We start from the raw sequence: 142,351 nt of genomic DNA on the forward strand, positions 1-142,351 counted from the left end.
CCATTTGAGCCCCAGTTTCCTCAACGGTAAAATGAGGATAATAATGCCTTGAAGGGTTGTGACAAGTGTTAGATGAGATTATGAATGCAAAGCTCAGTCAGGAATAGCTGTTGTTAAAGTTTCTTCTAGTATGTGTGTGTATGTATGTCACGTGCATAAGTGTTACGAGGTGTATGCATATTTTAAAAATCAGCATACATTGACTTGTAGTTTTTATTAGATGACTCATAATTTTATTAGATGGCTTCTAATTTAAATTTCAAAGAGAAGTTTTGGTGAGTAGGACAGTCTGTGTACTGGTATGACTAACACACACACATACGCATGCACAGAGGTCTTCAGTAAAACTCCTAAGTATGGATAGGTCATCAGATCGTGAAGGATGTCAGAGACACTGTCTCCTTTTCCTTTTTGCATGACTTCGCTGCAAATATATTTTAGAAACGCTCTAATTCTCTTCAGAAAGATGGTGACATGCGGATGTTGAAATAGAATAAATGAGACGGGGAGTGAGTCACACATATGAGAATGATCTCAGGCATGTAGTAAGTCGGAGAAACCAACATTGTTGTGATACACAAATATCCAACAAGACACTTCAGGGGATATATATAAACACCAAAAATCTTAAAAGTATTTATTGATTAAAGGCCATATAAGAGTATAGCATTTAATGTATGGCATTGTGAAGAAACATGTCTAGAATGAATGGACAATATATTCAAGGGTCTTAATGACTTAAAAACATAAACATTATAACTAAGAGCTACCTGATAATCATGACCATCTTAGAGGCCATCATTGTAAAGGCCTTATAGTTCCTTGGTGAAGGAGAACATTGCTTACCTGTGTTGAAAACTGATCACCTTTCAGTGAAACTCTTGATCTGTGTGATACTTATTGTAACCATAAATGTTTATGCAGAAGTTGTTAATGTCACTGGAATGAGGAACTTAAGGACAGAGTCAAAAGGAATTGAAACTCAAAGGTAGGAAGAATTTACCTGGGCATCCCAGCATACTCTAGTGAAGAGCAGGAGATGGTTTTCCCCTCTGGGTTGGAGTTACATTGCTTGCTCCCCATTTGTGAGGAGCTGTGAACATATGTGGGCAGTGGCTTTACTCTCTGCCGTCTCTGAAGAGGGAAGAGGGCTTTTCCTTTGGAAGCTTTGGTGCCTCATCTGTGGTTATTGGACCAGGACTTCTGTAGAGATCCATTTCAGTGTTAAAATGACTAAAATTCTGGTCAAGGTTTGGTGAGATTCTAATGGACTAGCCTTAAATCAGTTATTGCCACTGAGCCAGTAATAGACGCTTCTATTTTAAATACCCTGTTTTGCTTATCCATCACCACATGAAAAAATACCCCAAAACTTACTGGCTTAAACAACAACAATTTTATTTGTTCATAATTCTGTGGGTCAGAATTTCAGATTCAGAATACTGGGGATGGCTTATCTCCACTCCATGATGTCTGGGGCCTCAGCTGGCTTGGCTTGAATGGCAGGGAACTATCCGGAATGGCTTGACCAGAGTCATATGTCTGGAGCTTCAGTTATGGCTGTTGGCAGGGTGCCTGAGTTTTCCTTCATGTGGTCTCTCCATGAGGCTAGCTAGATGTCCTCATAGCACGGTAGTCTCAGGGTAAATGAACTTCTTACGTGGTGGCTGGCTTCCTAGAGGGAGAACTCCAGGAGGATAAGACCCAATGTGTAAGCCTTTATTAAACCCCAATTTGTGTCATGCTGATGTTTCATTGGCCCAATCAAGTCACATGGCCAGGCCCAGAGGAAATGTGAGAGAGACTACAGAAAGACATGGGTCATGGTGGTAGGGATTCATTGGGGCCACCAATATCTACTGCATACTCAGAAAATAATACTATTATCTAGTATCCATTTGTTATTGTGAAAGGTTAGACAGGTGTATATGTACTATGGTACAATATTGCTTAATGTCCATAAAATGTATTTTTGGATTTATGTTATTTTTATCCCAAAGAAATAGTATGTTATGTTATTTGACACAGTGTAAACTTTTTAAAATCTCCATGCTACATATAGTCTGTGTTAAGTAATTTATTTAAAACCATCTGTAAAAAAACAAAAATATTCAACCGCTAGTACCTGTCTCAGGCTTACGTTTTTCTGGCAATTATTGGCATTTTTACAAATTGGTTCCAGCTTAAGAGCTCATACATTAATTATTTTGGCTTTTCAATAGTTCATACATTTAGAATTGTTATTTTTAATTTGCTATGAATTTTAAAAATTATGTGATTCTTTCTTCAGTTCTGATGTTTCCATGTGTCAGAGATGCTACATGTAAGTGGGTATGAGATCTGAACCCCAGGAGGGCTTGGCTCACGTTTCTAGCCTTTAGCTTCCTCATCTCTTAAACAAGAGGGTTCAATAAGTTGATTGCTATGTTTTCTTCTAATGCTAATATTTTTTTATTTGAACTTAACATGTGATGCCTGATTAACTATTAGAGGAATATAAAATGTGCATTTGGGAAATACTAAAATACTCTGATACTTGTTTAAGGAAAAATTTACTTAGTTGTTTCCACAATTAAATTTTTTAGTCACTTGGCTTAAAGCTGTTTTCCCTAGGAGACTCGTATCTGCATATGTTACTATTTTACTTTGCTGTGAAAAAGATCTAAAAGGTAAAGGAAATGAAGAGGCTAAAATAATATGGCAAATTTTCATCATAGAAACTCATTACAGGAGCCTAACACTTCTGGAAAATATTTGATTAAGCACCTGAAAGAGATTTTACTAGACTTAGGTGGAAGTAAGTTTGCAGACTTTTGTGAAATACTTTTTAGTATTTATCTTACTTAGTTTTTATTCAGCTGTCCTTTCTGGAAGCAGTTCTCTACAATTCTGTAAAATGAAACTCTATTCACAAACATTTGGGAGTGACATGAAGGAGGTCCTTATTTTTCTATTAGTCATCAGTAACTCTTATGGGGGTATTAAAAAATTAATAATATGGGGGGCATACAAACAAATGCAAAAGCACTCACCTGAAGTACTAAAGCAGTAGGTTCTCAAACTTGGCTGTACGTTGTAACTACTTGGGAATCTTAAAATATAGTGATGACAGGGCCCCAACCTTCAAAATCCTTGATTTAGTTGATCTGTAATGCGGCCTGAGCGTTAGAATTTTTAAATCTCCCCAGGTGACCCTGAGGGGCAACCAAGTTTGAGAACCCCCGTGCTAAAGGAACTTTCTGGAATCTCTCTTTCTTACCTTTTCCTACCATAATTCGAGTCCTTGCTCCCGTCTCAGCTTTATGACCTCTACCCCCAACGTACAATTGCTACATTCTTTAATAATGAATTTTTAAGAAGTTTACTTCCCAATTTCACACATCGTTAATAGGGTGGGTGTGTAAAAACATTAACGGAAAAATGAACATTTAGTAAAGGCATGTGTTTGATTGGATTTAAACATAGTAAATGGATCTATCCAGTCAACTATGTTATGATACTGTTGGAAAATATGTTGACATAAATATTAAATTTGAGTAATACTTTATACCTCTCTGGATTAGCCAACTATTTGTTTAATTGGGTTTTGAGTAATGGAATAAGTGCTATTTACTCAAAGTGTTTCTGTAATGAAAACAATAGAATTTATTACCCACTCCTTTATGTGGGTTGGGTGTGTGTTGGTCAAAACCGAATACAAATGAAAACTTTGGTTGGTAATTCATCTGAGCCTATAGGCACTAATTGATTTAGAAGGGGTATTTTGAAAGATTTTTGATTTAGATGTGGGAGAGAGGTTATTCTATGTTGCCTAGAGCCTAAGCTCATACAGTTGTCTCTTTATTCAGGCAAATGGTTTAATTTCTCTCTACTCGTCTCTCCTTAGTGAAATAGAGATGCTACGGATCTGAAAAATTCATATGTTGAAATCCTAACCCCCAAAGGTGATGGCTTTAGGAGGTGAGGCCTGTGGGAGGTGCTTAGTCATTTGGGTGGAGCCCTCATGAATGGGATTAGTGCTCTTGTGAAAGAGACCCCACAGAGCTCCCAAGCCCCTTCTGTCATGCCTCATGCGAGGACACAGGCTGTGAGCCAGGAAGTGGGCCTTCACCAGAACGCTACTGTGCTGGTGTCTTCATCTTGGGCTTCCCAGTCTCCAGCACCGTGAGAAATAAGTTTCTGTTGTTTATCAGCCACCCAGTCTGTGGTATTCTGTCACAGCAGCCTGAATGGACTAAGACAAGAGCAATTCTTTATTGATAGAGTGACCAAACACCCTGGCTTGCCTGGGACTGAGGGGTTTCCTGGGCAAACTGGGATGAGTTGGTCACCGTGATTGATACAGTGAAAATTAGTAAGACCCTAAGGATGTTTTAGCTCCTTGAATAAAAAATTATCCATATGTTACGATTTACTATTACAAAATCATATATAAACTATGATGGTAAATGGAATGTTAGTGATTATTTTCTGGGTCTAGTATTATAACTTTCCCTTCAGCTTTTCACATTCTTTTTGAATTTTCTTCAAAAGATTTTGCTAGCAATGCTCAAACTTCACCTTGAGAAAATATGTATAAATTTATGCATAATTTCTAGATTTCAAGAAAGAAATAATAATGTCTAAAATAGCAGATTGAATTGTGATAAAATAGAGAACAATTTCATTTTTAGGTCTGCTTTGAGACTATAGTACCCTATTACATAAAGAAGTTCCCATAGTAAAATGAAATACAAAAAGAGAAATATTGAAGTCTAATATGGATCCATTTTCACCCCTCAAAACATCGGAAGTTCCCACAGATAAATATTGCACAAAGAAAACTCATTGAAGATGTTAGTATATTGGTTATTTCTGAGATTCTTTGAAGTAATCACACAGTAAAGATAAATTTATAATTTTACCCCAGAGAATTAATGTGTTTTAATTAAACCAATAACACATTTTTGCAATGATGATATTATCTTGGGTTCCTTTTGCCTAATTTCATATTGTTAAGGGTTAGTTTTCTATTCTTTGGGCATTAAGAATCAGAAACACCAATTATTGCCTTCAAGGGAAGACTAATCCGGTTTTAACAGATGCCCCATTCAGAAAATATCAAAAGCAGTCCTTTCCAAGAGAGCATTAAAACGCAGAGCCAAAAAATATCCAGTGCATTGCCAATGTGTCAGATGACAATGGAACTAAATCACACCACTTTTAGTTTAACAACTGTTAATGGAGCCAAGAGAGCCGGATCTAAATCCAGCCTCAAGAATCCAGTGAGTGAGAGGGTAAATGCCTGTATTGCTCTGGGCTTCAGTTTATTTGTCTGTAAAATGGGAGAGTTTGAGTAGCCTGTGCCTATGGTCCCTTAAATTATTAATATCCTATACTTTTACATCCAACCTTCTGATGATGTCCTAGTGGATATGATTTCTATCTTCCTTTTCTCTGGCACTGCTCCTCTGTACGAGCCTTGGAACAATGCCTCACACTGCTACAATTTGAGAAAACAGCATCTTCTTCAGAGCACAGAAGTGTGTAGTCTCTGTGCTTTAGCCCCTACTACACCTTAACATAATACTCTGGATCCTAATATTTGCACTTCAGATCTTGGACAAGTCACTTCCCCTTTCAGGGTCTTAGTATCTATCTGTAATGAGGATTTTTTTTTTTTCCTGATTTTCCTTTTCTAGCTTTAACTCCTTTTTAGGCCCTTAAAGTTGGTTATTTATTTATTTATTTTCACGTGAGATAGAATAATTTCTGGTCATCTCACATTCTCAGGGAGGCTTTGTAGGCCTCCCTGTCTCTATTTTCCCCCCTTCCTGCTGGCAGAAGTCTGGAGAGCCTCATGAGCCACATCTCGTCCTCGGTTGCATGGCTGCAGGGTAACAGTGCTGCCCGGTGTTTGGCTGCTGTGGGCATGTTCAAAGCATTAAGGTGCATCTGGATCTTTCATGGACAATGTTCTGAGAATCCCTCACTAGAATGAGACCTTGGGGTCTTATCTTTCCTTATAATATAAAAAAAGACATGATGCAGGTGGTGTAGAGTTTTATTGGCTACAAAACAGATACACGGTGATGGGAATCTGAAGAGTGCAGTAGGGAAGTAGAGCTTTAAGCTCATCAACTCCTACTTTGATTCAAAAAGTGCGGCAGTATATCAAGATCATTATGGAACATCTGATGAGATTGTTACAGAGAAAAAAATAAAAGTTTGAGTTTGATACCTCCGGGAATACCTCTTAGGACTCACTCATTTGTGTCTGGGCAAGGACTTTCCATTGGGGAAAAATAGTTTTTACAACAGGCAAAAACTTTTATTGGTTTCATGAATACTTTTGGATCTCATTCACTTGCGAAAGAATTACTCTTCCGTTGATGCTCTCCTGGGTGATGGCCTTGATCTTTGGAGCTGCAGACGCTGAGGGAAAGAGCAACGAAGAGGTCACTGCCATGCTCCTCCCACCATCTGAACTGTACTCATTTTCAGCTCCCTGCACTCAGCACCTGAGGCTCTCTGTGCCTTCCAAAATGATCACTAAGCAATATGGCGGGCTCTGCGGGAATGAAAAGAGATCTCACCAAGGAAGGTTTTTCCTCCCACCCTCCAGGAAATGAGGGTGCCTGAACAGCGTCACCTTCTAGGGGTCAAGACCTTCATCCTAGATATGCCTGAAGCAGAATCTATTCTCTAACCACAAGCACTCAAGGAGTCCTTTCTGCTCATGTGGGCTTTGTAGCACTTGTGTCACAGATTCTGTGAGCTTACAGAGCACTAATGCCATTCTGGGCACCTCATTTGAAGATCTATAAAGCATGCTTATGAGGAATGGGTGAGAAGCCAGGGATGTTTATCATGGTCACTGTTTTCAAAGATATGATTTATTTGAATAATGCTTTGTTGACATATTAGTAAACTGATTCTAGACCAGAGGGAAGAATTGAAACCATTAATACACATACAGGGAGAACTTTGTTAAAATCAAACCTCTTCAACAGCAGATTGGGCCACCCCACCAAGTAATGTGTTCCCCATCCCTGGCCGTGGGTGAGGAGAGGCTGAAGGTTCATCTGTCGGGCTCTTGCAGGGGTTAGCAGTTAGATCAGCTGTTCTGTGATGGTTTCTCAAACTCTGATTCTCTGAATCTCTAATGCCTTAGAACATTTTTACCACTTGCAAATTAACAGAAAGTACCACTTGTCCCAGACTGTGGTTTCTTGGAACTTTTCTGTGAGATGTTAAAGGTAATCTGAGAAAATAGAGTTCCCAGATCAAAGATATTTGGGAGCACTGGGTTACACAAAGTAAAATGTTCCTTTCTCCCCCACAGCAGTACTTGTTCCATCTTGAAGTTACTGACACACGACATGACTCTTCAGGAAGAGGATAATGGCACATAGTATTCCCAACCATATCTGGCCATAGAGCACAAAAATACACGTTTCAAATCTCATGGAACACTAGTGTACAACAGAATATAGTTTGGGAGATTAGCGAAATCATTTCCTTTTAATTTTCTAGGAGTTTAGTAAACAGACTCCATTACTTAATACAGATAGAATAATATTAATGATTATTTTCATTCACTTCACTGCTTGCAAAGAGCTTTCAGATATATTGTTGAGGACAATATTGAGAGCTCGCTTTGTTCCGTGTTATCTAATTTGTTAATTCAAAATTCCTGGCCGTTTGGGAGTGAAATAAAAATTGAACACAGTCTGGGAGTGAAATAAAAATTGAATTTGGGAGTACACTAAGGATTACGAATACTACAGAATGGATAAACGTGCTGATTTCATTTGTAAAAAGTAGATTTAAACAATTAAAGAAATTTTTTTACCTTTCACACTTGACTTAGATTCCTCCATTGTCCTATGAAAGGGATAAAGGTTAAAGCTCGTTTTAGTATTAGCAACAATCATAAAAACTTCTCAAGATGAACTAACTTTCTTTGCCTGCTTGTAAATTTGTGGATCTTTAATGAGGATAATTGTCTGAGCTGTGTAGTCTCAAGGTCAGGAGGTCATGGGAGAACCCTCCTGGATCCAGAAGCTGGTTAATAATGCTTCCTACCGACTCTGGGGTCAGGGAAAGTCTACCAAACCACCTCTATCCTTTCAGCTGGCTGCAGGCTTTGCCTCCACCAGGATCCATTTCAGGGTCTGGGTCTGAAGCCTGGAACCCCTGGGCTGTTCAGCCTGTTCAAAGTTTGGTCCGATAACATTTTATTTATGTATTTTTAAAGATCTTCTAAACCTTTGTCTTGGGTCGTAGAATGTATGTGCCCTTTTTGTGGACAGCCATTGTCGTTTGCCAAGATGGTCAGAAATACCAGATTGAAAATCTAGACGTCTCAATCTCTCTGAATCTTTTCCTGCTCTTGGGCTAAAATATTTACCAAACCTTCCTTTTTTGTGGAGCCCAAATTGTGTGCATTCCCACTGGGAAACACTACAGCCAAACCTTCTTAGTTGTTTCTTTCTAGAGATTTTAAATATCAATTTTCACTGTTGACCTCAAATCTCTGTCCTGGGAGTAAGAGCTGATTAATTCACACTTGCTGCTTAATGAAATAGAACCTGAGCTAAGTATCTTCAGGAGAAATTTAGCGTAAACCTTTCTTTCTCTAGAGTGACGATCACCAGTAGTGCCCTAAGGTACACGAACACACACACAAGCTGGGTGCCCTACGTGTCCTCCTCTCCCCTGCCAGCCTCTGCCTTACCCTTCACTCTCTCCCTCCAGGAGCTGGCGGTAGGTGGCGATTTCCTTCTCTAGGTGGGTTTTGATGCCCAGGAGGACCTTGTACTCGTTGTTCTGATGCTCCAGGTCATGGCGTAGCTGCTTCAATTCCTCCTCATAGTGGGAGATGATCTGTTGCATGTCCTGGAGCTGGCAGGAGTACCGAGACTGGGTCTCCGATAACATGTTTTCTAAAGCAGATTTCTGAAAGAGGAAGTGATATTTTTTCCCTTAATTGACTGGTGGCTTGATTGATTCCATAGCACGTGCTTGTTGAGTAGTTAGAATACACTGACCACTCTGCTAGATGTCTTGGCGGCTGCTGGGGATGCAAAGATGAGAAGCAGGCCGACTTACGGGTTTGGGGCTGGGGCAGTGAGGAGTTGAGCAGTGTGAGGACTGAGGAAGCCCATTTTCCGGGGATAAAAACTTCGTGTCGGGGAGCTCTTGGCAACTTCGCTGCGCTCCTGGAGTGTTTATTGTTTACGCTACTCGGTTGGGGTTGGGCACATGCCGCCTTGCCCTGATCTGTTCCTTCCCTCTTTGTGCTTACATTCTGTCTCTGGCCAGATTGAAAACTCCTAGAGGGAAACAGCAACTGGGATGGCTGTCTCTTTGTATCTTCACAGAAGGATCTCGAGGAGGGATGCCAGATAAAATAGAGGGCACTTAGTTAAACTTGAGTTTCAGATGAACGAGTGATTTTTTTAGTACAAATATTGCCCCAGTATCGCATGACACATACTTATACCAAAAAAACTTTGTTGTTTATCTGAAATTCAAATTTAACTAGGTGTTCTATATTTTAATTTGGTTAATCTGGCAACCCAAGTCTCAAGCAATGCTTTTTTGATTATGGCCATGGTAACAAATTGTCATTTTTGAGGAAATTCTAAAAGCTGCAAAATGCAGTTGCTGGGCTAGGAGACAGAGAAGCGAGTTCAAGTTCCCGTTCTGTTTGGATTTGCCACTTGCTTTCCTGGAGCACCCAATTTGAATCTTAAAGAGAAACTCATAACTGAGCTGGATACTCTCATTTTATCGTGGCTGCTGACTTTCAGGGGGCCCTTAATGCTGCCTGCCCATTAAACCACATGTCCCTGGTCTAGTCACTCTCTTATTCTCCCAGAGCGCTATTTCATTCCTTCTCCTCTGTCTTCAAACCTCCCTCCTCCTCATCCTTTCGCTCCGCCCATGGCCTTGCTTCCTACATCATTGAGAAGATGAAAGCCATCAGGAGAGGACTCCCACCAGCTCCCACCAGCTCCCACCATTACTCCCACCCACGTGCTTGAATCTGTGCCCAGATACTCGTTTTCTCCTGTTACCAGGCATGAGCTGTCTGTGCTCCAGTCATCTCAGCAGTTGCCTACCTTCTTGCATCATCAGTGTTCTCCTCTCTACTAGATTATTCCCACCAGCTTTCAAATAGAATAATTTCTCCCACATCAAAATTTTTCTCTCTTGAAACTATATCTACCTATAGCTGTCATCCAGTTTCTCTGATCTCTTTCACCTACGGCAAAATTCCTCAAAATGTTATCTATACCTGCTATTTCAAATTTCTCTTGGGCCGGCCAGGTGGCTTAGCAGTTAAGTGCGCGTGCTCTGCTACTGGCGGCCCGGGGTTCAGATCCCCGGCGCGCACCGACGCACCGCCTCTCCGGCCATGCTGAGGCCGTGTCCCACATACAGCAACTAGAAGGATGTGCAGCTATGACACACAACTATCTACTGGGGCTTTGGGGAAAAAAAAAAGGAGGAGGATTGGCAATAGATGTTAGCTCAGAGCCGGTCTTCCTCAGCAAAAAGAGGAGGATTGGCATGGATGTTAGCTCAGGGCTGATCTCCCTCAAAAAAAAAACAAAAAAAATTCCTCTTAACCTCCCTCTAAGGTTCAAGGCTACACAGTCTGGCTCCGTCGTTACCCCATGGCCTCTCCACCTCTTCCTTCCTGCCTCCTCCCCTTCCCGCCCCTTCTCTCCTTTCTCCTTCTCTTTGTTCACCCACTGCAGCCACATTGGCTTCCCTGCTATTTCTCCAACCCACTGGACACACGTGTGCCTCATAGCTTTTGCATTTGCTGTTCCTTCCACCCGGACCCCCTCCCCCCATAACCACATAATGCACCTCTTTACCACTTTTAGGTTTTTGCTCAACTGTCACCTTAACAGTAAAACCTTTCCTGACCGCCTTGTTCAAAATGGCAGCTCTTCACCCAGCCACACCTTACCTTCCTCCCATGCTTCATTCCTTTGTAGCACTTTTCTCCATCTGACATATTATGTATTTTGATGATTTGTGCATTTATTATCTGTCATCCCCACTAGAACAAAAACTCCTTTACTGTCAAATCCTCAGTGCTTAGAATAGTGTCAGATAGTAGAATGCATGAAAATGGATATAAATGCCCTATTGACCTCACAGGGTTGTTGTGAAATACTGTATGTTAAAATGTTTTGAAAGCTATAAAACACTGTAATTATTTCTGTGCTCATTATTATCACTGTGACAGTGCACGTTTTAAATGTCTGTTCACCATCACTGATTCCTACAACATAGCAGTAATTTATCACGTGCACCTACAATAAAATGAACTAATTATTTCTCCTTAAGACTGAGGGCGGAGTAGCACTGGGGAATGATATTGATGATGATTAGAAGATTCAGATAGGCTACAAAAGGACTCAAAGGATAGATTTTATTTAATGAATTTTGAATGCTTAAGATATTTCACAAAGCATTTTACCAAAAACCGTGAAGATTATAGAAATGACTTAGACTCAAGAATTTATAGTTTACTAGGTGATAAGACACATACACAATTATTGGAATCAGGCAGGCCTGGATTTGCCACCGACTCATGTTGGCACCAGAATTTCTTTTTATTGGGGTTTGGGGGGACAGCCTGGTTGTAAGTGGGGAGAACCCTGGTCGAGATTATGGGAGTCTAGGGCTGCCCCACCCCCAAAACACCACATGGCTTCGCCCCACTGACGATTTACTAGCTCTGTGACCTTGGGCCTATTTACTTAACTGTTTGGAGATTTGGTTTCCTTATCTCTAAAATCCGAACAATAAGACCTACCTGGAAAGGTTAATGTGAGGATTGATGACATTTAATACAATGAACTCCCTAGCATACCATCTGACACAACGTGGATACTCAGTAAATGATAGCTCTTATTATCATTCTCATCACAATTTGGATGGAAAGTGGGAAGTGAGAGATGTCCCAAGGGATTTGGGGAGATGGGCCCAAAAGAGAGGTCAAGGAAAGCTTTGTGGAGGAGGCGGTACCCATCCAGGATTTTCCAAGCTCAGACTCACCCTGTTGCACTGCGCCTGCAGGTCAATCTCCAGGGCCTGGAAAGTACGCTTCAGTTCATGGATGTCACTTTGGCTGCTCTGTACAACTGTTGGACTGGCCACCTCCTGGGCCGTTGCCGCTGACTGTGAGACCAAGCAAAGGGCAGAGGCATTGGCATTGGACCACATGGAAATGGAACCTTTGGGGAGTCTGGGCACCTTTCTTTTACCTGCTCTTTATACCAGGTGTCCAAATCTTGATGCTTCTTCTTTATTATAGACTCGTATTCCTGCCTCATATCCTCCAAGACCTTAATCAGATCTTCCCCTGGGGTTGTATCCACCTTCACATTGACCTTGAAGTTGTTTGGCACATGATGTTCCTCTATTTCCTGTTGAATAACGGAGAAAGAAAATGAATCAGCTGTGACAATCAGAAGGCTGAAAGTGTGTTGATGGGCAGCAGTTAAGGCATCTTTTAGAAATTCAGCTTATGTGGTTACTACTCTTTCACTGATTTGGTTTGGTTTCTCAGTTATTACTTGCTGATGACAAAACATTGTATGCTTTTTTTTCTCTTATACTTTTATAAAATAAAGATAGTATCAGACAGGTATCAAATGGCCTCTGTGATTACTGGCTTAATCCTTGGTTGAAAACGTTTCAGAAAGAATTATGCTTACACAGTGTATAAAGTACTCTTCAGCAAATATTTGTGGGTGAATTGACACATTTAAGCAGTTGAACTTTTCAGATTCTAGACCAAAGCTTTTGGGAAGCAGCTCAGTAACCCAAAGCCAAAAGGTGTAGAGGCTTTTAAAATCTCGTCAATGCATTATGACTCTGTAGGGCTGACACCCATAGGATATAAAAACCAAGAAACCCAAGGAAAGTTTTAATTAACAATCACTGCCTGACCAGCTGTTCAGAAACTGAGGCTCTTTGATGTTCATAAGCAATTTTGTTTGCCTAAAATGGGGATTGCTTTTCTATCATTTTATTAGAGTCTCAGGGACTTTAGATGGATAGTAACTTTTTAAAAGTCGGTTAAATGCTTCTGGAAATTAGGATTCTTAATTTTGCCACTAGTCATATTTACCTTGGCCAGTGGCAGATTCTCTTTATTCTATTGTCCCCCAATTTGCTGCACATTGGGTCAATGGAGGAGGTTCAATCTCACACATTTATTCTTACAGTATTATATTAATAAACAAGTCTAGGTAAATATTGTGTGTTAACAAAATTGTTGGCCAATTCATCATTAATTGTGATTGTATTTTGGCTGTTGTTATTGAGTAGATAACCTTGAAGTTGGAAAAATTAGATATTTACATGGGTTCTTTATGATTATTTAGGTGGAAGGACAATAGGGCTGGCCTTCAGTTGGTGGTTTCTTGTGTAGCTATTGAATCACCTGAAATTTGCAGATTGAGAACTGTGCCAGTTATCAGGAGCTTGTGGGGAGTCCTACCTGCTCATGGCGCTTCTTCATGAGGATGAGCTCTTTCCTCATTCCCTCAACCTCCTGTTCCAGGTCTGTTATGACAATGGTCAGATCATCCAAGGTCTTTCGGAGACCCTCAACTTCAGTTTCCAAGTCTTTCTTGAAGGAGTGTTCATTTTCATACCTTTGGTTAGAAGGAAGGGAAGAGCACACCTGTTGGTAGAATGCTATGGTCTTTGTAAGGATTTAGCTTAGTCTAGAAATGACTCTCTTACTTTTTAGGTTTATTGGGAGCAACTGAATACATGCTGTGCATCCTCTGTATGTCTATTTCATGCGTGTTTTTCTGTGATGATGATTCAATGTTATTTTTTTTAATTAGAGAGAATAAAATAATAAACATCATATGCCCAGCACTTAGATTTAGCAACCATTCACGTTTTGCCATATTTGCCTTATCTATATTCTATTTTGTATTTTGAAGTAGATTATTGACATTATGACATTTCACCCCTAAATACTTCAGAATGCATTTTTTAAGAAAAATATGTTTTTCTAAATAAGCATAATAACATTATCACACCTAAAAAATTAATGATAACTCTTCAATATCATCTAATTCTTGGTTCATATTCAAATTTTCCCACACCAAAAAATATATTTTATATCTGGTTTGTTTAAACTAGGGTTAAGACAAGTATTTGTTCTTGTTATACCTTTTAATTGTATTTTAGTAAGATTTTATATGTGAGTAATGGTGAGATGTTTCCCTTTTGCAAAACAAAAACAAGAGCAACCCTCACAACAAGACAAAACCACCAAACAAAAAACCCCCACAACACAGTCAAGAAGGAACTTACTTGAGGCTGAAGGTGTCCACTGCCATCCTGGCGTTGTCGATGAGGAGAATGATCTGAGCATTGTTCAGCTGACCGCCCACTATCTGTAAAACACGCACCGAGAGTCATTTCAGTCGGATACACTCATACAGGAGAGCTGCATTTCTGCCCTCTAGTCTCCTGGTATATGACTTGTCAGCATAGACGACTCTTTTTTCTGGCTACACATAACTTGTAGGTATGTTGTGTATGTGTTTGTAATGTATTCTGTGATGAGAATGCCCCATTGTAGCTATTAAAATGTTCACTGAAATAATTCTTTCCCATTGAATGAAGCAGCTTAATAAACTCTGTGTTAAAGCCTCCTGTTAAAGACTTTCACTGGATATTTATATACTTTTTTTTTTTACTTTAAAAAGAAAAATGTTGTTGGAAGTGTCTACCTGAGCAATTGTGTATACATATATGATTTGTAAATAGGTCTAGGTGGTTGTAATCAGAGAAATGGTGCACCTTTGATGTATGTCACTGTCTTTAGGAAAATTGGATGGAAGATATCTCAATGTCAAAGGTATAATACTACGTTTATATCACGCATTGTGCTGAACTAGGAGCTGGGAGATTTTCCTTTTACTTCTTGTTACTGACCAACAGCATGAACTTGGGCCAGCCACTCCACTCCCTGGGCTTCAATTTCATTATCTGTTAAATAAGTAGTTTGCACTAGAAACAGGTGACATTAGAGGTCCTAGTTCCAAACTTCTGTAACTTAGTTGAACCAGAGAATCCTGTGACAGTCCCATTGTGTGTATACAGACAATTCCTTTATTTAGAAAGGAGTTTTTAGGACAAAGTTATACCTCAATACAAAGGCACCTTTTAAAAATCTGGTCCTATTCAAAGCTCCACTGATTACTTGGAATTTGGTGTCATGAATGCACAATGGCAGGATTCAGAGGTGGTAAGAACACTGGGTCTGGAACTCAAAGAGCAGGGCCTGGGATCCTGCCCCAGCACCCCGCTGAGTGTGCTTGCCGAGTCTCAGTTCTTCATCCATAAAAAGGCAATAATAATAGCCGCTTCATCAAAGAGTTATGAGAATTCGATTAGAAGAGATTAAATAAAATAATGTTGTAAAATACTTAGCATATTCTGGGCATACTGTAGACACTCTGAAAAATTAGTTGAAATTAATTGAGTTCAGAAAAGTCTAAATTGTTTAATTTTCTTTTTAAAAATCTAGCACTTTTTAAATTAGAGCCAATGTCTGTGTTGGATAAACTGCAGGTTTTATATGTTGACATGCATTCTCAAGCTTTTGCTGTTCGTGGTGAAAGATGGCCAGGCTGGCTGCCCCTGCCCAACTTCTTTCTTCCCTTGGTGGATTCCAAATGGTACTCTGACTACTTCCTTTGCTCTAAAAAAGGATTCTGTAGGTATTTCCTTGTCTCCCCTCCACAGTGCTGCTTAGGGACTTTCTTACCAATGCTTTTCTCTCCAGGCTCTTTATTCTTTGTGTTATCTATGCTCATGGGAAATGAAAAGTAGCTCCCTCCAAAAAGACCTGGGAACCCCTGGGGTTAGCCTTAGTTGTGCACCGAGGTGTTGACTGACATCCAGAGAAACCATGCACTAGATGCCCCACGGAATCAGAAAGTCAATAACACCATCTGTGGGGTTATTTGGCTTTTCTGAGTTAAATTGGTAATTTATCCATTGCAAAGCCCACCTCAAGAGTCTGATTCCCCCAGCCAGCATTCTCATAGTACATGAGTGCTGAGTTCTGAAATGCACTTGATATAGGAGCACATTTAAAAACCGAAACTATTTCCACTGTTTGGTTTTCCTGATACCATATGATGACACGGTGACTATTTCTGAGACATCCTTCACGGTAATGAATGGATGAGGGTGGACTGAGAAACAATATATGAGGCATAGGCTTTGCCTTGTATGTTCTAATTAATCACCTGGATTCTCCCCAAGGCCTTCAGTTCATTCTTTTAAAAGAAACTAGTTGGTATATTAGTGCCGCATTGTTGCTCCAGGGTGTGTAATCTCATACTGGGGAGAGGAAAATAGAATTTTTGACCGTAAACCAAAATGTTACTATTGTGAGCTATTCTAAGATTCTAATATCCCTATGACTATGTCCAACGATGTGTTTCAAAAAGATGGGATTAATTTTTGAGCTCAATTTCTTGTAGACTTTTTGAGTAACATTTAATATCCCTAGACTGGAGGTGGGAGAGTGCTGTGTCTACTCAGAACGTTTCATCAAGGCCCGGGCAGGGGTCAGCCCTGAGAGGTTGTGGGACCTCTTTGGGCCTCTGTTTTCTCACCTGCAAGCAGGCGAGGTTGGCATAGATAGACAACCTCCATTTCAAAGAGTTGTTTTCTTTATAAATGGAGAAAATACAACTGAAGTAAGAAATCCAGAGAAGAGTGGAATCTGAAACTGAAGAAGCTTCCTATTTAATGTCAGAACCCAGAATCCCTGGCCACCTGGAGAGTGGCTCCTTGTCATTGCCCCCACTCACTTTTCTCAATCCTGCTCCAAAGAATTTAGGCAACCACTTGGTCTCAGTCTCCTCACCTATAAGTTGGGGATAAAAATACCTGCTTCACAGAATGAGATAATACGTGTGAAATATGTATTGTATGCTTGTATGATTAACAATGCAAATGTATTGCATTATCTTTATTAATAAACAGTATCATTTTTGTATGAGGTAGGCTAGTCAGCACCGTGCTGTATGGAAATTATAAGGCCATTGGAAACAGACCAGGGTTAGAATCCCACCTCTGCCTCTTCCTGGTGGCTTTGGATGGCTATTTCACTTTTCTGAACTTTAGTTTCTTTCTAGAGTTGTTGTGAGAATTAAACTAGATGATATAGAACGTTTCCGTCATTGCAGAAAGCTCTTGGACAGTGCTGATATGTGTATTAAATACCTAACATGATGCCTGGTGTACAATAAGTGCTCAATAAATGTTTCCCTCCCTTTTCTCCCTTTCCCTCCTTCTCTCTGCTGTCAGCTAGTGAATTATTTGACCAGGTCTAATCTCACATTTCCTTTGGAAGTTATGTTCTCAGCTGTCCATTTGCAAAAATCTTCTATTCTCTCCATTCTAAAACCAAAGCAACTTTATTAATGAAAAAAAATGGTGAAGTTTGTTGAGTCACCTTGTTTTTTCGTAAAGACAACCATGTACTATATAGTTAAGGTAATTACGCAGTCAGTTATTAGGTTGATTATTCAATAATTAGGGTTCATTATGAGGACAGATTTATATTATCTTGATTTGTCCTTCCAACATCCACGTAAGGACGACTGAGTGTTGAGAAATAATACCGCAAAAATATTGGAAATCTGTGATGCCCTTTCTAGGATGGGTTAAATCATGATCTTACAAGGAGTTTTCTGGGACCACTTTACATAAGAAGGAAGTTATGTACCTTTAAAAAATAAAATATGAAATGGCCTGATTCCCTCTGCTTCTAGCCAATGTTATGACACATCCCAGAAGGTATAAATTTAACTTTTTAAATGTTTGGTTAAAAAGTTACTTATTTTTTGAAGAAGACTCCATAACCCAATCCTAACTCTAAGATTCCAAAAATTATTCTCATTTTATTTTTTTTCTAGCAATATGCCATTTTCGGAACTGTGAGTAGCTACAACTCAGAAATTCTATAAGCCCCCAAGAGGAAATAACCAGGGATATATCTGCTACTGGAGTGACATCTTTTAGGTGTGATCTCCAAGACAGTATAACTCAGCCTTTTTTTTTTTTTTTTTTTTTTTTTGTGAGGAGATCAGCCCTGAGCTAACATCCGCCAATCCTCCTCTTTTTTTTTTTGCTGAGGAAGACGGCCCTGGGCTAACATCTGTGCCCATCTTCCTCCACTTTATATGGGACGCCGCCACAGCATGGCTTACCAAGCAGTGCGTCGGTGCGCGCCCGGGATCCGAACCAGCGAACCCCGGGCCGCCGCAGCGGAGCGCGCGCACTTAACCGCTTGCGCCACCGGGCCGGCCCCTCAGCTTTTTTTTTGGTGGATAATCACACTATTGCTAGGATTTTGAGGTGGAGCAGAACTGATGTCATGAGGAGTAAATGCTCTCTTGTGCCTTGTGCACTGCTCATGTGAAATGAGTACCGGCCCTTATCATTACTGTTTAATGGTTGGATTGTAAATGATACTGGACAGCAGCTGGTGGCCTTACATTTTTTAGGTTTTCTATATAATTTATGTACAGAAACATAAATATACAAAACAGACTTTCCCAAGTCCAAATTTAAGGCATAATAAGAAAATATCCTTGAATACTTCTGTTCACAATTACTTTAAGCTCTTTTGCCATTGTCCTGGAAATTGTCTTTTGCACTGATTTCTCCTCCCATGGGACCCCTAGAAATGCAGCACCCTCTCGAGTTCCAGGGTCACCCAGGATCTTACCTGTTCCTGCAGGCGGCTGATGTTTTCCTCATATTGGGAGTAATCTTGCTTACCACTGGCATCTCTCTGCTGATGCCACTTCAGGATATGACTTTCAAGCTTCACGTTGGCCTCCTCCAGGGCACGCACCTTGTCCAGGTAGGAGGCCAGGCGGTTATTGAGGTTCTGCATCGTCTCCTTCCCATTTCCACCTAGGAGGGAACTGCTTCTTCCAGACCCCCAAGACCCTCCAGGGGGTGGGCAGCTTGGCGAGGTGAAGGAGAGGGAGATGCGGACACCGCCCGCTCCTCCGTGGACACTGGGAGCCCGAGGGAAGCTCCCCGGCCAGCCCCAGCTGCCTCTGGTGCCATGGAGGGAGGCTGAGGGGGTCTGGCTGAAGCTGTGGCTGGAGTTCATGGTCCCATCTATGTTTGGGGCAGGGCTGGGCTCTGCTCTGCTCCTTGGCTCCGCAGAACTGAGCTGCCCCAGACTGCCCCGGATGGTTTTATGCCCTTCGCTGTGGGAGTTCCCTTCTCTGACAACTGTACCAACAAGATTGTATCGTTGTGCAACATGTGTTTCCTCTTGGTCAATCCCGAGCGCCCCTGGGCCTTCACAAACGTTGTTGTTGTTTAGAGCCACATCAATGTATCAGTTTGCTTCTCCCTTCCATTTGTAACCCCGAGGTGTGGCCCACAGCGTTAGGTGGGTGTTAGTCTCAGGTGTCTTTCTAATCTTTCCGCGGAGTTTTTCCATTGTTCATTTATCTGGAAAGGGACAGATTAAAGTCTACAAAAAGGTTATTTGGTGCAGTATACATTTCCTTTTAAAAAGGAGACATTAAACACACAGACACACATACACACACCCCAAATAAACAAACCCCAGCTCTAAAGTGAGGGTGGGAGACAGTCACAAGGGAAGAGCCAGATCAGAACAGAATCTCTGATCCTGGAATAAAAAATGCTCGTGCTGAGGAATTGGGAATGTTCTGAGTATCTGATGTCTTTGTGGCTGTCGCTGTCTGATAGAAAGTAATTTCAAAGGAATTGTTCTTAAGAACAAACCTTCAATTATAATTAGTTAATGAATGACCGAGCCTTCCATTTCCAGGGTGCCTTTCATCCCCAGCACACCTCAAAACCAAACAACCCCGGCCTGTGCTTGGGCCTTCCCGTAGCCCTGGGAGGAACGCAGCCTTTGTTAAGTGGCCAGCAGCCCTGTCCCTGCGGAGCCCTGGATAGGTTGGGTTCTGTGCGTCTGTGACCTGCAGGGCAGACGGAGGAAAACAGGAAATGTGCCACGGGTTGTCTAACGTGCTTGATGAATCTTATGCTTCGTCTGCCAAGGTAAAGGTTAGGAATGAACAAAGAAATAGTCTGGGGGCGGGGAGCCACGTGCTGGTTACTGGCAATGAGATTTAAAGGGGACTTAGAAATAAAAGAGCATCGGAAGGGACTTGAGCGTTCCTCAGTTCAAGTCATTAACTTTACAGATGAAGAAAACGGAGGCCCATGGGTGGTGGGGTATGGCAGAGGACAGGTGGTGGGTTAGTGGCAAAGCCAGGGCAGGATTCTTTCTGCCACAGAGCACTGTTATCATTGAGCTGAATCTTGCTGGAGTCCTGTGCAACACTGCTCTTTCATAATGGTGATAATGGGACTTCCCAGTTTACATAGCCCTTAGATGTTCTTTATCTAATCCGCATAACAACTCTTGATGTAGCCAGGCAAGGGTTATTGTCCCCATTTTACAGATGAAGAACCAGCGGCTCAAGGAGGTGAATGGTTCAGAGCTGATCTGCATACGCAGTGTAATTCAACATGCGAATTTTGTAGGTGTCACGGCCTCGGTCTGTGCTGTTTCCACCGCTTGGAGAGGCCTTTCTATGAGGAAAGTCCTCTTCTGGAGCCCAAGATCCTCCAGAGGGCAGACAGCATGGTATCCCTGCCCCACTGTGGAAGCTGGGAGCCCCCAGCAGGGCCCAGCCCCCTCCTGGACCTGAGTCCATCCGTATTCCTTCACTCACCACATTATACTGTCTTTGTCACACTCCTCTGGGACTGCTGGCTTCTTGAAAGCAGGGATTGTGTCTTCCATCTTTGAGGCACCAAAGTCTGGCTTCTTATAGTCATTTCATAAATGTGTGTTAACTCAGTGATGAACTTTTTAGAGTCAGGATTTTAACTCAGGTCCTCTGACACCGTTACCTCCTGCCCCTTTTAGGAGTGTGAGCTATAAAACCGGAGTAGAAAAAAGCCTCTTCTAGGGGTGAACTAGCCAGCCCCAAAGGCAAAATCATTCCTAATTACAAATAAAGTCACCTAAAGTATACCGGCTCTGCTTGTCCGTCCTGGCAACAAAATCTTGCAGAAGTCCTCTGGACTTTTCATCTCACTGAGTGCAAGACGGAAAAATTTAGTCAAGACTAAAGGAAGCCTTGAAGCTGTTTAGAGGGAGTTCCCTTTTAAAGTGTTCTACGGTCACTTACATCTCTGAACATGAGAGAAAGACAAAAGGGAGTCAAGATAAAAATAGAGTAAATGAGGGAAACAGAGAGACTTGTTCAGACTCGTGGTGGCAAGCAGTGTTCTGATGGACGTGGACAGTTCCTGATCTTTTGTTTCGACTCAAGTTTAGGGTTAGCTCTGGTTCGTGTTCACATGGACCCAACCTCACAAATGAGATCATCCATCTCTAGGACATGTGAGAGCCAGGCTGCGCTCCATTTCTCTAAACTCTCTCGCAATAATCTGCAATGGAATCAATTATTTCCCTGCACATTTCAGACGTGTCTGAGTGGCAGTGACTTATTAGCCCTGTAAATTTAGCCCATGCATCATTTTACATCAGTATGTGGGAGTTTGGATTTATAGGAGTTAACCTCCAGCAAAATATTTCTTGTATGATAGCAGGACCAGGGCAGGGAAAAATTGGTGGTGAGATTGGAGAGGACTGGGGAGAAGTAGTCTCTTCTAGAACTGTTGTACAATGATTTTCCTCATAACTTCCAATGTGTGGAGTTCCACTAGAATTTAAAAGAAATGGTGTTTATTTGTTTATTTATTTGGTAAAAATGATATATACTTATCATAAAAAATTCAAGTAATCACATTCAAGTAATACATAAAAGTATAAGAAAAAAGATTTTAAAAAACTGCCTAATTCCACCATACAACCATTGGTAAAATATGGTGAACATTATTTTAGATACTGTCTTTCTGTATATATTGGTAGACATATGGATGGCTAAAATAATTTTAGAAAAATGAGCTCATACAGTTTATTCTATTTTAGAAGAATTAAGTTAATTAAAAATTTAGTTGACAAACTAAAATGAATTCACTTTGTTACGTGTTTTCTACAGGATTTTTACACTTTCATCATATTCTTTGAATTTTACAATTTTTAAAGGCAGTAAAATGACCTGTAAATGCCTATGTTTGAGGAATCACAGAACTGGGAAGGCCAACAACAAGTCATTTCTTTCAGCTTTCTGTCTTCAAGTACATCAACTGCAATTGCTGAGCTTAGTTTTAAACTATTTTTAAAGAACTCAAGGGATAAAGGATCAATTGCATTCTCAACAGATGTCCAACGTTTACTCATCCTTTTGGTCAATGAGCATTTCACCTGTGATATGGTTTCATGCCTTTTTTTATTTCTGTTAAGTTCGAATTGTTCAGAATATAAATTATTCTTCTTTGCATGACTTTCCACCTAAAAGATTTGTAATTTTCACATTTAGTTCATCTTTCTGATAAACTGAGATGTCATCAAAAGGGAACGGGTATTTTGCAGGAGAGGTTGGGTGGTGAATAAATCAATGGGGTAGCATGTGGGTGTATCAGGGATCAGAAGGGAGCCCTGTCAACAGTTAGCTGTCGTTAACTGGGAGCACAGTGTGTTCGTGCCTTTCAAAAAAGACAATAATTCCATCACTGAAGTATTCTATAGGCACCTTCTTCTTTATAATGAGAGAAGAATAGCCAAAACAATCCCCAAATAGATTTTTACTATGTATGACATTTCAGAACAGATGAGTGGTAGATCTTCAGGTAAAATTGCTATGTCATTATCCTGTGATTTGGAGGGATACATAGAATGATTAGACATTTACAGAAATAAAACACAACTTCTGCAATGACATCACGTCAGACATTTTTTAAGTGCCTAAGTTTATCAAACTGTGGCCAAATAAAAATAAAATTTTCTCATATTTTGATCTTTTCAGGAAAAAGGGGCCAACAGATAGATGGTTTAAATTAGAAGTATCCAATGTAGTATTTCAGACTAGGAGGGGAAGGTAAGCCAATGTAAAGTTGCTTCCAAATAGTATCTGTACATATGGACTGAAATACAAGGAAAAATAATAAAAAACAGACAGAGGCAAAAAGAGTTTTAAGATCACAGAAGGAAGTTTTCTCAAATGGTAGATAATGAGACAACTGTGTCAGAAACCCTTCTTCGTCTGATTTTTTTAAAGCAGGTGAGAATTAGATAAGGATGCAGAGGTAAGCAGAGCCTTGTAAGTGACCACAAACCAATGGCATTTGGGGCCTTCAGAGAAGAGTTAGGAAATTTGAAGAAGAGAAGATATCAGATTAAAGAAACAGAAAGCACATTTCAATTAAATAAGATCTGTATTGACAGAAATCTAAGTCAGCAAGTATTTATTAAGATCCTAATCTGCATTAGCATGTCTCTGAGCAATTTGAAACATATAAAAAGTGAAGCCATGTTGGCTGCACATATTACATGTCAAGCCACTGCCTAGTTATCCCAGCACTTAATTGTAAGGAAGCTTAAAGGCCCAGGCTATGGCCGACATCTTTAATTCCTCAACACTTCCAGTTTACAGAGGGCTATGGCAGGCCCTCCATCAATGTTTATTATCCTTGTGCTTGGGAAGAATATAAAGCAGTAGGGGATTGTGTGGAATAGACTAAGTGAGATAGAAATGGGAAAAAAAGGAAAGATGATTGTGGGCAGGTGTAGTTAAAAAAGACAAGCTCTCCAACGGAGTGGATATTTAAGGGATTCTTATGGTTGGGAAGGAGCAAGAGGTCCCAGGTAACAGAGTTAGAAAGAATGGCTGGGAAGGAAAGACAAATCTTGTAGAGCTTCCCAAATTCTGGATTTTGCTGATTGCATCTCTGTGGTATTTTTAACATGGTCCTCTGACCCCTGTATTTCTTGTAAGGTAGTAGTTAGATCTAAAGGCTTTTTTAGATTCAAGTTTGACATTCTGGGCAAGAACACTTCATAGAGAGTGTTTTGTACTTCCTATTGTTAGTGCTGTAACAGAATGTCTTATATTGGCCTTGACCATTGATGCTGAAGTCTTGGAGCTTCTGTATCCATTGGGAAAATTTCCCAACTGAAAACAAGACAGTGCTTCCATGTAAGCTGGAGTTTTAAACTTGGAATTCAGTGGCTAGACTTCAGGAAGTTAGTAAAATCTCTAAAACTATGCAAAATTTTCTTTGCGTGTTGATATGTTCACTCTTCTGAGAGAGAGGTTACAGCTTTCATTAACTTTTCAAAGTACGTAAATAGAAAAAGTTAGGATCCAATGATGTAAAACTTTAAAGGTTCCTTCTCTCTACTGGCCTATAGTTACCAATAAAGTGTTTAGGATTTTCGTGTTTTATGGGAACATAATGTTGGACTTTCAAAGAACCGTATTTACCATCTGTCTCATACCCATCATTTTACAGACAAGAAACAAAAGAAGGGAATTCTTTCTGGCAAGGGCCCATGGCTGGTTGACAGCAGAGCTAGGACTGGCGTTAGGATTCCATTACATTGTTGTGGAGCTCCCTAATCTCTCTATTATTTTTTTAAAGCCATAGAGATGATGCTTTACGTTCACTAAAAGTTTTGCAGTCGTGGGATGTTGATTCACGCACCTGTTCATTTACAAGTGGCCTGCTGTGTTTAAAATGTTTCTATTATTTTTTTCTCCTACCCCCAAACTATACATTTTGTCTCTGATTCCGTTGTCAGTTAAAGTCCATAGCCACAAATAATTAGGGTTAAAATCCTCTAATTTAATTCACTTAATTATTTATTTTATTGAGAGTTTACTTTAGAGGTGCTCTGATTCTGTGACTAGAGAGACTAATAAGACACGGCTCCTGCCTTCAAGGATCCTTCAGTCTATGGGTATGGGGGGTTGTTTTGTTTTTAGCAAATTCAGTACTCTGCCAAATGGCACAACTTGTTATGTTAGGGTCTGTTCTGGGGTGCTTAGGAGCAGTTTCTGATCTTTACTCACTTATATCTTGAATTCAGAGTTGCCAGTTTCTCAGGGAGACACGACAATTTAGCATTATCACCAATAGAGAGAGCCTCATTTTCTCGGTGGTCAGGGCCTTTTCACCTGGTGGCAATGAAGTCATCATCATTTGAGTGACATATTTGTCACTCGGTACCTTAGTGTGAAGTTTGGGAAGAATGGGCCAGCTTATCCCATGATAGTGGAGTTGAATCTCATTTATCACTATCATCTTCAAAAGAGGAGGTGCATCTCCTCCTTTTGGCAGCTGACACCAAACCTTACTGATAAGGTAAGAGGTGTTCCACCCAGATACCTTCTTTGAAAGGAGTGCCAGGACTATCTGGCTTAAGCTTGGCTTTAGAGAAATGCTTAAGTCCTTTTGCGCTACCTCTGGCATACCACCAGGCCTGTTGGGGTGATTTTGTTCATTTAAGACTATAGAAGAAAAACATCCCCACTAGTGGGTGAGGAGTGCTCACACAGACTGAGATGATTTCACTCTTCTTTTTCCTCCTTATTATCATCTTAATCCGAAGAACATGATAGGTAATCAAATAAATCCCTTAGGCAAAGGCTGTTGTCATTGATAATCCTTGAATTAACCCGCAAATTAGCTTCAGTGATCACTGGGTGTTACTGTCTTTTGCCATTTAAGGAGAACTTTTGAGTAACTGGTGTTGGTTTGCTGAGATATTATCTCGTGCAATTTGCTGAAATCTTGTCCTGGTGGGTTTCACCTTTAGCCCAGTGTGGTTCACGTTGTGTTAGGGTCAGTGTATGGAGGCCTGTGGGAAGGTCCTTGCACACTATGATTCCTCCCCACTTGACAGTTGACGGTGCCTGAAATTCAACCATTTCTTTATTTGGTTCACCAAAATGTTGCTTCCTACTAAAAAAAAAACCTTAATGTATTGTTCACCTATTCATTCATCCATTCCTTGAAGAAATATTTGCTGAACACCTAATCTAAGTGACTGGGGTGTAGAGAGCAAGAGGGAAAGTAGGATGAGATGAAACTGGTGATGCATATAGGTTCTGAGGCATTCCCGGCTTTCTCAACTCTGCTAAGTATTTTGATCTTCAACATAAGAGCCACGGAAAACCACAGAAAGATTTTAAGCAGGGGAATGCCGTGCTGTGATCATGTTTGTATTTTAAAAAGATAACCCTGGCAGCCTTGTGGAGAATGAACGAGAGAGTAAACGTGTGGGGATCAGTTGGGAGACTATTGCACCTGTCCGGAAGAGAGACGATGGTGGTTTATTTGTTATTTTTTGTAGAAGAATGATCTAGTGAAATATGCAGAGATGTTAGAGGAGGAGCACAGCTTTAATTAGTTTTCTGCCGTGAAAAAGAAGACATCGTAATAAATTCAGTTTCTTATTGATTCTTATGGCATCCATAGCATGTGTATACTGCATTCGTCCATTCAACAGGATTATATAATAAATATAGTGTTTATTATGTTATCTTAAACTGTACGTGTTTGATACATATCCTAATCAGTACGCTTTTAGACAGGAAGTAATCGTATATTTTGCTAAAGTATTCTTTTGTTCAAGGCTCTGAATTTGTTTAATGGACAAGTAACTACCATGATGGACTCTCTTTTATAGATGAAAGAATTAAAGCAGTGAATGGAGAAAGATTTGCCTAAGGTTGTCCAGTGAGTCAATGGCAGAGGTGCCATGGGGCCCAGCCCCTATGCAACCACTGGCTTCATATTTCATCCATGTGTTTACAGTGACTTCATGTGTCTTTACAATATTTTCACAGATTTATTTCTTGGTTGCTCCTTCCGTATTTGTAGATGATGTTCTCCTTACCTATTTTCTTGCTTATTAATTACTATTCATGGTTTCACTTTTAGTTTGGGAAAATTAGATTTATTCTCTCCCCATTCTCTCTTTTCTTTTGGTTAGGAATGATTGCTTTTTCTATGCTTCCAGTTTCAAAGAATTCTGCCTTCCCTTTTCAAAAAGTCACCCTGATGATGCTATAAATTTTCTATGTTTGCTACAGTGAGGATTAGTGGAAAGGGCTTTAGGCTGGGTGTTAAAATCCCTGCTCTGCTATTAACCCCCTCAGTGATCTTAAACTCTCTGGTCTCAATTTTCTTATCATTAAAATGGGACTAATGGGACTGTGGGGAGTGAATGAGTTAATGTACATACATGAACTTTGTAATCTGTATATAATATACATACATGAGCTATGGAATCAGCGTGTCATGTACACACGTGAGCCTTGTAATTGGCATGCAATGTACATATATGAGCTATGTGATCTGTATGTAATGCCCATACATGAGCTGTGTAATCCTTTTGCAGTGTGCATGCATGAACTATGTAACCTGTATGCAATGCACATAACATGAGCTATGTGATTGATACATAACGTACACACTTAAACTTTGTAATCTGTACACTGCAGTGTGCAGATGAGGGCAGAGAGTGACAACGATTGTAAACACCCCTTGCCTACCCTGCAGCTGTGATCCCACAGCTCTGGAGAGAGAGGAGACCAGTGAAATTGTGAAGAGGTCACAGGGGCTAGATAAAAAATCCTAACCTAAAAGGCATGCTTCTGTCTGCAGATGAATTCAAAGATAAACATTAACTGCAAGAGTTCACATTTTATAAACACAGTCCTTATGAAGGTCAGTCTAAGTTTATGCTGATGAATGTTCTGGTTATGAGCTCTAGATTCAAATTCTGATTCTGCTGTCTGCTGTCCAACCCCTCAGGCCTTGATTTCCACACCTATGAACTGAGATTAATACTCACCTCTGATTGATGGAGTTATTGTGGGAATTATACTAGATAATCCATGCATTGCACATAAAAAGTGCTCAGTGTTGCTATTATTCAAATAGTTTTTTTTTGTGTGTGTTTGTGTGTGTGTTAGAATACTCTATTTTGGTCAGGTAAAATAAGCCCATATTTCTATGTTCTGGCTTTGGATACAGTTTGTTGGGAAGTTACATATTTTTTATAGAATGCCCTAAATTTATAGAATTTATTTCAATATCTTTTGTGCCTTTTAAATTCTCACTTTTTTATGTAAATTATATCCCAAATATAATTCCTAATTTCTTTAGTATTTTATTCTTATTCTTACTGTGTTACATTTATTTATATTTTAGGATGAACACTATTTTCACTCTTAGGAAGTTACTAGAATATTCCGAATGTTACGTTGTATTATAATAACTGGAGTTTAAGGTAGGGTGGAGCATGGCCAACCAATCTTATAGTTCTTCCCTAGGAAGTCTTGAATTTGTCTTATTTCTTTTCAGCAGGTGAAAGCCATTCCCAAACGCCTTTTGTTAGATCTCACTCCTGTTCTCTCTCTTCCCTCTCTCCCTCTTCCTCATTTCCCCCATGGACTATGACTCTTTTTCTCTCCCCCTTTGTTCTCTCCTTTCTCTCCCAGAATTAGAATAGAGATCAGGGGAGAGTGGCCAAAACTGGCTGGAAGGACAGAATCATTCTAGCTAATTGCCCTTTTTCTTTAACATTGATATCATGATAAGTCAATTAGGGGATAAATTCTTGCAAAATGTTTATTGGTCAAAAAAGGAAAAGGCAGTTTTGCATGATGGTTAAAAGTGCAGGGTCTATAGCCACATAGTCCTTGGTTTGAACTCTGGCTCTGACACAAACTGTCCACGTGACCCTAGTAAGTTATGAACTTCTCATGCCTCAGGCTCCTCATCTGTAAAATGAGTAGTTGTGCAGAAAATGCATATAGAGAACACTGAACACTTTATCTGGCACATTGGAAATACTCAGTAAATGTTCGTTGTTATTATTGTTGCTATGAAAAGATGACCCCCAGATGGTTATGGAATATGTTTACATCTTTAAACTATTATTTAAGGTATGAGCCTCAATATGTACTATCTTTATGTCAGTTGTGTTCCCTGAGGCTTGAAGTACAACATGGAAACTTGACTGGTTGATGGATTTTAATACTCATGACTTCATTACTGTATGCATCGATCTCCAGTTTTGGTGTTATATGAGATAAAGCATGCATGAGATCTCTTCCTCTTTCTCTCTCATTTTCTTTTGGTTTAATTGCAGGCAAGTGTGATAGGCAGAATAATATCCCCCTAAAGACGTGCATCTCTTAATACCCAGAACCTGAGAATATGTATGTTATATGGCAAAGGGGAACTAAGGCTGCAGATAGAATTAAGATTGCTAATAAAATGGCCTTAAAATAGGGAGATTATCTTGAATTATTCAGGTGGGTCTGATGTAATCCAAGGGTCTTTAAAAGGGGAGGAGGGAGGTAGAAGGGTCAGTCAGTGTTGGAGAAGGAGATGTGATGAAGGCAGAGATTGGAGGGATGAGATTGCTGACTTTGAACATAGAAGCGGAACACAAGCCAAGGAATGTAGGCAGCCACTAGAAGCTGGAAAAGGCAAGGAAACGGATTCTCCCCTAGGATCTCCAGGAAGGAACAGTCCTGCCAACACCTTGATTTTAGCCCAGTGAGACCCTTGTCAGACTTCTGAAATATAAAACTGTAAGATAATAAATTTGTGTTGTTTTGAGCCACTGTTTGTGCTAATTTGTTACAGAGGTAATAGAAAATTAATATAGTGAGAGTGTGTGTGACGTAGAAATAGGAACTCTAGAGACTGACTTTGCTGAAGATTAAGGTGAATAGAATATTTTTTGTGTCATTTATAAAATATGTATTTTCAATACACATTTAATATGGATTTTTAATTATTAGCATAACAGCAAAGATGGTTGTAGTGACTCTATTTCATAAACTTTACATTAGCCAAATTATAGGCAGATTCTTTTCTTATTTGCAAATTAATTTATATAATATGCTTCACAAAATTATAGAATTTGTCACATTTACTTAACATTTCACAAATAATTTTTATTGAAAAGTATAAAATTCATAAAATCAAGGCCTTTCCTGCAGATCCAGGGCACACAGTTACCATAATTAGGGCAGGTGTGAATATTTTCCTTTTATTTACAACCCAAGCCCAGCCCCCTCCTGATCTCACCCTCTGTCCTCAGCTCTTGAACTCCCCTGTGGACCTTCCTCTCAGAGATGGCTACCTGAACCATGGGTTTCTCCATCACTAATTGCTGTTTACTACATAACGCTTCATATCATTCATATGAAGAGATGGTGCTATAACTGGGACACTGGACATGATTCCTGCAATCTAGTCACTTGAAACATTCTGCTCTCTTTGGGTGAGCTCCAAGTGAACTCTTGGCTTATCTCACCCTGTGGCCTACCCTGTGGTATCAAAATAGGAGCATACCTATTTTCCTCCTTCTTATTTTGTCTGTTTCTCCCAGTGCCTGCTATGAATTTGCAGACATAGCATCTTCCACTTTTAATATCTAAACCTTATACATTTGATTTCACTTCTGATTACTACCCCTTTCAACAATTTGTAGCCTTTATTAAAAGGGATCCTGGGGGTGGACTTTCAATATTCAATCACCTTTTTTCCTGTTAATCTTAGGATGGATCAAAACCAGGAAGTCCCCTGAAGCTTAAGCAACCCATGATTGCTAATGAAGCCACAATCATCTGTTGGAAACATGGATATCTGGCAGCCATTGTTTTGACTCTGTGCTCACCATGAATATGAAAAGAATTGGAAATGAGACCTAGGCTTTCCTAATGCTAATTGAGACCTCTTGGTTTTGTCTAGTGGAGCTGAGCTATCCCATGCCGATCTTCACACAATAAACTTCACATGAACCCTGCAACCTAACTGCAGCGGTTCCAGTGAGATGAGATGGAGACATCGTCTAGTTTGGCTGTCTGGTCTCCGAGGCAGAGCTTCACAGGGTGAAACTCCTCTATGCAGTCACAGTGGTTGTGTCTGTTCTCAGGCTGGGCGGTGCAGAGCACCGTTTTTGTTAGTGCACCAGAACCAAAGGGATTCTCAGGAGCTGACTCACAGTAACCGAACTATCAAGTGCCAGGTGAGCGAGCCAGAATGCAAACTTATTAATTTAACCTAGAGAGATGATCCATTCTGCAACCATAAAGTTCCCATCTGCAAATCAGAGCGCCGTCTTTGTTGTATCTGAGTATCAGAGAAGCCAAATTGTGATATGGAGTTTGTTTGGCAAAGACGGAAGTGGGAGAGAGGTGTGGGGGTTTTAGGATGTGGCCTGAACTGCCCCGACTCCATGTGCTGATGTGATTGTGCTCAGCGTCACTCCTTCCTGGATTGGGCTGGGTGTAAACACTGTCGAGTGGCTTTTAGGGGTCATCTTCTTTAGAACTCCATGACAAACGTATTTCTTTAACTATTCATGCTTTTGATTGGGCTATAGATATTATACTGTCAAACTTGAGTGATTAAGACCAGGGCATTTGGAATATGGAAGACATGAATTTGTTCCAATTTTAACTTTACCATTTACTGTGTGACACTGAACAAGTTAGTTCACTTCTGTAAGCCTTGGTTCACTTATTAGTAAAGTGGGAACAATAATAGTGTTATAGGGTCGTTGTGAGGATTGAGGGAGGTAATTCATGTAGAGCACTCAGCACAGTGGCTGATAATATTCAATCAATTTTTAATTGGATAGAGGAAACATTACTCTTTTTACTTGTTGGCTGTAGGAGGCACTGTGGCTTCTGCAAATATCTAATCACTTTGACTATGTGTTGGCTGTGCTACATTAACTCGAAGCATTTTCCAGGAGCCTTCCTGCTGCTTTCTCTACTGAACCCATAACCTGACTCCAGGGAACACTGGGGCCGTGAGAGACAAGGGCAACAGAAATTACACTGGGAGAGGGGCCACCACTCCTATCTGAATGGCCCTGTCATGTCCATTCTCCATAAAAGCGATCCTATTCACAGGGCTGGTTTCAAACTGTGTTCCTCCTCCTCCTGGGCCATCTTCTTCCTATTGGCTGCCAAAGAGTGTGAAGGAAGGTTGATATCTTGTGGGGAGGTCCTTTCCAACTGAGTTTCATAGCATTCTGGAATATAGAAGAGTTGGAAGGATATGTGGTAATCATTTCACTATATATATATATCAAAACACCTTAAATATATATAATTTTTATTAAAAAATAAAAATTAAAAAAAGAAAGGTTGCATCCTTAATCTAGTGCTTTTATTAGTTATCAGGATGGCTTAGCATGACTGTGCCACTGTCAGCTCGAGTGAAATAGTTCATTAGCTTGAGTGAGATTGTTTGCCAATTGAATGTAAGCTTCTCAAAGCAGCACAATGAAATCATACTCACAATGTTACTGGGTACTAGGCATGCTCTAAGAACCTTGCGTGCATTAATTGTCATCATCTTAACCCTATGAAGTAGATGCTATTAATAGCCCCATTTTAAAGATGAGGAAGTGGAGATAGAGAGGTTAGGTAACTTGCCCAAGATCTCACAGTGGGTGACAGGGCTGGGAATCCGACCCAGCTGGTCTAGCTTCAAGTATCTGTTCTTAATCAGCACATGATTTTGCTTCTTGACTAGAGATGGCCAAGATTCTCTTCTGGCTTTTTCTAATGACTTAGGGGGCACTTGTTCTGAAGTTTCAACCTAGTCTTCTTTTCTCCCTCAAGTAACAGAGTCCTCTTAAATGGGTTATAATTTTTATGTGCCTTGTACTGTGAGACTTCTCTGCACCACCAGGGCTATACTGAGGGGTGGGAAGGGGGTGGTCTCTCGGACAGTGGCAGTGAAGGAGGAGGGCACAGTTATTTATTGCTGATGGGTCAGTGAGCAATGAGCTGACAAACACTTATTCCCCACTGAGGTGCAGAGAGAAGACCTCTCTGCTCTTACATACAAGTTGGGGATAGGCAGTTCTCTACAACCAATTACGTGGATTTGGAGAAATTCAGCTCAAAGTGTGGTCTCTCTCCAGGTCTTCTGGTCTTCAGTCGAGTTAAGTTGCTTCTCCAGTGGCCACAGACATCAAGTGGGTACATATGGTCCTCTCCAGGGTAACTCTCAAGCACTTGCTGGGCCCATTGGGCCACTATAACGGACTATAATATCAGAGATTTTTGCCCCCAGCTTTGAAGAAAGGCTTTCTTGTTTTTTATTTGTTGTTATTCTTTAGAGAAGGGCACAGAGAAGGGAGCCCCAAACTTGCTCTCTTTTTAGGAAATAGTAAGATAAGCTTTTGTCTCAGATGTTTTCTCCAGGTACCACCAGTATGTTCGCTTTGATTGTTAAGTTGTTCCAGACAGAGAAGGAGAAAAGAGAGAAAGAAAAAGAGGAGGGGGCATCAGGGGGAGGGGAGAGGAGAGGAGAATGGGAGGACCAAGAAAACGTGTTCAGAAACTTTCTACTGATGACGCCTTAATTGGGATATTTAGAAACATTGTCATATTACATATTTTCTTATGTGTATATAAGTGGTGGCCTGTGGCCTAAAAGAATCACCTAAGAAAGCCCTCCAAATATAATGCTCAATCTGAAATGATAATTCAATTACATAAGCCTTTTCAATGTTGTCAAATAGGGTTGTCCCCATTTTAGCTGGGTGTTGTTCCCATGAAGCTTATGAATCATGCATGAACACACTGACCAGATATTTCCAGCCAGCCACATAGCCAAAGGATTCATTTCCTGTGAAAGACATTTGATCACGGTGTTGAAACAGTGCGTTCCAGGCTTGCTTGCGCTGATACTAACCCATGGCACTGTGTCATGGCTGCTGATTGCCTCGGCCTAGAAATTCTTCCCAGCATGGGTGGTGCTCCACTCTTCTCTTCTAGGATGCTTTCCTTTTCTTCTGAATTTTAATCTCTTTCTCCCTCGTTCTCATTTGGAGAGGGTGTTTGCTTTTAAAATGCTTTTTATTATCAAAACTCATTTTAAATAAAAATGGACAGAATTAGGATGAACCTACTCTGGGAATGAGTAAGATATTTCCCTCCATTGTTTGATAAGTGGAAATTATGGGAATTAATAACAATAACATACAGTCATTAGCTTCTAAAGAACTTAAAGATCTTATCGATAACATCTAATTGCCTTATTTAAAAGACAGCAGAGAGAGAGAGAGTTGGAGGACGTTATTTCTGGTGTCATTTGCTATTTACAGATGCAGAAGACTAGACACAATAAGGTGAGTAACATCAGGGAATGTAAGAGAAACTGAAAATGTTAGATCAAAAAGATCCCTGGGGATCCAACACAGAGTCCAACACAGAGAAGTCAAATGAGCCTCCTAAGGACTAGAACCAGAGGTCACTGCCTTCTGGTCCAGAGTCGTTTCCATCAAACCCAACTCCACTGCTCTCTACCACAGACGCAGTGGAGAAGGAGAAGTAGAAGAAAGAGCACTGGATCCTCTCCCTGACCAGTCACCTTTCTCCCTGGGCCCCAGGTTCTATATCTGTGGTCATGGACCAGTCACCTTTCTCCCTGGGCCCCAGGTTCTATATCTCTGATGTGATAAATGCTCTTAGATGCCATCAAAATATCTTTCTAATTTACAAAGAGATGTTAGCACTCCTATCTCTATTGCAGCACTATTCACAATAGCCAAGAGGTGGAAACAACCTAAATGTCCATTGATGGATGAGTAGATAAAAAAGAACGTGACACACACACAAAATGAAATATTATTCAGCCTTAAAAAAAGAAGGAAATCCTGCAATATGTGACAACATGGATGAACTTTGAGGACACTATGCTAAGTGGAAATAAGCCAGTCACAGAAAAACAAATAATGCATGATTCTACTTATATGAGATATGAGGTATTTAAAATAGTCAAACTCAAAAGAGCAAAGAATAGAGTGGTGGTTGCTAAGGGCTTGAGGGAGGGAGAAAGGGAGAGTTGCTAATCAAAGGGTATAAAATTTCAGTTATGCAAGATAAGTTCTAGAGATCTGCTAGACAACATTGTGCCTATAGATAACAATACTGTATTGTTCACTTAAAAATCTGTTAAGAGGGTAGATCTCACGTTGAGTATTCTTAACACAATAAAATAAAATTAAGAAAATAAAACTCAGTCTATGAGTTTCTGGACAAAGAGAACTATCAATGCTAATGGCACAAAGTCTCCTTGGGTGGTTTCTCGCTAGAAGCTGTGACAAGCAAGCTCGAGAAAGGGGCTTTGAAGAGTTGAAAATAATCTGTTGCTACTGTGGATCGTTTCCATTCTTGGAGACTGATTATATAATGTATCAGGTGCTATTTTGACCTTCCTAAGGAAAACAAATTACTTAAAATCCAGTCTTATTATTGTGTGGCATTGGGCAAGTCATTTAACTTCTCTGTCCATTAGTTTCCTTGTCTATTAAATGGGAATATTAATCGTAGCTACTTCGTGGTAGTGTTGTAAGGATTAAATGAGTTAGTTATTGAATGAGTTACTTATTAACTTTTTGATTAACTCCACTTTACAAACAGGTGGCTAGATGTGTAGAGGAGGAATTGTCTGCCAGTGTGGTCAGATTTCTCTGCAAGGGTGGTCATCTATCAAGCTAGTGTCAGAACCTAAAAGAAAGCCCCAAAAGGCATCAAGTCATCAAAAAAGGCACCAAAACCAAGTCACCAAACCAAAAGACACCTGTCAGTTAGAAAGCAGTGGCTTTTAATTCAGCACACACACTTCAGCTGAGAATTTTTATTAAAATTTGGATTCTCAGGTCCCACACCTGGAGAAGCTACTGTAGAAGGTCTGGGGTAAGGCCCAAGAATCTGAATTTTACAAGCTCCCGAGGGGATTTGGTTTCTGCGTCAACTAGAGAAATCCTGGAGGCAAGTGATGTAAGGGGTTACCACTAACTGAGCTCTGGAGGAAAAATTTTAGGGAGGCTTCTTCTAAGCAGAAATTGATGGAATTGATGCTGGAGGATGAAGATGGAGAGGTCGTGGGCCATGTATAGGGATCAGAGGGCAGGTAATTGTCCAGGGACAACGGGGAAGAGAGAAGCGTGGTTACTGTTGCATTCCGAAGGGTTTAAACCAGCTATCCTATTAAGATGGAGTCAACATGAAAAAAGACAAAATCTAGAGAAAATGTATCCCCATGCCTCTCTTGTTTACAAATATAATTACGGTCCACCAAATGGATTCTGATACCCCTTCCCTTTCCGAGACAGGCTCTAGCAAATCAAAAGCCCTCCTGCTGCGTGGAGTCAATGCTCTGCATGATGGTGTCTTACTAGGACTTTACAGACTTTGGGAGAAAGGAACCTGGTATTATAACTGCCTTACAGGACTGGGACTCACAGACTTCTTGGTTTCAAGTATCTATAATTCAGCCTAGCGTTTAAGAGCGTGAGTTCGAGGGTCAGAGAGATCTGGGTCTGAATCCTGGCTCTGCCACTTTCTAGCTCTGGGAGAGGCACTTACTCTCTCTGAGATTTATTTTCATCTTAAGGAGAGAGGTGTAACACGAGCTGCCTTGTTGAGCTGTGCTGAGGATTAGAGGCTGTGCATGTGAAACAGGCTCAGCACAGGGCCTGATACACAGTGAGTGCTCAGCACACTGCAGATATCATCATTATTATTATTAATGGCATTACTAGTACTCTACAGCACTGTCTCCCAAAGAGGCTCACACTGGTGCTGCATTTGTGTTAATGACGGCAATATTGACAATAATAGCAACTAACATTTGTTGAATACTTACTGTTTTCCCGATACTCCTCTAAGTGGTTTAATGCTTTAGTTTATTTCAGTCTCACAGTCATCTGATGGTAGGTACTACTATTATCCCCATTTCACAGATGAGGAAAGCGAGGCTCAGAAAGGTTCAATAACCAGCTTGAGGTCTCACAGTGAAGAAGCAGAGGTGGGATTTGAACTCAGACTCCAGAGACCATGCTGTTTCCTGATTCATGGTTGTCTTTTGAGCTGTGCTAAACTTAGACTTGTATTGAATCCCCCTTGCCCTCTCCATCAGCACCTTTCCTATTCCAGCTGCTGGCCTTTCTAAATTATGTAAAAAAACCCCTTTAACTCTCTCCTGTGGCTGTACAAGATACTGATTTAGCTTCCTGGTAACAATCCAGACTCCGTATCGCCTTTAAAAGGTTTGACTACTCATATACAAGGTCCAGCAGATGGTTTTACGTTCCCTTATACAGAGAAAACACTAAAAAAAATCTAAAAGCCTTTGAGTGATCAAACCTCCTCTTTACCACGCAGTTTATAATAATGTATTTTTATTGTGGAAGGCATGTGGGGCACTTTGTTCTGAGTAGGAGGAAGAGATCCTATTTCTGGGATAAATTGAGAATGGCATCTGCATCAGCCTGGGGTTAGCCTGAGTCCAGCGAGGTTCCTAAACCCTGAATCCTGTTGGAATCCAGCTCAGAGCAGACCGAGCAGCTCTGGCCTCTCACCAGTTGGTTTCCCAGTTAGTGTTGATGGTATGTATGGGGTCCACCGGGGACCATCACTGAACCGGACACAAAGGGGGAAGGTATGGAAGGAAATGACGTATGCCTGGTTGTCAACTTAGGGAATAAAAACTCCCTTTTGTGAAACAGTTTACAGTTTACAAGACTCTTTCACCATTATCATCCCATTTAATCCTTCTAGCCATGTGGCAGGTGGGACCTATCTTGTTATGGCCTTTTACTCAAGGTCACATACACAGGCTGGGTTGAGACTCTCCCCCAGGGTTTCTGAGTCCAAGCCCCACGCTCTTCCCATATCTCCACCCTTCAGTCTGAGGTAGGATGCAATTAAATACTGACCAGGGGTAATCTGGGCGTTCAGATGAGTGAGAAATTATTGATAGAAAAGATCACTCTGGGAGTTCTGCATTCCACACGCTTAGTGTAAGCTGCTACTTGACTGGAGGAAGTGGATTCCTGAGCTGTGAGTTAAACAAAGCTTTTATCTTTGATGTGGGCACCAGCCACTAACTTGATATCTGATACATACCCTAAGACTTCAAAAATGCTTTATTGAGTAGAATTGTGGGCTTGATCACAGGAGATCTTGTTCTATTCTTTTTTCTCCCCAAAGCCAAACACTATTAAAACTTCAAACTCATGACTGGATAACTAAATTCACGGAGAAAGAATTTTAACACCAGATAGTAATGATAATTAGGTCTAGGGCTGTAGCTAAAAGCAAAGCTTATATAAAAATAACATTTGTGCAGTGCTTCTCAGCATACCAAGCAGCATTAAATAAAGAATTTCATTTGATCTTCACAACAACCCTGTGAAATAGGCATGATCCTCATTTAACAAACAAGGAAATTAAATTTGATGAAGGCTAAATGTTTTGCCCAGGGTCACAGTTAAGAAGCGGCAAGTTCAGGACTTCAGGCCTTTTGACTCCACATTTGGAATTATTTACTAAAACTTCTATGTCAACTAATTTTGGTAGGGAATGACTTAGACCCTCTGCGACCCTGTGTAAAAAGCTATGATAATGGCTGGTACATAAATGATGCATTCTCACACTGGGACTACCTTGTGCTTACAAATAGCAATTATTCATGATTACGTTTCTGCAAAGTTTGTGGATATTAAGTCTATTTCTCTTTGATGGATAGATTGTAGCAGGAATCTAAGTTATTTTTTCTCACCAGCCATCTCAGAGAGACAGAGGAGCAGGGTTATGTCTTCAGAGTTCCAGCTACATGTCCCTTGTCAAAGAATTGGAACCAACTCCCATTCCCTAAAGAGTAGAAAGAGAAATAGCAAACATTTAATGAAAAGATCTGTGCTGTTTCTTCAGAATGCTCTAGATTCACTCCTCACAGCTATCCTGATTCTCGATGAAAATATCTGGAGAACCTAATGGTCCACGAAGTTTTGGAGAACAGGGACATCTTTAAAAATATCTTGGGGAAGGTAAAGTATGTGAGTATGGATAAACAGTAATTGAGACAGCAGGGTTCAGCAGGATCAGACTTGTGACTGTCTATTCAAGGAAACTAAATTTTCCCTATTCATGCTGTTCCCTTATAAGATTCTTTCTTTCTTTTTTTTTTTTTTAAAGATTTTATTTATTTATTTTTTCCCCCCAAAGCCCCAGTAGATAGTTGTATGTCATAGCTGCACATCCTTCTAGTTGCTGTATGTGGGACGCGGCCTCAGCATGGCCGGAGAAGCGGTGCGTTGGTGTGCGCCCGGGATCCGAACCCCGGGCCGCCAGCAGCGGAGCGCGTGCACTTAACCGCTAAGCCATGGGGCCAGCCCTACAGGATTCTTTCTATATCCCAAAAAGGAGTTTAGAAGAGAAGGTTGTAGCTTTTCACCTTCGTGTGCCTTGGCCAAAAACAATCCTAGAACTTGTCTGACTGGCTCTAATGAGGAACGTAAGTAAACAAGGCCTGAGTAAACAAAAGAGAAACCTGACCATCACCTGTGGAGTCAAGTAATGTAAGTCAGATTCATGGGCACTTACGAATCAGTTTTCGTCCCTCAGATAAATGGGAAATGTGCTCCCAGATAAATGTCATTTATTATCATGTTGGCAGCAGTGACCTAGGGAAGGAGCAGAATGAAAGATATTCTATTTAGCAATGGGGACCTGCTATAGTAGTAAGAAACTGAGTACCTGAAGGGTTCTTAAACCTTTTTGGCAGGAGCAAGTACTGGCCTCTCTTTCATGAATGAGGGTCATTTTCATCACTTGAGATGTTAGACTTCGGCAGGTCTGGTGATGAAGCAAGGCTGCACGTGCTCGTGAGAAGAAATGACTTTGCCATCCTTAATCTCCTTGGTGATGGTGCAGATTTTAACCAGTATCTGGGACAGGGCTCCACAGGCACTGCAGGGCTCGCATATCTCACGGGGGGCTGAGGACATGTAAATAGGGGATGTGCATTCTTTGGGTCTGGCCTTACTGAATGTGCAAGTGGAAGGCTCACATTTGATGGCACACGGGTTACAGGCAAACCTAGAAAAAACCAGAATTTTACCTGTGATTGAGGGCAGGCAACGATGGCCCTGGAGAAAAATGGCAGTGGTTAATTTTTCAACACTCAAAACAAGTACTACCTAATGCTTATTGATTCATTTTATACTATCGTTAGTGGAAGAAAAAGGATCAGACTCGATCCATAGGAAAGCAGCATCCTAGGGTTAGAAGTATTAGGTTATGTAAGACGCCATTTCAGTCAATGCCACAGTGTTCTGGATGAACACGCCAGGAGTCAAAGACTGGGGCAGAGCCCAGCTCTGTCATTTGCCAGCTGGTGACCTCAGGTAAGTCAGCTAACTCTCCTGAGATTTAGTTTTTCATCTGCAGAATGGATATAATGGAATTAAGTTGATAGGATCAACAGTGATAAGGGATGAGTCAAAGGGTTTATTATCTGAGGGAAGGAAGTTAATCAGATGTTTTCCTTATGAGGGAGTCAGTCACAGTACTACTGGTGACCTGATCCCCATCTATGGAAGAGTCCTCAATGCTTCACTGGGAAGCTCCAAAATGCCTTCTCGGTGTCTATAAATGAATAATCTTTAGAGAATTGGAGTTAGAAGCAGTTAACAGTAAGAACTCTTTTTAGAAAGCCTCATCTTTCTTTGATGATTCAAGGCGCAGTGGTACACAGTAGCTCCTCAAGGTGATAGCCCTGGTTAACATTGTGTTGGCATTATGTGGACATGCCAGGTAAGAGAACGCTGTGAGCAGAGTTCACTGATTATTTTGGTGAGGAAGGTCTGCTTAGCAATTGTAACCACGTCTGCATTTGGAGTGTTAGCTTGGACTGGGTTGCTTCAAAGAGCTCTGCGTTCTAGGTCAGTTCCTTATGGGTTGGTTAGTTTCTTATCATTTAAAAACATTACAACTTCTATAAGAAAAACTTCTGAAACACACATACGTACATCATGCTGTTGGCATCAACGACAAGTGGCTGGACAAGGTTAGGGGTTTCAGCCCAAGCAGAATGTTCCTCCAAAAGGAGCAGGGTTGTCCTGTTTGGTCTCATGAATGTCAGATATTCATCTCAGTGGGGGAAAATCTGTAACTTGCCAGGAATGTTCGTCTTTGGGGAAACCATTTTCTTCCCTAGTAATTTTTAAAGCTTTATGAAGCTAAAAATTCTATAAGGAACTAACCTGGTGCACTGCCTCTTCAAAACAACTCAGCTCAGCTAGACTAGTGACAGTTGTAGGTGTCCAAACGCACAGCTGGAGAGAGTGTATGGATCCTTCCATCCAAAGCTGCCCATCACTGGCAAGAAGATCAAAGCACTTGTGCCCTGTTGCCAGTGATAGTACATACATGTGTATGTGTGAATATCTTTCTCACAGAAGCTGTTTTTACTTTACGTACTTGCCGTCCAAGCTCTCCAGAAGGCTGCGGTATGTGGTAATCTCACACTCCAGCCGGGACTTGACGTCCAGCAGAATCTCGTATTCTTGGTTCTGTCTTTCCAGGGCACATCGGATCTCTGCTAGCTGAGCCTCCAGGTTATCGATCAGACGCTGGATCTGGGCCAGCAAGGCCGCATAGCGGGCCTCTGTCTCTGCCAAGATGCATTCCTGGGAATCTCTCTACCATGGAGGAGGAAAGCAGGATTTATAATGATGACTCCTTTAAGCCCAGGTCACTTGTGATCTGTATCATTTTAAACAATGGTTTCTTTATGACAGGTAGTAACGAATTTCCAAGCCCTTTTATTACCTCCTAACCAAATAAATCCAAAAACAAAATTATCAACTATGCTAAAGCTTGCTTTCCTTTATCCCCCTCCTTTTTTTGCCTCCCTTTAAGTGTTTACTTCTCTACTTCTTTCTTTCTTTCCTTCTTTTTTTTTTTTGTGAGGAAGATTAGCCGTGAGCTAACATCTGTCGCCTATCTTCCTCTTTTTGCTGAGGAAGACTGGCCTTGGGCTCACATCCGTGCCCATCTTCCTCCACTTTATGTGGGACGCCGCCACAGCATGGCTTGACAAGCGGTGCCACAGTGCGTGCCTGGGATCCGAACCCTGGGCCACCGCGGTGGAGTGTGCGCACTTAACCGCTACGCCACCGGGCCGGCCCCATCTACTTTTTTCTTGATCATCTGATAATATCCTACCACACTTTCCTACTACCTATGAGAGAAGAAAACATTCCAACTTATTTCACACCCAGGCATTAAAAATGCATTACTAGGACACCTCATTCTAGGAGTGTTTGAACCTTAAAAAGGAAGTGAGCAGCATTTAACCATAAACAATTCCCTTCCTGGATCAATTCCTTTATATGTAAAATATGAGAGTTGAAACTTTGATGATTAAAGTTCTTTCCTGCTCTATCATTCTGTAAGTCTAAGAATAATGGAATTTTAGGTTTTAATAATCTATTATTTGCATGATTATCCCAATTTTTATACATGAGAAAACTGAGGTTAAAGAGGTTAAATGAGTTGCTCAGGGTCACTTGACTAGCTGGTGACAAAACCAGCTCTGGGGCAAGGTCTTCCTAATACCCTTCATATAAGAGCATTTAAATAATTTCCTACTTCAGAGAGGCAGTAGAGTGAGGCAGAAGTGGTTCCAGCTTTGGAACCTGCATTCTGGCTCAGACTCTTATTTCTTTGGTGACTTTTGACAAGCTACTTAATGCCTTGGGATCTCACGTCTCTATCTATAAAATAGACGAGATGAAACTTCTCTTGGATTTGGCTTGGGAAAATGACCTTAGCTCTCTGAGCCTCAGCCATAAAATTGGCTTAATAATTATTCCACTTCCCTTATATGATTATTTTATAAACTTGATAGCTTGAAAATGTTTTGCATATAATAAAATGCTTAGTGTTTCCCAAAGTGTACTCCATGGATCATTATTGCCATGAAATTCTCTTAAGAAAAGGGGTCGACAGTCAAATAAGTTTTGGAATGCTGGATACCATATGTCCCCTTCTTGGAGATTCATGGTGCACATCAGCTTATTAAAGGCCTGCAGGAAGGTATCCTGTTTAACCTTTGTTTAATCCAGCATTCCCAGACTTATTTGACCATAAAGTCCTTTTTTGGCCATAGACTCTTCAGCAAAAACAGAAGAACTGTTGTTCTGAGGGACACAATTTGGGAAACATTGCAACACACAGGTGTCAGGGGCTGTTGCCATCACTGCTGTGCTAGGCTTGGCCAGCTTGCCGTGTACCATTCGGTGCTGGGCCTGAAGTTCAACCTCCAGAATGTTCATGGTACGTCTCAGTTCAATGATCTCCTTCTGGCAGCATTGCTGCTGCTGAGAGCTGGTCACCACCTGTTGGTTCAACTCCTCCGTCTGAAACACAGTCAAGGACCATGGATATTTTGAGGGAAAACATGACTTTGATTAAAGGGTTCCTGGAAATGCAATGTCAACTTTTTGTTTTTGACTTTTCTACCCTCCCTACCTGTGTGTTGAACCATTGTTCCACATCTCTGCTGTTTGTCTCCATGATGGACTCATACTGACATCTCATTTCTTGTAGAACCCGGTTTAGGTCAACAGAAGGGGCAGTGGTCACTTCAATGTTGAGTCTGTCTCCAAGCTGGCTCTGTAAGGAATTGATTTCCTATGGAAAGAAAAAGAATGTGACTCTCTTGGTGAACAGATGACTCCCCTGTGTTCTCGTTTGAGTCTAATAGCAATAATTTAGCTTAATTGCATCTGAAATATAGCCCACAATAAAGCAATACATGATTTATAGATGCTACTGAGATGCTATAAAATGACTTGAGGCTATTTCAGATATGACTATGTGTACAAATATTTGCAACATTAAAAGGAATTGACTAGAAAGATCAAGGTTTTAAAGAATTTAGATCACTTCCAGGGATGGGTAACGGGTGAAACATTGCATAGAGAATGAAGAATTCCATAGAGGTGGAATTTATTAGAGATCATAGTCTCTATGACGCTAGTATGGGCTTAGGCCAATATTGACTTACATCAATAATGGCAGAAGTCTGTGTAGGGATACCTCCAAAAAGATGGAAAACCTGTGAGGACAGGAAAGTTGGGTTGCTTCCTTCTCCCAGAAAAGCTGGCGAGGACAATGGAGGCTTCAGATATTGTGTTACAGGCAAGGGGTTTGAAACACATTGAACTAGTGGTAGTAGCAGTAGGTATTATCAGGGCTAAAAAACAGAGTAGTGTCTAGTGAAGACACCCTTTGTCAAACTCAACTCAAAGAAATTGATACTATTTTTAGAGGCTTAGCCTGTAATGACTCCCTTGGTCTTTCTCTTACCTCTTCATGGTTGTTTTTGAGGCAAATGAGCTCCTCCTTCAGAGAGTGGACTTGTGCCTCCAGGTCAGCTTTGCCCAGGGTTAGTGCATTTAGGATGTGCTGTACACCATTGGCATCTGCCTCCGCCTGCTTGTGTAGGGACACCTCAGCTTCATACCTTTAAAAATGAGACATGAAAAGAAAGATGTTAAAAGGGAGATGATGTGAATCAAGCCAAGTAGAATTTCCTTCCGGGCATTTTCTTCTGGGCCTCTTATTTACTGTATTTCCATGTGGGTTTTATTCTCTTTAGAGGTGAAACCATGTGATAAACTCACCGCTTATTTATCATTCCTAAACTAGTTTGCCGGAGTGATGCCACACTGCCCTTCTTGGAGCTGAGGGAATTTATCCTTCTTCTCCTGCCCCTAGAGGCAATGCGGTGTAAGTGCAAAGAGCACTGGATTAGGATTTAGAAAGCCGCGTCCAAGTTTTGGCTCTATCTTGCACAACTTGCATGCCTTTGGATAAGTAACTGAACCCCATTAAACCACAGCTTTCTTACCTTAAACGGGGTAACAATATATTAGCCCTACCTATTTTACTGAGCTATTGTGCAGATAATCAGATGCGTTCATATGTTGGAAACTACAGGTACTTATACATGTGAGCAGTTATTAATCTTAATCATTTACTGAATTTGAAGGTCTTCTATGGGCTAGTGACAACATGGTGTGGGGCAGGAGAGTTAGTAGATTTGGGGATACTCTTATTGGGAGTGTTGAATGTCAGACACGGTGTGAATTCTGTCATGAACGACAGTGTTGGGTGAGCTTACTTGGCTCTCAAGTCATCAGCAGCCAGTTTGGTGTTGTCAATTTGTGAGACCAGTCTGGAATTCTCAGCCTTGGTGCACAAGATCTAGAATTAAGAAATTGTACACACAAATGAGACAAACACCAAGATCTCCTTCTTTAAAAACCAAGCGGCTTTTGTGTGTGTCTCAGTTAACAGAGAAAGGCTAGTTTGGCTTTTCATAGCTATGCTGAGGAAGCTTGGGAAACTTTGGTAAGTCGGAGCTTTGTTATTTTCCTAAAAGATCAGCAAAAAATCCTTCAATAAAAACTTTTCTATATGTTTTACTATTAAAATATAAAATCCACCCCAAATCTGCGTAACATACCATGATCCACTAGAATGTAAACACCACGAGGGCAGGGACTTTTCAGTTCACAATATTTTCTCAGAGCTTGGAATAGCGTCTGGTGCACTGTTGTTGGTGCTCGGTAATTATCTGGCATAAACCCAGCATGTGTAGCAGCAGCATATCACTCTGAATAGGAGTCTTAGGTTTGGTGTGGGAAGAAACTAAACAATTTGGAGATGATAAAATAAGCATAAAAGGGGAAAAGAGTGGTGATGGTTGCAGAATGGACAAAAACTAAACTGTTTAGGAACTTGCTGAAACAAAATTCATTCTCTCAGATCCCTGTGTTCTTATTTTTATTAAAGAAATGGCAGCAATGAATTGTTAACACTTTTCGGCCCTGAGTGATCTGGTTATAATGGCAGAGTGTCTCTCGGAAAGTGAAAAAGTATAAAACTCTGAATATTGCCTCAAGAGGACCATTTCATACAAGAGATTTTCTTATTCTACAAAATATGTTTCAGCACAAAAGGAACTAACAATATTAAAGTTTAGCAAATGACTATTGCTTGGAGAGCATCAATTCACAACTTGATTATACAGGTTCCTAAGAATCTTACCTTCTGCTGGAGCTTCTCAATGGTAGCATAGTAGGACAGGTAGTCAGGAGAGATGACAGGGAGCTCTTTGTTACTCTCTTCCTGGATTTTACACTCCAGTTCAGCGTTCTCTTGTTCCAGCATTCGCACCTTTTCCAGGTAGTTAGCAAGGCGGTCATTCAAGACTTGCATGGTCTCTTTCTCATTACTGTTGATGCCTTCACCACCCCAGCCACAATCATCCAGAGAGGGACAGGCGTTGAAATTGCTTATTAAGCAGATGGGCGTGAGACACAAGCAAGGAGTGTGTTGGCGGCCTGGGGTCTGGCGAGTCTTCAGAACATGACCTGTTGGTTGGCAGCTGTTGGCTTTAAGACCACCATGCTGGCAGTTGGTGTTAGAAGAGATGGTCCTAAAATTTGTAATCCTAGAGCAGCTTTGGCATGGTGTTGAAGAAGAAATAGTTGTTGTATAGCCTTTGGTATCCATAGGGTGTGTCCAGCTTTGATTTATTACAAAGTCTGTGGTCCCCTGGATCAAAAGCTCAAGCAACCGCGACTGAGTCTGAATTCCAAGCCTCTTGGCTTTTTCCTCCTTGAAGGGCTTATATAGCCTTTCCTCTAGGTGGTGTTGCAGCAGGCAGGATGTTTTCCTTTCTAATGTTTATATCAAATCCCATAGGAACATCTCATTAGTCTGCTTTTTACTCGCCCACGAAGAGTTACTTGTCTCATAAAAATGTGCGTTTAGGCTGTTACTAAGATCTTGCCCATCACAACTGCTACCTGTCATTGGATCCAGAGCTTCACGTGATGTCTTCAAAAGGAGCTGTCGTCGCAGTTCGAACAGCATCCATTATTAAGCAGATGTGAGTATATTAAGTTCATTAAGTCCTTGTTGACCTCTCCACCTGGCATTGAGCCTGACCACGAATGAGTCCATCCTTCTTTTCCTTTCTTCTCTAGAAAAGGGAAACTATTAATATCTAATAATTATTGGTGTACTTAGAAATCAGTATTTTATTTTATTCTGCCCAAGTGATTTTCCCATTTTCATTGTTTTTTGTTCAGTCCAAATGTTATCCCATTTTCGTTGTGAGTATGGATTAAAATGTTAGTCTTAAATAAGGCTCTATTTAAAGGAAATTGCTAGATTTCTGTTTTAGCTTTCCAGGTAGGGTTTGATTGCTAACAAATTTCTTGGAAAAGAGGCTGGTGACCTTTTGGTTTTGCAAAGCCCACCTTTTATAACATTTTTAGTGCTCAGTGTTTGCTTGTGGTATTACATTAGCTAAAAATTTGTCATGGTGTTGGTTTATGTTTGCTGTTTAAATATGATCTATTGAAAGGTATCTGTGTTCTTTCTCAGGAATACAGACTCAGCATTTTCTTAGAAAGTTATTTGTTCCTGATCCTTTATGGAGGCTCTAGGGGAAAATAATTTCCTTGCCTTTTCCGGCTTCTAGAGGCTGTCTACATTCCTTGGCTCATAGCCCCTTCCATCTTCAAAGCCAGCAATGGCCAGTGGAGTCTTGCTCACATTGTATCACTCAGACACTGACTCTTCTTCCCTCTTCCACATTTAAGGATTTTTGTGATTATATTGGGCCCACTCATATTGTCTAGGATAATCTTGCTATTTTAAGGCCAGCTGATTAGCAACCTTACTTCCTCTTTATCATGTAGTCAAAGTTCTGGGATCAGGACATGAACATCTTTGGGGGCCCATTACTCTGCATATTACACCATGTAAGGAAAAAACAATCTACAATAGCACGAACAAATATAAAATATGCAGGAATAAATCTAGTTTGAAAGGTACACGATTTACATAAATAAAGTGTTAAAATATACTGAAAGACAGAAAACTAGACTAAATGGAAAGATATGTCATGTTCTTAAACTGAAATACTATATTCATCATTATAAAAATGTCAGTTATCTCTACATTAACTTAGATCCCAATACGTTTATTAAGATCCTCCCAATATTGACTTTTTTCCAACTAGACAAGATAATCCTGAAGTTTTATTAGAAAAATCAAACAAACTTGAATAGCCAGGAAAGTTCTAAGAAAGAAAAGCCATGGAGAGACTAGTCCTTCCAGATATTAAAATATATTTTAAAGCCTCAGTAATTAAAATAGTGTGGTATTAATGCATGAACAGTCAGACAGACTAATAGAATAGAATAAGAAGTCAAGAAATACTCTCAAATGGATTGGGATTTAGTATATGATAAACGTGACATTTAAAATCAATGCAGAAAAGATAGACTATTACATGTAGCTTGTGGGGAGGCAGGCCAGGGAATGTTGGAATCATACCTCATGCCTTACAGTAGGACAAATTACATGTTGATCAAAGATTCAAATGTGAAAAAGTGAAATCATAAATGTGCTAAAAGAAAACATAGGAGAATTCTTTTATAAATTTGCATTCAGAAGGCCTTTCTAATAATGACTCAAAATTAAGAAACCATAAAGCATTGATAAATTTGACTACATCAAATAACTTGTGCTTGAGTAAAAAACACAACCTATAAAATCAGAAGACAGATGATATACTGGGAAAGAATATTTGCAATTACACCACAGACAGTGACCAGAAAGAAAATACAAAAGGCACTTAAAAGTGACTTAGAAAAAGTGTTCCATGTCACTCATAAGAAAGGAGGTGTAAATTTAAATTACACTGTGATATCATTTTATTTTTGCCACCTATCAGATTGAAAAAAATCAAAGATTGATGACAAATGCATTGTATTGTGTACAGCATCTCATTTATTGCTGGTGAGAGTGTAAACTCATACAAGTTACTATAAGGCTACTATAATCAATACAGTGTGATATTGGCATAAGGGTTGGCAAATAGATCAATGAAAAACAATATAGAGTCTAGAAACAGACTCACATATATATGGTCAATTGATTTTTGAAAAAGGTCCTACAATAAGTCAGTGAGAAAACGATAGCCTTTTCAATAAATTTGCTGATTCAATTGGATGATTGTAGAGCAAAAATGAATACCTCTTGAGCTCTACCCCACACTATATATAGAAATTAATTCAAGATGGATTAAACACTTAAATGCAAAGGTTACATGTATAGAATTTTTAGAAGAAAACATGAAACAATATCTTTATAACCATGTTAAGTGAAGATTTCTAGCACATGGAGAACGTTAATTATAAAAAAAGTAGATTAGACTTCATCGTAATTAAAATCTTTTGCTAATCAAAATATAACACTAAGAAGTGAAAAGGCAAGGCACATACTGGGTGAAAATATTCACAATATACATATCTGACAAAGGACCTCCCCTTTGACCCAGCAATTTCATGACCAGGTGTGTGCCCAAGAGAAATGAGTGCGTATACGTGAGAATGCTTATAGCAGTTTTCTTCTTAATAGCGCCAAAATGGAAACAACCCAACTGCTCATAAGCAGGATAATGATTGATCAACAAACTGTGGTATATTCCTATAATGGAATAGTACTCAACAGCAAAAAAGAATGAACTATTGATACTCACAAAAACATGGGAGAACCTCAAAAACATTATGTTGACCTGAAGAAGTCAGACATAAAAAAGCACAAACAGTATGATTACATTTATGTTAACTTTGAGAACAGGCAAAACTCATCTACAGTGTTGGATATCAGAAGAGTGGTTGCCTCCTTGTCGGGGAGGTGAGTTGACTGGGAAGGAGCATGAAGGAACTCTCAAGATTGATATTTCACATCTTGATATTCTATTCTATATCTTGATCTGGGTGATTACATGACTGTGTATGTTTTTCAAACTTCATAGAGCTGTATACTTTTAATTAATGCATTTTAATGTATGAAAATTATATCTCATTAAATTACAGTTAACATGAAAAGTTAAGATTTGATGCAGCTATGTAACTATATGAACATTCACTACTTTATTCACATACTTGATTCCAAATGGATCAAAGATTCACTTGTGAAAAATTGAAATCATAGATGTGCTAAAAGAAAACATAGGAGAATTTTCTCATAATTCAGAGGAAGACCTTTATAACAGTGACTCAAAATCAAGAAACCATAAAAAATGGATAAATTTGACTCCATAAAATAACAGTGTTTGAAAAAGTTCTTAGTTTTTAAAACATACCAAAAAAAAAAAAAAAAGACTAGAAGGAAAAATATCTAAATGTTAAATGGAATTCTTTGCACTTTATAATTACTGATGAATGTTATTTTCTTCTTTATGTTTTTATAGCCATTCCATAAATTGAATCTTTCACTTTTAGAATCAGAAAAAAGTTTTGAAAACTATTTAATGTTTCTGCTTCCAATACCTGTCTCTCCATCTTATCATTTTTCTTCTCCTCTTGTGTCTCTCAGACAGAGTTGTTCCTTCCTCCCATGACTGAGTGCTTTATTTGGCTATGGAGCTGATTACTCTTTGATTCCTTCGAGACCACATTTCGTCAATGATATCCCTCTTTTCTTGCATCTTTCACGTCTTTATTATTTGATCAATTTTCCTTTCCCTTAAGCGTTTTTGTTACCTGACCTCAAAATATGTCTTACCCATAACTATTAAGCACTTCTTCCATGAAGGCAGCTTCTTCCTTTCTTTCATCACTTAACTTTTTGATAGAGCAGTGGGTATCCGTCACCTTCATTTTCCTACCACCAGCTCATTCGTTAACTTTTAGCATTCTGGCTAACCTTCATAGTCCATCTTGAAGAGCTTCTTTATCTACCTTAGCATGTCACCATTTTTTCTATGCAGAAATGCTCAATGCTTCCTCCAGAAGCATTCTTGATTACTTGGCAGTGAAGACTCTCCACTGTCTTGACCCAGCTGACTTTACCTCATGTCCCATGACTCTGTACCCACTCCATACATTCTAGCCAAACTGCATCCCTTGCCATTCTCCAAGCTCTCCTTGCCTTGTTTCTTCATGGCATATTTATTTTTGGGCTCCCTCTTCCTTTCCTCATCTAGGTGTTTCAAGACTGCTCTGGGGTGAGACTCCAGGGCTCACCTATATTTGATTCTGCTCTCCTTTTGGGCACGTGGGAAGGTTGCACTTTCTTGTCCCCTCACAGTTAGGCAAGGTGTAACCAGGCCTTTAGTCTCTAGTTCAAGATGCTTGGGCAGTCTCTTTCCCTCAGGGCCTGAGGAGGCAGCGTGTTCCAGATGCTGTAGCCACAAGTGCTTCTCTCCTCTTCTCTTCCTTTTGATGTGACATTTTGGAGAATCTCAGCTGTAAAAACTTAAATCCACACTCTCTCCTGAAAGAGCAAGTCTGTGAGTGATAGAAAGCCATTCCTTTTATGGCTTTGTCCTGGATGGAGCCTTCCGGAAAAGGGGCTGTGCAGGGTAGAGGAAGGATGGGCTTTAGGTCCAGACTGAGATAAGTAGCTAAGGGAGAGGGAGAGAATATCTACCTTTGCAGAGCCAGCAAGGAATCCATGAATTGTAAATACTAAATATACACTATGAGAAACTTGAGCCTTGAGTCATGAATGCTACTTGCATTTAGAGCAGGTAAATTTTGAGGCCATTGTTTTGCGTGAGGGTCCTCATGGTGAGTTGTACACAGAACCTGGAATGCAAGACTTTTTGCTGGTTCTTACAGATGAATGATGCATTATATTTTAGATTATAATTTTTATGTAACACCAAGTGCTAAAATTACTGACATCTTGTTTAGTGCATTATTAAAGCTGTGGAGATATTATATTCTTAACTAAAAATTAGGGCTGTACTAGATTTTATGGAAGGAGGTCTTATTGTTTTATCCAAAAGTACAAGGGCCATTTCAATGTTTGACAACCCAGGGGAGTGCCTACTGCGTATGCTCATGTGGAAGAAGATGGCATTCCTGCAATTTCGAGGGAGACTTCTCAGTACTGTTTTGAGATATCAAAATTTTCAATGGTTGAAATCTTTGCTCTTTATGTATAATTTACTCCTAGTTTATCATCATCATTATCAATTAATTTGTTGTGGGTTGTTTGGTTAACTATAGAGTATACAGTGATCCAGATTTGTTATCCATGATAATTTTGGTGTATACTTTTCCAATAACCAGATTTAAAAACGTATATTCATTGTTATGCAAATAAAATTCTATTAAACTACTGCAAAGTAGACACATATCTAATACCCTTAGCATTTTAGAAGTTTTTTTCGTTATTGGAAGGTAGAAAGGAAAGGCCATTTTGCCAGTCCAGGTGCAGTATGGTCAGAAAAGCTTGAACCCTCCCACCCTAACATCATTTAGAACTGAGTGGCTAACCCAAGAAATGGTCAGATCTAGAATTAACCTGTGTCTTTAACATAATACTTAGTACAATTCTATGCAAAAATTGTAAAAACAGCTGTGAAAGGCTAAAAGTAACACGAGAGCCCCCAATGTCGTTATCTTACATTACAGATATTTTCCTACTTAAGTTCCACTTTGATTTTTCATAAACCCAAGCTGAAAATATTTTTAACTCCTAACATACAAATAGATTAATTAATCCACGCAAAATGTTGTATATCTTGGAAGGTAGTCATGTGTATCTTTCTGAGAGGAAATTGGATATAGTTCGTTGGAAATTATTACAGATGCTGAGGAAACTGTTAAACAAAAACATTTTTTTTTTTTTTGCCACAATCTTAACCAAGGCAGAAAAGAAACCATAGGAAAGGCAGAGAACAGGTGCATGACAGACAGTCTGTGAGATTTATATGGTGGAAGCTTCCAGGTGGCTGAGGTTTGTGATTTTATGACGCTTTTTTTGTTAGTGTCGTCGAGTCAATTCCAACTACTAGCGACCCTGTGGACAGCAGAGCAGAACCCTGCCTGGTCATTTTGCACCATCCTCTCACCTGGCGCTGTATCAGACAATGCTCCACTGCTATTCATAGGGTTTCATGGCCAATTTTTTCAGAAGTGCGTGGCCAGGTCCTTTCTCCTAGTCTGTCTTAGTCTGGAAGCTCCACTGAAACCTGTGGGCAGCCCTGCTGATATTTGAAATACCAGTGGTATAGCTTTCAGCGTCACAGCAACACGCAGCCACCACAGTATGACAACTGACAGACGGGCAGTGTGGTTTCCAGACTCAGACACGAACCCGGGCGGTGGCAATGAGAGCGCCGAATCTTAACCACTAGACCACCAGGGCTGGCTTTTATGATGCTACACTATTAAATTTCTTTCCAATTTCATTATCAGAGTAATGGAGTTTGAACAATATTTCATGGGTTTACCTACCTGAAAAATACTACTTTTTTTTTTTTTTTTTTTAAGACTAACAGCTGTGTTGGGCCTAAGATTTCCACCTGAGATAGCCAGGGCTTAAACACAAACACAAACAAAGGTTTTGCATTCTGGCTGACAACACTGCTGAACAGAAGATAGCTGTCAGGGGTTGAAGGTGTGTTGGGCAGGAGCAGGTGCTTTGGGGATGGGTCCAAGTGAGCCGTTGGAGGCTGGACTCTGGTGTGTTCATTTGTATTTGTGGTTCCTCTCCATGCCTCTAATGATTTTATTTATTTATTTTTCCCCCAAAGCCCCAGTAGATAGTTGTGTGTCATAGTTGCACATCCTTCTAGTTGCTGTATGTGGGACGTGGCCTCAGCATGGCCGGAGAAGCGGTGCGTCGGTGCGCGCCCGGGATCCGAGGCCGGGCGGCCAGCAGCAGAGTGCGCGCACTTAACCACTAAGCCACAGGGCCGGCCCCTGAAAAATATTTTATTCTGAGTATTTTTACTACTCTTTATTGTTAGATCAGGAGAGTGCTATGTAAACACATCCGGCATAAAATTTCAGGTTTGAAACTTGACTTTTCTTTAAACCAACTCTGTATTAACTATTATTATTATGTGCTTTATTACTGAGTGCTCAAAAAATAGAAATAGAAAAGTGAAGAGGAGAACTTTTCTCCAGCTTTCCACTGTGCGTGATTTTTAAAACTTTTAAATTTTGAAAGAATTATAAATTCATAGGAAGTTGCAAAGATAGTACAGAGAGGTCCCATGTATCCTAGTTTTCTCCAGTGATTATATCTTACTCAACTATAGTACAATTGTACAATCAGGAAGTGGACATTGATACATTGTGTGTGTTTAGTTCTCTCTCTATTTTTCACGTGTGGATTCATGTACCCACCACTGCGATGGAGATATGCAACCATTCAGTCCCCTCAAAGATCTCCTTCACGCTCCACCTAATTTGTTCTCCATTTCTATAATTTTGTCATTTCAAGAATGTCATATAAATAGAATCGTACAATATATGACCCTTTGAGATTGCCTTTTTTCACTCAGCATAATGGCCTTGACATCTTGAGAACATTTTGGTTGTTTTCAGTTTTTGGCTATTACAGATAAAGCTGCTATGGACAATCATGTATTTTTTTTTCAATCCCTTTACCTTCAGCCTACCTATGTGATTATATTTGAAGTGAGCTTCTTGTAGAAAGCACGTAGCTGGGTCATGCTTTTTTATCTGCTTTGCCGATCTCTGTCCTTTAGCTGGTGTATTTAGACCATTTCCATTTGTTGTAATTATTGATATCATGGAGCTTAAGTCTGCATCTTATTTTTTTATTTTTATTTAATAACAACATAATTATGTTATATAATTTATTATATAAAATATAAAATAATAATAATTATTATTATTTTCTTTTCCCACCTTCCTGTGGTTTCCTTGAATATGTTTTAGAATTCCACTTTGATTTATCTCTAGCATTTTTAAGTGTATTTCTTTGCACAGCTTTTTAAGTAGTTGCTCTAGGCCTTACATTGTACAGACATAACTTATCATAGTCTACTGGTGTTGACATGGTATCGCTTCCAGTGAAGTAGAGAAAGCTTACCTCCCTTTACATCCTTCACTCCTCTTCTTGGAGCTTTTTTTTTTTTCTATCTGCACCTGCTGGTGTTTCTGGGTCCTTGGCTTCTCCAGTGCCCGCTATGGGATAGATGAGGTGCAAAGAAAACCCAGGGCCTCACCACTCTATTGCTCCTTGGATATCGAGGACTCTAGTCAGTTTGACGTCTTCTTGCACCTTTCAGAGTCTGCCTATATTTGTTTTATATGTAATTTGCAGGGTTTTTAGTCTTACTTAGGAAGAGGAATGGGGAAAAGTACATCTACTTCATCTTTTTGGAAGTGGGAGTTCTCTACTTTGCTTTTTAAATGTGTGAGAATAATTCTTCTTATACCCTAAATGTCCAATAACAGACCAATGTCCCTTATGGGATCTTATGCAGCCACTGAAATAATGGTCACAAGACAATCTTACATGTTTATTAGAATTGAAAATGCTTAGATGACAGTGAAAAAAATAGGTTAGACAACTATAGGCATATGTAACTATGATTTCTACTATATGGAAAAGCCTATTATAGGAAGGAAAACTGGAAGCTCCCAAAATACTGACAACAGATGTTTAGGGGCATAGAATTATGACTGATTTTTTTCTCCCTTTCACGTGGCAAATTTTTAAAAAAGGAATCTAGTACTTTTATAATTAAAAATAAAATAAAATAAAATTTATTATATTTTATTCCTAAATTTCCTCTCGGAAAGATAGATACAACTATCTTCCATAATATATGATGTTTTGCATGGATTAGTTAATCTATTTGTATTTCAGGAGTTAAAAAATATTTTCAGCTTGAGTTTATGCAAGATCAAACTATCGACATGGGTTTAGACAATTACCTTAGCATCAAATGGTTTTTATATCAACAGTGATAAGCCACAAGCTATATTTACCACGCTAAAGGAATGAAACACATTTTATTTGAAGGTTAGCAAGAAACCTTTATAGATGCCTAGAATATTCCACATAAGCAGGCAGGAGAGGAAATGGTAAGCAGAAATGTACCGAGGATGTTTAGAGGACAATTTTAGGATATGAAAATCTTCTTGACTTGAGTTTCAAGGTTGGCTGTCTCTGATTGAAGCCCCATCTCCTTTCCAGGACACTGCTGGCTTTCATTCCTCCATCCGCCGTTCTGGGTGTTGAGCATTCATGCACAGCAGTTTTCAACTGTGCACATTACATACGCCGAGCACGGCTCACAAGTATTGCTTGACGTGCTTGTGGTAGAACACGGGTTACAGGAAAGCCTGTGTAAAAGCCATTTTGAACTAAGCTTAACAAGAGAAAGCTGGATAAAATGTCAACTCAGAAAAAAATGATGCCAAAATTTGCCCTGCAAATTTTGTTCTGGAGAACACTCTTTGCAGAATAACCTTTGACTTAAGCCTATTTCCTCCCTGGACCCTGCGTCGTCGCTTCGTGTTCACCGCAGCAGAGGCAATTGAATAAAATCTTATGTATGTTCTCACTTTGCAAATGCCATCTTATGCATGTTCCTAGTTTCTCTTGAATGGAAGACGGGAGCAGAGGGAGACCCCAGCGTGAACTGTTATATATGATGCTTATTCTGCTTTAGAACTTCAGAATATTTTTGAACATTTCTATTGTCATGTGGTTAGCCTCAGCCGCTTCTCATCACTCTTTTAAGAAGATACTTTAATATATTAGGGAGGTTTGACCTTGGCCAGATCTTAGGGAAAGGGGCTTTTCCTACATGGGCCTCTTTGAGACTGGGGGGGATTTTGAGAGTAATTGTGTGGAACTTGCCTGCTGTCCTCGCTCTCCAGGAGGCCCCGGTACATGTTGATCTCGCCCTCCAGCCTGGCCTTCATGTCCAGCAGCACCTCGTACTCCTGGTTCTGCCGCTCTACCTCGCAGCAGATCTCGGCCAGCTCGTTCTCCACGTTATCGATCAGGCACTGCATCTGGGCCAGCTGGGAGCTGTACTGGGCCTCGGTTTCTGCCACAGTGCATTCCAGAGATTCCGTCTGCAGAAAGAAATGAGTGTAAAAAGGACTGTGTAGCACAGTCTCTGGGGCTAGATCACTTGTTTCAAGGCCTTGTTCTATCCTTTTCCAGCTGTGTGACTTTGGGAAAATTACTTAGCTTCTCTGCACCTCAGTTTTATTCTATAAAAAATGGGGAATGCAAAGTACCTATCTCATAGGATGCTTGTGAGGATTAAATGAGTTAATATGTGTAAAGCACTTAGAACAGCTCCTGGAAAAATTTTAAGGGCTATATAAGTGTTAGTTATTCCTACCACCACTGTGACCACCACAGCCTGAAACACACTTGTGTAGCTTACGGAGGATCAACAGCATTTGAGAGGAAACGTTGAGTGTGGGCTCTTAAATGGGAGGGGCTGTACAGTGTGGTTAAGAGAAGAGGCTCTGGAATTGAACCAATGGATTCAGCTTCCACTTTTGCCTCTTAACGATTGCATGACCCCCTGTTACTTATTCTGAGTCTCAGTTTTCCTTATCTGTATAATGGGGTTAGTAAAGGGAATTACCCCATAAGGTTACTGTGAGGCTTAAATGAGGGTTGTTTCTCTCACAAGATGAGTGCTCAGCCATTGTTCTCCTGGGTGTGCTATATAGGACCTGATGTGGCACACAGCAGTGTTTGACTGGAAGTGGTTAAAGTCGTCTGAATGCAGGGTATTCTTGTTGCTTGAGTGGAGTAGGGTGCAGTGAAGGGTCAGGTTGAGGAGTGGATCCTGCGAAACTTTAGGATAGTTGTAGAATGCAAAGTCTGAAAACCATTCTTCATTTTAGATATGATGGTAAGCTTGGAAAATTGACCTGAATCAATAGAGAGTTAAAACCCACTGGAATGCGTGAGTGCCTTTGGCTCGGAAGTCCCTCTTTTGTTCTGCTCCTTTCCTTCTCTCTCTCTGTCTCTGAGGGGTGCTGCAGGATCATGCTTAAGCTTAGGAGGGAGGGTCATGGTACCCCATTGGGACAGTACAAGCTGTTGACCTGTCATTTCTGCTTCCAGCCGGGTAAACAGTGGTGATTGGGAAACACAAGGAGAGGCAATCCTTTGCAAATTGGAAATTCAGACCTTCTGCCACCTGAACTGTGGGTGTCTCTTTTGGGTTATGGAAGAGGGAATAGTATCTCAGGGCCTGATTCTTCAGGGACAACACAGAGCTGTCTTTCCCTTACATACCAGGCTTTGCTGTGCTTGGAGCTCAATTTCCAGAGCGTTGCCTGTGCGTTTCCGTTCCAAGATCTCCGTCTGGCAGCCCTGCAGCTGCTCCGCACTGGACAGTTGCTGCTGATTCAGCTCCTCCGTCTGAAACACGGGCATGATTAGAGAACCCAAATAAGGCAGAAATCTGGAAGCCTGCCTCTTTATTGCCCCAGGTGCTGACCTGGACAGCGAACCATTCTTCTGCCTCTCTGCGGTTGTTGGCCAGCACCATCTCGTACTGATGGCGCATCTCATCCAGGACCCTGTTGAGGTCGATGGTGGGGGCAGTGTCTAGCTCCACACTGAGGCAGTCACCAAGCTGTCCACGAAGCAAGCTGACTTCCTGAAAGTGGAAATGGAGTAAAGAATGTCACAGAATGGGCAGGGAGGGGGAATTCACTTTGACATCTCAATAGCCTCCCACTTCTGTTTTTTGGAGCAGGGAGTTTAGATTTAGATTCCTTAGGTTGAATCTTTTTTCACCACCAGTTTCTTCATCTGTGAAGTGGGTATAATAATTTTACCTTTTCCAGAGGGTTATGAGATATATGAGAGTTAATATATGTATAAAGCACTTACAAAAGTCCTTGGCACGTAATGAGGTCTCAATAAATGTTAGCTCTTATCATCAACAAATGTTCAAAGAGAAAATGTTCTTGGTTATATCATTTAGCTTCTCATTTTTTAGCTTCATCAATATGAGATAATCATACACTTCATATTTTATGATTTTACATAGATTATATATGCAGAATATTTAAAAATATTTGTCCAAATATTGCCTGAGTCTTTATCCCCCCCCCTTTTCAAATTGAGGTCACATTGGTTTATAACATTATATAAATTTCATGTGTACATCATTATATTTCAGCTTCTGTATAGACTGCATTATGTTCATCACCAAAAGTCTAGTTGCCATCTGTCACCATACACGTGCCCCTTTACCCCTTTTGCCCTCCCCTGGCCCCCTTCTCCTCTGGTAACCTCCAATCTGTTCTCCATATCTATGTATTTGTTTGTTTGTTTATCTTCCACATACGGAAGACTTGAAAGCAACCTAAGTGCCCATTAATGGATGAAAGGATAAAGAAGATGTGGTATATATCTACGGTGGAGTACTACTCAGCCACAAAAAAGATGAAATCTTGCCATTTGTGGCAACATGGATGGACCTTAAGGGTATTTATCCCCTTTTTGAAATGACCTTCATACTCTGTGTTTATCAGCCTGATTTTCACACTCTATGGATTAGAGTTACAAGTGGCATAAAGCCTCCAGAGAAAGCTAACTCCACAAAAGTAATGGCAGGTGATGAGTTTGGCCCCTTCATCTGGCACTGGCCAGGGGTCATTTCACATCTACATTCAGAGACACATGGGAGTGATCAGGCTGCATAGTAGTAGTGCCTCGAGTAATTTTGTTTCAGTTTAAGCCACATCTACCCAAGTGCAATTTTATATATACATAATGAAATCTATCAGTTTAACTTTGTCACTCTGAGAGCCCTTCAGCGATTTTCCACTTTCCTCACCTCTTCGTGGTTTTTCTTAAGGCAAAGAAGATCGTCCTTCAGAGACTCCACATGGGCCTCCAGATCACCTTTGCATAAGTTCAGCTCACCCAGGATCCCACGCAGGCCACTGATGTCCGTCTCCACCAGCTGGCAAAGAGACAGTTCAGACTCATACCTTTCACAGCAAAAGAGATACAGCCTGTGCTTACTTTGCTGACACTGTGCCGAGTGCTAGGGCATGCTGATGAATGACACGTGAACTCAGGGAAGCCATGTGCTGTGATTTCCTTTATATCCCAAATAATGGTAAATTCGAGCTTTGCGAGAATTCTTAGCATAAAAATATATTATATGGAGAATATTTGTGCTGTGTTTGTGTCTGTGTGTGTGCGTGTGAGAAAGATAGAGGCAACCATAAATTATTTTCAAATTCAAATTAAACTTACCTTGACTTAAAGTCATCGGCGGCCAGTTTGCAGTTGTCAAGCTGTACAGCAAGTCTAGAATTCTCTGCCTTCGTGCACAAGATCTGGAAAGTAAGTTATTATGTAATAAATGTTTTTTTGAAAGAAGCATAAGTATCTATTCATGTAACATCTATGCCATTATTTATCTCTTAAAAGTCTTTATAAGAAAGTATAAAATAGCTTTCAGCCTGCTTTTCTTATTAACCATGTCACCTCATAAGGAAAAAAACAGTGCCAATTTATAAACAAAATAGAGAAATAAAAAGGTTTAGTTTTTTAATGACCCAAGACATTTTGCAATGTTCCTTGGCAGTTGAACTCAAAATTTTCTCTGTAAGTAGTTTGTATTATGACTATGTCCCCAGCCATGATAATAACAATTCATTAATAAGAAAAGAAAATGATTACTAGGTGAAATTATATGATTAAAAAATGACATTTCAATATCTTATGCTAAAAATAATGTAGATGTACAGCCTTACATACAGAAGTAATTTTAGATTTAATAGTTTTTCATCATTCTATAGATGATAGGGTAAAGTTTAGAGGTAAGTGAGTTTATTGTGGTCAATCAGTAATTAGAGGCAGCACTGGGGCTAGTGCTGGTGTTTCCTGACTTCTAGTTAAGTACTCTGGACCCTCTACATCACATCGCCTCTTGGAAGTCCCCTTTCCCTGGCTTCCTCCATAGAACAGTAAAAAGATAAAGCAAATCAGAGATTGGGAAGGTGGAGCATTAGGGCAGTAAGGCACCAGACCTTTTGTTGGAGATCTTCAATGGTGTCAAAGTAACACTGGTAATCGGGGCACACCAATGGGATATCCTCTTCACATTGCTCTCGGATCCTGCCTTCCAGCTCTGCATTCATCTCCTCGAGGCCACGCACCTTCTCCAGGTAGTTGGCCAGTCTGTCATTCAGGAACTGCATCATTTCCTTCTCATTGCTGTTGAACACCCCATCCTCACACCAAGCACAGTTCCCCACCAAGCACGGAACATTACAACTCCCAGCAAAGTGGCGTGGCACGAAGCAGCCGGCTGGCAAGTGAGACCTGGATAGGAAACTAGGGGTCTGGCATCTGGATGCAGCACAGGCGCTGGGGAGACAAGTGGTTTCCACGGGACAGGTAGAAGCAAACGCACAATCAGAAGCCCTGGCACAGGATTCAGAAGAGCTGCCCGTGGGGGAGCTGTCAGAAGTCATCCTGTTAGAAGTGAAGAGCAAAGACTAGTTCCAAAACTCCAGTTGCCTGGCTCCAAAATCTCCTTCCCTGCTGAGACTTTTATATAGCCCCCAAATGGGTATTTACAGAATGCACCGGATGTTTTCTTTATCGCTGTTGGTGCCAGTTTTCATGTGAACATTCATTAGCGTTGTTTATTTGCTGACAGAGTTTTATGCCTCATAAAAGAAGCATAACTTCAGGTTACTAAATAAGGTCACTATTTCCATGTGCCAGTGGGATAAAATGCTTGCTTCAGAAAATCTTCATAGGAAGCATTGTCCTTTTGTCAGAATAAGGAAAGAAAGAAAATGTGGCCAATGAGTAATTATAGATACAACTGATTATCAATATGGAAAATAATATTCCCATAGATTTTGATCCTGTTCATTGAAAATTATTTATTGTCTCCTTTTAAAGTTAATATTACAACTCATTAAATGCCATTTGTTTGTGCCATCACCATAAAAATGTTTCGTGTAATTAGCAATCTTTGCAATGCTTTTTGTGGTCTTGCTGTGCTCATGTGGTGGAGGAGTGAGGTGGAACTGGGTTTAAGGTGTGTGTGTGTGTGTGCGTGTGTGTGTGTTTGAACCAGATCTGCCTGTGTGCAAATTGAAAAGTCACTTTACACAACTGATGGGCATAATTTGTGCCCCCCCAGGCCAGAATATAAAATGGTTATCAAGACCTGGAGTTATGATCTTTGATTTCCTGACACTTGCCTTCTCCACATTTCCTGTGCCTCATGGGAAACTGAACTTTCATTGATTACACTTCAGAGTAGGGGCAAGGATGCTACAGAAGGCTTTTCTTCCGAGATATGGAACCTGCTTTCTCTTATTTATTTTTGAAGGCCTCAATTTCATGAAAATTTAAAATACTGGAACTGGGGAATAAAACTCTATGATGAGGGTTCCAGATCAGCAATTCCGTTGGAGGAAATCCCTGGTGCAGTACCGAACGGCTAGGGATTTGAGATGTAGCTATTTTAGATTTCCCCTTGAATTTCATCTCCATTATGAAGCATAATCTGTTTCACTTTGCTTGCCTTCAGTTGTGGTTGTTTGATTCTGTAATATGCCCTTACCTCAGAACATCCACTTACTGCTGCCAGAATCATTTCTGTAAAATACAAAGCTACTTTTTGTCACTCTCCACTTATAAAGTCCAAACTTCCTAGATTGACAAATATGACCTTCCTTAATCTGGTCCAATTTACCTTTCTAGCTGATTTCCTGATACTGTCTCATCCTTCAGGCTCTGTTGGTGCTGTTGCCTTGGCCTAATGCTCTTCTACCATCCTTTCCTGGGTGAACCCACGTGTCAAGACTCGGCTGCCGTGGCATTCAACTGCCTCACATTGAGGTGGCGGCTCTTTCCAGAGCATTTTGCACACACCTCCACTTATGTCACGTTGCTTTAAAATTTTTATGTTTGTGCCTTTTTTTTTTTTTTTGACAGTGTCTCTTTTAAGACGGGTGTATCTTATTTGTCTTCTTACCCTCAGCACTTGGGACATAATATAATAGACCCTTAATAAATGTTTGCTAAAAATATAACCACTTGGCTTAACAGAGGTTTCTGTCTTAACACATGATTCCTTATGAAAGAAATTTAACACTGAAAGACAAGGAGAATTGGCGGAGGACGAAGAACACTGTCTTAGTGGACATAGTATTTATATTCTAGTCCCAATGCTGTTACTTACTAGCTGTATTATCTTCATCTAGTCGTGTAGCCCCTTGGGGCCTTAGTTAGTCCTCACTGTAAAGTGGGAAGAATAATACCTGTCACTTCTACAGTATAGTGTTGTCAAGAAATAAACAATATGAGTATCTCTCACTTAATAGATAATAAAATATAATGCCAGTGTAAGATCTCCAATTTATGAGTCTTGGTCCCCAATGCCTCCATAGTTGTCAAATACATATTCTTTTTGTTCCTCCATTTTTTTTATTGAGATAAAATTTACATATAGTGAAATGCAGTTTTGACAAATGCATATACCTATGTAACCATCACCCCAGTCAAGATATCTAACATTTCCATGACACCAGAATGTTCCCTTGTGCTCATTTTCACTCAATCCCCACCTCCCAAAGGTAAACACTGTGCTGGTTCCTATTACTATAGATGGCTATTCTCTATTTGTGAATTTCATGAGTAAAACTACACAGCGTGCATACTTTTGTATCTGGTTTCTTTCACTCAGCATCATGATTTTTAATTCACCCATGTTGTCGCTTGCTTCAGCAGTTTGTTCTTTTTTTTTTTAATTGCTGAGGAGTATTTCATTTGTCGACACAAATAACCAGTAACCATTCTATACATAGGAGAGATAAGGTGAATTTTACTTGAGCCAGGAAGGCAGTCTTGACAAAGGGAGAAAGTGTTCCAGAGAAGCGCGGTTTGCAGCGTGATAATATCCCATTTCAGAACAAAGAACATACATCAAGCCTGACAAGGATACGTTTTTTTCCTCAAAGTCACAAGGAGGTATTTTGCTGCAGTTTCGCATGTGTGCGGCAGGTCAACTTGACCCTGATTTCTGTCAAGAAAAATTTACCTTCAAAAGAGCACTGGTATTGACGTCAGAGGAAGGGAGGTATCCGTCCCTATCCTCAGACAGTGCATCCTTTGCTTTGGGGTAATGTTTAATGTTTAAAGCAGATGTACAATGCATGTTTGACAGGTCATAAGTCAGGCTGCTCTAGGGAAAACAAGTTTAGGCTGAATCAGGTTTAAGCCAGAATGGCTTCCCTACACATCTCAACATGTGACAATTTCTTATTATTTTGATTATTTTCATCACATTGTATGAATATACTACAATTTGTTTGTCCATTCTTCTTTGGATGAACATTTGGGTTATTTTTTGTTTGAGGCTACTATGAATAAAACTTCTATAGACATTCTTGTACAAATATTTTTGTGGATATATATTTTCATTTCTCTTGGGTAAATATCTAGAGTAGAATGGTTGAGTCATGGAATTGGTACATGTTTCTTTTTATAAGAAACTACCAGACTTTTTTCCAAAATGATTATACTCTTTTACACTCTTACCAACAATGTATGAAAGATTTAGTTCTATACCTTCACTAACATTTGATGTTGTCAGACATTTTAATTATAGACATTTTAGTCAGTGTAAAGTGTCATCTCATAGTTTAATTTACATTTCTCTAATGACTAACGAAGTTGAGCAACTTTTTATGCATTTATTGGCCATTTGGGTATCTTCTTTTGTGAAGCAGCTATTCCAGTCTTTTGTGTATTTGTCATGGGCTGTTTGTCCAAGAGAAAGTAGTTGCCTGACAATATATTTGCTTGACAAAATATTCTCTACTGTCCCTCTGCACTTAACATTGCTGGTGGTTTTTTTTTTTTTTTCGTGAGGAAGATCAGCCCTGAGCTAACATCCATGCCAATCCTCCTCTTTTTTTTCCCTTTTTCTCCCCAAAGCCCCAGCAGATAGTTGTATGTCATAGTTGCACATCCTTCTTAGTTGCTGTATGTGGGACACCACCTCAGCATGGCCGGACAAGCGGTGTGTCAGTGCGCGCCCAGGATCTGAACCCCGGCCACCAGTAGCGGAGCACACGCACTTAACCGCTAAGCCACGGGGCCGGCCCCCTCCTGGTGTTCTTTAATGCTCCCTGTGGGTCTGAGATTTCATCTCGTATAATTTACTCTTTTAAACCAAAAGGACTTCCTTTAGTGTTTCTCACAGTGTAGGCTTTCAGACAATGCTTTTTATCAGCTTTATTTATCTAAAAATGTTTTCATTTTTCCTTCAATTTTGAATGTTGTTTTTGCAAACTATAGAATTCTGAATTAATATTTTTTTTTCCTTCAGGACTTTAAAAATGAGGTTTCATTGTCCTCTGACCTCCATTTTATCTGAATAGAAGTCTGGCAACCTTTTTCTCTTTGGTACCCTCTATTTAATGTGTATTTTTCCTTCCTATTTCTTTTAAGATAGTCTATTGATCTTTGTTATTTAGCAGTTTGACTCTATCTGTGTGATGTGTGTGTGTGTGTTTAGGTTGTGTTTATCCTGCTTCGGGTTTGTTGAGATTGTTGAATTGTAGGCTAATAAAATAAATCACTAAATTTGGAAAAATTTCAGCCCTTTTTTCCCTCAATTTTTCTGCCCCACTTTCTATCTTATCATTCTGGAACTCCAATTTCACATGTGTTGGGCCACTTGATACTGTCCCACGGGCTGCTCAGGTTCTGTTTTTTTATTTTTTTTTCCATCTTTTTCTTTCAATGTTTTACTTTTGATAATTTTGATCTATCTTAATTATTTTGAGCTATCTTAATTCATCGATTTCAATAATTGGCAGTTTCCAATCTGCTATTAAGGCCATCTATTAAATTCTTTATTTCAGATTGTACTCTTTAGTTCTAGAATTTTCATTTGCTTCTCTCTTATTTAATTTAAGATTAAATAATTAAAATTTTTAATTTTAAAGATTTAATTTTTAAAATTAAAATCTCTTAATTTAAATTTAAAGTAAATTTGTTATTAATTTATTAGAAATTTAAAATTTCCCTTTCTGGTGAGATTCTTCATCTTGTCCATTCTTTCCCTTGCACATCTTATTCATCTTTCTCTTTAAACCCACGAAAATATTTATAATAACTATTTTTAAATCCTTGTGTGCTAATTCTAACATCTACGTGTCTTTGGACCTATTTTTATTGGCTGCTTTTTGTCTTGATTATGGATGACATTTTCCTGCTTCTTCACGTGTCTGGCAATTTTTAATTACATGCTGTTCATTCTGGATGATATATTTTAGGAAGTCTTGATTATGTTGCAGAGTTTTGAGGGCTGAGTTTTGTTCTGACAGGAAGTTAAATCACTAGAAGATCCTCTTGACCCTCTCAGGCTTGGTTTTAGACTTTTCTAGGGCAGGTATAATTCGGTGTGTTCTTTACTCAAGGTTGGGATCCTTACTCTTTTGGTGTGTTCTTCTGGAACATCAGTTGAATGCCTGAGATACTCGGAGAGTTTTGTCCACTCTGGATGGGCTCTGACTTCAGTGTCTGTTAATATTGAATGACTTCCGGTATCTCCATTCAGCTCTTCATCCCCTAGCAGCCAATTTCTGCTAGCCTCATGGGATTTCATCCTGCGTGTGTACAATGCAGTGCCCAGCAAATACTTGATAGGAACTTTTACACAGACTTCTGCACTCTCCCTCATACATCTTCTTCCTTTCTAGAACACTGTTGTGCAAATTCCAGCTGCCTAAACTCCATTTAGATATGCCACTTGTGCCTCAAACCTGACATGTCTAGAGCAGAACACAGTATTTCCTTTTTTAATTCTCTCTTCCTTCTCTACTCTCATGCTCAGTTGGTGACATAACCCCACTACCTAGCCTTTTTTTGACACCTTCTTCTCTTTTATAGCCCTGTGACCACCAGCTCCAGTCAATTTGTCTTTGACTACGTCTTCCCTCTCTTTGTCAGTGCGGCAGCAATCTTAGTTTCTTAATTGTCCTTAATTTTATGGTACCACAGCACTTTACTAATGTTTCTGGTAGAGCACTTATATTTATTATTGTAAGGCAATGCCTCGCATTCAATAAATAATAGTTAATTGTATGAAGGAATGAAGGAGTATTGTGTATGCATCTGCTTCACCTGTCAGACAGCTCATTTTGAGAAGAGAAAATAAAATACAGGGCAGATAATAGGTATTTAATAAATGTTTATTGAATAAATAATGACATTATTATCCTATTAATTTTTTGCATAAATAGGGCAGGTCACCTGGATTAGTGGATATGTTATGCCTTATTTGGTCTTCAGATTGTGTTCAGTATTTCCCAACCTACCTTAGACCATTTTTTGGGAGGACAAGTCAGGGAAAGTCCACTTTCAAGTATGCCGACATACTGGATCATCTTATATGCAAGGACATTTAGTTTTCTTAAAACAGCAAGAAAAACAAAAGCAAGAAACGTTTATCTGTACTGCCACCATTTTCAGTTTTGCAGATGTCCTCAGTTTTTTCTTAAAATGCTGACTTTTGGAGCTAATAAATACATTTAATCAATTAACAGAAATAAAAGTAATTGTAGACATTTGTACTATGCCAGAGACGTAAAATTTATTAGGAAGATCATGAAGAAACTCCTTAATTTCCAGAAAGATACCACCCAAGACTGGAAACAGTATTCCCAAAGCACCCAAAGAAAGATACACTTTAATATGAAGGAATGGAACAACTTTGGAAAGCTGATAGGCATCTACCTGCTCAAATTGCCCTTGGTTACTGATATCTGCTACATGGCCATTGAAAGTCTCTTCGTTTCTTTTGGGGGGGCTGTCAATGATAGCACCATCCTTGCCCCAACTTCAAAAGCAGAATCAATTAGTTGCAGATGTTGAGACAGATGAACACCAAAGCTTCTGGGTTGACTCTTTTAGTGTCAGACACTGAGCAAAGCAGCCGTGGGTCAGCAGTATCTTGGGATGCAGGGCTCACAGGTGGGCTGGGTGAAGGTTGTGAGGTTGAGGGTCTCCAGGCCTGGGGTGGGCTGGGAGGAGTTGAGCAGGAAGCAGGTGGGCACGCAGGGCTGAGGAACGTGGCAGGGTGGGGGGCAGTTGTCACAGCAGGTTGGCTCCAGTAACCAAACAGTGTGTGGGCAGGTGCTGGGCAGGCAGACTCCACACCGGCAGAGTTTATCAGAGGAGCAGATGGTGGTGGCAGGGCCGGTGGGGACGCTGCAGCGGCAGGGAGCGCAGCAAGCCATGGCGCTGGGAATCTGTGTTTTTTACTGGTTTGGTTGTAAAGACAGATGAGCCTTCTGAGGTGCGAATGTCTCTCCTTGCTCTGGGGCTCTTATATATCCTCCCCACTGGGTGTGGGTCCAACCAGAAGGCTTCTTTCCTGGTTCTTGTTTATGTTAGTGTATCCATTATCCTTTGATTTAGATGCTTATAAAGAGTCTCTATTCTTCTAATTAACATTTATTTGAGTTCCTTGCTAAATCTGTACTGATTACTCTTGCTATTTGTCACTGGAACACAAGCTTTATGAGTTATCACCAAAAGCGTCTGCTGTTGTAATTCCAACACCAATCCTGCTGGGGAATATTGCATGACAACACAGCTGTAGTATGTAGATCTTTTCTCTAGTGCTGGTCAGTTTTTATTCTCTTTCTCTTTATCTATCATCAATTGGTCTGATGAAGTATTTTTGTTTTAAAGAGTTGAACTTAATTTTAGTAACTCTTTTAGCTTTGGGACTTTTAAAAAATTTAATTTCTTTTTTATTGAGATATAATTGATATATAGTATATTAGTTTAGCATTACACTTTTGAAGATCAAACTTACATTAATATGGAGAAATATGCTATTGAGAAATACAGGCAGAGTTTTAAAAAAAGTATTCCCTTTTTGACTATAAAATATTACATATTCATTGAAAAATTTGGACAATATAGAAAAGTATAAAGAAAACAACTTATCCATAAACATCATCAGGAGAAATTCTCTATTGGTATTTACATACATCCCTCTAATCATTTTTCTATACATTTATCATTTTATTACATTACTGGAATCATATTGTACTTACTGTTTTATAACTTGCCTTTTTGTTTGAAATGTATATACTTTCAATATCTTGTATTCTTAAGTACATTTGATAATGCTATTTTTAATGTTTCCTAGCATTCATCATATAATTATACTTCTAAGTTACTTAAAAATTTCATACTGTTAATCATTTAAGTTTTTTTCAAGCTTTCTCTATCATAATTGTGGCAAAAGAGAACAGCTGGGTTTTCTTTATGCACACTTCTGATTATTTCAGAAACAGAAATAATTATTGGGAAGAATTATTGAAGCAAGTTTTAATTAACAATATTTTAATCCTTTGATCTTCATTGCTATACTGCCCTCTGGAATAGTTCTGTTTACCTATTTCTTTCTAATTATGTATTCCCACCAACTATGTTTGAGAATGCCTGTTTCCCTATACTTTTGATGGTTATTTTATTTTAAAAATGTTTGCCAATTTAGTGGGTGAAAAATGAAATTTCATTATTGTTGTATTTGTATTTTTTATAACTAGGTAAGTTAAATCATTCTTTCCTATGTGCATTGGACATTTATCTTTCTATTGAGAACTGACTTGCTTTGTTTCCTTCAGGGCTAAGTGTGGGAAAGCTGAATTTTCAGCTTATGTCTACCTACTAAGTAAAAGAATAATTTAAGACCACAATACTAAAATTCAAATGAAATTGCTACCAATGGAAAGTGAGGTTATGGGCCGAAGCTAGATTAATCTGTCCACATTTGATTTCATTCACTTTTTTTCTTTCAATGTAGTGCATTTTCTCCCCAAATCAAATGTAGCTGTGATAGGAAAGACCTTGATTCTAATTCTAGTCCACCATTTAGGCTTCGGGCATAGTTCAGTATTCAAGAGGGAGCACATGTGGGCTCCTGTCCAGGATCATCTTGATGCCTCAAGCCATTTCTACTCAACTTTGACTCACTCATTCTTCAAGCCACGGTTCTTCTCATTTTCTTCCCCCCTCCTCTTTTAAGTATGCCTGTATATCAGTGCATGATGGTGGGCATGTCTGTGTGGTTTTATGGAGGGGGTGTAGAATCGAGAGGACCACATTAGGAGTCAGAAGAGCTCTTTACTGGTCCCAGTACTGCTCGTTAGTTACCTTCCTTGTTATGGCAAGTAATTCACTCTTTGGAGGCTTATCTTTTTCCTCTGCAAAATAAGGGTAATAATATGTACATTCTTCTACTCAGAAGATTATTGTGCGGCTCCTGTCAGATAAAATGGGTTAAAGTCCATAGACAACCATAGAGTGCTACACAACGATAAATTATCATCATCCTTATCCAAGTAAGTTGCAGGTCAAACTCAAAGTAAGGGAAAGGGGAAAGAAATATACTCCAAAGAAGAAGGAAATTAGCTGAAGGTAAGTAAAAGAGCCACCTAATAGGAAAGAGCAAATATTTATCTAAATGTTCTGACATGCAATTTTAGAAAACGGCTGGCACAGAAATTAATAAATTTGAAATTTTAAAAAAGTTCTCTATGGCTCTGCTTGGAAGAAAGGATTCATGATCTCTACTGGTGTCCCTAGGCTTCATTCAGATTTATCTTTGAGTGAATACTTGCCAAATTTTCACTTTTACTTTTACTTAGGGCTGATTAATATTGTCAGTACTTTAAAAATAATTTAGTAAATATTTATCGAGTGGTTACCACGTACCAGGCACTGGGATAAATGTTGGATATACAGCAGTGAACAAAATAGGCGTCATCCTTGCTCTCATGGAACTTTGAGGCTGGTAGAAGGTTTATCATTACATAATACATTATTATAAATTACTGTTATTATACAGCATGATAAGAAGGAAAAAGACTGAGTTATAAGAGCAAAAAAACAATAAGCAGAAGTAAATTATTTTGACATTTTAAGAAAAACATTACAAAGGGTCTTGCAGACTCTCAAAATTAGAATTTTATGGAAGATACATTCCCTTATTTAGAATGCAGTATTACTTTGACCCAACCATATAAAGTTAAAGGAATTGTTTCCATAATTATAAATAAGACTTAATTTAAGGGTACAGATTAGAAACAATTGTAAAATAAGTTTATGATAATAAACTCATCTCTTTTATTGAAACTCATCTGCAGTACTTTATTAAAATTTGTTTTCTCTGCAATGGTCTAAGAGACCGGGGAATCACTCTCTTTTGTTTATAAATTAGGATAGTGAGGTGAGTGATTCGCCTTAGATAGCCTGGTAACTGACTTGTTAAAAACAAAATTTAGGACCTATTGGGACTGAGCTACCTTTTATGTGATTTAAAATGGAAGTTTAAAGTATGTCACAGACTCAAAACGTATTTTATTTTTAGCAACAAAGGGTACGTTTTTCCTTTAAGCGAATACATGGAAAACATGGTGATTCTTGATTAGATGGTCAATTTTCAAAGTGCTGAAAATTTACATACACGCAAACACATCCAAGAACTTGCCAGTTTTAATTATATTTTTCTATAGTCAGTGGGGGTACTGACTCGTCATCTTTTAATGCTTAGCCTGGGTAGCTCGGAGGCTTTCCATAACCATCCCTTGCCCTGACACTGAATCAGCAAATCTGGGTTTTTAGTTACTCTTTCTATGTGCTTGCATGGCATGCTGCTCACATCTCAGTCTCAGCAGAAATCACACAGCATTATAATTATATTCATACAATATATATAGGGCACATATATTGTTATTATAATAACTTGTCTGTCTCCTTAACCAGATTTGAGAGAAACTTGAAGGCGCTTTAGGTAATAATATTTTTTTTTAATGTTTATATTCCTAGCATGGATATGGATCCTGGCACGGAGGAAGCACTCAAAAAATATTGGCCAAGCTAATGAGTAAATGGACTAAATCCGTTGTTGACAGTGTTCTAGGTTGTGTCCCATCTACCCCATGGCTTCTGGCTTCTAAGTCCTATTCATTCCAAGTTGAGCTACTACTAAGGCCTATGAGCCGCCCTGAGAAGCCCTCTGTGGAGATACTGACACACTGAGGACATTTAAAACAGGTTATTTAAAGGCATTGTGTCTTTATATTTATATTATGCATGTATATGTATTGTATATATGTATATACGTATTGCATAAATGTACATATTACACATATAATATATACACATCATCTCTCTAACGTTGGGAAAAGGATAATCTGCCCAAGATAAAATTAAGGATGTTGGTAAAATGAAGTAGTAGATTAAATCATGTTTAATCAGAGTTCTAGCTCTAGTTCTCAGCCTATCACCTAAAAATATTGGCATGCTATTGATTACTGGAGCAGAACTTCCGTGCTGAGCATGGGGGCCAGTAGAGACATATCCCCAGTGCCCTGCTACTGCAGTTGACCACTGTAAGTTCTCTCTAAGGGAAAATGAAGCTGAAATTGGTAGACTCACTAAATGATCCTGATCTTAGAATTGAATACGTGCCACTTTTTATCTATGAGCTAATATATCCTTTTCTTTTACAATTGGATGTGATGATTTTGTTAAAGAGTCTTACATTTTTTATTTCTCTTGCATATTTTAAGTTAATGTCATAACCGTGTTCATTAAACTTCTGGCTCTTCTAGTGTTGGAGGCTCTGTGATGTGGTGGAAAGAATTGAGCTTTAAAGTCAGACATACAAGGAGCTGAATTCTGGATTTATTAGTAACTAACTTTATGACTTTGAGAATGATGAATAACTCTTAAAGCTTCATTTTTCTCATTGATTAGTGCTGTTTTAAGGGTTACATGAGTTAACACATGTGATTTACCTAACAAAGTGTAGGTAAACAAATGTTGGCTCACCCCAAAATTGTATGTGTGTGAGGAAGAAGAGAGAGGAGAAGGTGAGCGTAAAAGATAACCAATTTAAAGTTAGCCAGAGAAATAAAGTTTATTGGAAAACTCATCAAGAAATTTTTTCCTCTATGAAAATACCCAATACAAGAAATGGGATCCAAGAAGCAACATGACCAAGAAAATATAGTCTAAGGTCTTAAAGATTTCAATGGTATTTTGATAATAGATGACATTCATCTGCCCACATGAACCAAATGGTTATTCAACCAAAATTTCTTGATTTTCTTTCCGTTAAAATGAAAGGTAGGTTGTCCGTATCTGGGCCATCTGGGCCTCAACATCTGATGAACTACTGAGGCAAGTGAATACTGAATAGATAGCTTCTGGGGTCTTCAGTGTCAGGCACTGTGCAAAGCAGCCATCGGTCAGCAGCATCTCGGGATGCAGGGCTCACAGGTGGGCTGGGTGAAGGTTGTGAGGTTGAGGGTCTCCAGGCCTGGGGTGGGCTGGGAGGAGTTGAGCAGGAAGCAGGTGGGCACGCAGGGCTGAGGAACGTGGCAGGGTGGGGGGCAGTTGTCACAGCAGGTTGGCTCCAGTAACCAAACAGTGTGTGGGCAGGTGCTGGGCAGGCAGACTCCACACCGGCAGAGTTTATCAGAAGAGCAGATGGTGGTGGCGGGGCCGGTGGGGACGCTGCAGCGGCAGGGAGCACAGCAAGCCATGGCGCTGGGAATCTGGTTTGCTTTTGCTTTCTTGGAAAGAAAGATGATGTTTCTGAGATGCAAATGTCTCCTCTTGCTTTGGGGCTCTTATATACTCTCCCCGCTGGGTGTTGGTCCAACCAGAAGGCTTCCTCTCATTTTTGTTTATGCCACCCTTTTTCACTAAGATTCTCTAATAAGTTTGGTATTTACTTGTTCATTAAGAGTTCCTGCTTTTATTGAAATAATCATGTTTTTGACTCATTGACTTGTCATTTTTGTCATAAGATCACCTTTTATCTTTAGAGGGTCCTGGAATGAACCTTATGTGAATTATGGATAACCAGTCCAAGTGATGATTCAGCTATAGTTTCAGAGGCTAAATTCTTATCCTTGTTTTCTTTCCCCTTAATTTAATATGCATAACGCGATTTTTAATTACTGATTTCAGAACACGCAACTTGAATGATTAATTGGACCATTGTCTACTCAATAAAGTCAACAACGACATGACTACTTATAGAAGAATGTTGCATATGACTATATGCATCTCAGGCATATTTTCCTTATTTATTGATGATATAATTCAGATTCTATTGAGCAAGCAAGGTGACAGCCAGAATGAAATAAGATGAAACCCCTTTTCATTATTTTTAATAAATCTATAGTGTGTTTCCAAAGGTTGTATTACTCTATGGGTTTGTTTGTCGAGAAACTTTGTTTTTCAAAGTGATGCCAATCTTGTAGTGAGTCACAGTGTAAATTCACTGGAAGGAAAGCTCCATCCAGTTGCTATCTTTTGTTAAATGTACCTTTAAAAGAAAATCACCTCAGTCTTCATTTATTTTCACAAGAATATATACTTAAGTTTAAAGTAAGATGAAACAGGAACTAAAAGGAGAAATCATAATATTCACAAAATAACAGTGGGTTCTGGAAGGGGATCCAATGTCATCTAGAATTATGGCATTCATAGAAATCATTTTTTTTTCACTGACTTACTTTCTACTTTGTGTGTTTGTTTGTTTTCCTATCTTGGGTCTTCAATTAGGTTATAAACTCCTTTGAGGAATGCCGTATACAATATTCTTCACCTCAATTGACCTTGTTGCCTTATTGGAGGTTGGCAGATGAGCAAGTTGGGCCGAATAATCTCCAATGTGTAATGTTCTATGATTCCAACAACTTCACACACTTTGTCGTGATCAGCACAAAACTACTCAGATAGTAGAATCTAAATTACATAATTTGTCGGATGGCAAATGGTTGAATAAACACAAAGTACAGATTCCTTGGTGGGCTGTTTCTGAGGAGACATTACTGAAAAACAATTTGGCCTTTTAAAGGAGAAGAAAGCACTGCTAAAACAAATCAGTGGAAAATATCAAATGTCACTGATGAGTAAGCCTCAAGCATTTTACAAGAAGAAGAACTTGTTAGTGCAGTTGATTTGATTTTTGCTTAAATATTGATATTTATCCTAACACACATCAAATAAAAATGAATGTTGGCATCTCCTAGGTACCTTACACCTCAGTGACCATGATCACATTGTTTCTTTTGTTGTCCCCGGTTCTCTACTTCTCAAACCCTGCTCGTCCCTCAAGCATCAGCCTAAATATATCCTTCATAAAGAAACTTTAGGTGGTTCTTCTGGATGTTTTCATTCTTTTCTCCGCTCTCACAGAGTGTGCTGCATATCTTTTCATTTAGACCTTATTTCATTCTGCTATATATTATAGTTTATCATTTGTATTTTTCTTCCCCACTCCAATGCAAACTCCTTGGATGTGGCAATCATGTCTTAATCTTTGTCTCTGTCAAGCACTTACGACAATACTTGGAGCATAGTAGGTATTTGATAAATAAATGTTTATTGAATTGGATTAAATTACAGATTACAATGAAAAAATGTATGTATTTATTTTCAGAATAGTCCCTTCTAATGATAATAACACTTTACATAAGCAGAGTGATTCATTTCATTTGTGAAATGCTTTACAGTTGTCAAAACAGTTTTACATTCAAAGCTTCACCCAAATGAGACAATGAAAAAATATGGCTCAGCTCAGTCTTTGGGGTCCATTCCAGGAGCATGCTGATCGCCGATTGCCAGTTTCTGAGCCTCTTTAAGGATGTATGTGAGTTACTTAAAGAGGCATGGAAAAAATTAAAATTAAAAGTAGGAGCTGACCTTGTAACTTAAAATGATTCTAAGCTTAGAGCTTAATCTATTTTATTATCCAGGCAATTTTCTTCCAGTTGTGAGGCCTCCTTTTGGCTATGAGATTTATGTTGATGTCATCAGAAAGTGTAATTCTGCTGGACACATTTACAGGTTTATGATTCAGGCACGTGTCTAGAGTCATTGGGTAATTAAAGCATGAAACATTGAGACAGTACGTGGTTTGGGGAGCAGTGGTGTTTATTTAGTTTTAAAATAAGGAGGTCCATGGTAGCATTTTTTCCACTTCTCATTTGAAATCATCGTTCAAAACATAGAAGGAACACTTCTGCAAAACTGGAGGCACAGGGTCAAAACATTGTCTTCCAGGATGTCTAATTACAGGCCATTTGCGGAGCAGCCCTTAATGACTATTGCAGTCCCTTAGAGCAATCTGGGCAAGCTCTTTGAAACAGCTTTGGCTAGCAGCAAGGTGTTTCACACTCACAGGGCTGGACGCAGGTTGTGACAGAGATTCCGCTCAGGTTTGGAGTAGGGTGGTAGCTGTTGAGCAGCCAACATGATGGCACGTAGGAGTCAGGCACGCAGCAGGCTGGGGGGCAGGTGTCGCAGCAAGTGGGCTGGAGGAGGCTGATCTCGTGAGGACAGGTTCTGGGCAGGCAGACTCCACATTGGCAGCATAGGTCAGAGGAGCAGATGGTGGCGGCAGGGCCAGTGGGGACGCTGCAGCATCCTTGGAGACAAGACTCACAGCAAGACATGGGGACAGTGATCAGGTAGATTTTTGTTGGAAAAGGAAGATTTCCTTCTACCAAGTTGTCCTCTGTGGGTCTTTTATATCCACCTGTCTCAGGGAACATGGCTTCCATCCACCAGAATGTTTCCTTGTTGTTGTTTGTATAATCCCGTACAAATAACTCACTTACTTCTTATTTATCGTCCACAGGATGAACTCTCCTTTAGTTTTGTTTGGTTGTGTTACTACATTGAAACTTGCTTCCTGTTGCAGTTTCAAAATAGTGTCAGTGTAGGTTCTCCACTTACTCGGTCACAGGTACATACATCAGTATCTACCTTGACTTTCCTCTTCTTTACCAACCAGAATTTGTTCTTACAAGTGATCACTGCTGAGTGTAAAGAATCAAGAGTGATTTCCCAAATTTGGGAAAAATAATAATCACCTACCATAGTCTTACTGCAAGAGTTAAGTAAAGATTAAATGAGAATTACTTACATTGTGTGTGGCATAATAGAGTTATCTAATAAATGGCAGTTCCTCTTCTGGGTATTATGAGAATTCCTACAGGAGGAAACACAATGGAAGAGGGCTGAAACCATCAAAGAAACCTTCATGGGGGCTTTGGATTAAGTTGACTTAGAAAAGAGGCAAGTGCGTTTGGGGCAAGGAAAACAATGATTTCTTCTGTGACACTGTTCTGCCCCTACTCTCAGCCCTGCCCCTGGTAGAACTCGCCACGCCCTCCTCGTGCCTCTATTTTACCTCATATCCACACAAATGCAGCACCTACTTTGCTGCATTTTTTGTACATGTGTTTGTTCTCTTTACTAGGATGTAATCTCCTTCAAAACAGGGACTATGCCTTATTTTTCTTGGTTACCCCAGTCCCTAGCATAGGCCTGGATCATGGGGTGGAGTCTAGAGGCTGGAACACACGGAATAAATATTTAAGGAAATAAGGTTAGAAAATAATGATAACCAGCACTTATGGAATGCTTCTGTATCAAGTTTAGTCAGGAAAACAAGCAAACAAACAAATCCTCATGCAAGGTATTTCAACAGAGAGAATTTTAGGGTAGGAAATTGGTTAAATAGGTGTTGGTAGAGAAGCTACCAGCTCTAGGGCTGGGAAGGAAGAGAAGAGGTTGGGGTTAACTGAACCTAGAACTTGGAAGAGTGGCCCTGCAGAGCTAGGCTCAGACCCCAGGTGCTGCCCAGCTGGTGTTCTTGCCTCAGAAACTCACAGGGGAGGCCCCAGGGGGCCCAGGCTTTGGACCTTCATGGGAAGGAGGAGGGAGTCACTCCCTTGCTGATGCTGGTGTTTCTAAGGAGGTGCAATGATGCTGTATTTTGGAGTGTGGAAATGTAACTGTGGGCCCTCCGGGACCAGTTCAACTGACCCCATCTTATCAACAGAGTAATTAAGAAATTGTCTTTCAGAAAATTTGCAAAGTCACATAGCCAGAGCATATGCAGAAGAAGAAATCTTGACTCAGAACCAAAGATTATCCTCCCCATGGAACCAAAGGACTGGGACATGACCAGAACTTAAAAGCTGGACTCTTATCAGAAGCAAGGGGTCCATCATTCAGGAAGATCCAGGGTTAAAATTGCTTCCTCACCTCATCATAAATGTTTAGAACCTCATCAAAAATGTTTAGAACATTACTGTAAATGCTTGAAGCCCACCAATCAAAACCTGTCCCGCCAGCATTTCCATGTGCCAGCCTGTTTTCCCTAACCTCTTAAATTTCACCCCAAATCCTAAACTGGGGAGACAGATCTGAGGGCACGTGCCCCCTGTCTCCCTGCAGATTGATTTCGCAGAATAAAGCTGATCTCTTTCCCCAAAAGCTGATTCCGTAATTAATTGGCTTGTTTATGTGCATCAGGTAGGAGAACCTCATTTTTGTGTGGTAAGAGAAAGACACTGAAGACTAGAACCTATTGCTACTGCCAGATAAAGGACTGTTATGGGGGCGACAAGACCCTTCTTTCTTCCTCAGGCCTTACAGTCTCCTTCCAGCGCCCTCTGTTGGTGGAATCTAGTAGAAAACCTGCCAAAGGAGAAACAGCACCTGAACCCAGCATTATAGAGTATAAAACGGTGGACTTAGAGGTTGACAGTCAGCACAACTTGTTCTAAAGGCAGGACATGTTTTAATTAATTTAATCTTCACTACTGTTTTAAGAGGTACATACTTCTTTTTTAAATTAGGTTTTTACTTTTGAATTATTTTAGATTTACAGAAAGGTTGTGAAGATGGTACAGCATTCCTGTACACCCCTCACTCAATTTCCCTTAACAATATCTTACAATACCATTGGGTATTTGTCAAAATGAAGAAGCCAACATTGGTACATCGCTATTAATCAATCTTCAGACTTTATTCAGATTATCACTAGTTTTTCCACTAATGTCCTTTTTCTGTACCAGGACCCAATCTGAGGTACCACATTACACCTAGTCGTCATGTTCCCTTAGTGTCCTCTGGTCTGTAATAGTTTCCTAGTTTTTCCTTGTTTTTCATGACCTGGGCAGATTTGTGGTGTACTGGTCAGGTATTTTGTAGGGTACATACTATTTTTAATCTTATTTAACAGTCGAGGAACCTGAGGCATAGAGAAGTTCAATGACATGACCAACGACACACAACTAGTAAGTGATAGGGCACAGCAGTCTAGTTGCAGAGACCACTTTCTTGACCATGGTACTGGGGGCATTGCTCTGACTAGAATGTAGGCTGCATGTTGCCCCAAGATTAGTAGCAAGTAAGATTTGGTGAAAACGACTACACCAGGTTATTGAGAGTCTTGAGAGGCACACTGAAGACTTTAGTCTTGATTCAGTAAAAACAAAAATCTTGAATCATCCTAGAGTTTTGAGCAATTAAATTTAATCAATATTGATAGAGAGACAGATGCCTGATCTGACGGAGGTAAAGTTTGAGTGGAGGGAGGGGCACGGAATACTTGATTCAAGGTTGACTAGGAGACTGTGGTTGTGACCAGGGGTGTGGTGACCAGGGGTGTGGTGACCAGGGTCAGGCTCTAGATGAGGCAAGAGTCAGTGAAGAAAGAAAGATGGTGGAAAGAAAAGATACCAGGAACAATTTGAAAGAAAAATGAAACAACTGGGTTTTCTATTCTATTATCAAGGATAAACAATTATTAACTTTAAGGGTAGTTTGTTTTCACTTTGAACTAGGTTCTTGAAACTCATTAGAAAATTGAAAATGTGTTTGAGTTGCCAAACATTCTGCATTTCAATGCAAGGTTGAAGACCCAGCCAACATTATTCCTGTGCTAATCTGTATTTCAAGTCTGACTTAAAAAAAAAAGATGACTTGTTTTCACCTCAGAAACATAAACAGTTTTTCCTAGACTCATTTTGTCTTAAATTATAATCACCACAGAGAGAACTGGGTTACTGTATGCAACTAAATATACAATTCAGAGGGACAGTAGAGAATGTATTGTCACATGGCACATACTTTCTCCTGGAGAAAGAGGACCAAGTGTAATCGCATCGCTGTCTGCAGGGGAGGCAGGTGCTGTGGTGTAGTGGAAAGAGAAGGGACTTCGGATTCAGGCAGTTTTAGGTTTAATCCCTCCTCTGTCACTTACTATTTGTGTAACTTTTGCAAGTAACTTTCTCAGCCTCAGTTTCCTCACCTGTAAAGTGGGAAGAATAATGGTAGCTACCTCTTAGTGTTTTTGTTAGAAATAAATGAGATAATGCACAGAAAGCACCTATTAGAGTGCCCAATAGATTCACCAAACGTTAGCTATTAGGTATGAAAGCAGTAGAAGTAATACGGTGGGGTGGGGTTGGTTAGTGGCCTGGAGTATTTGTTACTTAAAATGCTTCTAGGTAATCTAGAACTATACAGCGTCAAAACTGAAAGTGACTTTCGGGAGGATCTGGTCAACCAACCCATTTTACTGATCTAAGACCTGAGACCCAAAGAACTCAAGTGACCTGCTCAGGGTTGCAGAGGCAGCCCCAGGCAGAGCCAGGACTAGAACACACATCTCCTGGTTTCCATCTGGGGCTTTTTAACTAGCCGAAGGTCCTTGAATGCCTAAAGGCCCACAGAGGTAGTAATAAGACATTTAGAGTTATTTGTAGTATTAAAAGCAAAGTCTAAATATTTATCCCTTATAAGCACGTATGAAAACATCAAACTTCTTTGCTTTTGACTAAAAAAGAGGTAACTTGGCATGGTAACAATGGAGATCTTATATTAATCCTAAAATTCTCACTGGTATTTATAAATGTATTTGTGAGCAAAAACGAAGGCATGAATAAACTATGATTGTTAAAAAGCTATTTGGGAAGAACATATTTTTCAAGAAATAAAAGGATGCCTTTTGGTGAGAAAGCTGGGAACCACCATGTGATTGTGAGAGTCTCTCACATATCTGGAGCACTGCTGTGGACACACTGGGTCATTTAATCCTCAAAATAATCCTGAGACATAAGCAGGGAAGAGAGTATTATTTCCACTGTAATAATGAGGAAACCAAGGCTGGGAGGGAAGGGAATGGCCCAAAGTCTCAAAGCAAATCCAAGCAAATACACGTCTAGACCTCACTCTGGGTACTTTCTGCAAAAACATTACTGCACTTGGATTTTTCCAGGACAACTAAGGAGATGAATTAATTGTCATCATAATTTTGTCATAAAAGGAACTGTGTATTTTTGCTCCCAGAATTGTTTGCCTATTTCTGGTGTATAGAGAATACTGTACTATAGCCTGACATTTTTAGTTTATTTCAATGATGTGATATTATCTGTCACTTGGACTAGTAAACTTCTAAGTATAGTCATGACTAATGTAAACCAAGCCTCATTCGAGGGAGCAAGGAATACTCAATAAATGCTAATATTCATTCAAAACTGATTTTACTAGAAGACAGCATATATCAAGAAATGGATATATATACTTCCCAAAATTGCATTGCATTTTGAGCTTGAAATTTCATTGATGACTATGACTAAGGGAGTCAAAATTATTTCTACATTCCAGCAAAGTGATCAATTTGTTTAGTCAATTAAGGAAAAAAGAAAAATCAATTTCAGGTGTAATGGAAATTAAAATAAATAAAATATTTTGAAAACATTATATTAATCTCTAGATTCTAGCATAGTGCTTGGCATAGTGGTTGCCTTAAAAAAATTCCTATTGAATAAAAAGATCCTACAAAATGACCTACTGAATTTTTTACTTTTCCACCTATCACAAAGAGCCAGTATCTAATTTTTCAATGATTCCTCCATAAGAGCTCTCATTATGCTAGGGTAAATCTTGGGTAGTATGATGATCTGCTGTTCAGGATTAGGTAGGTACTCCACTTTCCCTAAGAGGAAACACGGAAATAAATAATCAGAAGGCCATATTTGCTAAGCCAGAATGAAGTTTATTAATGAATAGTCAAAATGATTATTTCTCAAAGAGCAGTGAAATAGCCTAAAAGACAGAAAGAAGGTCTCCAACCCTCCCCAAAGGAGGAAAGAAAGAAGAAGTTGGGCAAATTCATGAAAACATGGCCCTGGGAATTGGGATGGATTTAGCCTGATGTAGGTAGGAGCCAGTGTTGAAGGCCAGATGCCCCGTAGGATGTTGAGCAGCACGTCGCTGAACCTGTGCAAGGACGTGGCCCCTTAACAGGAGGGCTGACAGAAATTGTCACAGCCAGGCTGAACGTAGGTCGTCAGGTTGATCCCACTCAGTCCAGGAGTTGGGTATCTGGAGTTGAGCAGCCAGCAAGTTGGCACGTAGGTGTCAGGCTCACAGCAAGGTGGGCGGCTAAGGTCGCAGCAGGTGGGTTGAAGGAGGCTGATCTCGTGAGGGCAGGTGCTGGGCAGGCAGACTCCACACCGGCAGAATTTGTCAGAGGAGCAGATGGTAGTGGCAGGGCCGGTGGGGACGCTGCAGCAGAGGGGAGCACAGCAAACCATGGTGTCAGGAGTTGGGTTTCGATTGGGTTGAGAAGAGAAGTCTCTTTGTGTCTCAATGCTTCTCTCCTCTGCCTTGGCTCTTATATACCCACCTCCCTGGACGTCAGCCTATTACCAAGATTTTCCCCCCATGTTTCAGTTTATAACTATCTCCATAAAAAGCATGTAATTACTTAAGTGTTTATTACTTAAGACACACTCCTCACCTCATAAAAGGGGTTTAGTTTGTTTTGTCAAATTAGGACTCTTCACATTGGCTGTGTGTCACTGCATGGAGAGCTTCATTTCAGTCTTCAAAGGCACTGAGTCATTATCTTCTAATCATGACACATCATTAATGATGGCCTGGCATGCTGGGTACCTGCAAATCGTCCCCGCGTTTTTTTTTTGTGTGTGTGTGAGGAAGATCAGCCCTGAGCTAACATCCATACCAATCTTTCTCTTTTTGCCGAGGAAGACCAGCCCTGAGCTAACATCTATTGCCAATCCTCCTCCTTTTTCTCCCCAAAGCCCCAGTAGATAGTTGTACGTCACAGTCGTACATCCTTTTAGTTGCTGTATGTGGGACGCGGCCTCAGCATGGCCGGAGAAGCGGTGCGTCAGTGTGCGCCTGGGATCCGAACCGGGGCCGCCAGTAGCGGAGCACGAGCACTTACCCGCTAAGCCACGGGCCGGCCCCCGTCCGCACGTTTTTTGCTTACTTTTCAGATGAAGGATAAGTAGGCTTTTTGATTGCTATTCTACCAGCAACCAAAGATTCTACATGATAATTTAGGCCTTCTGGCTGAAAAAGTGATAAAATTTTTAGATGTATTCATCTTGGCTCCAAAAAGCTGAATTAAGATGAATGGATGGAATCTATAGAGAAAGAGATTCTGGTTCTGCATAAAGAGCAAAGCTGTAACAAATCACTTGTTCTCCATTCCCTTCATAAGTGCTTTGAATGATAACTTGGTGGGGGCATGTAGATGGGGAGGTGACAGTTATCGGTGCCCTTTAAAACTCCATCCAGCCATTTTATGAATTAAGATTATTTATGATCCAAAGACTAGTCGTATTGGGCCATTTAGAGACTAAACAGTGCAGTATTTCCCAAAATGAGTTCCATGAACACCTGTCCCAAGGAACATTAAAGGGTTTTCTGGTAAATAAGTTGATACTGAATTCTTCATTAGTGGACCTCTCAGAGCCTTTAATATACTAAAGTGCTGTGTGACTTTTCAATAAAGAGATATAACATGTATTTGTCTCCAAACTTACTTAACCATGGAATCATTTTTGATTGGTAGTTTTCATAGATTAGCTTCATAGATCAGTATTCTATGGGGCACACTTGAGGAGATTTTGAAATTACGTCTAAGCCACTAAAACCCTAATAATAAAATTATTTAAATAAATAAAGGCATAAAACCTAGTACGATGTTTTAGAATTACTTTAGAGTAGGAAAAATACTAAACTGGTAAACCTTTAGAAAATCTAACTTTGAAAGTCTTAAAAAAGGCAATTTATTTTCTTCAATTGTCTTCAGATAAAATGTCTCGGGCTCTAAAAATAAGTAGAAAATTGCACAACATGTAGGAGTCAGAAGCCAAAAGAGATGCAAATCAACAAGATGATTGATCTAAAAGATGTTTAACATTAAATTGCTTTCATTTTAGCCATCTTCTTACTAGAATGATTTTGTGAGTTTGGATCCCCCTGCTAGAATTTAGCTTTTTGTGCACCTTGCTTCAATAGATATCTGTTAGTTCAGTCAAACACTCATTGGTTGAGCATCTGCTATAAGTCAGGCATTATGCAAAAAAAAAAGCAAATAGGTTCCTGCCCTTGAGGAGCTCAGAGAGAAGAAGAGACACAGAGAAGTGAACTGGCAAATGACAACACAGGGTTGTGCATTTGGGTTTTCTAGGTAAGATGTGGGAGTTTAGGGGTAGGAGTCACTGATTGGAAGATTTGAGGAGTGCTTCATGAAAAGGAACATTAGTGTGGGTCTTGAAGGATGAACAGGAGCTTAGCAGGTAAAAGGGAATAGTAAGGGAAGTTCAGCAAGTGAAACAGAGAAACAAAATGCCATGGTGTGGTCCTGGGGTTGACTGGTTAAAGCAAAGACTCTGGATCTCCTGTAGGGAGGCATTGGAGGAGAAAAATGAGAGAAGGAATTGGAAAGGTGGGTTTGTGCCACAGTGGGAAGAATTTGTAATGTGCTTAGTATTCTACACTTAGGATTTTGAACGTCATCCTATTGGCAGTGGGCATTAATTGAAGGTTTTTGAACACATATGTGACATGATTGGATTTGTATTTTAGAAAGATGACTGTAGTTTTTGAGTGGACGCTCATCATCATCGCCATCAGCAGCAGCAGCAGCATCGCTCACTAAGTGTTAGGTATTGTGCTGAGTGCTTTATATGTGTTATACAATTCTCACCACAAGCTTATGATGTGTGCAGTGTTACCATTCTTTCCACTTTACAGATGAGGAACCTGAGGCATAGAGAGGCTAAGTAACCTGCAAGTGAGTAAGTGATGGAGCTGGCATTTGGAGCCAAGCAGTCTGGCTCCAGATTCCCTGCTCCTAACCTCTGTGCCATAGTCTATGGGGGTATTGTTCTAACTAGAGCGAAGATGACCCTCAAGATTAGTTGCGTGTAAGATTGGTGGGAAGGATGGAACCAGCTTATTGAAGGTCTTGAGACAATAAGAAGAGTTGATTTTAGGGCCCAGTTTCTCAACCAAAATAGTATTCTGTAGAAAGGAGATAATTTGAAGGCAGGGACAATGGTTGACAAGCTACTTTGGTGATCTACGGGAGTGATGAGGAGGATGTGATTTCTGTCCTAGAGGATATCATAGTTAGGTGGGAATAGAGAAGAGGAGACATACCTAGGATTTCTTATCACCTCATTCAGTTTCCTGGAGACCACTATCTGGGTGGCTCATCAGTTTCCACAATAAAACTAATATTCTTGTTTTCAAGATAACTAGAACATCCTAAACATACCCTACACTAACAGCTAGCATTTATTGAATGTATACCATGTGCCAGGCATAGTGCTGAGTATTTTATGCACATCTTCTTCCTTATTTATTACGACCTTATAAGATCAGGACTATTACTATACCCATTTCCCAGATGATGAAACTGAGAGTAAGGATATTAAATAATGATTTTAAGTCATACAGTTAGTGAACGATGGCCCATGTAACAGCAATACCTCACACTTATTGATAAAAATCAGCATTTTTGTGGAATTAAATTCTGCATAATTGTAAATTATGTTCATTCACTTTTTTCATTTATTAATTCATGTAGCAAAATGCCTAGCACCATGCTAGGTGCTAAGAATATGGGAATAAACAGGTCAGATGAGATCCTTTTTGTTGAGGTGTTCATTCTAGTTGGGGAGACAGACAATAAAAATGTAAACAAATACGAATTTCAGACAGTGACAAGTGCCAGAAGAAAATAAAAGAGAGTAATGTGCCAGAGGGTGATGGGGAGGTATTGCAGGGACCGTGCCTGCTTTGGTTGGGGTGGCTGGAGGCAGTCTTTGCCAGGGGGCTGAAGTGTAGTGAAAGAGAAGGAGTGAGATAAGAGATGAGGTCAAGGAGATAGGCAGGTGCCAGGCCATGCAGGACTTTGTAGGTTGTTCTACAGAGTTTAGATTTTATTCTAAGGCCATTGAGAGTCCACTGGATGAGTTAGAGCAGGGAGTGTTGAGATGCGAGTTATGGTCAATGGAAAACCAATTGCAGCAAGGTCAAAGCGGAAACAGTCAGGACACACAAGTGGTCCAGGTGAGAGGATGAACAGTGATGCCAGTGGTTGATGAACCAGTAAGAGATGGTAGAGTCTGGGAGACGTTTTTGATAGTAGAGATGGTAAGTTGAGCTGATCAAGAGGATGTGTGGAGAGAGAAGCCAAGGATCATGTTTAGGTCTCAGACTTACTCAGAAATCTGAGCCCAAAAGCTGCTGCCTGGGGTGGTAGGGAAGAAGGTCAATGATGGATTCAGTGTGAAGCTTGTAGAGAGTGAGCAGCCTGAAGCCCTTGAGCCCATGAGCAAGACTAGGGATGAGAATTTGGGAGGCTTCAACACACGGATGAAAAATGTGCTTACTACCAAGTTCCTGGACTGAGATAAAAGATCACTTTTATGTGTGTTAGTCACAGTTTTTTGTGAGCCTCTGTGTGCCTTACCAACGTCCGTCTCCCATCAACTTGGTGCATTTCTGGATTGCTGTAGAGAAAATTCTCTCATGATGACACCTGCTGACTCAGCAGGGATGTCAGTGTTGGGAGGTTTCACCCTTCACAGCAACTCAATTTTCTTTAAGCCTGATGGAGTGCTTCGTTCATTCACAAAAGCAGGATATAGGCACCTTTTCAGTTTGTCATTCTAATTAAAATTCCTGTAAGTAAAAACATTTGGTCTTTATTTCCTGAATTGCATGGTCTTTTAAATTTCCAGTGAATTCCTTTAGATTGGAAGAAAGATCGGCTGGTATTAAGACTGCCATTGACATCAACCCCTTCATTGCAGAACGCCCACTTGCCCTTTCCTGAGCACGCAGGCAAAAGATGCTTGTTTGAGTAAAATGGCAGACTTTGGGGGCCCTTCCAGTTACATCAGAAGATGTTTTCCAGTGAGTGGTTATAGTCAATACTGATATAACTCCTGCCAGCTTATTAGCTTGCACTGAAAATTACTCTTACGTTGGATTTCTTTCAAATGGAAGTAATGTTGTTTTGTCACTTGAGGACAGCTGATATTGGCGATAGTTGTGTAGGTATACATGTCCTAAAGGGGGTGACTCTTCTGCCCTGTCTCATGTGGACATGTATGTTCCCATTGCAACATGCCAGAGCGGATATCACAGCACTCAGTGACATGGCACATGCAAGCTTATCCCAGCTTCCGCTGGTTGGAAGGGTTGCCTATTTTTCTTGGGGCTCTTAGGCTTTCAGTTTAATTCTCATGTATTATTGTAGGCTATAGAATATGCAGATAGTAACAGAGAATTACACCCAGTTAAATAAGGTATAAATATATGTGTTAACTAAAATTAGCCTGGTTGGAAAAATGATGTTCAATAAAATTTGAATGTCTATTATACGCCAGGCACTGGGAAAATAAAATTTTCAGGTGTTTACCATGTGAAATCTAATATTGAGATTTTTAAACTTATAATTATTCTATAGTAAACTTTGGGGTTCTTGTCCTTGGAATTATTTGCTAATGATAGTTATATTCTACAATTTTATTTTGAATCAGAGATGTTTTTGTCCATTGGTTAGACAAATCTTATTGATAGATAGAATTAAATTACCGCTGGTTTTCCAAAGCGCTCATGTAGTACTTGAAATTTTTTTTTAATTAAGAGAATTAAATGTTATGTATTGAAATATTGGCTGGCAATATGACTTTAAAATATATTTTGAGCTGTTAGCTTAGTTTACTAAATATACAACTGGTTATATAATATCAACAAACCCTTATACAGCATTTACTATGTAACAGATCCAATTGCTTTACATTTATTATGCAATTTAATTCTTACGACAACCCTAGGAGGTTGGTATTAAAGTTACCCTCTGTTTTACAGATAAGGGAAACTGAGGCATAGAGAAGTTAAATAAGTTGCCTAAGGTCAGTAGGTGATAAATAATGGAGTTGGGATCTGAACCAAGGCTGCCTAGCTCCAAAGTCTATATTCTTAAATCACTGTATACTAATCCACAATTGCTCCATTACTGATTATTATATTTTCAAGAGGAAATATATAATTTAGTTTATTTCAACCAATCTTTGTTAAGTACTTATTTGCCTTGCACTGTGCCAGGAGGTTTGGGGCATTCAAGGGTGAGCAGGACCCAGGTGCACTCTCAAGCATTTCAGATTCTACTGGGGTTCGTTGGACACACAGGACTTGAATAAAGTCAGAGGAGCAGAAAAGTCATTCCACCAGTAGCGAACAGCAGCAATTAATGCACAGAAGTGGAAAAGAACAAATTGTCATTAGGAAGCAGTGAGTAGGGCACTGTGTCTAGAAAACAACCATGTGAGATAAAAGCTAGACATAGAGAGTCTTGACTCCCAGGATGAGGAGCTTGAACATAATTAGATAGACCATTGAGAGCCACTGGCATATGTTTTTCTAAAGCAGGAAAGTTACTTCATTAATCCCCTCCTTTGTAAAATATGGCTAATGTTCTATCACATTGATAGAATGTTTCAGGAATAAATAAAATAATGCATTAAAAAATTTAACACAGTGTCTGGAACATAGTAAGTCCTCAAATGGTTCTAATTGGTGTGGTAGTTATTATTAAATGAGCTGAGGGAAGCTAGAGCTCTTTTTCCATCATTTGTAGGGGTTCTTTCTATCCAACAATGGAGTAAGTCTGGGAGTATAGCTTTCCAGTCTCTCATGTCTGGAAAGTCTTCTGCCTGTTCATAGTCTTCGCTATAACTTTTGTAACCAGTAAGCGTCCCACCTCCACAAAGGAAGGACGAGTGGCCCTTAGCCTTGCTTTGCTGGGACCCTGTGAGGCTGTTAGGAATCAGTGTCTGCTTCTCAAGTGCCTTCTGTCATGTTGCATTTTTGTGGAGGCAGTCATGGCAAATCCCCAGGAAGATATAGTACTTAGAGGGGACTGGAGCAAATCTCTATCAGCATGAGTATCAAATTCTCCCCATTTTGTACTTCTCATTAATATCTGTGATTTATAGGAAATGATGAAATTCACATTTAAATCCAGTTAGAAATTTTAGCTGGAGTATAAGATGTATTGGGACAGCCTGTAATCACAGGGTCAGTGTTCCTCAGTGGAAATTCGGGTTCTTGGTCAGTTAGGAAGAAGTATGTGAAGAAAGAAAAGAAGAAGCATGACATGAGGACAAAATTCCCAGAAATTTGTGTTTTGATTTTTAAGAGCACAGATGAGTTGGATAAAGAAGGACCAACAACCTAAACAGAGTAAAACACCATGCTGGGCGGTCCTCTTCCAAGTTTTCTCAGCTTTTTTCCCCACACTTGTGTATTGAGTATTGTTATCCTCCCAAACTCAACAGGGTTTTCTGCTCCTAAAGACATAAAATTGAATGGAGAAGAGGAAGAGGAAAAAAAATTTATTAAGAACCTACTACATGCCATGCATATTACTAATGATAAACTTATTTGATACTCACAGGGACACTGTGAGATAGTAGAACCCTCATTTGATAGACTAGATAAAAACTGAGCTTCTGAGAAGCTACAAGATTTGTCTAACGTCTCAGTCAGTCGAGGGTAGATTTGGGATTTTCAACTCACGTCTTCTGAGTCCTCTTCTCTTCCTACTCTCTGTCCCACCCTACAGTTAAAAACATCTTTAGGGTGATCAAAGTGTGCAAACTATACTCAAACACAACATAACAAGTTATTTGTTTGGCTTAGTACATGTTAACACATAAAAAAGTGTTCAGTACTACTTCCAGCCTCAGCTCCTGGTTCACTCTAATTTCTAGTCTCAAGCTTTGCGTGGTTCTCTCTCATTTTTTTCTCTTCTGTTCAATAAAACAATAAGTGTTGGGGTGAAGTTTCAAAACACTAACCTCAGAGTTTCCTCAATTCTGTCCTTGGGATTCAATTATCTTGTCTGCCTCTCCACCTTCCCAGTGGAAAACCACGAATTCCTCCTACTTTGAGCTCTTCAGATGTTACTCTATACCTCTGTCATTTTTGACTCTTCTCATACTTCCTTATGTTTCCTAGCCTCAGTTGCTCTGAAAATCCTGAGTTCCCTCACTTCGTCATCACACAATGTTATCAACCTACTGAGGATCTTTTTTCCAGGTCTATAGCTCTCATCTTTTTTACTGTCTTACAGGTAACATTATATTACTTTACTCTGGCCACATTCAGTCAAAATTCCTCTGATTCTTTTGTGTAAAGATTTGGTTTGTCTCATCCACCTAAAATAACTACTACATTAAGAATTGAGAAACCAAAAGTCTTGAAATTTTGTTTTAAATATTAGCCTATTAAAAGCAAGAAATTTCGATTTTAGGGTCATGTAGTATACCAACACTATTTCTCTGTCTCGTATTTGTAATATAGGAACAAAGAAGATAAAAAAAGAATGTGCTTAGAAATGCATAGTCCCAATATGAACCAATACTTGGTGCTTTGGATTAATCTCTTTCAGCCTAACAAAAACAATTTTACTTAACTCTCTAATCCCAGCCTTACCCAAGGCTTTCATGCTTCAGTTGTTGTCATGATTCAACATTTTCTGCTTTGAAGTTTCTCAAAACCCCTCTGTATCCTTGGGCTTTTAAAATTAAAACTAATTTTGCCTATTTGCACTTAATAGAATAATCATGATGGAAAGCAGGTTTCTTAAGTCAAAGGTATGGTTTTTAGAGTGTCAGTAATTAACAAAGGTCTGTCTGCTGTCAGGTCTCCCTGGCACAGCCCACTTTATATGGCAAGCTTTTACTAGGAATGGTGGAACTTTCTTAACTACAGAGCTAGATGGTGCTGAGTAATCTTTCTAGTTCCTCAACAATATTCTATCAGGCCTAAAATGATGTAATTTTCTGGCTGCCACCTCCAAAGCACAGAGACTTATTTTTTCCATAATCAGCTACTATGATTAACCAAAGGGACTAAGTGAAAAGTCTGAACAAATGGTTCACTAAATAATCTGAGTCTTTAAAGGCATTAAGAGTACACTAGGGGACAAGAACCACACCCATAATTTGAATCGAGTGAATTTTATACAAAGAATTTTTTTTTTTTTTTTTTTTTTTGTGAGGAGATCAGCCCTGAGCTGACATCCGCCAATCCTCCTCCTTTTTTGCTGAGGAAGACGGCCCTGGGCCAACATCCGTGCCCATCTTCCTCCACTTTACATGGGACGCCGCCACAGCATGGCCTACCAAGCAGTGCGTCGGTGCGCGCCCGGGATCCGAACCAGCGAACCCCGGGCCGCCGCAGCGGAGCGCGCGCACCCAACCGCTTGCGCCACCGGGCCGGCCCTATACAAAGAATTTTTAACTAAGTTGTTAACTAGGTAACTAAAAGGGTAAAAAGGAGGCCCCGAGACAGCACAAATGCAGGAACTGCAGAAAGCAGAATACAGAAAAAGAATGACAGTTTCTTTAAAGGGAAGAGGGAAGGAATCAATACTTAGAAATTTAGAGAGAGGGTTGCCCTATAGAGCTGAAACTCAGACGTTTCAGGAGAGCTGGCCGGCTGGTGCTGGAGCCTCTGATGGGGGGGAGGGGGTGGGGGAATGAAGCTGGTGCTACAAATGTTGACAAAACTGAATTTAGGTGCTGCTACGGAAGGCTTCTGAGGGTGCTGGAGTGAAGAAGTGTTACTGGGGTGATAATCGTGAGAACCGCTAGCATACAGGAAGTCCCAATGAAGCAGAAGGAAGCAGAAAGGAAGGAACAAGTTGCTTCTTCCTCCTCCAGCTTTGCAGCTTTCCTCTGTCACCCCCTAGTGGCAAAGCCCAACGTGGAGGAGCCGGCAAAACCATTATGTGCTTTGCAGAGCACCAACGCGGCATCACAGAGCTGAGCACTGACACGGATGGGAGGGTGTGAAGCTGAGAGACAGTAACTTAACAATTGGCGCAAAGAGGCATTTATTCTGAAGCCCACAGCTTCCAAACAGCCGTCTTTAAATCAGCTGAAACTCCCCACACCATTCTTAACTTCCAGTTCCTTAGTTTCACTATCTCTTCATGAGTTTTGGAGTCAGTGTTGGGTTCATATTTCAGTTTTTGCTGATGAGCTGTGTGACTATAAGCAAGATACTTAACCTCATTTATTTATTTAATAAAAACCACTTTATTAAGATATGATTGACATACAAAAAGCTGTACACATTTAATGTATATAACCTAATGAGTTTGGAGATAAGTATACATTCATGAAACCATTACTACAATCAATGCCATAAACATATCCATCACCTCCAAAAGTTTCCTCCTGTCCTATTTTTGTGTGTGTGATAAGAACACTTAATATCTATTCTTTTAGCAAATTTTTAAGTATCTAATATGGTATTATTAACTATAGGTACTATGGTGTGCAGCAGATCTCTAAGACTTTTTCATCTTGCATAACTGAAACTTGGTACCCTTTGACCATCATCTCCCCATTTCCTCATCCTCCAGCCCCAGGTAACCACCATTCTACTCTCTGCTTCTCTAAGTTTGACTATTTTATATTCCTCATGTAAGTGGGATCATGTAATATTTATTCTTCTGTGTCTGGTTTGTTTAACTTTGTATAATGTCCTCCAGGTTTGTCCATGTTATTGCAAATGGCATGAATTCCTTTTTTTTTTTAAGGCTGAATAATATTCCAGTGTATGTAAATACCACATTTTCTTTATCTACCATCTGTTGATGGACGTTTAGGTTGCTTCCATGTTTTGGATATTGTGAATAATGCTGCAATGAACATGGGAGTGCAGATGTCCCTTGGAGATCCTGATTTCAATTCATTTAACCTCTTTTAGACTTAATTTACTCATGTACAAAACCAAGATAATATCTCTTTCACAGGACTGATATAAGCATTAAATAAAATTAATGAAATTACTTGGCATGAGTACAGCATATAACATCAAACAAGGGAAGGAAAAAGCGAAGAAATGTAAGCAAGGAAGAAAATACATGTAGTTTCTATAACCCTTGCTTCTATAATTGGTTACAAGACTATAGCTGATATGTATAACTCTCTTCTTCCACTACCTGTTTCTTGTTTTCTTTACCCTCAGCCAGGACCTCAGCTGGTTAGGCTTCTTTTACCTGGTGGGAGTTATTTAAATCTTCATTCCTGAAAGGCCTGAATGCACAGTGGTCCTGTCTTTTTCAGATTATCAGTAAATAGTTAATGTGGCACACTGAAATATAGTATATGTTGACTTCAAGAGGTGTGCTTTTCCAGCTGAAGTTATTTCAAGGTGCCATAATTTTTCTTTTACCTTGAAAAGGAGATCTCAGCATGTTCTAGAAAATTTGACTCCAAGAAACTTCACTGAGGTGGTGAACTCCTTAATTTTTCTGGGGTTTTCTCCTACCCTGGAGTTCACATATGTTTTACTAAGCCATCTAGAGTACTTGCTACTTCCTGCTCATCATGGTGTCATCAATGTAGTGGACTGACAGGATGTTGTGTGGAATGTCAAGATGATTAAGATCGCTCCTGAAGACATTATGACAGAAAGCAGGAGAGTTGACATAGCCCTGAGGCAATACTTGGAAAATTACTGTTAGTCATACCAGGTGAAAGCAAACTACTTTTGATTGTCCTTGCAAACGATATGGAGAAAAAGGCATTTTTCGTGTCACAAGCTGCATATTAGGTACCAGGGGCTATGTTGCTTTGCTCCATTTAAAGGCACTCCATCTGGAACATCAGCTCCAACTGGGGTCACTCTTTAAATTAGTTTAAAATAATAATAAATAATCTTTCTGTTATTCTCTAAGATTTGTCTACTTTTTCCACAGGACAAACAAGTGAGTAAGTGGGGAGATGGTAGGTATCACCACCCTGGCTTTATTCAGATCTCTGATAATGGCATTCATCCTCAAAATTCCCCATGGATATTGTATCATTTTTGGTTTATTATCCTTGTAGTGAGGGGAATTTCCAGGGGCTTCTACTTGGCCCTTCCTATCATATGAGCTTTATTCCTTAAGCCAGAGTGCTAAGGTGGGGATTCTGCCAATTGTCAAGCGTGATTATTCCAATTATACATTCACAAATTGCGGAATTGGTCTCTGCACCTACTGGGTCCACTATGATTAAAATGTGAGTTAAGACTCCAGCTATCACCTGGCTACCATAAGCCACCACTTTCATTGGTGGACTGGAGTGACACTTTGAGTCTCTAGGAATTGGTGTCAACTCAGTGTCTAATAATCCCTGTGGTTGGCAGAATTTTGGCTCTATGACCCTGAAATCATATATATGTTACATTACATAACAAGAGGGACTTTGCAGATGTAATTATGGTTACTAATCAGTTGACTTTAAAATATGGAGAGTATCCTGGATTATCCAGGTGGGCTGAGAGACAATAACTTAACAACTGGCACAAAGAGGAACTTATTCTGAAGCCCACAGCTTCTAAAATAGCCATCGTTAGGATCTTGAGTCAAGATGGCGGCGTAGGCAGACTCTGAACTCACCTCTTCCCGTGGACACAGCCAATTTACAACTACTCGTGGAAAAATTACCCCTGAGACAGAACTGAAAACCGGATGAGAGGAACTCCTGCAACAACGGACAAGCCTAACTGAGGTGGAAGAGGCAGAGACTCTCTTCTGGAGAGGAAAAACGCCACCTTTACAAGCGGCCAGCTTCACGGCCGCCCGGGAGCAGCTCACAGGTACGCAGCCTCCCTGGAGGCGTGGGGCCTTGAGCTGGGGAGCGCCCCCGCTGTGGGCATTTTGTGGACCCAGCACAATCGAGACCAGCGGCATAATATCTGACTGTGCCTGCTACTAAAACATTGGGGAGCACCCCCAGAAAACCCGGTTCACAAAGAAACTAAAACTAGCTCTTAAAGGGCCCACGCGCAAACTCACCCGTTTCAGAAAGCATCCTAAAATCACCAGAAAGAAAGTTGCACAGTGCTGTGGTGAAAAGAGACTCACCTAATAGGCCCTGAGCGCATCTCGGTGAGGGGTGAGACCTCTCCAGGGACTGGGACATTGGCGGCGGCCATTGTTGTGGCCTGGTGTGGGCGTACTGACAGAGACGCCATTGGAGTTCTCCCTGGGGCCTGCTAGCCCAGGTCTGCCCCACCCGCTAGAGCACCGATTTAATCCAGCTCAGCCAGGGCAGGCAGCCCACCCTAGAGACTGGCCCCACCCAACAACAAGCCCTCAGGCAACTTGTGGGCCTGCATAGATTGGTGACTGGATTCTCTGCAGCCTGGCAACTGAGCAGACTTTAGCGGGGCAGGGTGTGCACAAGGAGCGGGTGGAGAGTGTGGGGCGGTGGCAGAGTGTGTGGGGCTCCCACTGTGGAGAGACTGGGTCCGCTTCGGGAGGTCGGGGCTCGCACACGGGGCAGGACTGTGTTGACTGTGTGTATGGACCTGTGGGTGGCAGGGCTTGTCAGCTGCAGAAGACTTGTACTTCTCAAAGACCCACATAGGGGGTTTGCCACACCTTCCAAAGCCTGAAAGGATTGAGTGCTCCTGTGCCTGAGGCCAGCCCCACCCAGCTGCAATCCTCAGAGAGCTGACAAGAGACCTAATAGGCTAGAGGCTTACAGCAATTGTAAGGCCCTGAGCCTAACAACCTGCCATGCTGGGGGCCTACTCACGTAAAAGAAATACTGCAACACAAATGTGGTATTAGAACTTGCAGCCAACTGTGCTGGGGCTCCCCACACCTGATAAAGAGACTGAAGGGCCCACAACAACTACAAGCAGCTGAGCATTACAACAGCTGGCCAGGAGCATAACTCGGCCTCCCTGGGTGCCTACAGGGAGAGCAAAGAGGCCACAACAGAAGGACACATGTAGCCCACATAAGGGTCACCCCTGGAACATTGAGAACTGAGGGAAGCACACTGGAAGCCTCCTAAGGCATCACTTACATGAGGTCACCTATCCAAGAGCAGGAGACGTAGCTGACCTACCTAATACGTCGACACAAGCACAGGGAAAGAGGCAAAATGTGGAGGCAAAGGAATACATTCCAAGTAAGGGAACAGGACAAAACCCCAGAAAAGGAACTAAGTGAAACAGAAATGAGCAACCTACCTGACAGAGAGTTCAAACTAAGAGTGTTAAGGATGCTCACTGATCTGGGGAGAAGAATAGATGAACTCAGTGAGAATGTCAACAAAGAAATGGAAGATATAAAAAAGAACCAATCAGAAATGAAGAATACAATACTGGAAAGGAAAAATTCATTAGAGGGACTCAAAAGCAGAGTAGAGGATACAGAAGAACGGATCTGTGAGCTGGATGAAAGACTAGAAGAAATTACCCAAGGTGAACAGGTAAAAGAGAAAAGAATTACAAAGAGTGAGGACAGTCTAAGGGACCTCTGGGACAACATCAAGCACACTAACATCCGTGTTATAGGTGTCCCGGAAGGAGTAGAGCGAGACAAGGGGGCAGAGAATCTATTTCAAGAAATAATAGATGAAAACTTCCCTAACCTAAGGAAGGAAACAGACATCCAGGTACAGGAAGCACAGAGAGCCCCAAACAAGATAAACCCAAAGAGGCCCACACCAAGACACATCATAATCAAAATGTCCAGAATTAAAGATAAAGAGAGAATCCTAAAAGCCGCAAGAGAAAGTCAAGTTACATACAAAGGAAACCCCACAAGACTATCAGCTGACTTCTCAGCAGAAACCTTACAGGCTAGAAGAGAGTGGCACCATATATTTAAAGTTCTAAAAGGAAAAAACTTACAGCCAAGAATACAATACCCAGCAAGGTTATCATTCAAAATGGAAGGAGAGATCAAAAATTTCCCAGACAAGCAAAAATTAAAGGAGTTTGTCACCAAGAAACCAGTGCTACAAGAAATGTTAAAGGGACTGATTTAAGGGGAAAAGAGAAGACCACAAATAGGAAAAATTATCTATTTCCATGATAAGAACGTAATGGATACAAATGCACAAAAAAGAGGTTAGATATGATATCAAAAACATAAAAGGAGGGAGGAGAGGAGTTAAAGAGTAGAGCTTTCAGACAGAGGTCAAACTAAAGTCACCATCAATTCTGTATAGAAGAAGAAAGGAACAGAGAAGGACTACTAAAACACTGAGGAAAAAAAAAGTTAAAAAATGGCAGTAAGTACATACTTATCAACAGCTACTTTAAACGTCAATGGACTAAATGCTCCAATTAAAAGGCATAGGGTGGCTGACTGGATAAAAAACCAAGACCCATATATATGCTGCATACAAGAGACACACTTCAGACCTAAAGACACTCACAAACTGAAAGTGAAGGGATGGAAAAAGATACTCCACACAAATGGCAATGAAAAGAAAGCTGGGGTAGCAGTACTCATATCAGACAAAATAGACTTTAAAACAAAAACTGTAAAAACAGACAAAGAAGGGCATTACATAACAATCAAGGGAACAATCCAACAAGAGGATATAACACTTGTAAATATCTACGCACCCAATGTAGGTGCACCTAAATATATAAAGCAATTATTAACAGACATAAAAACAGAAATACACAGTAACACAATAATAGTAGGGGACTTTAACACTCCACTTACACCAACGGATAGATCATCTAAACAGAAGATCAATAAGGAAACATTGGCCTTAAACGACACACTAGAACAGATGGACCTAGTAGATATATACAGAGCATTCCATCCAAAAACCGAAGAATACACGTTCTTTTCAAATGCACATGGAACATTCTCCAGGATTGATCACATATTAGGCCACAAAACAAGTCTCCATAAATTTAAGAAGATTGAAATAATACCAAGCATCTTTTCTGACCACAACGGTATGAAACTAGAAATCAACTATAGGAAGAAAATCAGAAAAGCCACAAATACATGGAGATTAAACAAAATGCTACTGAACAACGACTGGGTTAATGAAGAAATCAAAGAAGAAATCAAAAAATACTTGGAGACAAATGAAAATGAAAATACGACATGCCAGAATTTATGGGATACAGCAAAAGCCGTTCTAAGAGGGAAGTTTATAGTGATACAGGCCTATTTCAACAAACAAGAAAAATCTCAAATAAACAATCTAACAATGCACCTAAAGGAACTGGAAAAAGAAGAACAAACAAAGTCCCAAATCAGTAGAAGAAGGGAAATAATAAAAATCAGAGCAGAAATAAATGAAATAGAGACCAAAAAAAAAATAGAAAAAATTAATAAAACCAAGAGCTGCTTCTTTGAAAAGATCAACAAAATTGACAAACCTTTAGCTAGACTCACCAAGAAAAAAAGAGAGAAGGCACAAATAAGTAAAATCAGAAATGAAAGAGGAGAGGTTACAACAGACACATCAGAAATACAAAAGATTATAAGAGAATACTATGAAAAGCTATATGCCAACCAGTTCGACAATCTGGAAGAAATGGATAAATTCTTAGAATCATACAACCTTCCAAAACTGGATCAAGAAGAAGTAGAGAATTTGAATAGACCAATCACCAATAAGGAGATAGAAACAGTAATCACAACCTCCCCAAAAATAAAAGTCCAGGACCAGACGGCTTCCCTGGTGAATTCTACCAAACATTCAAAAAAGACTTAATACCTATCCTTCTCAAACTCTTCCAAAAAATTGAGGAGGGGGGTAAGCTCCCTAACTCATTCTACGAAGCTGACATTACCCTGATACCAAAACCAGACAAAGACAACACAAAAAAAGAAAATTACAGGCCAATATCACTGATGAACATCGATGCAAAAATCCTCAACAAAATACTAGCAAATCGCATACAACAATACGTTAAAAAGATTATACACCATGATCAAGTGGGATTTATTCCAGGTATGCAGGGATGGTTCAACATTCGCAAATCAATCAACGTGATACACCACATTAATAAAATGAAGAATAAAAATCACATGATCATCTCAATAGATGCAGAGAAAGCATTTGACAAGATACAGCATCCATTTAGGATAAAAACTCTGAATAAAATGGGGATAGAAGGAAAGTACCTCAACATAATAAAGACCATATATGAGAAACCCACAGCTAATATCATCCTCAATGGTGAAAAACTGAAAGCTATCCCTCTAAGAACAGGAACCAGACAAGGATGCCCACTGTCACCACGCCTATTTAACATAGTACTGGAAGTCCTAACCAGAGCAATCAGGCAAGAGAAAGAAATAAAAGGGATCCAAATTGGAAAGGAAGAAGTGAAACTGTCACTCTTTGCAGATGACATGATTTTATATGTAGAAAACCCTAAAGAATCCACTAGAAAACTTTTAGAAGTAATAAACGAATATGGTAAAGTTGCAGGATACGAAATCAACATACAAAAATCAGTTGCTTTTCTGTACACTAACAACGAAGTAGCAGAAAGAGAAATTAAGAATACCATCCCATTTACAATCGCAACAAAAAGAATAAAATATCTAGGAATAAACTTAACCAAAGAGGTGAAAGATCCATACACTGAAAACTATAAAACATTTCTGAAAGAAATTGAAGAAGACATTCAGAAATGGAAAGATATTCTGTGCTCTTGGATTGGAAGAATTAACATAGTTAAGATGTCCATACTTCCTAAAGCCATCTATAGATTCAATGCAATCCCTATCAAAGTTCCGACAACATTTTTCACAGAAATAGAACAAAGAATCCTAAAATTTATATGGAACAACAAAAGACCCCGAATAGCTAAAGGAATCCTGAGAAAAAAGAACAAAGCTGGAGATATCACACTCCCTGATTTCAAAATATACTACAAAGCTGTAGTAACAAAACAGCATGGTACTGGCACAAAAACAGACACACAGATCAATAGAATAGAATTGAAAGCCCAGAAATAAACCCACACATCTATAGACAGCTAGTCTTTGACAAAGGAGCCAAGCACATACAATGGGGAAAAGAAAGTCTCTTCAACAAATGGTGTTGGGAAAACTGGATAGCCACATGCAAAAAAAATGAAAGTAGACCCTTACCTTACACCATACACAAAAATTAACTCCAAATGGATTAAAGACTTGAATGTAAGACCTGAAACTGTGAAACTTCTAGAAGAAAACATAGGCAGTACGCTCTTCGACATCAGTCTTAGCAACATCTTTTCAAACACCATGTCTGACTGGGCAAGAGAAACAATAGAAAAAATAAACAAATGGGACTACATCAAACTAAAAAGCTTCTGCACAGCAAAGGAAACCATCAACAAAACGAAAAGACAACCTAACAATTGGGAGAAGATATTTGCAAACCATACATCTGATAAGGGCTTAATCTCCAAAATATATAAAGAACTCATGCATCTCAACAACAAAAAATTACCAACCCAATTAAAAAATGGGCAAAAGACCCGAACAGACATTTCTCCAAAGAAGATATACAGATGGCCAACAGACACATGAAAAGATGTTCAAAATCACTAACTATCAGGGAAATGCAAATCAAAACTACAATGAGATATCACCTCACGCCCGTCAGAATGGCTATAATTAACAAGACAGGAAACAACATGTGTTGGAGAAGATGTGGAGAGAAGGGAACTCTCATACACTGCTGGTGGGAGTGCAAACTGGTGCAGCCACTATGGAAAACAGTATGGAGATTCCTCAAAAAATCAAAGATAGAACTACCATATGATCCAGCTTTTCCACTGCTGGGTATTTATCCAAAGAACTTGAAAACACCAATTTGTAAAGGTACGTGCACCCCTGTGTTCATTGCAGCGTTATTCACAATAGCCAAGACTTGGAAGCAACCTAAGTGCCCATCAAGGGACGAATGGATAAAGAAGATGTGGTATATATACACAATGGAATACTACTCAACCATAAGAAACGATGAAATCCAGCCATTTGTGACAACATGGATGGACATTGAGGGTATAATGCAAAGTGAAATAAGTCAGAGGGAGAAGGTCAAATACCGTATGATTTCCTTCATTAAGTAGTAGATAATAACAACAATAAACAAACACATAGAGACAGAGATTGGATTGGTGGTTACCAGAGGGGAAGGGGGAGGGAGGAGGGTGAAAGGGATAATTTGGCACAAGTGTGTGGTGATGGGTTGTAATTAGTATTTGGGTGGTGAACATGATGTAATCTATGCAGAAATAGAAGTATAATGATGTACACCTGAAATTTTTATAATGTTATAAACCAATGTGACTGCAATAAACAAAAAATTAAAAAAATAAAATAAAATAAAACAAAAAGCCATCGTTAAATCTCCTGAACCTCACCACACTTTTCTTTATATCTAGTTCCTTAATTTCATTCTCTATGAGTTTTGGAGTTAGACAGAATTGGGTTCAGATTTTATTTTATTTTTAATGAGAATATGTGGCTTAAGCAAGCTGTTTAGCTTCATTTAGACTTATTTTCCTTATCTACAAGCCAGGATAACAATATCTATTTCACGGAATTGATGTTAACTGTTAAATGAAATAAAGTTCACATGAGGCATATTGAGCATGTGGCATAACATATGGCACTAAACCAGGTCACTTTGGTTCCTGTCTTTCTCCTTCATGTGTGTCTTCCCCATCATTCTTCCTCCTTGTCTTTTCTGCTTCTTGTCCCCAGTCTTTTTCATTGTGTCTTCGTTCTGTCTTTTCTCCTCTATTTTGTTCTTTTCTCTTCCTTTTCATTCTTTTCTTCATCCTTTATTATCTTAATGCCCCCCTCCCATATTTTCTCCTATCCATTTTGTTATCCATCTACTCATAATATGGTCAATGAACCTCAATTAAAAATGGACTTTTGCTTTAGAATTTGTAACTGATGTCCTTTTGCCATCACTGAACTGTTTATGCATCTCAAATCCTCTTAGGTGAGATGTATAGGAAGTTGCTATTTTGAGACCTTATTGGAGTCTATTGCATAGTGTAGCAGTTAAGAATGTCTAGGTTTCCAGTTTTGGAAAAGTCAATAAATATTGGCTTGATCAAAGGACTTATTCTTCTCACAGGAAGGCCGCTTCTAGCATTGGTTCAGAGGCTCCACTGTGTCAGGATCAGTGTCTCTTCCACTCTCTTGGGATTTTGTAGCTCCGGGAATCCTAGTGTGTTGAAAGTAAGAAGAAGAGTCAGAGTGAAGAGGAAGTGGGAGCACCAGCAATGTGTGTCATTTTTATCAACAAAGGAATGCTTTCTCAGAAGCCTATAGCTGGCTTCTGTTTAGATTTCATCAACCTGTCCTGTGTCTCTCTATTTCTGTAACTTTGTTTTTTTTTTTTTAACTCATCAACTTGTGTCTTAATGTTGGACTACAGGCTTCTGCAGGTCATAGTAGGCTGGACATTTTGGCAACTTTGTACTGTCTCCATACTTTTGCCTTTTTCAGAATGTCATATGGTTGGAATCAGATAGTGTGCAGCCTTTTCAGATTGGCTTCTTTCTTTGAGCAATATGCATTTAAGATTCTTCTATGTCTTTCTGTGGCTTGATAAATCATTTCTTTTTCACAGAATAGTATTCCATTGTACAGATGTAATACAGTTTGTTTATCCATTCGCCTATTGAAGGACATCTTGGTTGCTACCAATTTTTCGCGATTACAAAGAAAGCTGCTATAAACATTCACATGCAGGTTTTTGTGTGGACATAAGCTTTCAGCTTATTTGGGTAAATTACTGGGTTGTATGGTAAGACTGTGTGTAGCTTTATAAGAAATGGCTCAACTCTCTTCCAAAGTGGCTGTACCATTTTGCTTTTCCACCAGAAATGAGTGAGAGTTCCTGTTGCTCCACCAACATTTCACCAGCGTTTCGTGTTGTCACTGCTTTGGATTTTAGCCATTCTAGTAGGCTTGCAGGTTGGGTTGTTTTTTACTCACTCTTCTCTTTCCATTTACAATGACCTTCAAGGCCCACTTCAAAGATAACCTCCCTTGCAAAGTCCTCCCTGATGCTGGCCCCAGCATAGCCCCTTCTGGCCCCGAAGTGATTACTTCCTCTGTGAAATTCTGTTACTGGCCCGTCTATCTTCTTCTTTGCAGTCCACATAACCAAGATACTACTTTCCACAGCAGCGGCCATCCGGAGCTTCTCCACAATTTCTGAGAGATCCTGAGGCGTTACTTTCTTGTGGTTCCCCCTGCTCTGCCTTGCTCCTGGGCTGTCTCCATCTTCCCTTGAATCAACCCAGACATGAAACTCAGCTCTTTCACTGGTTTTCAAAGGAAAGTTGACCTACCCCAAGGATTGTGTGAGTTTGGTAACTTAAAGGGGAAGGATCATAGAGTAATATTCATGACCTCCTGACTAGATCTCTCCTCTCTTCTTTTTTCTCCTCACTCCATTTCTGAAGTACAACATATTCTTCTCTTTGTCTCATGTGTAATTGTTTCACATCTTTCTCTTAGGCTCTTGGGGTTACCAACATGCATGTCCCATGTGAATGCACTTATTATAATTTGGGCTATCAAGGCATAGTGGCCATGAAAGCATCTATGCCTAAGATAGAGCATGGTTTCTTCTACCAACTGCTAAGAGAATACAGTTTATCTCATTACATTGTATGCAGCTATTTTCACACATACACTTTTTTCTTTCTGGATCGTAAGGTCGTCAAAGATAAGAATTAATTCTTCATCTTTCTGATCTCCATAGTTCCTGCTTTAGACGTGGTGTCTGTGAATTTTTATTGAATAAATGAATGAATGAATACACTACATATGACTTCAGTCTCTTTTAAAAAGAAACGAATGTATTTCTTTCAAGTAGGCATTCTTGAATTATAAGCCATTAACCCATTTTATGTACAAGTGGAAACACAGACCATGATTTTTTTGCCCAGTATATAACATTTATTAAGAAATGACAGAAGACACTGTATCACAGATATAATTGAAATAGCCAACAGGCAAGATCATTATCTTATTAAAAAGAAGGGGATGGAATCAGATGTTGAAATATAGAAAAGTCGAGCCTACTTCTTAGAAGAAGCTGAATGTTGGATGAAGAGCTTCAATTTTCTCTAGTGACATTTGAGGAATGTCACTTGGCTATACTCTGGTGCCTTTGCCGTTGGAAAAATTTTTAGGTAAACAGAAGCTAAAAATAGACCATAAAGCAGGGAAAAATTAGACTTGTGGACAGTTCTCAAGGGTAAATACCAAAATATGTCAGTAATTTTCAATCATGCAGGAAAATCAGAAATAGTACACCCAAAGCAAGTTTATGATCAGCAGGTGGGTTCCAGCATGTCTGTGTCCTCAGTGGAGAGTCAAGGTGTTCACTGTAGAATGGAATCAGGCAGAACTCATATATACTTGGTAGCCCCATAACAAAAACCCAAATGGAAATCTAAGAAGTTGGTGGTCCAGGGGTGGTTGAGGAGATAAACTGTTCAGAGATACCGTGGCTTGGGCAATTGAAAATCAGCAGCCTAGCTTGTAGCAGGTGGGCTCACAGCAGGTGGGCTGGCAGCAGCAGGCTGGGTGGCAGCAGGACTGTCCACAGTAGGATGGGCGGCAACAGGAGGCCTGAGCCTGGTGCAGCTCACAGCAGGATGGGGGGATGCAGCTCACCACACAGCAGGGGGGCAGGCTGGTGCCCTCCACTCGGCAGTCAGGGCGGCACCACCTGGTGCGGTAGCTCACTGCTCCGTAACCACCCTCCTGGCCACCACCAATGCCACCACCAATGCCATAGCTGGTCTGGCAGGAGCTTGGCTGGCAGCAGCTGGAGTCACAGGTCCCACTGGTGGAGCAGCTAGGAAATCCACAGGAGCTGGTGGAGCAGCAGGCCATGGTGTTGGGAGCTGGGTTGAGACTTGTGTTGGGTTGGAGTTTTGGTGATGATTCTATGTCCGGCCCTTTATATAGGTGGGCCAGCTGCTATTTATAAAATTCTTAACAGATTTTCCTTGTTTTTATTTAAATTTGTTCCTCAGTGGTCCTCTGATTGGCTTACATTGAAATACTTATGACACATTATGAGCAGCAGTGTGGAGATTACGTCGTTTTATAATTGCATTTGGATTCCTCATATGGGTCCTTTGCTCTTTGGAATACATCTGTGGTTTCCCATGTTCAAAGAGTCCTCCCATTTTAGTCCACGTCAGCACCCTCGTTTTGTGAGGAGGTTGTTCCATGTGACACTCTGTCAAGATCTCTAAGGCTGAGAGTAATTGTGCTCCTATTTTTAACTATTATTTTTTCTTCTGGATATTTAGACTGCATTCTCTTGAATTTAGACATCAGGACATTTCCACTGAATGGAAAGAGCACCTTTGGTCAGACATAATTAAAAGCTTTCAACTCATCTACTTCAACAGCAAATCAAATTACCACTATAGTTCCTTTGATTTCAACCAATTTGAAATGTGTAAATATTATTCGTGTTCCAGGCCAGAAATCTTTTCTTTTGAACCAACTGACACAGTATATATTCAGGCATCTAGCAGAGTGCTTAGCTCCTGGGAGAACCCTAATAAATGTTTATTGAATCTGATTTTGAATGGGTGGAGTAAAAGACATGATTCACGGATGGCTGTACCACTTATAAATGATTATTAAATAGAATTTTCAAGCTGTAGTGCCTCTCTTGAAGGAGTCCTTGTTATTGTCAAAAGAGGCGAGGAAACGCTGAAATTTTTCTTCTACGCTTAATAGTTGAACCAAGGCTCAGGGAAAAGCATCTGGGAGTTATGACACTTTGAAGACTGCACTGCCATCTATTTTATTTGCCTCTGAAATGCGAAATCTTGTGTGTGATCTATCATTGCTACCAATGAAATGATAGGGGTAAGTGCTGGGAGCTTGTAAATAACTAGGGAAATATTTTTCTTTAAGTGTCCTGTATTTTGTCCTGTTGCATATTGTACATTGTGCTCAAATGCTTAATGAAGAATTGAAAAATTAAATGGTAAAAGGTATTTTTTGTTCTAGATTTGTGTTAACTTCTTAAGAGAACATCCTTCAAATTGGGTTGCAAAGTGCAAAATAGATAGTTGTTTCAGATTTCTAATGCATGTGTCTGACAAATTGTGATGGTGGGCCTCACTGGGCATCCATAGTAGACCAGAGACACACCTTACACATACTTACAGTAAATAGAGGTGAGTGTTGGGAGTTGAAGCTTAGAGAGCATTTTGGGGATCAATGGGAAGAATATAACAGACTAAAGCATAGAAATTAAATCTAAATGCTCTTGGAAAGTAGATAATATCTGAGAGAGACTATCTGGTAGATATTTTAAAATCTATTCAGTAGGTTATACAGTTTCTTTAGATAGTGGCCAAGCATGAGGGAGAACATCTAATATATTAAATGGAAGAAGATTAATAGTAGAAGTACATTGGGTAGAAATCCCATAGCCTTGATCAACCTGAAATTTTTAGCTAAAAGTGGCTTCGTTGGTCTAGACCTAATCGTAACAGGTTAGAGCATGTAAGTATTTGAATAACTATAAAGATCATTTAATGCATGGGACATTTTATTAATTGATGGATTCAAGCATACTGTAATTTGTATTTAATCTTTCTGTTTTAGACTTTATGTTTATGCCTTAGGATTATTATCAAAATACAAATCCACTCTTCTTGAATTCCAGCTAAAGGTGGACAAGCTTAAGGGTAGAAGGAAGAAAATAACTCAGTTTGCTTTGAACACTTAAACATTTTATTTGAAATTAACAGGGGATATTCAAGGAGAAAGCAGGGCTGAAAATACGTGGAGATCAAGAGATAGGGAGGAGAACAGAGATGTGACTGAAACGAAGAACTATCCCACCCTTGTACCCTGCTCAAGCAAGGCAGGATATTGCAGACCCTCTGACTGATATATGTTTTCAATGGGCTAATTCAGCATGTCCAAGAGGGTCCTGACGAAGACTTTTGTTATTTCTGAGCAGCTTAGAAACATCATGATCTTAGCATCCAAGTAAAATTGAACATTTCTTTAGAGATCAGTGCAGTTTTGCTGTGCTTCCCCTTTCATTCTTAAGTAATCAGCAACCTTGCTTTTAACAGGTAGGCTGGCAGCAGGTGGGCTGGCAGCAGCAGGCTGGGCGGCAGCAGGACTGTCCACAGTAGGATGGGCGGCAACAGGAGGCCTGGGCCTGGTGCAGCTCACAGCAGGATGGGGGGGTACAGCTCACCACACAGCAGGGGGGCAGGGAGGTGCCCTCCACTCGGCAGTCAGGGCGGCACCACCTGGTGCGGTAGCTCACAGCTCCGGAGCCACCGTCCTGGTCACCACCAATGCCACCACCAATGCCACCACCGATGCCACAGCTGGTCTGGCAGGAGCTTGGCTGGCAGCAGCTTGGCTGGCAGCAGCTGGAGTCGCAGGTCCTGCTCATGGTGAAGGAGGGAAATCCACAGAAGCTGGTGGAGCAGCAGGCCATGGTGTCAGGAGTTGGGTTGAGAGTTGGGTTGCTTAGAGAAGTTTCTGAGTTTGGGCTGCCCTTTCTACATCCGGCCTTTTATACATTCCCTAGAGCTGCGTACTTCCCTAACATTTAGCATCTTTGCTTGATACTATTTGCAAAGTCAGTCTCTGATTGGCTAATACCTGAGTTGTTTAGAAAGTTATAAATAGCATTTCAATAGTCTGCTTTGTCATTGCTCAATTAAGTCTCATTATATTTCTTCTTTGCCCTCTGGAGCAAGTGAAGGCTCATTATGGAAGCCAATCACGGTAGCACCTCTTTATGCAAGTCACATGACAGACTAGACTTGGGCCAACCATTGCCCAGGCTTGCTTTGTCATACCTGTTCTTTGATAACCTTTAGTTTATCTAAACTGGACATTTTCTTCCTAGGTGGTCACTCAATTAAGGATCATGATTTCATAGGCAATTTGTCGAGACTCGGAATGACTAACATTAATGTCATCAAAACATGAGCTATAACCTCAACATCACCATTCAAAAGAGTATGTCTTTCTATGATGAATTTTTGCAAGGTATAGTATCCTTAGAGCTCTAATGAGCATTTTCACCTTCAATCATCAAGGTGCATATTCTCCACTGAAACTCTTAATGTCTTTTGCTAATATTGTTTCCTACTAAATATGTGCTAGCAATGAATACTCATTTTAGCAAGTCAAACAGTACACAGGCATATAAAGAAAAGTAAATATTTTTCCTTACTTCCCCAAAACACACATATCCCTTCCAAAACTGGTAATCCAGAGATAATCAATATTACCAGTCTAGTGCATATTCTTCGACACTTTTCTTCTTGTTTTCACAAACACTAACCAGCATATATACACATATGTCTTCTACTTCAGTAAAGTTGGGTTTCCTATAGATATATGTTTTTTTAAAAATTAAATTCTAGTAAAATACATATAATTTACCATCTTAACCATTTTTAAGAGTACAGTTCACTACATCCACTTTAAGTACATCCACTTGTGCAATTGATCTCCAGAACTCTTTTAATCTTGCAAAACTGAAACTATATGTCCATTAAACAACAACTTTCCCATTCTCTCCTCCCCAAGCCCTTGGCAACCACCATTCTGCTCTACGTCTTGATGAATTAGACCACTCTAGGTACCTCATATAAGTGGAATCATATGGTATATGTCTTTTTGTCACTGGCTTATTTCACTTAGCATAATATCCTCAAGATTAACACATGTTGTAGAATCTGTCAGAATTTCCTTCCTTTTTAAGGCTGAATAATATTCAGCCTTTTTAAGGCTGAATAATAATAACATACACATGTAGTGTGTGAATACACTACAATTTGTTTATCCATTCATCCATTGATGGACACTTGGATTGCTTTCACCTTTTGACTATTATGATTAATGCTGCTGTCAGTTTGCAAACTGGCCCCCGCACACAGAGGGCAAGGAGAGACTGAAGAAAGAGGCAGACCACTCCAGATTGGTAGGTGGCAAGTTTAATAAGCAAGCGAACTTACTTACGAAGCTTGTCTTGGACAGCTGCAAGACGAGTAGATCTCTGCACCCCTCCACCAAATCTTAAAAGTTTATATAGAGGCCTTCGCTAGGTTTAGTCATGTATAGTGTCCAGATGGTTTTAACAACACATTCTGTTCTCAAGGCTGCATCCTTGAAATGGCTCACATTATGGGAATGGTAGGCAGAGTGTATATTCCAAGGACAGGGGAAGGAGTGAGAACCCTCCAATTGCCCAGATGCATCTCTTGGGTCAACTGGTGGTCACACCCTCTCGATTACCTCCTCCAACAGCTACCATGAACACAGGTGTACAAATATCTCTTCAAGACTGTGCTTTCAATTCTTTTGTGTATATGCCTAGAAGTAGAATTACTGGATCGTACAGTAATTCTATTTTTACTTTTTTGAGTAACTGCCATACTGTTTCCCATAGCAGCTGTACCATTTTACATTCCCACTAACAGTGCACAAAGGTTCTAATTTCTCCGTGTCCTTGCCAATGCTTTTTGTGTTTTTGAGAGTAGCCATTCTAATGTGTGTGAGGTGGTCTGACATTGTGGTTTTGATTTAAATTTTTGTAATGATTAGTGATATTGAGCATCTTTTCACGTGCTTGTTGGCCATTTGTATATCTTCTTTGGAGAAAGGTCCACTTAAGTCCTCTGCCCAATTTTTAATTGTTTTGTTGTTGTTATTGTTGTTCAGTTTAGGAGTTCTTTATATATTCTGGATATTAACCTCTTACTGGATGTATGATTTGTAAATGTTTTCTCCCATTCTGTAGATTGCCTTTTCTTTTTGTTAATTGTGTCCTTTGATGCATGAAAGTTTTTAATTTTGCTGTAGTTTAATTTATCTATTTTTCACTTTTGTTGCCTATGCTTTTGTGTCATATCCAAAAAATCATTGCCAAATCCAGTGTCATGGAGCTTTTCCTTTATGTTTTCTTCTAAGAGTTTTATAGTTTTAGCTCTTATATTTAGATCTTTGATCAATTTTGAGTTAATTTTTGTATATGGTGTAAGGTAAGGGTCCAACTTCATTCTTTTGCATGTGGATATCCAGTTTTCCGAACACCATTTGTTGAAAAGACTGTCATTTCTCATTGAATGGTCTTGGCACCCTTGTTGAAAATCATTTGACTGTATGTGTGAGAGTTTATTTCTGGGCTCTCTATTCTATTCTGTTTGTCTATATTTTTGCCTTTATGTCAGTAACATACTGTTTTGGTAACTATAGCTTTGTAATAAAGCTTGAGATCAATAAGCATGATGCTTCCAGCTTTGTTCTTCTTGCTTTGGCTATTTAGAGTCTTTTGTCATCCCATACAAATTTTAGGATTTTTTTTCTATTTCTGTGAAAAATGCCATTGGAATTTAGATAGGGATTGCATTGAATCTGTAGATTACTTTGGGTGGTATTGACATTTTAACAATATTAACTCTTCTAATCCGTGAGCATGGACTACCTTTCCATTTATTTGTGTCTTCTTCAGTTTCTTTCATCAACGTCTTATGATTTTCAGTGTACAGATCTTTCACCTTCTTGGTTAAATTTATTCTTAAGTATTTTATTCTTTTTGATACTATCAGAAATGGGATTGTTTTCTTAATTTCTCTTTCTGGTAGGTTGTTGTTAGTATATAGAAATGCAACTGTTTTTTTACATTGATTTTATATCCTACAAGTGTACTGAATTTGTTGAATTGTTCTAACAGTTTTTTTGATGGAGTGTTTAGGGTTTTCTATATATAATATCATGTCATCTGCAAACAGAGACAATTTTACTTCTTTCTTTCTGATTTGGTTGCCTTTTATTTCTTTTTCGTGTCTAATTGCTCTGGCTAGGACTTCCAGTACTATCATAAATAGAACAGATGAAAGTGGATATCCTTGTCTTGTTCCTGATCTTAGAGGAAAAGCTTTCAGTCTTTCACCACTGAGTATGATGATAGTGTGGGCGTTTCAAATATGGCTTTTATTATGCTGAGGTAATTTCCTTTTATTCCTTTTTTGTTGAGTGTTTTATTTTTTTTAATCATAAAAGAGAGTTGAATTTCATCAAATGCTTTTTATTTATCTATTGAAATAACCATGTGTTTTCCCTCCCTTCATTCTGCTATGTGATGTAATACATTGATTGATTTTCATATGTTGAGCCATCCTTGCATGCTAGGATAAAATCCCACTTGGTCATGGTGTATAATCCTTTTAATGTGCTTTTTAATTCTGTTTAATAGTATTCTTTTGAGGAATTTTGCATCAATATTTACTAGGGATATTGGTTTATAATTTTCTTTTCTTGTAGCGTCTTTGCTTGGCTTTGGTACCAAGATAATGCTGACCTCATAGAATGAGTTTGAAGTGTTTCCTAATCTTCAGTTTTTTGGAAGACCTTGAGGAGGATTGGGATTGGTGTTAATTTTTCTTTAGATGTTTGGTAGAATTGACCAGTCAGGCCTTCTAATACTGGCACATTCTCTGTTGGGAGGTTTTTTTATTACTGATACAATCTCCTTATTAGTTACAGATCTGTTTAGATTTTCTATTTCTTCATGATTCAGTTTTTATATGTTGTGTGTTTCTAGGAATTTATCCATTTCATCTAGGTTATCCACTTTGTTGGCCCATGCTATACATATTACTCATTCTTTTAAATAGCCATGCAATATTCCAGAATTTGACCATACCACACTCTATTCAATCATCCCCCTATTGATAAATCCTCAATCATTTTTAGTTTTTCATTTTTAATTTAAAAAAATCATAGAATTTTAAGCTGAAGGAGACTTTAAATGGATCATATTTAGGTGATTAGAGATGGTCACATGATGTAGGGGACTGAGCTCTTAACTAAGAATTAAATTAAGTTATTTATACTAAATAGGCTTCTCAACTTGGTTCTACCATTAAGTGACTGTGAATCTCAGACAAGTCACTTAATCCCTCTGAACATTGGTTTATTCATCTGTAAAATGACAAGGCTAAAACACCTCAGACACCTCAGGGCTAAAATTGTGTAATTGCTCTACCAGATCATTCATTCTTTAAGGGCGTGATCTGCCCATGTCTGATTCACTTTGGTATCCTACATAGTACCTTTTGGACCATCTTGCATGTAGATGCTCAGTAAATGCTTGTTGAATAAAAGAGGGAATGAATGATTAGCAGTGTACGGTAATGATAAACAGCCAAATTTGCTTTTACAAAAGTCACTTTTATTTTATATTTTTTGTTTTATTATATATTTTTTTCTCAGCAGGAGCTGTTAGGTAGTGATAGCTGAAAGTGGTCAGTAGTTAAAATCAAAGGGGAAAGAGGACAAAATGTGTCTCCATTTCTGTTCTGTTGTTCAAAGGTGTTTTCTGGATTGAATCAGATCTCTGGATGATATGTCAGGGAAACTGATTCTTTGCTTACATGTTATCCTTTATTCACCCTTTCTAATTTCTTGATTTTTGTGAATCCTTGAATGAATAAGGCATTGCCATTTTAACCAAAGTAATATTCATAATAAAAAGGAATACTTTCAGTCCCCTCCAGTTCTAATTCTAATGAATTAATCCTGATCCTTGTCCAAAAAAACCACCCAAATTTATGAAGCATTCCCTGATACTTGTGTTTAAATGTGTATAAATTCACTTTATATGTGTATTATATATAAATGCATGTATATGTATAATAAATAAATGTATATTTCAATTAAGTGAAAATTTTAAACCAAAGTAGATATGTTGACTCTAAAATTAGAGCAAAATCTTTATTATTCTCACTTTCAGTTTAGAAACTTGGAAATAAAGTTTGGGGAGTAAAAATCTCCAGCTAATTGAAAGCATATTTCCTCAGAGAGGCTTCTCTAACTTATAGTTCTCTTGCTTTACTCTGCAAGACTACACGTAAATAGAAGAGTGTGGTTTATTAGCATACATTACTATTGTTTGAAGGTTGCCTATAAGAGCATTCCTTTAACAGATATGAAAAAATAGGTCCTATTCTGGCTCTAGATTCAGAGGTCCTGACTTTAACTTTCTGGTTGTGAAAGCACTGTGTGAGGTCAGGTTACGGTCATAGAGCCTGTGCCATTTCTGCGGCCCTACATAGCCGCCTTTGCTGTATCATTTTATGGGGATTAACTTCCACTGGATCTGATCAAATTTCTTAATATGGTATGAGAAGAGCAATGTGGGATATCAAAACCAGAATAAAATCTTTTGTATGATTTTCTATGAAACATACATCATGAGCACACTCAATGAACAAAAAGAGATATGTTTGCTGCATCAAATAGATATAATTTATTAGACCTTAGTATATTATTTCCGTTTCATAGGAAGTGCAATTTGCAGGATAGTGGAGTATAGCAGGTGAATGTATCTGAGAAGGACAGGTGGTTCTTCCATGACCTTGACAGCACTGAGCCAAGGAGAGTAGGATCGAATATTTGCTGAAGGTCAGCCCCAAGGCAAATTGGTTTTCCCATTTTTTGAGTCAAATTTGTGTTTTGGCAGCCTCAGTGGGGAGATCAGTGTCTTTCCAGTATTGAATGGAATCAGATAGGTCTGTGGGGCCCAAATATTTGGTAACTCCCACAACAAAAGCCAAATAAAAGTTCAAGAACTTGTTAATGGTCCAGTAGTGGTTGAAGAGATACTTAGTTCATGAATCGAGTTGGAAGTTGAAAATCAGCAACCTGGCTTTTAGCAAGTGGGCTCACAGCAGCTAGGCTCACAGCAGGTGGGCTCACAGCAGGTGGGCTGGCAGCAGCAGGCTGGGCGGCAGCAGGACTGTCCACAGTAGGATGGGCGGCAACAGGAGGCCTGGGCCTGGTGCAGCTCACAGCAGGATGGGGGGGTACAGCTCACCACACAGCAGGGGGGCAGGGAGGTGCCCTCCACTCGGCAGTCAGGGCGGCACCACCTGGTGCGGTAGCTCACAGCTCCGGAGCCACCCTCCTGGCCACCACCAATGCCACCACCAACGCCACCACCGATGCCACAGCTGGTCTGGCAGGAGCTTGGCTGGCAGCAGCTGGTCTGGCAGGAGCTTGGCTGGCAGCAGCTGGTCTGGCAGGAGCTTGGCCGGCAGCAGCTGGAGTCGCAGGTCCCACTGAGGGTAAAGCTGGGGAGTCCGCAGAAGCTGGTGGAGCAGCAGGCCATGGTGTCAGGAGTTGGGTTGAGAGTTGGGTTGCTTTGAGAAGTTTTGAGTTTTGACAGTGATCCCCACACTGGGCCTTTTATAAGCCTTGGGCAGCTATTATTTACATAATTCCCCAAATCTCTTCCTTGTTTGTGTTTAAAATAACTTGTCTCTGAAAGATAATTGCCCTTAACAAATTAAGTTATTTGTTCAACCTTCTGAAAGGCTTTGAAAGTTGATTTAATTTGGTCTTTAATTAAGATTCTTTACCAGGGTCAAGTAGTCATGAGCGTTCATCGGGTGCATAACCCCTAACTCCCCGTATTTGTTAAAATTTGCTCATTGTCCAAAGAATAATTGACTGCTGCCTCACCTTTAGGGAGTGTCAATATTACTCAATGTTGACCCTGATAATTGAGGTCTTGGGTCTCACATGACAGTTTAATTCTCAGCCACGTGGCCTCCAATGTTGACTGCTGCCCCTTCTCTACCTTTCCCATCCTCACTTTGCCCGTGAAGCAAAGTGATTCAGCTGGCCAGAAAGGGATGCTTTCTTTGGGGCTGGGAAATGTGGATGAATTGTCACTGATAACATTTTTGGAGTGTTTATTATGTACCCAAATGGTTCTGAGTACTTTGCTTGTACCAATTCATTTAGTTTTCACGGCAATCCTGTGGGGTAGATATCATTGCTAGTCCCATCATTCATGTGAGGAAACTGAGCCACAAACAGATTTAAGTCATTTGTCCAAGTTCACACTGAGAAGTGCTGCATCCGAAATTTGAACCCATGCCATCTGACTCCACACTAAACTCTTAACCGCTGTAGTCAATTCCCTCCTTTCCACATAAGCAGTTGTTCTAGGGAAAATTGAAAGGTGAAAGCCAGATGGGAAAATTTGCCTACTTCTTTCATACATTTTTGAGAGTAAAGGGAAGAAAAGCAGAGCTGAGGGTGAGTAATAGCACTGGTTATTAGAGATTTCTCTAGAGATTTTATTTTTTAAACTGTATAATAAGCATACTTCAAGAAAATCTCAAGTGCCAAAAAAGTTAACCCACAAGACTTGTGACTTCTTCTAATCTTTGATTTTAGGATATTCTATAGATTTAATTTTTTTTAATTGAGATATAATTGACATATAACATTGTATTAGTTTTAGGTGTACAACATAATGATATTATATATGTATATACTGTGAAATGATCACCACAGTAAATTTAGTTAACATTCATCACCACACATAGTTACAAAATTTTTTATCCTGTGATGAGAATAAATGTTATTAACTGCATAAAAATCATATTCTTGATATATTAATACTGGAGTATATGGCATACTGTAGTATGTTAGATCTGCAGTATGCAGTTTACTATAGATGTTAGAAACTCATCCAATTAGCTGGAAAATTTATGTAATTCGAATGAGCCAATTGATGAGGGTGATGGTGAAGCTTTTGTTTAGGTGCAGTGAGAGGCGACCTGGCCTCCATGGAGCATGGACTCTATTACAGGCAAATGGAAGTTAAAATGCTGCTCATGGGGTTTGAACCAGAACCAAGTGTTAGTTCTGCTTCTCCAGAAATAATAGCTTTGAGTTTAGATCATAACTCTTCCCAAGTCAGAATCAAGACATTTTCAAATCCCACATCAAATGTGAATTAAAAGGTATGGCTCTTTGTGAATTTTTTGCTTCTTCTCCTTAAGCAAATCTTTGATTAGCTAATTTTTCCACCTTGGATGTTCGAAATACGTGGATTTGTCATTACTACAATCTCAGGAGGTATCTAAATTCATATATAAATTCAGCAGAACCTTTGGTACAAAAAAGATTTATCTCTCTTGCAAAAAGTTCATATGTTTGAGCAGTTGAAGTACACATTGATAAGGGCACCGGAGATAGTAGCGTCGCATATCAGATTTCCATTTCTGTGCTTTTCTACCGTGGCATTGTTTTCAACATCTCCTTCAGGGCAAAATTTAACTCAATTCTCATATTTCTGGTCTTTAGTTGCCCTTAGAGAATTATTGAGAATAAACTATTTTAGTCAGGGTTCTCCAGAGAAACAGAACCAATAGGATGGATAGATAGATGATAGATAGATTTATTATGATAGATCGGATCACGCAGTTATGGAGGCTGAGAAGTCCCACCAGGAGCACTGAATTCTAAGGGCAGGAGAAGACGGATGTCCCAGCTCGAGCAAGGGAGCAAATTCGCCCTTCCTCCACCTTTTTTGTTTTCTTCAGGCCCTCAGTGGATTGATTGACGCCCACTTGCATTGACGAGGGTGATTCATCTTCTTTAAACAACCCACAGCTTCAAATGCTAGTCTCTTCTGGAAGCACCCGCACAGACACACCCAGAAATAATGTTTTACCAGCTATCTAAGCATCCCTCAGCCCAGTCAAGTTGATACATAAAATTAATCATCACATAAGGTATGATGCTTAAAATTTGAGAATTCCAGTCCTGTGCTACAGAATGAAGACTAATCTGAACGTTCCTTTACTTCCTCTAAATAAATCAAGAAAATAAAGTTCTTTCCTACTACCACTTAAATCCACTTCTTCTTGATTGGTTCTCATACAAACAGAGTAAGAAGTTATAATCATTTGTGAACTTTCCCCCTGTAGATTTTCTATCCTGTTTAAATGCTAGATACCCCTATCCATGATCTTCTTTAGGAAAAAAAATACCAGTACCTTTACATTTAAAGATTTTTTTTTCTATGGTGCCAATTCTTTTTGGTTTTCATTACTTCATTTAAGTTAGGGGCCCAGACCATTCCAGCACCACAAGAAGAGAGGACGTGTTTGTCTGTTATTCTTGAATTTTTGCCTTCTGTTTATAGATACTAATGTATTGAGTTATTTTTCTCTAAGATGTCAGGGTTTCATTTTTCCAGTTATAAGTTTTGGGGGTTCTTCCAATTCCTTAAACTCCATTTTACCAGTTCTCAAAATCAGTTGCATCTGCCTTACTTAGATTCCTGAGAAATAAGACATGGTTGATGCACCAAGTGAACAAACACTCCCAACATCCTAAACCAAGTAACAAGATCTTTCTCTTCTTTCCGGAATGCCAGCCTGGGTCTGTTTGGTGCTTCTGAGCTGAGGCCCTTCTAAGTAAGATATGCATCCAACCTAAATCTTCCCAACCTGGTGGGAGACAAGAGAGCGGTATATGAGGGGAATAGTGTTGGCCACGTTTTAGAGGTGTTGTGTGCAAATGTGTAATCTGTGCCCTGATGGGGGGCTCTGTGCACTCAAAGGAAGGAGAACCTTATCCTTCACACAAAGAGCTGTAGGCTCAACAAGCTGTGTATTTCTTGGGCTGTATCCATCCAAAGGTGATGCTTTTTTCTAATTCTTGTAAAGTTGTGCTAGTGGACACCCCACCCCTTTGATTTTTTTTAAAATTAAGGTGAAATTCACATAACATACAATTAACCATTTTAAAGTGTACAGTTGAGTGGCATTTAGTGTATTCACGATGTTATGCAACCACTACACCTCACACTAGTTTCAAAACTTTCTCATCACCCCAGAAGAACACCTAGTAACCTTAAAGTAATCATTCCCCATTCCCCTCTACCTCCAGCCATTGGCTTACCACTTTGATTTTATGACCAAAGATTTTATCCATTAGAATGGAAGCTCTATTATGCGTCATTTATTTCATCCTTGCTTCATTCTAGAACTCTCTCTGGAGATTAGAATAAGAATGGGGTTAGTGTATAACAGCATCATGTTCATTTAAATCCATCCGGTAATGGACATTTATTTTCTACTTCATAATACATGAGAGAATTGTATAGGTATTATAGGTATTATAGAAACATCAGTTGACATTCCCTTTCATCATTTCCCAAAGTATATTTGGAGGAACACTAGTGTTACAGGATGTTAGCTGGCAATAAATGAATAGAGGATTCCGTGGTTAAATGAGTTGGGGAGTGATGGTTACAGAGATTCCTTTATTGTAGGACATCTCAGTTCCTTTAACATTCTAATGTGCTTTTTATATAAAACTTCAAGTTGGTGATAACACATGCAACATTATTTGACCATTGAGTATTTTTCCCCCTTAGGCATCTGAAGGGACTAATTGTCAATGTGTCACTGTTTAGGAAGTGACCTACTATCCTATGTGTGGAAGGGACATCGTAAGTAATAAAACTCAATTCTCTCATTTTCCAGGTTAGAAATAGGTGCCCAGGCAGGTGAAGTGGCTTACTCAGAAATTCATGGATAATTCTCTACAAAACAGGGACTAGAACTCAGGATACCTTTACATCTTATGGTATTATTGTAAATTTTTGTGTTTACTGTCTTTCTAATTGTGTTACCCTTTTTATACCCTTGATGATGGAAAGAACTGTACAGAGAATCATATATGAATGAAATGGATGGATTTGGCAACATCTCAAGAAGCTAAACAATATAAAATTCCTTATTGTAAAACTGATCTTCTGGAACACCTAGCCCATCATTTTCACATCTGAGGACCTTGGGAAATAATTCCTAGATACTGATATATTCTTTTAGTCATATATTTTGGCTGTAGAATATTAGTCTATTAAATGGCAAAACAAAGGAAAACCACCTTTTAAAGACCATTGTTAAAAATACAATAATGGAGCCGGCCCCGTGGCTTAGTGGTTAAGTGCGCGTGCTCTGCTACTGGCAGCCTGGGTTCGGATCACGGCCGCATACCGACGCACCGTTTGTCCGGCCATGCTGAGGCCACGTCCCACATACAGCAGCTAGAAGGATGTGCAACTATGACACACAACTATCTACTGGGGCTTTGGGGAGAAAAAGCAGGGGGGGAAAGGAGGAGGATTGGCAATAGATGTTAGCTCAGGGCCAGTCTTCCTCAGCAAAAAGAGGAGGATTGGCATGGATGTTAGCTCACGGCTGATTTTCCTCGAAAGAAAGAAAAAGTACAACAATAAAGAAAAACCATAGTGCCATGTCACATTTATTGAGATTTTGAAAAATCCTAGTACACCAGTGTCAACAAATTTCAAAGAAAAGAAAGCTCCAACAATGACTTATCACTGAAAAATGAAAAATTTTATTAAATCCAGAACCCAATGAGCTGTTGAAATATTTCAGATGGTACTTATAGTAAAGTATTACACATCCTTTTCAGATTGTAGGACTTCTGTTGATATTCAGATCTATGAAATATTTTTGGTCTTCTATTATAAATTAATTTACATCTTAAGGAAATTATGTAGCCATGTAACAAGAGGTTGCACTCTGGGTTATGGGTATGGGAGCTCAGAAGTTTATTGGACTCCACATGGACTAGTTTTGAAATGCCATTTTCTCAGGATTCCCATCAGAAGGAGGTTTTCAACAGGTGGACTCACAGCAGGTGGGCTGGCAGCAGGTGGGCTGGCAGCAGCAGGCTGGGCGGCAGCAGGACTGTCCACAGTAGGATGGGCGGCAACAGGAGGCCTGGGCCTGGTGCAGCTCACAGCAGGATGGGGGGGTACAGCTCACCACACAGCAGGGGGGCAGGGAGGTGCCCTCCACTCGGCAGTCAGGGCGGCACCACCTGGTGCGGTAGCTCACAGCTCCGGAGCCACCCTCCTGGCCACCACCAATGCCACCACCAATGCCACCACCGATGCCACAGCTGGTCTGGCAGAAGCTTGGCTGGCAGCAGCTGGTCTGGCAGGAGCTTGGCTGGCAACAGCTGGTCTGGCAGGAGCTTGGCCGGCAGCAGCTGGAGTCACAGGTTCCACTGATGGTGAAGCAGGGAAATCCACAGAAGCTGGTGGAGCAGCAGGCCATGGTGTCAGGAGTTGGGTTGAGAGCTGGGTTGCTTGGAGGAGTTTCTGAGTTGGGGCTGCTTGTTCCACTCAGGCCTTTTATAGGCCTTGGCCATTTCCTGTGTTTGTTGCAGACAGCATTTTTATCTTGTTACTCTTTAAACAAGCTTTTCCAGGACTCTCTGATTGTTCATATACTGAGTTATTTTAAATATATCTCCAAATTGATTTTTCCTTATTGCTCAGCTAATACTCACCAAATATGTTCATTCTTGGTAGAAATGTTGATGCTTTGTTTCCAAACAATGCTGTAATTTCCCCTCAAGTCTCAGCCTCCATTCTGCACTTACCATCACATCACCTGACAAAGTGACTCTCACTCACCAGACGATGCGATTTTGGGGTCATGTTCACCAAAATTCATGTCCCCAGAAGAAAATTATTAACCATAGATTGTCATTCATGTAAGGCTATCTTTATATTTTTTAGATTAATAAGATTATAGTCTCTACAGTCAGCCACACAGAAACTCTGTTGAACTCCATATTCATAGGAATTCATAGATCTTCCCAGCAATTGGATCTTTCCAATTGCAAGATCTCTCCTGAACTTCACACATTCAGACTTGAAGAAACACTTATTGCTCAGGAAGATATATGGAACAAAACCTGTTTCGTCCCAATTTACTGTGGCTATTTTGTTAGCACAGATTTAAAAGAAGGGTTAATCGAAACAGTAATAACAAATCTCCCTCAAAATAAAAGTCCAGGACCAGACGGCTTCCCTGGTGAATTCTACCAAATATTCAAAGAAGACTTAATACCTATCCTTCTCAAACTCTTCCAAAAAATTGAGGAGGGGGGTAAGCTCCCTAACTCATTCTACGAAGCTGACATTACCCTGATACCAAAACCAGACAAGGACAACACAAAAAAAGAAAATTACAGGCCAATATCACTGATGAACATCGATGCAAAAATCCTCAACAAAGTACTAGCAAATCGCATACAATACGTTAAAAAGATTATACACCATGATCAAGTGGGATTTATTCCAGGTATGCAGGGATGGTTTAACATTCGCAAATCAATCAACGTAATACACCACATTAATAAAATGAAGAATAAAAATCACATGATCATCTCAATAGATGCAGAGAAAGCATTTGACAAGATACAGCATCCATTTAGGATAAAAACTCTGAATAAAATGGGGATAGAAGGAAAGTACCTCAACATAATAAAGACCGTATATGAGAAACCCACAGCTAATATCATCCTCAATGGTGAAAAACTGAAAGCTATCCCTCTAAGAACAGGAACCAGACAAGGATGCCCACTGTCACCACGCCTATTTAACATAGTACTGGAAGTCCTAGCCAGAGCAATAAGGCAAGAGAAAGAAATAAAAGGGATCCAAATTGCAAAGGAAGAAGTGAAACTGTCACTCTTTGCAGATGACATGATTTTATATATAGAAAACCCTAAAGAATCCACCAGAAAACTTTTAGAAGTAATAAAAGAATATGGTAAAGTTGCAGGATACAAAATCAACATACAAAAATCAGCTGCATTTCTGTACACTAACAACGAAGTAGCAGAAAGAGAAATTAAGAATACCATCCCATTTACAATCGCAACAAAAAGAATAAAATATCTAGGAATAAACTTAACCAAAGAGGTGAAAGATCTGTACACCGAAAACTATGAAACATTTCTGAAAGAAATTGAAGAAGATGCAAAGAAATGGAAAGATATTCCGTGCTCTTGGATTGGAAGAATTAACATAGTTAAGATGTCCATACTTCCTAAAGCCATCTATAGATTCAATGCAATCCCTATCAAAGTTCCAACAACGTTTTTCACAGAAATAGAACAAAGAATTCTAAAATTTATGTGGAACAACAAAAGACCCCGGATAGCTAAAGGAATCCTGAGAAAAAAGAACAAAGCTGGAGGTATCACACTCCCTGATTTCAAAATATACTACAAAGCTGTAGTAACCAAAACAGCATGGTACTGGCACAAAAACAGACACACAGATCAATGGAATAGAATCGAAAGCCCAGAAATAAACCCACACATCTATGGACAGCTAATCTTTGACAAAGGAGCCAAGAACATACAATGGGGAAAAGAAAGTCTCTTCAACAAATGGTGTTAGGAAAACTGGATAGCCACATGCGAAAAAATGAAAGTAGACCCTTACCTTACACCATACACAAAAATTAACTCCAAATGGATTAAAGACTTGAATGTAAGACCTGAAACTATGAAACTTCTAGAAGAAAACATAGGCAGTACGCTCTTCGACATCAGTCTTAGCAACATCTTTTCAAACACCGTGTCTGACCGGGCAAGAGAAACAATAGAAAAAATAAACAAATGGGACTACATCAAACTAAAAAGCTTCTGCACAGCAAAGGAAACCATCAACAAAACGAAAAGACAACCTAACAATTGAGAGAAGATATTTGCAAACCATACATCAGATAAGGGCTTAATCTCCAAAATATATAAAGAACTCATGCATCTCAACAACAAAAAAAAACTACCAACCCAATTAAAAAATGGGCAAAAGACCCGAACAGACATTTCTCCAAAGAAGATATACAGATGGCCAACAGACACATGAAAAGATGTTCAAAATCACTAACTATCAGGGAAATGCAAATCAAAACTACAATGAGATATCACCTCATGCCTGTCAGAATGGCTATAATTAACAAGACAGGAAACAACATGTGTCGGAGAGGATGTGGAGAGAAGGGAACTCTCACACACTGCTGGTGGGAGTGCAAACTGGTGCAGCCACTAGGCAAAACAGTATGGAGATTCCTCAAATACAAGGATAGAACTACCATATGATCCAGCTTTTCCACTGTTGGGTATTTATCCAAAGAACTTGAAAACACCAATTTGTAAAGGTACGTGCACCCCTGTGTTCATTGCAGCGTTATTCACAATAGCCAAGACTTGGAAGCAACCTAAGTGCCCATCAAGGGACGAATGGATAAAGAAGATGTGGTATATATACACAATGGAATACTACTCAGCCATAAGAAACGATGAAATCCAGCCATTTGTGACAACATGGATGGACATTGAGGGTATAATGCAAAGTGAAATAAGTCAGAGGGAGAAGGTCAAATACCATATGATTTCCTTCATTAAGTAGTAGATAACATCAACAATAAACAAACACATAGGGACAGAGATTGGATTGGTGGTTACCAGAGGGGAAGCGGGGAGGGAGGAGGGTGAAAGGGATAATTCGGTACATGTGTGTGGTGAGGGGTTGTAATTAGTATTTGGGTGGTGAACATGATGTAATCTATGCAGAAATAGAAGTATAATGATGTACGCCTGAAATTTTTATAATGTTATAAACCAATGTTACTGCAATAAACAAAAAATTTAAAAAAATAATAATAAAATAAAATAAGACTTAAACTTCAAAAAACAAATAAATAAATAAATAAAAGAAGGGTTAAAATGTATATCTAGCAATTAAGAAAAAAAATCACAAAAAATTCTAAGTGTAATTTACACTTTCTATGAAAGATAAAAATCACTACTATACAGATTATCTGGACAGTATTTCTCAAAGGTGAGATTCATTTTCAATTTATGTAATTTTATGTAACTACACCTTATGTGTTATGAAAAGATATTAGACCAAAGAGCATGACAATCGAATTTATAAAAGGAACCAATAAAAGAAAAAGCAGGAGTTAGGAATTACTTTTTCTGGATCACGGTGCTTATAAGGCAGGTTAGAAAATAGATGATCAAATATTGTTCAATAGGTGTAAGTGCAGAGAGACCAAGATAAATTTCAGCAAAATAAAAATTGAAACAATTCCTGGTAGTTCCTAAAAGAAAGAATGTGATTTTCCATTGGAAGTTTAGGGTTACATGGGGGGAAATGAAAAAAAAAGTGGTGGCCTGAAGAACACATTATTGCTACTTGTGGTAAGTTTATTCCTCCATTCCAATCATGAATAGAAGCACTTGTTTAGCTTTCATGAGGCAGAGCTATCGATTTGTACAGTGATAGAATTACATTAGAATGTGATTCATGTCAGTGTCAATAAAGATGTTCACGTCACATGGTAACCATGACTGTAGGTATGAAGTTGAAAGATGGTTAGATGGAATCATCAAATACTGGAGATCAAAACCTTAATAAATCATCTTGTCCAACCATTTAATTTTATAGGTGTAGAAACTGACATCATTCTTATTACAAATAGCACGTTTATTAAATCCTATTATGCATGCAGTGCTAAAGGGTTATATAGAATGCAACATCCAATCTGCCTGCCTCATATCTTGCTCTAGTGCACAAATCAGCATAGTATTGATAGAAAGAATTAACCAAGGAAAAGAGTCGAATATAGAACCACTCACCTCAAAGTTCTAAATTGGAACATTGATGTTGTGCTATGGGCAACCTTTAATTTCATCTTAGCATCAGTTGATGTTAGAATACGATTGAGTCTAGGAGTGGCTGCATTTTGGAGAGGTTAGTGACTTGCTCCACTCATGCAGCCAGTATGTAGACAGAAGAACTGGGTATAAAACTCCTATCCCTCATTCCTAGATCAGTTCATTTTATTTTATACTGTGCTGCTTTCCAGGATCAATTAGAGTTAGTAAAGCTCTTTGTCTCCCGGTTTTTTAAAAAAATATTTTATACTAGCTCAAGAATAGAAATATTAGTGGTAGGCAGAGTACACTATGGAGTAGTGATTTTAAACACACAGTACCTAAGCATAAATATGTTAAAATTCTTGTGTCTTCTGTCCAGAAAAGTTTCCCCTAGAACTGCAATAAGTTACATTTGATTCCTAATTGTTTCTTGTTTCCCATAGTCAGGTTAGTTAATATTCCTCCTGGGTTTCTATGTTTGCCATACTCCTTGTATCTTCTTCATTCCATGATCATCATCTTAGTTTAGCTCTTATTATGCATCACTTGGACCAGGGCAATAGCCTCTTGATTTGTTTCTGTATAGTCCTTATATGTCTAGCCTTTGGACTTCTGTTTTTATAAGCAGCTGCCATAGAAATCATCCCAACGCCCAACTCCTGTCATGTCATTCCCCTGCCCCAAGGCTTTCAACAGCTCCTTAGTGCTTATTACATTAAGGGCATACTCCTTTGGCTAATATTCAAAGCACATAAATTTTCCAGATTTTTCTTCCACTATTACTCTACATATATCCAGTGCTCCCAGCCAAACTATCCTCTGAACAACCCCTCTCTATATACCTTTGTGTATACTATTTCCATTGTTGAGAATGGCATCTTCCCTGCAGACACCAAAATCTTAACCCATATATAATGCTAGCTTCTTTTTCAATCTTTCTTTTTCTCCCCAATCAACAGTGACTTCTCTGTCGACACCATAGTGTGTTGTACTTTTCTTCATATTTTGATTTTTAGTTGAGTTATTGTGAATTTCATTAATTCCCTAGAAGTTTCTCGCAGAGGGGAACATTTTTAACTCAATTGTAATTTTTATTGTATACCGTACAGTCTGTGACTTGCAGATGGTAAGGAGTCGGTACATTTCTGTTACGTTTAAATTTAATGAAAAAAATTAGAATGAATAAGTAAAACCAAATCTGTGTTTGCTAGGCCAAAGAAGGGAAGTTTATTAGAAAACAAACATGCCACAAGACTTAAGATCTAAGATGAGAAGAAGAGAGTTGCTACTGTTACAAAGACTTAAGAACAGTCCAAGCCTTAATGGATGAGTCTGGATCTCCGTCCAACCCCTGGTTGACTTGGGGTCTTGATGGCTCAGGGCAGGAGGTTTGTTAGGTAGAGAAAAGGGAGTTTGACTTTTTCAGAAGGTTGATTGCTTGCCCCCAGCAGTCAGAGCGTTGCTCAGCAGCGGGAGGTCCTGCAGATGGTGTGGCAGGGGGCAGGCTGGCAGCAGGAGGGGCGGTAGCAGGGGGACTGCACAGAGATGGGCCGGCAGCAGGTGGAGGCCCAGCAGCGGGGCCGGCAGACCACGGCCGTGCAGGACGTGGGGCAGCAGGTGATGGGGCGGCAGCAGCCCTCCTGCAGGGAGCACGGGTCACAGCAGAGGGGGCGGCGGCTGGGCTCGCAGATGGTGCGCGTGTAGCGGGGCACGCAGGTCACGGGGCGGCACACGGTGGTCCGGCAGGACACGGGGCGGCAGCAGCAGGGGTCGCGGCTGAAGCAGGGCTGGCAGCAGCCTCCCCCAAGGCTCCGGGAGGAGAAGGAGGAGCCACAGCAGGAGCCGGTCATAGCGGTGTCTGGGCTGGGCTGGGTTGGGCTGGTGAGAGGACCTGAGTGTTCTCAGGTGTGAATGCCTTCCTCCTGCTCTGCGCCCTTTATATACCCTGGCCCGGTGCTGATGACCTTGTTTATCTTTTGGCCAATTAAGTAGAATTTTGTTTTGATTAATGGTTGCATTGCTCATGACATGCTTGTGATCTCATTGAAGAACTCTTGTTGCATCCCTAAGTACGGACGTGTTCATGCTGTTCATCATCAGTGTCTAAGCATTCATGGCCATTTGAGGTGATAGCAACTCTTCATGCTTATTTTGAGTATGTAGCACCTGGTGAATCCTGGACAAGATGGTCCTAAAGGAACTGGAATTTTTAAAAGAAATTAAACATATAGGGGTTTGTAGAACACTGATTTGACCCCCAAGAGATCCCTTGAAAAGTCTACATGTGAAACAGACAAATGTTAGCCATATCCTTGCATGTGGATTCCATGGAAATACATTTACATATCCCTTGATACAGTGGAATGTATATGCCTTGAATGGGACTGCAGCTCACATACTTGCATGGGAGAGGCAAAAATCTATTTCTGTAAACCAGTAAGCATTGGAATAAAACATCCAAGACTGCCATGCATTTTTTTCTTTTTTCCAGTTCAGGTTGTGTGCACCTCTGGTCCTTCTGGTCACAGAACGCTGATTTTATCTCTGGAACACGACATTTTATACTTGCCTTTCTTGTGAAGAATCATGTAATAAGAAGTTTTTTCTTAATATACCTTGGCATGAGTGCTATGACCTTGAAGTGACAAGATGGAGGTTTTTTCAACCAACATTGCAAACATATCAAAGACACCATTCAAGGAAGTTGCCTTGGGATGGCCACATGGCTGTTCTGTGATGGCACTGCCAGCAATGTGATGGGTGACCTTCTTTGGGCGGTATCACCAGAGGCAGGTGAGGAGTTGCATGAGGGAAACAGTCTCATTACTTTTCAGCTGTACCCCTCCTATTATTCACCAGACAGAGTTTTGGATCACTTTAGGATCATTCCCATCATTCAAAAGAATGTGCCTCAGGCCCTGGGAGCTGAAGCTCCCCAAATGGAATTTCAAGCATAATTTCAAAACTTTAAAAGGAATGTAAATTGACTGCACGTACAGTCACAACTGGGGAAACAGAGGAGGAGAAATCAAGCAGAGTCTCATGGTTGAAGATCTTTGACTCTCTTGCATTTCACATTCTTTCTCTTGTCCACAGACACATGTGACTGTTTCAAACCAGTAACCAGAGCCTGGATAAAAATTTGCACATTCTGCTCTCTTTTTCCCCAGCTTTACTGAGATATAATTGATATATAACATTGTGTAAGTTTAAGCTGTACATTGTGATGATTTGATACAAGTATATAATATAAAATGTTTACCACAATAAGGTTAGTGAACAGATCCTTCACCTTAACACAATTATCATTTTGTTGTCATTGACGTTATGATGAGAACATTAATGCTCTACTGTCATAGCAACTTTCATATGCATATGAAAGTTTCCTATGCACCATGCACCAACATTTCATAATGCACCGTGATGTGCATTAGGTTCCCGGAATTTGTTCATCTTATAACTGAAAGTTTGTACCCTTTGACCAAAATCTCATTTCCCCTACCCCTCAGCTGCTGCCAACCACCGTTCAACTATCTATTGCCATGAGTTTGATGTTTTTAATTCCACATATAGGTGAGATCATACAATATATGTCTTCTTCTGTCTGACTTATTTCATTTAGTACACTACCCTCAAGATCCATCCGTGTTGCCACAAGTGGCAGAATTTCCTTCTTTATTATGGCTGCATAATATTCATATATATATCACATTTATTTATTCATTCTTATGTCATTAGACATTTAGGTTGTTTCCATGCCTTGACTATTAAGAATAATGCTACACTGAACATGGGAGTGCAGATATCTCTTTGAAATAGTGATTTCATCTCTTTTGGCTATATACCCAGAAGTGAGATTGCTGGATCATATGGTAGTTCTATTTTTAATTTTTTTTGAGGACTCTTCATACTGTTTTCTGTAGTAGTTGTACCGGTTTAAATTCCCACCAGCAGTGCACCAGGGTTCACTTTTCTCTACATCCTATCCAGCATTTATCTCTTGCCTTTTTGATGATAGCCATCCTAACAGTGTGAGGTGATATCACGTTGTGGTTTTGATTTACATTTCCCTTATTATTACTGAGGTTGAGCACCTTGTCATGTACCTGTTGGCCATCTGTACGTCTTCTTTGGGAAAATGTCTCTTCAAGTCCTCCGCCCATTTTTTAACTGGATTGTTTGTTTGTTTTGCTATTGAGTTGTGTGAGTTCCTTATATATTTTAGATATTAACCCCTTATCAATATATAGTTTGCAAATATTTTCTCTGGTTCCGTAGCTTGCCTTTTTGTTCTGTTGATTGTTTCCTGTGCTGTGCAGAAGCTGTCTACTTTGATGTCATCCCACTTGTTGATTTCTGCTTTTGTTGCTTGTGCCTCGCTCTCTTCAAGGCACATTGTCTCACAATCAGTTTTTTATGTCTCCGGGAGGTCTTCATGGTGACCACATTTTGTGCAAAAGAAGCTTCTTCGGAAGATACATAAAATCTCAAGTTAACAAGACTCATTTCTCTACTCCAAGCACTTCTGATCCAGAGTCATTCCAAAGAGATTTTTCTCTTCCCTTTTTAAAGATTCCTAAAGATAGAGAGTCCACGAGTCCCTCAGGAAGCTCTTCTAGTGTGTATTCAGTCCAAGACACTCATCCCCACCCTGTAGGCAAACTTCATTTCCAGGCAGAGAAAATATGGGTCATGCTTCAGTAATTCATGCCATAGAACTCTTTGGTTTGACACTGTGGCAAGTCATATGCTATTTTCTGATGCCACTGTCCTAAAACACTCATTGAAAATTTGCCACTTACTGGCTGTGTGTCCTGGGGCCAAGGGGGATAATAATAGTACATATCAAGGCTGTTATGAAGATTAAATGAGATAATATTTGTCAAGCACTAAAACAGTGCCTGGCACTTAGTACCTTGTATTTGTTAAATAAACAAAATATTTTAAAAGGTCACGTGACATTGGTGCCCTATAAACTCTAAATTTTGAATTTAGAGCAGAGATGAATGTATTTCCTATAGCAATTGATCAGTTCTCTCCTCAGTCACCACAGAATACACACTAAACAAGACTATTCAATGGGGAGTTTCATTAATAGCACGAAATTAGATAAAAATACCTGGAAGGAAGATACAGAGCCCCCTCTTCTAGAACACCAATCTCTGTAAAGGAGAGTCAGGCTATTGTTGTAGAACCGACAAAAAGAATATGTGTCAGAGTCGTGGTCAGTGGCACAAACCCTGCTGAGAACCCACAGCCCATGCAACGCAGAGTGAGGTCTCTGAAAAACATGCTTAAAAAAAAGCCTTAAAGCTGATTTAGACAGATTTCTAGTGGTCATGGGCAAGATATTTTGCATAACACATGCTAGGGCTTTATTTAGCAATATTACTCGACAATAACATTATGAACAAATTTTAACTTGAAAAGCATTGTCTTTTATTCTGAATTCTCAATTGCTTCTCCAAATGGAGAAAAACAATTGTACATATAATCTGAAATAGCTAGCAATTTTTTAAAGTTCTTAATTTGGACCATTTCCAAAGTGCACCTTATTTTATGCTATTGAGATGATCCTAAAAAGTTAAGATATGAATTCAATGTTTAATAATTTGATCATATTTTAAAGATATCAGAGAAGTCTACTATATATAACATAATCGTTTACTCTTCAGTATATATAATAAAAGACTTCTTTAGGAGTATAAACATCTGCTGTCTAATTTATCTCCTTTAAATCCATTTAGACTTTGATAGGTAGGTTTTTAAAAGCAGAGCATAATCGTGAGAAAGGTTTGAATATTTTTCCCAAAATAGATGTAGATTTTAGACAGTACATTTCATTAAAAGTAAAATATATCTTCATTTAAAAAATTATGTAATTAAGAAAAATACAAAGAATAAAATGAATATTACCCACAGTTACTCTTAGATTTTGTTGCATAATATTTCAGATTTTTTTTAGGCATAAACACAGAACATATTTTTCCTCACAAAATAGTTTAATATTTTATGGCTTACTTATTTTTTTGTTAAATATATGGCAGAACAATTGCATAATGTTTCCTAATAGGTTTACAATCTTCAACTATTTTTAACTATTTTTGGCATTTCTTGTATATTTATATTGCTTATATACTATTTGACTTTTTTCTTGTTTATACCTCATGTCCTAAGTAGATTATAACATCTTTGAAGCAGGAGCCCTCTTTTATTCCTTTATATTCCCTCTGGGTGGTCAAGTCAATGCCTTATTCATAGTAGAAGTTCAATAATCATGTGTAGATTGACAGTGATTGATTACTTTGCTGGAACATGCCATCAATGCCTACTTCCTGAGCACTAAGATAAGCAGCCCTCGGGATCCAGTGTGGATGTAATATCCACAAGTGTCAACATTGTGAATAATGTTCTGAATAACAATCTGATCTATAACACATAGAAGGGCGTGCATTCTCTGAAGTAGCAGTTATACTTGGGCACAAAAGCCAAAAGAATACAATCACTCCAGGCAGAGGAACGTGTCTCCCACCACATAAGAGGAAGTGTTCCACCTAAAGGTTTCCTGTCAGGAGGCTTGCATTCTTCTGGGTCTTTTCTGAACATCAGTGGTTGGAATTACATTGTAATTAAATTAGTAAGTAACTTATTTAATCTTTCATTACTCATTGCTCTTCAACTTCAAAAACAGTTGATTGGCCAGATGTTACCGAAGGTTCTTTCCACCTCTAATATACCGGGCTTTCTGTGATGTGTGAACAGGTGTCAATTCAGTGAATGAACCCTCCAACTAGGAATATGCGTCAGCCCAGAGGCAGCCTCCTAACTGGTCATCATTGGCGGACGTTTCTCAGGTGTTTGGCGTGTGTCTGGATTGTAGGCACAAGTGACCCTGTATACACGGTGAAGATATAGCCGTTCCCACCCTCCTCACTCGGCTACTGTGCCCTATAAATGCCATTTACAAGGATAATAAGGGAACTACCCAGACTTATGTTATTTCAGAGAACAATTTCAGTGGGTGACTCCACATCTTGCTTTGAATGTCTCTGGACAAAACAGAGAGACAGAATTTACTAAAAGGAAATAGCACAAAGACCATGATTTCTATGCTGGGAGGACTAAGTTTATTAGAAAACAGACAACATGATATAGGAGTTAGACTGGGGTCTTGAGAGGACAGGGTATTCTTCGTCAGTGGTTAGTATGAAAAGGCGTCTTCAGTGCCTACCATGAGCTAGTTTGAAGAGATGAGGAATGGGCTTCTCAAGAAAATGCACGTTGTTCTGCTGCGAAGTGCTGAGTGACATCAGAGTGGACCCAGCCATCTACTGGGGGACCCTTAGTGACGATCCACACTGCTCAGCAGCGGGAGGTCCTGCAGATGGTGCGGCAGGGAGCAGGCTGGCAGCAGGAGGGGCGGTAGCAGGGGGACTGCACAGAGATGGGCCGGCAGCAGGTGGAGGCCCAGCAGCGGGGCCGGCAGACCACGGCCGTGCAGGACGTGGGGCAGCAGGTGATGGGGCGGCAGCAGCCCTCCTGCAGGGAGCACGGGTCACAGCAGAGGGGGCGGCGGCTGGGCTCGCAGATGGTGCGCGTGTAGCGGGGCACGCAGGTCACGGGGCGGCACACGGTGGTCCGGCAGGACACGGGGCGGCAGCAGCAGGGGTCGCGGCTGAAGCAGGGCTGGCAGCAGCCTCCCCCAAGGCTCCGGGAGGAGAAGGAGGAGCCACAGCAGGAGCCGGTCATAGCGGTGTCTGGGCTGGGCTGGGTTGGGCTGGTGAGAGGAGTTGAGTGTTCTCAGGTGTGAATGTCTTCCTCCTGCTCTGCGCCCTTTATATACCCTGGCCCGGTGCTGATGACCCCCAGGACACACGGTCATGTCCTTGTTTTTTTTTATTCTTTTTGAAATAGCACTGGCAGATTAGTAAGCTCTCTAGACATTTTTTTTTAGGTGCTCAGATACTTGTAAAAAACTCTGTTTTCCTTATTTAATAGAAACTCATTATATTTTGCTATTTATGGTTCAAATAAGAACTTAATGACCCTAATTTCAGAGTCTCCAATTATCTTTATAATTCAGTGATGCTTTTGCCAGCTAATGTCTTGATAGCACAGAGTGGCTGTCATGCTCTTTGGGTTACTTACTAAGAGTGAAAGTGAATTCCCCAAGGTGTGAGTGTCCTTTTCCAATGCTAAGCCTCCAGGGCAAAACAAGTTCGGAACAATACTATAGGAATATTTTAAAAGTCGTGGTTTGTCAGTAAAAGAATAGTTTTCCAGTCCACTTTCTGGAGCTATAGGAATGCATCTTAGTAGGCCTCCATCATCAGTGTTTTGTTTTTTCCACTTTTTTTTTTATTTTGGTAAGTTTACTCTCAACCATTTTCGTGTGTACAGTTTAGTGGCATTAAATGCATTCACAGTGTTGTGCAACCATCAGCACCATCCATCTCCAGAACTCTTTTGTCTTGCAAAACTGAAACTCTGTACCTGTCAGACAATAACTGTTCATGTCCTGCTCTCTCCAGCCCCTGGCAACCACCACTGTACTTTTTAAAATATTGTCTCCTCTTTTCCCCCATACCCCAGCCTATGGGGACCACTATTCTATGAATTCGGCTTTTTTTTCGGTCTTAGATACATGCTCATTGATTTCTGTAGTCATATCTTTCCAAACCAAGGCGAGTTTCATTATTTATAATCTTCATGACAGTCAGTATCATTGAGTTCTACGTTCCAAGCATTGTGCTAGAAGAAATAAATGTATTAATTTATTCTTCATAACAATCCTATGAGGTATGTATTGTTATATTCCTCATTTTACACATAAGGGACCAGATAAGTGACTTGCCTAAGGTCAGATATCTAGTAATGTTGGAGCCAATATTTACTCTAAAAACTTCTATGGAACAATATCTGTAAGCCCAAGAAGCTGAAGAATGGAATTATGGGTTACACAACCCTTGTCATTAAGGAACGTCTGTTCTCTTTAGGAACTTTATCAGAGAATTTAGTTTTATAACAGTGATTTTATTTATTTTAATAGTGAAATGGTTACTTTTTACAGTCATCTGAAAGAAGTCCATGTCTTACCCAAATCGTCAGGAATTGGAGGGAGTTATCTCCCACACAATCTTATCAAAATTCCAAAACACACCTGAAGGAGACAGTATCAAAGTTGGACGCAATTGTGTGGTCATGGGGCACCGTGAACAAAGCCACCATCTAGATGAAGGCTCAGTCTGCCAGCATGACAAAACCTCCAGGCAGCCATCCCCGCCAGTGGTAGTCTCCAGGCCCACCTTGCCCATACCCTAGAGTCTCTTGCTCCAATGTCATCCCCGTGGACTATGCTTGAGCTCATTCCTGCTTACAGAACCAGTTGTGATTTTCACTTGTTTCAAACTATCAGGGCCTGTAGGAAAATCATGGCACTCAGCCATTTCGTAGCTTCTTCCTCTGGATTTTCTTGGTTCTGACCTTTTGCTTTACAACGAGGTCTGTTCCAGGTCTGTGGTTGAAGCCTCCAGTTTCAGCCTTCTTCTTGATCATTCTGCTTGCACAGTCCCTTGCAGCTTACTCAGACCTGCACCAGCCACTGTAGCTGCCCAGGGCATTGAGTTACTGTGGAAACAAACATGATCCAATAATAATGATGAGCTTGAGAGAAAACAAAGCACTCTACATCTGAGGAAATATTGTAAGATGAAGAGGCCTCTAGAAGGCTAGCAGTAAAAATTCTGGGATGAAGGAAAACAGATGTAGTTAGAGAATTTAAAAAATGGTGATCAAGAATATATAGAAAGAAATTGGACTTGTGAGCCCATCCATTAGTAAACTATCAAACCCTTAATAAAGAGAAAACTCCATTGCGCACATACTGACAATGTTAAAGTTCTTAATATAACGGGCTACTTGTTGAGAAACTTGGACCATATTTCAAGAAAACTACTTTCTTCATGAGGTGGCTTAGTGTTTTATTGTAAGAATGCACATGTCCAGTGTGAGGAGAGAGCTGGGGTGGGATGAAATGTTTCTCTCTTCCAACCCCTTAGAGCTTACTCAATCATTCAACAAATAATTTCTGAGTATATACTATGTGCCAAACACTGTGTGGATCAGTGGGAATCCAACAGTGAACAAAGTCAATCTAGATCCAGGCCTGGACAACGCTTGTCTTGCCCGACTCCTCTCGCTGGGCAGGTAGATACGCCCAAGCATACAAGCAGCCCTTCCAGAAAACGCTTTTAGATCAGGTGTTGGGAACTCAATACGTGTTTCTCCAGAAAACAATAGTGGTTAGTTTCCTGACCAGCCTAAAAGTGTTTTTAACAACAACAAAAACATCCAGTGTGGATTAATGTTATCACTATTTCAAATACGTTGGCATTGTTTTTTTGTTTGTTTGTTTGTTTGTTTTTTGTGAGGAAGATCAGCCCTGAGCTAACATCCATGCCAATCCCCCTCTTTTTGCTGAGGAAGACCGGCTCTGAGCTAACATCTATTGCCAATCCTCCTCCTTTTTTTCCCCAAAGCCCCAGTAGATAGTTGTATGTCATAGCTGCACATCCCTCTAGTTGCTGTATGTGGGACGCGGCCTCAGCATGGCCGGAGAAGCGGTGCGTCGGTGCGCACCCGGCATCCGAACCCGGGCCGCCAGTAGCTGAGCGCACGCACTTAACCGCTAAGCCCCGGGGCCGGTCCCGTTGGCATTGTTTTAATGGTAAAATTGCTTGGAGTTCTAAATTAGAATGATTCCAACCAAGCTACATTTCTCCCTCTCTTCTCAGCAGCAGTGACTCCACCGGAATCAGAATTGGCCTTAGTGCTGCTGGAGTGAGCCATGGAAAAGATGGGATAGGGGTTCTTCCAGCATAGGTGTTCAGTGGTTAAGGATGCCCAGGTACCAATTGATATTAATCACTGCATAGTTTTCTAAATCAGGGAACGAAGAGGGCTCTGACTTAGGCTTCCTCCACCTTATCACATGTGTGTGGATGATTCATGAGTCAAGTTCATGATCAGAAAGACCTGCTATAGTCTCTCCATTTCCGTAGCATCAACACAAAACCGGTGGCTTGAAACATGAAGGTGCTTCACATAAAAATTATTTGAATTGCTAATTACAGACCTTGCACCTGAATTTTCCCTAAAGCTAAAAAAATGGCCCTTCAAAAATCCTTCTTCCTTTGGTTCTTCTGGTTCTGTACACCATAACTGAAGCTAAAATAAGCTTTCAAAGATGAATAAACAATAAAGAGAAACACATTTGCTCCCCAGAAATACAATTTTATTATTTTACCATGCAAAAACCCAGCATAAATGTAATATTATCCTGGAAAAATATCCCATCTTGAAATAGTAGAGAAGTGATGAGGAGTCAGGGGGCTAGAGCTCCATTCAAGAAGAATTTTGATCTTTGTTTACTTGTTTTCTCAAGCCAGGAATTCAAATGATGAAAGCTGGAATTTTTCTAAAGATTGTCAGAGGGCCAGGATTAGCTGCGTAACTATGTAGGTATCGGATAGACAATTGCTGTTGAGTTAGTTATTGAAGAGCAGGTAGGCTTAAAGGTAATATCTCTCATCTGATCCATCAAGGGTGGGAAGAGTTTGCACATGTTTCCGAACTCCTGCGAATGTTTCCTGCTGCTCAGCAGCGGGAGGTCCTGCAGATGGTGCGGCAGGGAGCAGGCTGGCAGCAGGAGGGGCGGTAGCAGGGGGACTGCACAGAGATGGGCCGGCAGCAGGTGGAGGCCCAGCAGCGGGGCCGGCAGACCACGGCCGTGCAGGACGTGGGGCAGCAGGTGATGGGGCGGCAGCAGCCCTCCTGCAGGGAGCACGGGTCACAGCAGAGGGGGCGGCGGCTGGGCTCGCAGATGGTGCGCGTGTAGCGGGGCACGCAGGTCACGGGGCGGCACACGGTGGTCCGGCAGGACACGGGGCGGCAGCAGCAGGGGTCGCGGCTGAAGCAGGGCTGGCAGCAGCCTCCCCCAAGGCTCCGGGAGGAGAAGGAGGAGCCACAGCAGGAGCCGGTCATGGTGGTGTCTGGGCTGGGCTGGGTTGGGCTGGTGAGAGGAGTTGAGTGTTCTCAGGTGTGAATGTCTTCCTCCTGCTCTGCGCCCTTTATATACCCTGGCCCGGTGCTGATGACCCCCAGGACACACGGTCATTTCCTGGAGTCGTGGTTGCCCATTGAAATGAGAACTCTAGATTGGTGGATTCAGTTGCTGAGGTAGCAATTCCAACATCACTGAAGGATGCTTTCCTTTCTTCCTGTTTGCTTTTTTGCTTGAAATGAATACTTGATGATTTATATCATCAAAAATATTACTCATTGAATAGCCAATCCTTCCCAGCCATGTCATGTAACAAGTTGAAAGTTTGAAGAATCCACTGTTGCCACCATCACACTTTCCTCTTGTTCACCATCCATGACTGTGAGACTATAATGTTCATGAGGTCATGGGCCTGGTTTCTGATTGACCTTGAGATGAAGCAAGAATTTCTGAAAAACCGAAATGGCTCATAAAAGGAGATGTGTACCACTTCTGCTTTGGAAAGAATGGCCCAGTGCTTCTGTAAAACAACATATTGCTTCACATAAACATATTGTTTATAAGGAAATAAGCACCAAAGCCAACAGAGTGATATTGTTTAGAAACTGAGTTGGCCTATAACTCATAGTGACTTATGAGACACTCACTATGTAAACAGTGCTATACTATAGTTTCTCATCACACAGTAATTGCAAATTTTAGGGAGGCAAGACAAAGGCAGGGAAAACAATTAAAGGAGAACTTTTCATGGGACAGTAAGGTAAAACTAAATGAAGATTTAATTCATATCATACCTTTTTGAATGCCCTTCCCTGAGCATGGTCTTAGAAATAAAATTGAAATTGGAGTATTTCTTGTTTTCTAGGTGTGACAAAAGCACTTGTGTTGAGTTCTTCAAAACATACTGAAAATATTTATAAAAGAATCAATTATCTTTCAGTAGTAGATGCTTTCATTTATTGGCTGAGGGTTTTGATTGCATATGAAGGGTGAAGGTGAGCTTCTGAAAAGGATAAGGAGAATTAATGAACTGATGACTGATAAAATAGCTTTGTCGTTTTCAGCCACAGCTCAGAAAAGTGGGAGTATAGAAAATACATTTATAGTTGGAATGTAGATTAAAGATAACATTGTACAAGGGTTGCTGATGGCCTTCAGACAAAATTTGTCTCTGAAGTGTGTTTTATTTGGTGTGATCGCTTTTTATACACTCTTTGGTCCACCATAGCTCTGGTCCTTGAAGGTTTTTGAATTTGTGACCCATCATAGTCCATCACAGTTTTTGGCAGGCCACATTTGTGAAATGATTTCTCCGGGTCATCCGGATGAAAGAGTGGCAAAGCTTTAACAATAACTCAGGTTTTCTGTTGCGTATAAACACTGATGACTGACCCCTGGTCTTTTTCCAACTCTGAGTCACTTCAAAATTGTGAACATGGAGTAGTAGTTATCAAAAATTCTATCCCATCTAGTGAAATAAAAAGAACTTGCTTGATTTATGGTTTAGCATATTGTTATTTCAGTTAGAATGTATACAGAGATCCAAATGCTAGGAATGAGTATGTCTAAGTTACTGCTTTTGTTAACTAAGGAAAGGACATAGTACTAAGAAATCTTGTGTGCTAAAATCATAGACCATCAGAAACTGCTGTTTAAAGTCACATTAGTAAGAAAGGAACATTCCACTATCTCATGGATGGGATCTTAATCACCTTAACACAGAGAAGCAGCCCCAATATCCAACCCAGAGGTAGAGCCTCAGGTAAGAGATTTTCAGACATGACATTCCCCATTTATCTTAACTATGTAGTTTCTAAAGAAAGAAGACCATAAGTCCTTTTCACAGCCCAGTCCTGATGTTAACTCTTTTGTACAAAGCCTTGTTTTGCTTTGAGCCTATCAGAAACCATTTCGTGTAATTTTACCTAAACCCCACCATTCCTCAGAATCCTATAAAAACCTTTTCTCTTCCTTCGTTCGGTGGGATGCCCTGTGGTCCTGTGCTGTGTGGTCTCCCTGGCTGGAGCACATCAATGAACCTAAGCTTGTTGGACGAGAGATGTGAGGATGTAGAGAAAAGTGAACCCTGGTGCACTGCTGGTGGGAATTTAAACTGGTATAACTACTACAGAAAACAGTATGGAGATTCCTCAAAAAAAATTAAAAATTAAAATCTTTACCATGTGGGCTTTTTAAGTCCTATTATTGGAATTCCAGACGTGCTGCAGGCGCATAATCACTGGCGTCACAGCAAGTAATTGTTAACCACAGTGGTGATAAATTATAGGATTTTTGTGGTTGGATTGAAAAAGAATGTAGTGTTGATGACTTTTGTGATGCTGAGCCATGCCCTCATCCTAATAGTTTCATGAGTTGTATTTTGTTAGGAACTAGTTTGGGGGCCACTGGATGTTAAGAAAAATTTAAAATTCTGAAAACAGAATACGAGTTCCCTGTTTTCCAAAATGATCCTTAAAATATCCTCCAATCATACGAGTCAGAGATGGGTGTGGGGAAGATTGAGGGAGAAAGGGCAGGAGGAGGATGGGGAAGACAAGGAAGGATTCAAATCCCTCCTCTCTCACTGAGCAGTCGGGTAACGTAGAGCAAATACTGATGCTCTGCCAGCCCCACTTCCTCATCTGTAAAATGGGAAGTCTTCTGTCCCTGGTGTACTTTGTAGTCCAGGTTTATCATAAAATCCACATAAACATGAAAGACAGGGGAGTTGGATACCATTAATTGAAAAGAGAAAATATTTCAATTGAAACAGACAGAAAAACTCTAGATGACCAGAGAGCTGGTGGGATTTATTTCTGGAATTTAAAAAATAATTATCTCTTCTAAGTAGTTTAAATATTCATCTGCCTAAAGCCAGGGAAGACTAGACCAGGTAATCTTTTGGAGTCTCTTACAGCTTTGAGTTGTTTCATTCCTTTGGGTGGTTCAGGGTAAAAGGAAAAATCTATCGGATGCATATATTATCCCCAGCTCTTCTTTGCTCCTGGTGCTAAACCCCTGTTCAGAAATCCTGTAATCTAGGATGCTTCCCCCTGGACGTGAAGATCAGCTTTTAAAGAGCCCCTTCATTCTGAGACAGCCTCAATCTGATGATGAATTTTTTTGCCTTCTTTATTATATCTGTTAGGAAATCTGTTTCTGCAGAGGATGTGGACTACCTGGAAAAAAACAAAAGCTTCTCCTGAATCCTTTCCTACTCTCAATGACATGATATGTACTAAATAGCACATCTTTTGAGACTATTTGATACAGTGATGCTCAAATATGCAAGAAGGAACATAAATAAATGGTACTGGTTGCTTACTCTGTGCCAGGCACTTTTATATACATAAAGTTATTTAACTTTCCCAGCAGGCTATATTGATAAGTATCAATTTTCCCATTTTGCAGATGAGGAAAACTGAGGGTCACAGAAGTAAAGTTATACTGATGCGTAAGTTTTGCTTTAACATCTACCTTTTACAATTCTTGTTGTAAGGACAATTCCTTTCCAATTTAGTTTGACTCAACAAATAGAAATCAAGTAACAGATATATACTAAACATTGAGTTCAGTACTGGGAGCTAGGATAAATAAACTGTGGTCACTTCGTTGGAGGCAGAGAAATAATCTCAATACAATGACTTATGGGGAGAGATGTAAACTCAGGATGCTATTGGCACACATTAAGGGTACCTAACCTACGTGTGCATGTGTGTGTGTGTGTGTGTGTGTGTGTGTGTGGTGGAGGGGTTCGGACAAGACTATTGGAGAAGACTGAGCTGAATGGTGGAAATGACTCAGAGTTAGGTATGTGAAGAAGGTGGAGGGAGGGGAGAGGTAAAAGAACATTCCAGAAAAATGAAAGAACAGGACAAAAGTAAAGACATATGGAAGCTCAAGTCACGTGAGTTACAGTTACTGTGAGAAGTTCAGTGTTGCTTGAAGTAAAACTTACTGAGGTGTGTTGAGACACGAACCTGGAGATGTGGGCAAAGAACGTGCCACAGAGGACCTGGTGTGCACAGATTTCCTACCATGTGAGCAGTCTAAGGACCAGCCTGGCAGTCCTGTACCACCTGCCAAGACTCGTACCAGGACCCCTACCCCTCTCTCTTTCTCTCTTCTGCCTTCCTCATCTTCTCCGTCTCTTCTACCTTCTTCCTCTTCACCCTCCTTCCTATTCATTGTCTGCTCATCTGTGTACACTAATAAACATGTGCTAATGAATGAATCAGAGAGCAGGAGGTTTGCAGAAAAATTAATTTATTGAAAACAGGCGAGCAGCACATTACACAAGATCATGGGGAGGGTTTGAGCAGCCTCCGGAGTTCAGGATGGGTGTGTGAAGTCCACATTGGGGAATTTTAAAGGTGGACTTGGCATCCATGGTGACTTCTGCTGATGGGGACACCTAGGAATTTGGTGAGGTGGTGATAGACATCTGCTTGCGTATCTCAGTGTATCCAAATGGTAAGACATAAAAATCACTGTTGTCACCTTATGAAAAAATCTATTTTTCTTTCAACTTGAATAAAATGCAGAATAGGCGCTTAGGCTCCAGAGTGTTGTTCTGTGGGTACAGAGGGGTTTCAGCAGCGGGAGGTCCTGCAGATGGTGCGGCAGGGAGCAGGCTGGCAGCAGGAGGGGCGGTAGCAGGGGGACTGCACAGAGATGGGCCGGCAGCAGGTGGAGGCCCAGCAGCGGGGCCGGCAGACCACGGCCGTGCAGGACGTGGGGCAGCAGGTGATGGGGCGGCAGCAGCCCTCCTGCAGGGAGCACGGGTCACAGCAGAGGGGGCGGCGGCTGGGCTCGCAGATGGTGCGCGTGTAGCGGGGCACGCAGGTCACGGGGCGGCACACGGTGGTCCGGCAGGACACGGGGCGGCAGCAGCAGGGGTCGCGGCTGAAGCAGGGCTGGCAGCAGCCTCCCCCAAGGCTCCGGGAGGAGAAGGAGGAGCCACAGCAGGAGCCGGTCATGGTGGTGTCTGGGCTGGGCTGGGTTGGGCTGGTGAGAGGAGTTGAGTGTTCTCAGGTGTGAATGCCTTCCTCCTGCTCTGCGCCCTTTATATACCCTGGCCCGGTGCTGATGACCCCCAGGACACACGGTCATTTCCTTGTTAATCTTCTGACCAATTAAGTGAGGATTTTAGCCTTGACTAATGCTGTTTTTGGTAATCCTTCGCCTCATACATATCCACGCACTCACACCAAAAATATTCGTTTTCTCCTAGTGTTTATTCTAACCAAATTTAGACATTGGATTGGATTCTGATGAATTTCTCTTTGAAATATTGTTAACTCATAAAAGGAAAAGAATGTGTTTTCTAAATTAGAATAGTATCTAATCACTGTGCCCTTTGGACCTGAAGTTAGCATTTTGTTCCTTGACTTCAAAGATTCTCGTAATTACCACCAAACAGTGACTTGCCTTGTTTACGCCCATGCTCATGACAGCGACAGGTTAATAGCAGCACTCCAGTGCAGACCAACAGCCACGCTGCCCAGATGTCTCCTTCCAAGACTCACTGAAAGACAAGTTTGTGGATTTTCGTATGAGAAGGAACCACATGGTACTTGGATCCCTGCCACCCTGGTTTAGTCACTGTCCCCCAAGAGGGCCTATGCTGTCGTTTCCTCGTTGTTGATGTCTCCTCATTCACCTGGAATGACCTCCTCATCCTTCCAACCCAAACTCAACTTCAGCCTTGACTGTAAAGCCCTCATCAAGGATCCACTGCAATTTTTATCTTCATAATTTATTTGGGATTAGTCACTGCATGTGGGGAATCTGGGAAGGGACTGCAGGGGATATATAGACCTGTCCCCTCATTTTACAGGAGGGGTTGTGTGTGTTCACCACAGCCACACGTGAGGTCACAGAATGAGGTCTGGGGTCCAGGTGTCTTCAATCCTCAGTGAGCAGCCTCTGTGAGTTTTATGTGTATCAGCCTCAGTAGACCAGAGTCTTCAGACAGGACAGAGAGGATCTCAAGTCTTAATGTAGTATCATTACAAGTGATACCAGCAGAGAATTAGGGAAATGTTGTACCCCAATGACAAATAATCCGAGGGGGCCTCAGGACTTCCATGCTGGATCAGGTGTGCACCAGCACAGAGGCTTCCCACTGAGGATCAACCGAGGTGGACTTATGGGGGGCCGGCTCGT

The 142,351-nt window shown here is 40.1% G+C and overlaps 15 protein-coding genes across 16 annotated transcripts; all 15 read right to left on the reverse strand.

Moving 5' to 3' along the window:
- Window positions 1-6,302: 6,302 nt before the first annotated feature.
- LOC131416724 (keratin, type I cytoskeletal 23-like) lies at window positions 6,303-19,189 on the reverse strand. Its single transcript, XM_058559383.1, has 8 exons — window positions 18,794-19,189; window positions 14,350-14,432; window positions 13,517-13,673; window positions 12,276-12,437; window positions 12,067-12,189; window positions 8,720-8,940; window positions 7,835-7,866; window positions 6,303-6,414 (listed from the first exon to the last, which is right to left on the reverse strand). Exons 1-8 carry the CDS (start codon window positions 19,187-19,189, stop codon window positions 6,320-6,322), a joined length of 1,269 nt encoding a protein of 422 aa, XP_058415366.1. The 3' UTR covers window positions 6,303-6,319.
- Window positions 19,190-39,661: 20,472 nt separating this feature from the next.
- On the reverse strand, window positions 39,662-46,412 carry KRT39 (keratin 39). Its single transcript, XM_058559384.1, has 7 exons — window positions 45,945-46,412; window positions 45,016-45,098; window positions 44,199-44,355; window positions 43,359-43,520; window positions 43,121-43,246; window positions 41,304-41,524; window positions 39,662-39,920 (listed from the first exon to the last, which is right to left on the reverse strand). Exons 1-7 carry the CDS (start codon window positions 46,410-46,412, stop codon window positions 39,662-39,664), a joined length of 1,476 nt encoding a protein of 491 aa, XP_058415367.1.
- A 9,529-nt stretch (window positions 46,413-55,941) lies between these two features.
- On the reverse strand, window positions 55,942-61,180 carry KRT40 (keratin 40). The gene is made up of 7 exons (XM_058559385.1): window positions 60,734-61,180; window positions 59,955-60,037; window positions 59,527-59,683; window positions 58,177-58,338; window positions 57,972-58,097; window positions 56,562-56,782; window positions 55,942-56,041 (listed from the first exon to the last, which is right to left on the reverse strand). Exons 1-7 carry the CDS (start codon window positions 61,178-61,180, stop codon window positions 55,942-55,944), a joined length of 1,296 nt encoding a protein of 431 aa, XP_058415368.1.
- Window positions 61,181-67,681: 6,501 nt separating this feature from the next.
- LOC131416727 (keratin-associated protein 3-3) lies at window positions 67,682-67,978 on the reverse strand. The gene has a single exon (XM_058559387.1). It carries the CDS (start codon window positions 67,976-67,978, stop codon window positions 67,682-67,684), a length of 297 nt encoding a protein of 98 aa, XP_058415370.1.
- A 5,034-nt stretch (window positions 67,979-73,012) lies between these two features.
- Window positions 73,013-73,309, reverse strand: LOC131416728 (keratin-associated protein 3-3). The gene has a single exon (XM_058559388.1). The coding sequence runs from the start codon at window positions 73,307-73,309 to the stop codon at window positions 73,013-73,015; it is 297 nt and encodes a 98-aa protein (XP_058415371.1).
- Window positions 73,310-75,934: 2,625 nt separating this feature from the next.
- LOC131416729 (keratin-associated protein 3-1-like) lies at window positions 75,935-76,234 on the reverse strand. The gene has a single exon (XM_058559389.1). It carries the CDS (start codon window positions 76,232-76,234, stop codon window positions 75,935-75,937), a length of 300 nt encoding a protein of 99 aa, XP_058415372.1.
- Window positions 76,235-81,625: 5,391 nt separating this feature from the next.
- LOC131416730 (keratin-associated protein 3-1-like) lies at window positions 81,626-94,938 on the reverse strand. Of its 2 annotated transcripts, none has more exons than XM_058559390.1 (2): window positions 94,846-94,938; window positions 81,626-82,148 (listed from the first exon to the last, which is right to left on the reverse strand). In XM_058559390.1, the coding sequence occupies exons 1-2, from the start codon at window positions 94,914-94,916 to the stop codon at window positions 81,881-81,883; spliced, it is 339 nt and encodes a 112-aa protein (XP_058415373.1). In that variant the 5' UTR covers window positions 94,917-94,938; the 3' UTR covers window positions 81,626-81,880. The 2 variants fall into 2 exon arrangements, 1 of the variants encoding a protein (XP_058415373.1); XR_009222630.1 differs by lacking the exon at window positions 94,846-94,938 and adding an exon at window positions 82,384-82,515 and having other exon boundaries at window positions 82,097-82,148.
- A 9,321-nt stretch (window positions 94,939-104,259) lies between these two features.
- Window positions 104,260-104,631, reverse strand: LOC131417942 (keratin-associated protein 9-3-like). Its single transcript, XM_058562041.1, has one exon. It carries the CDS (start codon window positions 104,629-104,631, stop codon window positions 104,260-104,262), a length of 372 nt encoding a protein of 123 aa, XP_058418024.1.
- Window positions 104,632-106,846: 2,215 nt separating this feature from the next.
- Window positions 106,847-107,230, reverse strand: LOC131417464 (keratin-associated protein 1-3-like). The gene has a single exon (XM_058560931.1). The coding sequence runs from the start codon at window positions 107,228-107,230 to the stop codon at window positions 106,847-106,849; it is 384 nt and encodes a 127-aa protein (XP_058416914.1).
- Window positions 107,231-113,461: 6,231 nt separating this feature from the next.
- LOC131417458 (keratin, high-sulfur matrix protein, B2A-like) lies at window positions 113,462-113,920 on the reverse strand. Its single transcript, XM_058560924.1, has one exon. The coding sequence runs from the start codon at window positions 113,918-113,920 to the stop codon at window positions 113,462-113,464; it is 459 nt and encodes a 152-aa protein (XP_058416907.1).
- A 5,347-nt stretch (window positions 113,921-119,267) lies between these two features.
- LOC131417459 (keratin, high-sulfur matrix protein, B2A-like) lies at window positions 119,268-119,711 on the reverse strand. Its single transcript, XM_058560925.1, has one exon. It carries the CDS (start codon window positions 119,709-119,711, stop codon window positions 119,268-119,270), a length of 444 nt encoding a protein of 147 aa, XP_058416908.1.
- Window positions 119,712-125,585: 5,874 nt separating this feature from the next.
- Window positions 125,586-125,972, reverse strand: LOC131417460 (keratin-associated protein 2-1-like). The gene has a single exon (XM_058560926.1). It carries the CDS (start codon window positions 125,970-125,972, stop codon window positions 125,586-125,588), a length of 387 nt encoding a protein of 128 aa, XP_058416909.1.
- Window positions 125,973-131,484: 5,512 nt separating this feature from the next.
- LOC131417463 (keratin-associated protein 2-1-like) lies at window positions 131,485-131,871 on the reverse strand. The gene has a single exon (XM_058560930.1). It carries the CDS (start codon window positions 131,869-131,871, stop codon window positions 131,485-131,487), a length of 387 nt encoding a protein of 128 aa, XP_058416913.1.
- A 3,906-nt stretch (window positions 131,872-135,777) lies between these two features.
- On the reverse strand, window positions 135,778-136,164 carry LOC131417462 (keratin-associated protein 2-1-like). The gene has a single exon (XM_058560928.1). The coding sequence runs from the start codon at window positions 136,162-136,164 to the stop codon at window positions 135,778-135,780; it is 387 nt and encodes a 128-aa protein (XP_058416911.1).
- A 4,611-nt stretch (window positions 136,165-140,775) lies between these two features.
- Window positions 140,776-141,198, reverse strand: LOC131417461 (keratin-associated protein 2-1-like). Its single transcript, XM_058560927.1, has one exon. It carries the CDS (start codon window positions 141,160-141,162, stop codon window positions 140,776-140,778), a length of 387 nt encoding a protein of 128 aa, XP_058416910.1. The 5' UTR covers window positions 141,163-141,198.
- Between the last annotated feature and the right edge of the window lie 1,153 nt (window positions 141,199-142,351).

The sequence above is a fragment of the Diceros bicornis genome, chromosome 18 (genome assembly GCF_020826845.1).
Source record: "Diceros bicornis minor isolate mBicDic1 chromosome 18, mDicBic1.mat.cur, whole genome shotgun sequence".
Classification (NCBI taxonomy): Eukaryota; Metazoa; Chordata; class Mammalia; order Perissodactyla; family Rhinocerotidae; genus Diceros; species Diceros bicornis.

What these genes read in the sequence shown, in the direction of transcription:
- LOC131416729 (XM_058559389.1), bottom strand. Translation starts at nt 76,234, where the DNA reads ATGTCTTGCTGTGAGTCTTGTCTCCAAGGATGCTGCAGCGTCCCCACT.
- LOC131416724 (XM_058559383.1), bottom strand. Translation starts at nt 19,189, where the DNA reads ATGAACTCCAGCCACAGCTTCAGCCAGACCCCCTCAGCCTCCCTCCAT. An exon ending in ACACCTGGTATAAAGAGCAG is followed by an intron (nt 12,190 to 12,275) that starts GTAAAAGAAAGG and finishes TTGGTCTCACAG; the next exon opens with TCAGCGGCAACGGCCCAGGA. An exon ending in CTGGAGGGAGAGAGTGAAGG is followed by an intron (nt 7,867 to 8,719) that starts GTAAGGCAGAGG and finishes TCCCTTTCATAG; the next exon opens with GACAATGGAGGAATCTAAGT.
- LOC131416730 (XM_058559390.1), bottom strand. Translation starts at nt 94,916, where the DNA reads ATGGCCGCCGCCAATGTCCCAGTCCCTGGAGAGGTCTCACCCCTCACC. An exon ending in ATGCGCTCAGGGCCTATTAG is followed by an intron (nt 82,149 to 94,845) that starts GTGAGTCTCTTT and finishes CCTCTGCTGCAG; the next exon opens with CGTCCCCACCGGCCCTGCCA.
- LOC131417463 (XM_058560930.1), bottom strand. Translation starts at nt 131,871, where the DNA reads ATGACCGGCTCCTGCTGTGGCTCCTCCTTCTCCTCCCGGAGCCTTGGG.
- KRT39 (XM_058559384.1), bottom strand. Translation starts at nt 46,412, where the DNA reads ATGGATACCAAAGGCTATACAACAACTATTTCTTCTTCAACACCATGC. An exon ending in TCAAAAACAACCATGAAGAG is followed by an intron (nt 43,521 to 44,198) that starts GTAAGAGAAAGA and finishes TTCTTTCCATAG; the next exon opens with GAAATCAATTCCTTACAGAG. An exon ending in AACAATGGTTCAACACACAG is followed by an intron (nt 43,247 to 43,358) that starts GTAGGGAGGGTA and finishes ACTGTGTTTCAG; the next exon opens with ACGGAGGAGTTGAACCAACA.
- LOC131417460 (XM_058560926.1), bottom strand. Translation starts at nt 125,972, where the DNA reads ATGACCGGCTCCTGCTGTGGCTCCTCCTTCTCCTCCCGGAGCCTTGGG.
- LOC131417464 (XM_058560931.1), bottom strand. Translation starts at nt 107,230, where the DNA reads ATGGCCTGCTGCTCCACCAGCTTCTGTGGATTTCCCTCCTTCACCATG.
- LOC131417461 (XM_058560927.1), bottom strand. Translation starts at nt 141,162, where the DNA reads ATGACCGGCTCCTGCTGTGGCTCCTCCTTCTCCTCCCGGAGCCTTGGG.
- LOC131417942 (XM_058562041.1), bottom strand. Translation starts at nt 104,631, where the DNA reads ATGGCCTGCTGCTCCACCAGCTCCTGTGGATTTCCTAGCTGCTCCACC.
- LOC131417458 (XM_058560924.1), bottom strand. Translation starts at nt 113,920, where the DNA reads ATGGCCTGCTGCTCCACCAGCTTCTGCGGACTCCCCAGCTTTACCCTC.
- KRT40 (XM_058559385.1), bottom strand. Translation starts at nt 61,180, where the DNA reads ATGACTTCTGACAGCTCCCCCACGGGCAGCTCTTCTGAATCCTGTGCC. An exon ending in TTGAAGATCTCCAACAAAAG is followed by an intron (nt 60,038 to 60,733) that starts GTCTGGTGCCTT and finishes CTTACTTTCCAG; the next exon opens with ATCTTGTGCACGAAGGCAGA. An exon ending in AAGAATGGTTCGCTGTCCAG is followed by an intron (nt 58,098 to 58,176) that starts GTCAGCACCTGG and finishes CCCGTGTTTCAG; the next exon opens with ACGGAGGAGCTGAATCAGCA.
- LOC131417459 (XM_058560925.1), bottom strand. Translation starts at nt 119,711, where the DNA reads ATGGCCTGCTGCTCCACCAGCTTCTGTGGATTTCCCTGCTTCACCATC.
- LOC131417462 (XM_058560928.1), bottom strand. Translation starts at nt 136,164, where the DNA reads ATGACCGGCTCCTGCTGTGGCTCCTCCTTCTCCTCCCGGAGCCTTGGG.
- LOC131416727 (XM_058559387.1), bottom strand. Translation starts at nt 67,978, where the DNA reads ATGGCTTGCTGCGCTCCCTGCCGCTGCAGCGTCCCCACCGGCCCTGCC.
- LOC131416728 (XM_058559388.1), bottom strand. Translation starts at nt 73,309, where the DNA reads ATGGCTTGCTGTGCTCCCTGCCGCTGCAGCGTCCCCACCGGCCCCGCC.